At 40.9% G+C, this 144,179-nt stretch overlaps 1 protein-coding gene across 1 annotated transcript; it reads left to right on the forward strand.

Annotated features, from left to right (window-relative positions):
* The first annotated feature begins 4,220 nt into the window (after positions 1–4,220).
* Positions 4,221–110,976, forward strand: LOC117461813 (vertebrate ancient opsin-like). Its single transcript, XM_034103777.2, has 4 exons — positions 4,221–5,143; positions 52,924–53,252; positions 89,527–89,760; positions 108,262–110,976. Exons 1-4 carry the CDS (start codon positions 4,771–4,773, stop codon positions 108,541–108,543), a joined length of 1,218 nt encoding a protein of 405 aa, XP_033959668.1. The 5' UTR covers positions 4,221–4,770; the 3' UTR covers positions 108,544–110,976.
* The last annotated feature ends 33,203 nt before the right edge of the window (positions 110,977–144,179 follow it).

Raw genomic sequence — 144,179 nt, forward strand, 5'->3', positions numbered from 1 at the left:
CAGAGAGAGCAAAGAGGACAACAAAAAGGGGGGGGGAGTACGTAACACCGCTGACGCCTGGAAAGCACACTGGTGCATCCGGTCCGTCTGTTTGGCGACAAACCTGTCTTTGGTGGCAGCCAGCATGGGTTGCCGTCCGGAAACCGAGCTGGCCTGCCTAGCCCCAAAGAATGCCGTGAGGTTCGGCTCTAGTGGAGGCACGGTCGGGAAGCCCACGTCCGTGAGTCCCTCCACTCTCGTGAGAGGCACGTATGTCCCTATCGGAGACCTCATGGCTCCAGGGTCCGTTGCCGCCCCCTCCTGGTACTTCCTTATGGCCGGGAAGCGTGGCCAGACCGGGTCCCTCCTGACCCTGTGTACCCGGGAGAACACCCCGGACATATCATCCGGCGGCGAGCTCTCCTGAGCTAGGGGAACGGGGAGATTTCTCCAGGCGGCCGCCTTGGATATGATCTCTGGCAGTTCCAGGAGAATCCCGCCAATCGACGGCAATGCCGTGTTGGCGGAGATAGGGATCACGGGATCATACACCGGACCTACACCGGTTTCCCTATCTGTCTCCTCCGTCCGGAGGGGAGAGATAATGGGGGAATCCCCCGTTGATCCCTGTATGGAGGGGACGTAGTCGTCCGACTCGTGCCCTCCACTCTGATCCAGAAAATCAATGGCTTTGTCCCCGGAGTACTCCTCCCGGACGTGCCAATCGTCCTCAGCAGCTGCAGCAGCGAGAGCGTCCGCTCTCTGCTGTCTGAGGGCCAGCGGGAGACGGGCACAATGCGAGCATGCTACCCCGGGAATGAGAGCAGCGTTTGCATGCTCTATTCCCAGGCAGGACTCACACTGTGAGTGCCTGTCAAAGCTCATGATGTAGCCCGACCCGCAGACGAGGCAATCCCTGACACAGCCTTGACTTTCCTGTCCAGTCTCCATGTTAGAAAAACAAAGCTTTTTAGGAGGAATCTTTGTTTTTCAGAGGTAGCTCTCAAAAGAACCATTTTTGCCTGTCAATGCTTCTGCAACGGAGTGCTGAAGAAAAGTAGGAGCGGATTGTAGGGCCTACTTCCTATTTATACGGAAGTGAGCCCGGAGGTGGGGCCCACGTCGTAGGTGGGCGTGGAATAAGTCTGTCAATGCTGCACACGTGCAGTGGGGTTTACCCAATAGCGATAGCCTTAGAGGGCAAAGCCTTATACGAAATAGAATATCCAAAACCAACGAGCAGCACAAGGAACACACACCGTGGAATAACATGGAGGGGAAACAGACAGAAAGCAGACGGGCAGGAAACGGGGGTGAACACTTTACACAATACAACAGGAAACCCAAAGACAAGAAAAACACCAACACAGACAAAACTACAAACGTGACATAACATGAGAATCGTGACATTATGTGCCCAATTAAATTATGTAAACTATACATAACCATATACAACCATACAATATATTGGACTGGAACTCTAAACTGAATGAATGTCACTGTCCTTGTATTCTGATGTAAATGCTCCAGAATTTCTGTGACTGCATCTGTAAGTATACGTTGATCACTTTTGTTATGTAACTAATTATCTGTTACAACTGGAGATTAAAGGTAAGTGACATATAACAATATATATTGTTAGTGTGAGTCTGTTATAAACAACTCATTGGAGTCTGCAGTACTCTACTCTGTTTTGCAGTCTATTATAACTGTACACAAATCCTGCACAATGTACTGTGGTAAACTTACTTTTATGCAACACAGACACTGACCAACCACTATATTTTTGTTGTTTATCTGAAGGACTGATAGACAAAGAGGTGGAAGGCTAAGGATTTCCAATGAGGCACAGGAAACAGCAGTTACAAACTGGGTTTTGGCAAACAATGCATCACACTTAGAGAGATCCGAAGCATAGTAGCTACAGTATGTGCTGAGATGCATGTTGCACAATGTTAGTTTTGAATAAAATGTGATTTTTTTCAACAACTCATTTGTATTCCTTCATTTACTGTATTTCTGTAAACTCAAGCAATCTTTCTCTGCAGAAACCTCTATGTACAGAGCATAGCCCATAACAGATGAAAGTGCTTTAGATGATGCTCAGCAGTGTGTAGTTGGGTGGTCAAACCATCTAGTATTATGAATGAAGTGTGTTACATTTGGTGCAAAAGTTTGCATTTGGCAAGTGGTTATGTAGTTTTTCACTTTGGGTGTGTGGTTTTGTGAATTGTGTTTAGTGTTCTGAGAAACTGAGCAATTTAAAAAATATATGTGTATATGTGTGTATCGAGAAAAACTGTAATAACTATTAACCTCTTAAGCCCTGAGCCTGTTTTTCAGGTTTCAGGCTCGAAAATGCCACTAACACAACAAAGACTATATCTTCACTTCTAAAAGGGGTAAATTAATAATCTTTTCTCTCAAAGCAAGGTTACATCTGTGAGTTGGATGTAGAAGTCTCAGAATCAATATAGATGTTTTTATTTTCAAGTAAATTCAGATGGAACACAGTAAAACATGTAAATTCTAATGTCCGCCTAAAGAAAAACCATTACTTATAGTGAAAACCACCCTTGAATGATGGGATAGTAGACTAAAAGCTTTAGGAATCCAAACTATAACATGATGCAAAACAAGTGAAATTTGACCTTTTTAGAGAGGTTTAGAAAAATAAAGTCCAAGAGGACTCACCTCTGGGTAATTTGGGAACCATCAGTTCCATTTTAACTTTTTCACTGTAAAAATCATTTTATTACTTTGAATTATCACTATAGGTATTGATTCCATCCAAATACAACTGTTGTGAAAAAAATAAAAATAAAACATAGGCCTACTCTGTTATCCTCTTACAGTGAGCCTCTGAATTAGCCCCGAGCGAAAAATGGTAACCTATTACTGCACCGAAAATCACTCCTAGCTCCCTTATTACTTATCCTAGCTACACATCCAACACATTGTTTATGATCGTAAAGACACAGAACCTAACGGTGCCCACCTCAACACTGAAAGATACAAACTCGCGATGTTATCAACAAAAACGTACATCAAAACAAGTGGCGCTAGCGCTAATGCGCTAGGCTAACATGGCTCACCTTCCTCTTTGTCTGGTCTAAACTGGTCTTCAATGGCATTAAAACGATGATGTAGTTAATCCATAGGTTAATATCCAATGTGGCTGTGTCCCCTTTGAAATGTTCTGATAATCTATAAGCAATAAAACTGCAATTCCGTTATCTGCTGTCCGCTCTGTGCTCCATGCGCTCTGGGTCCTGCAATTCCTGCTTCCTTACGTAGTAAACAATAAGTGAAGTCTGCTGCGTAATGTACTTAAACTGGCTGGCATTCTTTATACTTTACGCAGGACCATATCTCTGGAACTCAGTGGTCGATTTGGGTGATTTACACCTTTTTCTTAACCATTACATCCAATAGAATCGATGAGCAGTTCCCAAATCCACGTAAACATTATCATTGCGGACGTAATAGAAAAGCAAACGAAACATATCTGAAAGTACAAGCCTGGACGACAAAACTTTATACCCAGTATATTACCATAAATATGATGATGGATTATCAGTAAACATTTCTACGTGACACAAAGACATTGGATTAACCTTGAGTGCCGTTTTTATTCCGTTGAACACAACTTTTGATCACAAATCAAAAAAGGTAAGACGTAATTATTGTAATATTTTTGAAACCGGATGTTGTTTACTTTCTCTTTTCTGGCTGATAGCTCCAGGAATTCGAGGTCGTACAGTGATGACATTACATGTGTGGAATCTGTGGAGTCTCAGCTTTAAATCGTATACATCTTGTTTGTGCAGTTAAGATAGTAATAAGGGCATTTCTACCATGAGTTCTGTGTAAAAAAGCGTTAGCATTAGTTAGCATTTTTTCGCTCAATGCTAATTGGGCTTAAGAGGTTAATTGTGCTAGTTTGTTGTCTGCTCTTGTGCAGCCGTAGTGAATAATACTAAAGAAGACTATTGTCTCTGTGTTAGCTGATTATTTTTTGTAGAATTCTGTTGAGTATTAAACAATTGCGTGAGTGTGAGGGTATTAAAATGTATTGGTCAGAGATGTGAAACTATATATACATTTTTGTTTTACATTTTTTTTTATAAATAATTATGGGAAGTGCCCTTTTTCTCACTTGAGCTCCCGCCCCCCATAATGTCTGTGCACGTCCCTGATGCAGACGGACTGTAGTAAGCGGTTTGTCGGTGCAGCAGGCGTTCAGTGCCATGGACAGCGCCGCGCATCATTTCGCGCTCATTGGACCGGCACCGGGAGAGAGAGAGAACAGCTCCTGGAAGTTTTAAGTTGGACTTTCTCTCTCTCCCTCGAGAGACAGAGCTGAAACACAGATCTGTCTGAGAGCCTTATGATGATCGTCTGGTTGGTCTGCTGATCTCTTCCCCACTCCGCCCCCCTTTAGCTGCTGGAGAGCGGCCAACAGTGATTTAAGTCGGACAGAGAGAGAAGACAGGAGCGTCTTTGCACACAGTGGGTAACCAAAAGCTGTTTTTCCGAACAATCCCCTGATCTGCACAAAGTTTAATACCTCCAGCGAACTCATTTTTTCTCAATTCTCCCATATTTCTGTTTGGATTTTATTTATTTATTTGCCATGTCTTAAAGCAACAAGTGTTGCTCGCGACAGCTTGTCAAGACAATTATTTTTCCCAAACACAGACAAATTAAAAATAAATGCCAACGACACATTAGCTTTCGTTCGGTGCAGTGTGGCCACCCAGTGTGCCGCCGCCGGGACACCGGACCGCGATGATCGTGTCCAACGTGAGCCTGAGCGGCTGCGCGGGGGCAAACAGCGCGCTGTGTGCCGCGGTCGGGGACGGGCACCAGGGGGGAGGCTCCTACCGGTCCACCCTGAGTCCGACAGGGAATCTGGTGGTGGCTGTGTGCTTGGGCTTCATCGGCACTTTCGGACTGCTCAACAACCTGCTGGTGCTCATTCTCTTCTGCCGCTACAAGATGCTGCGGTCTCCCATCAACCTGCTCCTGATTAACATTTCCATCAGCGACCTGCTGGTTTGCGTGCTGGGGACTCCGTTCAGCTTCGCCGCCAGCACGCAGGGAAGGTGGCTCATTGGGGAAGGAGGGTGTATGTGGTACGGCTTCGCAAACTCCCTGTTTGGTGAGTAGAAATGCGTAACGATGACCGTTTGGGTTGTATTTGTACTGTACGATAGGATACTGATAGTATGCCGTATTTGTAAGACGCTGCAAGAGCACCTCGTTTATTCAAGTAAAATACATTTTTAAAGATACAAAAATGATGCCTTAGTATATCTTTGCTCGTGACTCTTTTTCTTTTTGGTTGTATCAAACTTTCAAGTAACAGCATTAAATCGGTGTAGCCAATATGCATTGAACTGAGACAATGAGTTGCTTTATACGCCAAATTCGAACACATCGAACCCATTGTTTGGTCTATTTATTTGTTTTTCAGTCCTTTCATTCTTGTGAAAATGGTCTCCCTTTTAAACTTCCTTTTCTTAATTGTGGTTGTAATTATCCTGCAGATTTTAAAGGTCTTCTTTGCAGAAGCTGCAGTTTGTCTCATTGGCTGTTGTGTTTGCGGAAAAGCCGTAGAGGTAACCCAGAGAGCGGGGTTTATGTCCGGGTGAGGAGATCTTGTGTAATACTGGACATTATCTCCGTTTGGGGCTGCATGAGTGACTGTTGAATCTCTTCCAGCCCTCTTCCAAAGCTGCACGTTTCAAGGCTTCAGGGCCATTTTGGGAAGCATATGATGTGCTGACCTCTCAGACGCTCAGACACTTGTTCAAATGTCCTTAGGAACTCTGGAAACGTGTCACAGCTATCAGTGCATTTAGGCTGATGTACTGTATAAAGTTATGCACAGAGAGGTATCAAAACCGCTAAATGCTTGTTACTGCCTGAGGCAAGGGAAGATCATTGCTCATTAAGGTCTCTGGGGTGTAGGGAAATGCATTTGTTGCAGAAACAAATCACCATTAGGAAATGTGCAATGAGAAAAGGGGCTCTGGTTTAGTGGTGAAATGTTATCAAGTACATTTACTCAAATATTGTACTCAAGTAGGCTACAATTTTAAGGTACTTTAGTATTTTCATGTTATGCTAATTTATACTTATACTTGAAATACAGGGGGGAAGGTAAACGTACTTGGTTACAAATAAAAGTCCTGCATTCAAAATTGTACTTAAGTAGAAGTGCAAAGGTATTGGCATCAAAATATGCTTTAAGTACGAAAAGGAACTGAAGTAATTTTGCAGATTTGAACACCATCTATTAATAATTGTGTTATAATAATCATTGATGCATCACTTCACTGTTGAACTTGGTAAAGGTGGGATTTATTTGGATTACTTTTGATACAACTGGGTCGCTTAACCTTTAATATACTAATATGTTGATTTATATGTTTAGTAATAATCTAAATGCTCAAAGAGGTTACCTCAATCTGTAAAATAAATGAAGTGGAGTGAAAAATACAACATTTGCCTATATTAAAGTATAACGTTGCATAGTGTGAAAATACATGTATTACATTCCACCTCTGATTATGGCTAACATTTCCAACAGCATTACACTTAAAGTAAATAAATATACAGTATATAAATATAAATCAACTAAAACTATAAAAACCCAGAAAACAAAAACAAAAAGAGACAGTGAAAAAAAGCAACATCAGTAACAACCTAGTGCGGTTTCCATGTGTGAGGACTTATTCTGCTAAATGTACGGCCAGAGTTATAACACTTAACCATTACTCTTCCTTATAATGCTATTGGGGACCAGTCCGTAACACACTCAGTTCTTCAGAGACCGTGTAATAATCTCTCCAATGGCAAGATGGAAATCCGTTTTCTAAACCATAATGAGATATCAGGGGGATCTTCATCCTTCCATTTCTGCAGTATCGTGAGGCATGCAGCATTCAAAGCAATTCCAAAAATGAATAATATGAGTCTGATCCGAGAAAACATGTATATTGCTTTAGAGGGATATCAATGGGAGACAGCATTGTTTAATCTGGCAGAAAGACAATTTTCAGCATAATAAAGAGCACATGGATCATAATACATCAACTCACAATTTACATATGTGAATAATCTTGTTTTGGGTCTCATGGGATCTGTTATAAAAATGCATTAAAGATAATGAATATTTCTGCTTTTACTAGAGTATATAATCTGAGTACTTCTTCCACCACTGGGTCTACTTTTGCTCAAGAGTGCTGATAGCGATGCAAATTGGGTGCAGTGATAACACTGAGAATAAAACACTTGCTTTCTCTCCTGGAACAAGACACAGGGTGGGGAAAAAGCTATTTCTAGAGGACATGGGGTGCTATGTAAAAGTTGCAAAAAGGGAGTTTAGTATCGAAGAAACATAAAAACTAAAATTATATTGATTTCCCTTGAGCCCAGAATCCATCGAAGCTTCAGATGCATGATTAGGAATGACATTTGTTTGATGCTACAAATCATTTGCAGGATGCTTTAAACATAAAAGTGCTCTCCTATCAGCGGATGTCATTGGCCTGTTGCTTGATTTGAGGTTATTTAATGAACAGCGCTTTCTTGTCATCAGTCCCTCTAATTGCTTTAAAAGCTTTTTCCAAGGCATCCAAAACAAGCTTTGAAGACCAGGCAGACTGTCAGATTTTTGAAAAACACTCATTTATCCTCTCTGTAACATTCACACAATGTCAGGACATGTGCACTCATGTGTATTATAAAATATCAAAGTGCATATTTCAAAGAATGTTTGGTAGACCAACATTTTGAGACGCACCACTTGTCAGTAATTGCAGAATCGTTAAAGAAAAGAAAAACACATGAGTAGAGAGTTGGTATACACAGGACAAGTTTTGGTTGGCCTTGTTCATTAGCATGCTTGAGTTTAAGTAATTAGGAGTGGCATGTTTTAATAATCTGTCATGTTTTTCCCTTTGTTTCAAGCAATACAAACCATGTTAAGTGAATGGTATTCATAGTACTGTAAGCTTCTTTCTAAGATGAATTCCGAAATGGCATTGGGAGACAAACATGTTTACTTTGTGAATGGCTGCTAACAGGATGATGAAATATTAAGAGCTTTTTGAAAGGTGTAGACCTCCGCTGCCCTTTACAACCGTCAATGCAGGATGCCTTACTTAAAGTAAAGCAGCGCTATGCACACTTCTAAACCACCAAACATGTTGATAAATGTGAAGCAGGAGATGGAGGCTGAATTTGGAGAAATGTGTTGCTTCTGTAACCCTGTGACACATAGGACTGTTTCTGAGCATGGATTGTGAGACAGAACTGTCCACCACCCCCCACTTATGGGCAGAACACCCGGACTGAGAGAGACACAATTATTGTAGTTTTATGTCTCTTTGAGATAATACTGAGTTAGTGGTAGTTTTTATTTAGAGATGATTGTAAAGTGATTGTTCTGAATAACTTTTGTGTCTTTGGATGGTTATTTGGTGTCTATTTGTGCATGTTCTGCAACTTTTCTCCTAGTTTTTCGCTCTTTGTATGTTTTTCATATCCTTGTGGTACTATTGTGACTTTTAATGGTAGTTTAGCCTATTTGTGGTAGTACTCATAATTTTGAAGTTTTTTCTGATAGTTTTGTGTTCCTTTTTGGTAGTTTTGTGTCTCTGTGCAACCTGATCTCACCAGAATGCGTGACTCCACCACGACTCCTTAACACCGCATTGCGTGGTGGAGTCACGAACTTTGTTACATTTACGTGTCTGCACCACACAAACAACCCCAATGTAAAGTGAATGAGGCTCCTTTGTCGTGGTGCACACACGCATTTCCTATTACTTTATAGCTTGTAGTAACTCACGGGAGGCTTCTTTTATTTTATTTGTATTCATAATACTTTTTATTTTTCGTCAGAATGTATTATGGTGCATTAGTTACGAATTTTTTTTTCTCAAGAAACAGTGCATTGTGTGTAATACAACTGTGATTTTTATTACATTAGTTTGTAATACAACATTATATTCCGATTTGATCATGTCCCCTTTATTGTATTACGGAGAGCAATGTGAGCATCCATTCCCATTGGATAACGCAGGATTTTACACCCGGAAGTAAGTATTCTCTTTACTGTCGATTGATTTTACAGTGATATCTGCACTACTCATCGACTCAAAAACACCAGATTATCCTTCTTGATTACACAACATTGGTTGGTTTAAATTGTGTACAATGCTTTTGTAATTTTCCCCTTCGATTCGGAGAAACAAATATTTCTTCAGTTTAGGATGGCCGAAGACACTACACTACCCAGAATCGTCAGCTATCGTTTGAGACTACACCATGTGCTTTGCTTGACAAACCCTTGTCCTCAAGCTCTGTGATTGGATGTTGGATGTTGAAGTTTACGCAGAGTGACAAACAGCATTTTGAAATGGAATGAAACCCATCGACAGCACACTATTCAAAACAGGAATCAAACGTCTCCTACCCCCCCCACCCCCTTAGGTCACAGGCTCCTCCAACAGTGCAACACAATAAAACAGATAAACAGAAAAAATAGTGCAAGTCAATACAAAAAGAAAAATTGTAAAATTGGAAAAAGTGAAATAGTGCAATAAGAGTCTATACAAGTGATTGGAATATATGATATATTAGACAAATCATTTCTAAGTAGCAGCCAGATGAATGTTATGGATGTTATTTCAAAGTTCAGGTGTTTAATAATCTTATGGCCTGTGGGATGAAACTGTCCCTGAGTCTGGTGGTTTTAGTCCAGATGTAAGATAAGATAAGATAAGATGGTACTTTATTGATCCCAATTTGGGACATTGTTTTTGTTGCAGCAGCATAAAAGACAAGGCATTTTACAATAAAACAAAACCACAAATAAACAAGAATAGAAAGAAAAGAAAATAGAAAATATATGTGTTGAAATAGAAAACATACATGTAGATATTATATATGCAAATATACATATTCAAAAATATATGACAATGGAATATGGAATATCAAATATTGAGCAGATTATGTGTAAAATGTACAGCGAGGTTGTATTAGAGAAACTATGGAGCAGAGAGTTCTCTTCCAGCCAGAGGTGATTTACAGAGTTATTGCAGTGGGCAGGAATGTGTTCCTGTATCGGTCCTTGTGACAGCGGAGCTGCAGCAGTCTGTTGGAGAAGGAGCTCCGTTGACTGTCCAGCTGCAGGTGGAGAGGATGGGTGGGGTTATCCATCATGGACAACATCCTGTTCAGTGTTCTCCTCTCCACCACAGCTTCAAAGGGGTCCAGCTTGATGCCGATGACATACCCAGCTTTCCTGATCAGTTTATTGATCCTGCTGGTGTCACCGGCTCTTATGTTGCCCATCCAGCATACCGCAGCAAAGAAGAGTGCACTGGCCACAACAGACTAGAAGATCTCCAGCATCTTGCTGCACACATGGAAGGATCTCAGCTTCCTCAGAAAATAGAGTCTGTTCATCCCCTTCTTGTACACAGCGTCAGTGTTGATCCTCCAGTTCAGCCCATAAGTGCACTCCCAGGTACTATAGTCCTCCACAACAGCCACATCCTCTCCTAGAATGCGGCTGTTGTGCCAGATGGCAGCAGACAGAACAATTTGTTGCTGGGGTGATGGGGGTCTTTTATAATCCTGAGGGCTTTCTTTAAGGTTAACCTGGTATTTTTACTCCACTACATTTATTTTAGTTACTTTACAGATTCTGATTAATGATGTGAAATATAAACAACCCTTAAAGCAGACTTTAGTTACACCTGAGTAAAATTCAGGGAAGGTGATTGTCAAGTGCCAACAATCAGGAGAGATATTTGATTGGAGGACTGGCTTATCTAAAGCCAGTTGAGTACCACTTGAAATGTTTTGGCTCTATGAAACCTGATGTACTTATTAGGGATGGGAATTTGAAAGCAAATGTATATTCGAATATTCGACCCCCCAAAAAACGGTTAACCGAAATGTACATATCCTATAAAGAAAAATGTGGGCAAAAAAAAATAATTCAAAATGTTGTTCTGAATTTTTTTTATTTGTTTTATTCAATTTTTTTTCAAATTGTTTTGCAAATACATACATGTTCAAATAACTGTAGAAACCAAGTTGAATTTTTCAAATGTATTGAACTGGTGATCACAGTTTGAGAGCTATAGGCCTACAGCTTTCATGTGCGGAGGTGATTCACAATCAGCCCAGCTGTAGAGAAGACCCTCTCAGCTGGAACGGAGGTTGCGGGTATAGCAAGGTATAGCATAAATGTAACTCTTCTTAGAGTGTAAATAATTACCGGACTATGACTGGTAAAATATGTTGAATACCGGCAAAACTAAATCTCTCCAGTCAAAATGTCTAGTACTTTGCCGCCACACACGGTTGTCAAGCAGCGCTTACGGCCCCTCTACACTACAGGCATCAAAAAATCTTGAAGCTGGGCATGTCTGTGGCTTGGCGATTTCTCGCGCCCAAGGCGACCAACAACCAATCATGAATCGACTGCCCGCTCCCGGCATACAAAGCAATAGCAATGTTAAAACGAAGTAAACTGGATATAAAATTCCCAAACAGGAGAAAACCTACCAGTTTCATCCACTGTCTCTGCCACCTCCCTCCATGCCTCGCTCCTCCGGTTTGTATCCCGGTAGATGAACAGAGACTGATCATACCGCACCAGGTGATTCACTACCGCTCAATTTTTTTGAATATGAGGAAATTACCTGCGTAGTCTCTCCCAGCATACACGCTTGTTCTGGCAGATTTGCATACGCAGGATTTGATTGGCTGATGCCAAGCATCAAGCCTCAAAAGTTGAACATTGTTCAACTTTTGATGCCGATAGATGCTCGTGATGCTTGCAAAGCCATGCCATGCTCCCCACAATGCAGTTTGGCGAAGTTTAAAAATCTTTTACGTCACCCCATTCAAATGAATGGGCGAAGCGTTGAAAGCATTTTTCGATGCCTGTAGTGTAGACGGGCCGTTATTGTTGTTTAGGCTGGCCATGTGTCGCGAGTGTTGACAGGGGGCGGGGGAGCACGCTCATGAACTGTTAGCGCCGGAACCTTGCAACGGCTGTGGAGCGCATTTGCGCCACATTTGGGCATAAGATGAGGTTTGAGTCTGCGTGATCTGCGTGTAGGGAGGGGCAGCAGCCATATCATTGGCTAGAACTAACTAGATCTGATGGATTTGGACATACACACGAGTGAAGTATAACCGGACGCGAGAGAGAGAGATCAGCACCTGCAGCTCTGCCCCGTTGTGAGGGACCGGTGAGCGGAGCAAAACACACCTTTAGACGTCACCTAACACATTTAGCTATGGCACTGTCGTATATATATATACATTGAATTATTCAATTTGATAATCAACTTAGGCATCACTCCCAAAAAAAAAAATGTATACAAATATTCATAACTCATATTCGAACACATGAATAATTATTCGAATACCTGAATAATTTCGAATATTCGATTAATCGTTCCCATCCCTAGTACTTATATGATTCTGTTTTCTTCAAGGTTGTATTTTGTTGGTCGAACGCACTTATTGTAAGTTGCTTTGGATAAAAGCGTCAGCTAAATGCAATGTAATGTAATGTAATGATTGTTGGTGCTTGAGAAGACTAAATATGTATCTGCAGATCCCTATAAAGTATATACATTACTCGTTATTCTCTACAAATAGTTAATTAAAAACTGTATATAATTGCTATTTTGGACATCCCTTTTCAAGATTTCAATATTACTCTAAACGTGTAATAACGTGCTATAACCAGTAGGTGGTTTGGGTTAAAAAGCTGTCAAGTTTACAGTGTTAACAAAATAAAATATACTGCTGTTTCTGGTTTAGTTTACGACGGATATATTTAGTTATTGTTTTGATATTTGTAACACAAAAGCGATGGAAAAAACCCACAGCAACACAGAAAAGATGGTCTTAACATAAACCAGCGGTCTAGTAGTTAATAAAAAACAATAATATCAAAACAAATTATTACTACTAACTTTATTGTGAAATTAAAACAGAACGGTAAAAAAATAGTTTCCGGTCTATTCTGATTCCGATCTCTAGATAAATACAAATCAAGAACTACGACAGATGTGTAATATTTAATGCAGCCAAACCATTTATTACAATGCATTCATGTGATGACTTTCAAAGAGTAAAGCAAGCACTGCTGAATAAAGTATGATTTATCTTTTACGAAACGTATTTTCATATGGAATGCAGTTGGAGGTCAACCAATCACAGAGCTTGAGGCAACGCGGAACAATAGCTGAGGATTCTGGGTAGTGTAGTGTCTTCGGCCATCCTAAACTGAAGAAATATTTGTTTCTCCGAATCGAAGGGGAAAATTACAAAAGCATTGTACACAATTTAAACCAACCAATGTTGTGTAATCAACAAGGATAAACTGGTGTTTTTGAGTTGATGAGTAGTGCAGATATCACTGTAAAATCAATCGACAGTAAAGAGAATACTTACTTCTGGGTGTAAAATCCTGCGTTATCCAATGGGAATGGATGCTCACATTGCTCTCCGTAATACAATAAGGGGACATGATCAAATCGGAATATAATGTTCTTTTAAAAAACGTTAACTAAAGGGAACAATCTATTTGACACAGCTGAAGCTCTGGCCTTCCTTAAAAACAAACTAATGTAATAAAAATCACAGTTGTATTACACACAATGCACTATTTTTTGAGAACAAAAATTCGTAACTAATGCACCATAATACATTCTGACGAAAAATAAAAATTATTATGAATACAAATAAAATAAAAGAAGCCTCCCGTGAGTTATTACAAGCTATAAAGTAGATTTTAAAAACGTTTTATAGAATAAAAGCTCACTGCAGGATGTGGTAGACATGCGTGTGTGCACCACGACAAAAGAGCCTCATTCACTTTACATTGGGGTTGTTTGCGTGGTGCAGACACGTAAATGTAACAAAGTTTGTGACTCCACCACGCAATGCGGTGTTAAGGAGTCGTGGTGGAGTCACGCATTCTGGTGAGATCAGGTTGCTCTGTGTGTATGTTCAGCACCTCCTTTGGGTAACACTTTACAATAAAGTACACAAAATGTGCTTAGTTAGTTAGTTAGTGCTTATCTTTCTTTCTTACAGTGCAGACGCTTTTCTGCTTGCTCTTGCCTCTGCTTACTTTTTATGCTGATTTTCGTATTCTTATTCTCTGAAAACTTCGAGCAGCAGCTCCTGGACATTAACTTATCACTGGGACAGTTCATCTTCGTAAATAGACGGAGGATCTCAGCCATATTTCAACATTTTTACGACGACATCAGTCTTACAGTAGCGTGGCCTAGCAACAGCTAAAGCCTGGTAGGCTACTGCATGCTATTTAGCTTAAGCTAGTTGGTAGCAAAATGCCTCCGTTCTCTACAGATGACTTCCACAAACTTCTACAGAAGAAGGATGTGTTGGAAATGAAAATGCAACGGTTGGAAGTTAACGTGGAAGTGAATGGACTATGTCGTGGGAATGACACCACTTTACCAGTGTTGCAAAATAATGAAAAAGGGTATGCTAACTCACAGCTAGTTAGCAGCTACAAGGATTCCAAGGAACAGGAGGGCTGTGTACCGGGTAATAAATCTACAAGTGGTAGTCCTCCCTGGAACTCTCTGGGTGCAAAGCCTAAGAGTAAATCATTTTCATGGGATTTGGGAGGACGGATAACAGGCAGAGCCCAGTGCTCAGAAATCTGTGATGCGACCGGCTGGCCTGCATTGTTATCACCCAGGAAGAGCGCCTCTTCAACCCCTATTCATACTAGGAAACAGCTGTGGACAGCTGCTAAAGGGAGAACTACAAAAAATCCTCCTAAACCACCAAGTGTGCCAATCCAGAACAGATACGCTCCGCTGACCGAGAGCCGGAGATCTCTTTCTGATGACCTGGATAACCCGTTCTCTTCACATAGCAGGGTAAGGACCAATAGCTACTCCAAAAGTAAAAGGCTAGAGGGAAAGCTAACGACTGGGCCTGAAACTCTGATTGTGGGTGACTCTGCTGTAAGAGATGTAAAAGGTCTGTGTAATAAGAACAACACCAAAGTACTCTGTTTTCCCAAGGATGTGGTCTCTGACTTGGCTGAGAAGATCCTGCATATTGGGGCTGAACATCTGACCGTGAAGAATGTGGTTCTGCACATTGGAACAAATTATGTTATGAAACAAGAGTCAGAAGTGCTGAAAGAAGACTTTAAATGTTTGTTGGAAACTGTCAGCTCTCTAAATGCAGATGTGTTCATCAGTGGCCCTCTACCGCCAGTCAGAAGAGGAGTGAAGAGATTCAGCAGATTGTTTGCACTGAACACCTGGCTTTCAACTGTCTGTACTGACCATTCTGTTCATTTTATTGACAATTTTAACTTTTTCTGGGACCGCAGACATCTTTTCAAGGCCAATGGAGTTTGCCTGAACAAGTCAGGAGTGAAATTGTTTATCTCTAACATATTCAACTGCCTGCGTCATCAATCTGTTCCCTCTGTCAAGGACAAGCGGCAAGAGGAATCAAAACAGGAGAAAGACACAACACATCGCTCAGAAAACCCTGAGGAATTATCACTGCACCCGCCTGAGGAATGTTCTGATTATGGGAGACCTATGAGACACATGGAGGAGTCTCCACCGCCAGTCACCCCTGTCAACGCATTTGAGGATACTCTGTTCCTGGAGTTCAAAGACCAAACTAAGACGATACGCAGGGCTGGCACCATGTCCTTTACCCCCGCTCCTCAACAACGCCCACCAAAATCACCGCGGAGACGCGCACCATCTCCTCCGTCTTCATCACCGCGCCTACGTCAACCACCTCCCCACCCTGGCAGCATGTCCTCTACCCCCGCACCATCTCCCCCGTCTCCATCACCGTGCCTACGTCAACCACCTCCCCTCCCTTCAAGAAAGCATCTGCAGTCTCCGAAGCCTGATAAGGATGTGTGTGTACAAAACACAACAAACTCTCACTGATATGTGTGGGGTCCAGGCTCAAGGGCGTATGGCACTCTCAACTCTTTCCAGGACATGCCAGGGCCCTGCCTGCCAGTAGCTTTGCCGATATCTGTGTTGATAGGTCATAGATTAAGAGCGGTCAATCATCTTAGAAACAGGAAGCGCACAAACGTTTCTGTGAGTTTATCTAATTTAGCAGTGATTCCATGTCAGACACAGCTTGTTACAAAAAACATGACTGATAGTGTGTTTAACAAACTTAAACTAGCTTTATTTAAATGTCAGGTCTCTGGCAGGAAAAACATTTTTAATCAATGATTTTATCACTGAGCACAATCTTGATTTTATGTTTTTAACAGAAACTTGGATTGAACAAAATAACAGTGCAGCTGTTCTTATCGAATCAACCCCTCCCAACTTTAGTTTTATGTGTCAGGAAAGAATGCATAAAGGCCCTGTCACACTGTCCCGAAATTGACACCCGATGGACACACGAATATGGAATTGTGAATTTCGCACGAAGATGGCCCCGAACCACACACGAAGGTAACATTTACATTACATTTAAGACATACAACTGCAATGAAAGTACCAAAAACAATTATGTTACAGTACTATGATACTGTACTGATATCTTCAGACTTTGTTCTTTACTTTATCCGTCTTTATATGTAGAAAATATTACGTTTTCTCCGTAATGTTGTTTCCATAACAACAACAATTTCCTGTCAACTGTCCTTCAAAATAATATATTATATCCTTTTTAGTTTCACAGAACACAAATTGGGTTATTTACATAATATATTTACATGATTTTGTTGTGCAATAAAACAACCAGATGGACACATGATAAAGGAAATGTTCAAATTCGGCTGTGATCGTAGCAACATCGGGCCGTTCGTGAGGGCATCTTAAGCCTTCGTATGACCGCCGGCGGAGTTTCTCAGGCTCCGGCAGCAACTTCGTGAGCGGAGGCAAAATCTTTGGCATGCCAAAAAATTGCCGAAGGACCTTGCGAAGGTTCATTTTCGTGTTGAATTCGTGTGTCAATTTTGCCCTTCGTAAGGCCATCGTGAGGGCATCTTGTTATCCTTGGTGCCATCGGGCATTCGCCCCGATCAGAGTGAATGTGAATGCACCGATGATAACACGAAGATGACACGATTTGACAAGATGCCCTCACGAGTGCCTTACGAAGTTGCCTCTCACGAAGTTGCTGCCGGAGCCTGAGAAACTCCACCGGCGGTCATACGATGGCTTAGATGCCCTCACGAATGGCCCGATGTTGCTACGATCACAGCCGAATTTGAACATTTCCTTTATCGTGTGTCCATCGGGTGTCAATTTCGGGACAGTGTGACAGGGCCTTAAGAAAGGGGGTGGAGTTGCTATTCTGTTCAATGATTCCCTTCAATGCAGGAAGACATCGTATGAAAACTTTGATTCTTTTGAATATGTGGCCCTTCAGCTGAAGGCTCCTCTCAAGCTCTGTTCCTAAATATCTATAGACCACCCAAATACTGTGCAAGCTTTTTTGATGACTTTACTGAACTGCTGTCTATAGTGTGTATTGACTTTGACCGTCTAGTCATTGTTGGTGATTTGAACATCCATGTTGACAACCCCCAGGACAGAGGGGCTAAAGAACTGTTTTGTGTTCTTGATAGCTATGGACTGACTCAGCATGTGACGGAGCCCACGCACAATAAGGGGCACACTCTGGACTTAATTATATCAAAGGGTCTGAATATCTCTAAGGTTGTGTTGACTGATGTTGCGCTCTCTGACCATTCCTGTGTTTTCTTTGAGAGCTCTATTTCTGTTCACACAAATGTTCAAAAAGAGGTAACCACAAAGCGATATTTAACTGAAAATACTAGAGAAATGTTTACTCAGAATTTTTCTTCCACACTTGCCCCTGCTAACACCTCAGTGAATGAGCTAGTTTTAATTCAAAAATTAAAAATGTTATAGATGCCATTGCTCCAATTAAGGTAAAGGAAGTGACTGGGAAGAAAATATCTCCATGGAGAAAGGCCATGACCGTTAAAACAGAAAAAAGAGAATGTCGAAAAGCTAAACGCAGGTGGCGAAAAACAAATCTCCAGGTGGCTTAGATGCCCTTCACTTCGACATTTATAAAGAGAGACTTGGCCTTTATAATTTGGAATTGAAAAACGCACGACAATCGTTCTTCTCTGACATCATTACCAAAAACAAAAACAACGCACGTGCCTTGTTTTCTACCGTCGACAGACTAACTAACCCCCGAGTGTCAGTAGCCTCTGAATTTCTATCCACCAGGGCGTGCAATTATTTTGCCTCCTTTTTCACTGACAAAATTCAGAAAATCAGACAAGCAGTCAGTGCCTCTGCATCAGGAACAGCAAATGTGTTGTCTCTGTGTCCACTTAACATCAATTCAGACATCATGACACAATTCCATCAGATTAATGATAAAAACCTAGAGGACATTATACAACTTCTGAAATCCTCCTCCTGCTGCCTTGATATTATTCCAACAGGATTTTTCAAAGATGTTTTGCCTTGCATGGCCTCAGAACTACTTCATATAGTAAACAAATCTCTTCACTCAGGTATTTTACATTTTAAACCGCTCTTAAAAAAGAATAATCTAGATGCTTCAGTAATGAACAATTACAGGCCCATATCAAACCTCCCATTTCTAGGTAAAATCCTTGAAAAAGTTGTTTTTCAACAGTTGAGTAATTTCTTGCATTTAAATAACTGTTTTGATGTGTTCCAGTCAGGCTTTCGTCCAAACCACAGCACTGAGACTGCTCTTGTAAAGGTCTTTAATGACATCCACGTAAACACAGACAGTGGCAGAACTTCAGTGTTAGTATTATTAGATCTCAGTGCTGCGTTTGACACTGTTGACCACATCATATTACTAGACCGACTGGAAAACTGGGTGGGACTTTCGGAAACAGTTCTAAATTGGTTTGAATCCTACTTAAAGGATAGAAACAACTTTGTTTCTATAGGTAAATACAAATCTGAGTTGACAAATATGACATGTGGGGTTCCTCAAGGCTCCATCTTGGGGCCTCTTCTCTTTAACATCTACATGCTACCACTGGCTCAGATAATGAAGAACAACAAAATAAGTTACCATAGCTATGCAGATGACACACACATTTACGTAACAATTTCACCAGGAGACTATGCTCCAATTCAAACACTGAGTAAGTGCATTGACCAAATCAATGACTGGATGTGTCAGAACTTTCTCCAATTAAACAAAGATACAACTGAGGTAATGGTTTTTGGAGCCAAGGCAGAACGTATAAAAGTTAGCGCTGAGCTTCAGTCTGCAATGTACAAACCAACAGATAAAGCCAGAAATCTAGGTGTAGTCATGGACTCTGACCTGAGTTTCAACAGTCACATTAAAACAGTTACTAAATCAGCCTACTATCACCTAAACAATATATCTAGGATTAAAAGACTAATGTCACAGCAGGATTTGGAAAAACTTGTCCATGCTTTTATCTTCAGTAGACTGGACTACTGCAATGGTGTCTTCACAGTTCTCACTAAAAAATCTATTAGAAAGCTGCAGCTGATTCAGAACGCCGCTGCTCGAGTCCTCACTAACACTAAGCAAGTGGATCACATCACTCCAGTTCTGAAGTCTTTACACTGGCTTCCTGTGTGTCAAAGAATAGATTTCAAAAATATTGCTGCTGGTTTGTAAAGCACTTAATGGTTTAGGCCCAAAATACATTATGTCTTTATGTCTTTATTAGGATCCCCATTAGCACTAGCATGAGCATTGGCTATTCTTCCTGGGGTCCTCACACACTCAAAACATACATAAACATACAACACAATTAAAACAAAACAGCTCATAATTTCATGCTATTTACAGTGAAATGAAGTGAAACTAAATTGGTCATCCAATTATCGCCATCCTAAGGCCAAACAAAAGTAAATACAAATAAGTGTACATAATAATATATGCATACATAGCCACAGGCACAGTTCAAATTTACTTTGTAATACTAATATAATTTTTTAGCAACCATTTGAAATGTACTACTTGAACATTTTCCTGAATGATGTGAACCGGTAAAGAGTTCCAGCTGATCATGGCCCTGTACATGACTGTTTTCTGTCCCATATTTGATTTAGATTTGGGTAATACAAACCTTCCTTCTATTGTATGTCGTGTTTGATAGTTATGTTGTGCATATTGCGCTATAGACCTTTGTGATAATATATCTGGTGAGTGAGTCACTGTAATATTTCTGACAAAATTCAATAACATATAAGTTGACCTCTGTCTGACAGTTAACCATTTCAGTGTCTCCAGCATTTCAGTGACTCTGGTTCTGTAGGAGCACTGCAGTGCACATCGTGCTGCCTTATTTTGTGCTACTTGTAGTTTGTTTAAATCTTTTTCAGCAGCACTAGACCATATAACCAAACAATAATCAAGCTGCGACAGAACCAAAGCATCCAAAACTTGTCTACTGACATCCATAGGCAAATATTTTACAATTATTTTTACAAGTGACACACCCCTTCCCATTTTACATACAACATTATCAATTTGTTTAGACCAAGATAATTTATGATCCAGGGTTATACCTAGCAATTTTGTCTCCTTGACCTGTTCAATTTCAATATGGTTTAAATGTAGTTGCAATTTTGGTTCACCTTTTAACTGATGATTGGATCCTATTAATAACGATTTTGTTTTTCCGGCATTAAGTACCAACTTATTATTTATGACCCACTCTGATATCAGTAGTAGATCTTTATTCATAACATTTGTCAACTCTCTTGTAGTTGATGCTGCATAATATATTGTTGAGTCATCTGCATACATTACAATTTTAGCTTTTTCTAACACTAATGGTAGGTCATTTGTAAAAATAGAAAATAAAAGTGGTCCCAAACAACTACCCTGAGGTACTCCACAGGTGACTGTTTTCATCTTTGAGAGACTTCCATTAAAAAAAACAGTTTGACTTTGATTTGTCAGGTAACTTTCTAACCACTTCAGCGTTTCCAAATGAAAACCATATTGTTCCAGCTTGTGTAACAACAAAGAATGGTCAATGACATCAAAAGCAGAACTAAAATCGAGTAGTACTGCACCCACTAACTTCCTATTATCTAGTTCGCCCTTCCAGTCATCTGTCATTTGTATTAAAGCGGTGCATGTGGAATGGCCAGGTCTATAAGCATGTTGATACACAGTATTAAGTTTGTTACCTTCAAAGTATTTTTGTATTTGATTGAAAATTATTCTCTCCATTATCTTTGCTAATGCTGGTAATAAACTTATTGGACGGCTATTTGTACCAGAAAATGGTCCAGCTGGATTTTTTGCAAGTGGAATAATTTTTGCTATTTTCCATGCCTGTGGGCAAATACATTTATCAATACTCAAATGTATAATATGACAGATAGGCTCTGCAACAAAATTAGCAACATATCTAAGAGATGTACCAACTAAATTATCCACTCCTGGTGGTTTATCATTACATTTACCTAGTAGACATGCAACATCTGTAATTGTCACTTTTTCTATTTTAAATGTACACTTCTTATTTTTCATAATTAAATCCTTTATTAGAAATGTGGAGTTACTATTTATAGTTTGATTCATATTTCTCCTCAAATGTTTTAGTGTATCAAGAAAAGAATCATTCAGATGATTAGCAATTTGTACTGGTTTTGTCAAAAATGTCCCATCCACCTCAATATATGTTGAGGTGGATTTCGGCTTACGGCCCATCATGCCATTCACTAAGCTCCACAGTTTTTTCTTGTCATCCTTTATCTCTTTAATTTTATTTCCATAATACAACTGTTTTTTCTTTTTATTTAATGCTGTAACATAATTCCTTAACCTTCTATACATTTGCCCATCTGACTCATAACTTGATGAGAGAGCTACATTTTTTGCATCATCTCTTTGTTTCATTAGATCCCTTAATTCCTCCTCTAACCAGGGTGCTCTAAGGTTCCTTACAGTCTGTTTTCTAAGTGGAGCATGTTTATCAATCACCTGCATGAATAACAAATTAAAGACATCAAGAGCATCATCTGGATCGACTTTCTCAAAAACATGTTTCCAACATATCATTTGAACATCCTGGATAAATGACTCTTCACTCAAATATTTCATTGATGTCCTCACAATGACTTTTGGTCCAGCTTTTGGCACCTTTGTCTTTCTCACGATAATTATTAAATTATGATCAGAACTGACCTCCTGCTAAATTATGAACCATCCAGATCTCTCAGGTCTTCAGGGACTGGTCAGCTTTCTGTCCCCAGAGTCAGAACTAAACATGGTAAAGCAGCGTTCAGTTGTTATGCTCCAAATATCTGGAACAAACTCCCAGAAACCTGCAGGTCCGCTGCAACTCTTACTACTTTTAAATCCAGGCTGAAGACTTTTCTTTTTGTCGCTGCTTTTAATTGAACTATTCATATTTTAAACTGCACTGTAACTTTTATCCATGTACTTTTTCTATTAATGTTTCATTGAACTATTCATATTTTAGACTGCACTGTAACTTTTATCCATGTATTTTTCCTTTTAATGTTTATTTTATTAGCTTTTCTTTTTTAATGCTTAATGTCTTTCATTTTTTATAAAGCACTTTTAATTGCCTTGCGTTGAAAAGTGCTATATAAATAAACTTGCCTTGCCTTGCCTTGCCTAGTTACTGAGTAGTGAATAAGGAACGACTAGATAGTTAATGGTTAGTTAATGAAGAGTTCCTCAGTGACTGCGATTGAAGAACTGATGGTTAGTTGCTGGTTAACAGACTTGGGGGTACTGAGTTTCCTGTCTTCTGTTTTTGTAGTGGTGTGACGTGAAACCAGTGGTGTAACTATCGACGGTGCAGCCGGTGCAACGCAAAAAAAAAAAAAGTTTATATATTTTTTTTTAACATTTTTTACATTTTTTTTTTTTTGGGCCCCCAATGGCATTGACCGGTTCACACAGTCTTCAAAGTAACCAAGCAACCTACATTAATTTGTAATTTGTCTGTCCAATGACCTTGCTCCCTTTCATGTCATGTGATACCTTGCGTGTCTCTGACATTTTGCAAGCAAAGTGCATGGAGCCACATGACCTGGGGCCTCATTTATAAAGGGATATACAGTACGCTCAAAAAATGGCGTACGCCAGTTTCTACGCAATGTTTGCGATTTATAAAATACTAACTTGACAGGAAAATGTGCGGTCCTCCACGCAAACTCTAACCCATGTGTACGCACTAAGCACAAACACGGGAGAGACGAGAAACTGCGACACCGTTGGCAGAAGGAAGAATGGAGAGGAATGTGTGGAAATAATACCATAAATAAAACGTTACCTCTCATTTATCATATATGAAGAATTCATTTTCAAACATTGATTAAAGCCAATCTTAAAATGATTAAACAAACGCCTGTTTGCGACTCCTCAGTGCACACAAAAACATAACTTGGAGAAATAAATAAATACGGATATGTTATTTCAAACCACCTCGAATATGTTGTGTTAATGTTATGAAATGTTTTCTCATAAATGATGCGGTAAGCAGGAGGACAGAATTACGTCTACACTGACGCCATTTTGTATTTCTATAGGTTATATAGATACGAGCATGGTTTTATATACTATCATGTTTAATCTAGTGCTGTCAAAATTATCGCGTTAACGGCGGTAATTAATTTTTTGAATTAATTGCGTTAAAATATTTAACGCATTTAACGCATGTGCAGAATGGCCCGCCCCATACGTGCCACCAGTGGCAGCGCCAGGGTATGGCTGGGGTAGGCTACACCCATACCAAGAAATGGCTTAGCCCCACCATGAAAAATGATGTTAAAGTAAGCAAAATAAAGTCTGCCAACTCGCGCGAAGTAAATTGCACAGACAGCAGTTAGTAAGATTGATTTCAGTAGCCACGGTTTTGAAAACTTTTCTCACGGAGTGATCGTCTTCTCAATAGAAGATCTTTGATAACGGCGTGGTGTTGTTGCAGGAAGTCCCGACGGAGAATACTCTTGCTGTAGTACAGGGCAGAGCCATATAATAGTAATAATATGGCTCTGGTACAGGGGTGCACATAACTGGTACGCAGTTTATGTGCGTAATCTGAAATGCGTACCGTCACTTGTGTCACAAAGCGCATTTGCGTACCGACGTACTTGTGAAGCTTTTCCAGAAGGCGGTTAGATCACCGGACGACAGAGTCGGTCTCCGTGTGCACAGACAAGGCTGCTGTTAACGTCGGTCTGTACAATGGAACTGTGCCAAAACTACGCTAACCGGCTGAGGAGGGAGACTCCCCCCTTCACTGGAGAACTGTGCTAAAACAGCTGATCACAACGTTCACACTCTGTGGTCACGAAGTACTCCACTAGCCGCCGCCCCCCCCCCCTCTGTCGACTTTCCTGAAGTACTCCCCCGTTGATAGAAATCAACACGTAATGAATTAAGACCCCACGGTTTGATGATTGATAGGTGTGTGGGTTGTCTTTCATTTTGACATGCAGAAAAATGTTATAATAAACATAGATACTGTATGTTAAATGGATATATCCGCCTGCTTTCATTTATCTTTCCATTCCCACAACAATATACATAAATAAATGGCATATTTTGGACATAGTTCGAATGGTGATTAATCATGATTAATTAATTTTTAAGCTGTGATTAATCTGATTACAAATGTTAATCGTTTGACAGCCCTAGTTTAATCGTATTTTATGCCGTCACTCGTAAAACACAGCAGGTATGGAAACTAAGAACACCATATGTGGTAGATGTACAGCTAATATAACACAACACATTAGTTGTATTTCCTTCATGGTGGATTATGAATATATAGTTGCTGATCGACAGCTGGAACACAAACTACCAAATACAAACAAATAATTCAGATCCAGTCGTCATGACTCCACTCCGGAGGGTTTCCCCGATCACTTCTTACGGCCCCTACACACGGCGGCGTGCGTTGCCGCTTGGCGGTGGGCGTGTCTTGAGCTTGGGGAGTCAACGCGAGCAGCCCGTCCAACAACCAACCACATGAATGTCCCGCCCCGGACATACAAAGCAAAGCATTCATGCTACATCCATGCTGGCTAAATATACTGTCTATGCTTGCTAGCTGTCCATTCAAACGAAGTACACTGGATATGAACTCCCCAAACAGGCGAAAACCTACCAGTTTCACCCACTGTCTCTGCCACCTCCCCCCATGCCTGGCTCCTCCGGTTTGTATCCCTGTATGTAAAGAGGGACTGGTCATAGAGTACCGGGTGATTCCCTACCGCCACGATCATTTTCTCCTCCATTTGTTGACATATGGGAAATAACTGCGGTCTGGCTCTCCCAAGACACACCCGGTTTGATTGGCTAGTGCTTGTACTGTCAGATTTACATACGAGGGATTTGATTGGCTGACGCCTCCGTCGAGGCGGCAAAAGTAGAACATTGCTCTACTTTTGCAGCGAGCACCTCGAGAGAAGCTACGCTTTGCTCCCACAATGCAGTTCGGCGAATCGTGACGTCACCCCATTCAAAGTGAATGGGCAGAAGCGTTGAAGCGGCAACGCACGCCGCCGTGTGTAGGGGCCGTTACAGTTTCTCATCAAGGGGGTGTTTCCTGTCCCCGATGCAAACACACTGCCTGAGGAAGGCTATGTGTATTATTTTTGTCATCCACTTATTTATTTAATTTGGTGACGATCCGACCTCCATGCTGCTACTCTGGTTCAAACTGCATCCACCAAACAATATGATTTATCTCGACCTCCCCAAAATAACCAAAATCTGACACGGTGTGAGATGTCTATTTTAGCTGTTCTGTCGTCATTTCCTGCGATCTTGTTGATAAAGTCAGTCAGAATGAATGAATGAATGGCCGTTTCTTTGACTATTTATAGGCAAATATGGGCGTTACGTGAACCACATTTCGAGTCGATTGTAATTTATAAAGGGAAACCGGCGTAGGAAGTGCCGTACGCACTTTCCTCGCAGGTACGCAATGTTCGTTGAATCGGAAAATGTCGGAAAATGTATGGACCTATTTTTCGGATTTCTACTACGTAAGCAACCTTCCCACGTGAATACGCATGGCGTTATACATGAGGCCCCTGGTGTTAGGACAGTTAGCTCCTCCCTGCAGCAGAGGAAAGAGCTGCAGCCTTCCAGCCCTCACACTCATGCCCCTTTCACACCAGCGCCTTTTCAGCTCCGGCTCGGAGCTAGAGCCTGAAAAGCGCCGGGTTTTCCTGTTCACACCGCAGCGGCGCCGGCTCTTAGCTCCGGAATCCGCTTCATTTCCAGCTCCAAAAAATTGTCGGTCCAGAGTGAAGGAGTTTGGACTACTTTTCTCCGCGCCGTTCCTAATGAGCTTGCTTTAAAAGAAGAAGCACTCAAAACAGCCAGGACGAGGGTTAAACAAAAATCTGTTTTAATCATGAAAGGTAATAATGCAATACCATATATTACATTACCATACAAAGCCATATCATATGAGTAATGTCAGGAGTATACTCCTGGCCTTGTTCACGGGCTGCCCCGACCTCCCGGTCCGGGCCGCGCGTGAAGAGAGGACGAAGCAACAAGTTGCACGTCCCAAAACCAACAGAAAGGGGTGGAGTTCCATTTGGGAGATACCAAAACGCTGTCTCACAGGGACTCAGCGCGGGCAGCTATGAAAGCCACAGGTGTTGGGAAGGCCTGCAGGATGCGCATCATTATATCTGGGGGAAATGTCCCTCGCAATTTGCAAAGCCTATCGATGGTTTAACCCAGAAAAACACTCTGGGATAATCTTTTCACTCAAAACAGAAATCACCATTAATTCTGCATCTTCCTTCTTCACAAATAGCTTAAAACACTCTTTTGATAAACAGGTAAAAAGTCGAAGAAAAAGACTATTGCGCTAATCTACTTTTAAGAAAAAGGGAACATTGTTTCAGGAATCTATAAAAAACCTCTCTATATGGTAGAGGAAAAATGTACTTTTTGTTCCTTCAACTATTAACACACAGGAATGTATAAACCCACACATATATTAGAGATATGTAGACTTCCCTGAAACATGATATGCTCGAGATCTTAAGCAGAATATACTATTCCCCCACCAAGCCCCCTGTCCTGCATACCTTCACCTCCCCCACATGGCAATAAAACCCAGTTTACTCTTAACAGCCCTTTGTCTATCGCCATTTTAGTCCTCACATTTATGAAAGGATAAAACAGAGAAATCACTATAAAACACAAACACAGGTATTGTTTGAACAGTATTCACTTAACTGCTACTATTGATAATTACCAGAGAAACTCAAAGGGACCTCTTTTAATATCTGGAAATTGCAACAAGACTTTGCCATTTTAAATGTAACACCCTTCTTCGGTACAATATCTCACATCAATTTCCACAATTCCCTCTTTTGCACTCTTAAAAAAGAGTGCAACTTACACAAGGCACTTGAAACATAACCATTGTCACTCCTCTCCACTGTGTTCATCTCTCAACATTATATTTAGAGCCCTTTAAACATTTGGAAACAGCCCTTCATAGCAATTTCTTATGACAGAATGAGAGGGAGACCAAAAAATGTCAAAAAACTGCGTCCTTGTCTGCTGAGTCTCCATACTCGTCCTCTCCCTGACACAGGCCAACAGTGGCAGGAGGGGGAGAAGCAGCTTTTCCCTCAATGGTGGAACTGATTAGTCCGACACATAATGAGCGGATGCACGGCACACAACAACACCCACATGATAGTCTTTGTCCATGGATACAACTCGAATGGTTTCATCAGACCCCTCTGAGGGCAGGATGGGCTGGTTACACGCAGCACATTTAGGCGCCAGGACCCTGTGGTAGTCTTTCAGACAGTAGATTTTATTCTCAGTGTCCACAGTGAAGGGCACTCCGTCCAGGCTCTCGTTGCAGATGCCGCAGTAAGCAGCAGTAAGGGCGGTAAGACTTCCCCAGGGCCTGCAGGCCTGCATGTCCATGATCAGATGTACACATGCGTTGCACTTGTCTGCAGACTGCTGGAACCCAGAGTACAGAAAGTCCTCTTCACAGAAAACCCTTCCTCCGTCATAGTAGAACGCCTTCCCTCTCAGCCTTCGACTACAGGCGCTGCAGGTGAAGCAGCTGTCATGGTAGAGGCTGCCCATAGCTTGGCAGGCCTGGCTGGCTCCATACACCGTCTTGTTGCACTTAACACACACTCCTGTTTCAGCGGAGAGTGGAGTCCCCTGTGTCGTCCTGGCTTGCTGTGTCTTTGTCCCCCCGATCCGCTGACGGCGGCTTCTGGGCTGCCTGCTAGAGAGATGTCTTCCTTCTCCTCCGGCTCGCTGATGGCGGCTTCCGAGTCGATGCTGAATAGATGTCCTCCCGATCTTCCTTCTCCGGTCCGATGATGATGCCTCCCGGGACTACTGCTGGATGGATGTCCTCCCGATCCTCCTTCCCCGGTCCGATGATGATGCCTCCTGGGACGACTGCTGGATGGATGTCCTCAAGGTCCTAGCAGGTGGTTTCCCCGCCGCACACTGGCTCCAGTGGTACCAGTTGTCCCCCTTTCCTTGTAGGCGGACGGCATGGGATGTCCGCTGGGTCACTCGGTCGGGGCCGGAGAGCCTGGGGTTGATCCACTTTGTCCTGCTGACAGTCAGCCTCCTGCGTCTCGGGTCCCCCTTTTGGCGTCAACAACCTGTGTGGAGAAATCTGATACAAATCCCTCAAGCCTACGCTCCGGGCTCTGGGGCCCTCGGCTGTTTGACCCACCAGTGCGTGGCCACTTGGAGCCTGTTGGTGGGGTGTCTTAAAACAACAGACGTCTGTGCACAGGTTTTCTAAATTAATTGTGCAGCTTCAGAATCTTAATACTTGGACTGTGCCAACTAAATAAGAACCCCAACATCTTTAGGTAAACTAAATAACATATTTCAATAGCTCTGAATTTCTGACAAGCATCTGTGTTTATTTTTAAATGAAATCCTTGAGATCCCATTAAAAATCTAAATATGATTTGAACTGCTAATGTTTCTGGTAAAGAAACACACTAATGTTATGGATTCAAAAACAACCAAAATCACAATACTAACAAAGTGAATGATTTCCTGGTGATACTGCTTCTACCCGTCAGTGCTTAGATATTATCCTGCTGAAAAAATTAATACAGAATTCCCACAAACTGTCATCAAATGTCTTTCTATTATAAATGTAGATGAAATGTATATCCCCATAATGACCTAAACAATAAAGTCTATGGCTTTTACTTCTTTACCAGACTAGTTACACGATGTTGTTTAAATTACATTGTGTCTCATTACATTACTATGTTTTAGCTTTAACTGTAAATATGTTCTTTCTACATTTCAAACCTCAGTTACTTTAATACCTGTTGAAACATTAGTTGACACATTACTCACAGGTCAGCTTCTTCAGTATTCCATTCTGGACTTACATCTCTCTGGTAGCCCCTTGGCCACTGATTCTTTATCTGTGTTACCTGCTATAACTTAATCAATCTTAGAGACATGTCAACATTCATCAAACAGTGTCTTATCCCCAGATATGGAGCAGGTCAATTCTAAAACTGTCAATCAATGGTCAGATTGAACAATGGAGTTGGGGCAGCCGGTTCCTTTCAGTCCCTAAATGAAAATGTACATTGTGAAGTTTACACTCCCCCTTTTTTACACATTAACTCATGTGTAAATAAAATCCTGTATGGGAAGAAAACCTTCAGGTCATAATGGATTATAAGACAATACCAAACATTTTTCCCAAATGTACATCCATTATTTCCACAGTAAACACTTCAGTGAAATGAAGTGTTTATCTCCCTCTTTCAGTCCTAAAAGAAACAGAATCCTCAAATGTCATAGTTTGAGTATCACATTCTGCAAACTGCCACCTCCTGTGGGAGTGAAATATCAAGTAGGTTCGAAACGGTTTCCCCTTTTGTGCAATGTTAGGAAACCTCTCATTTCACACATTATTATCACACAAAAATAATGTGTTAGTCCAAAAACATGCTTGATTAGTCATTGTTTTAAATCATGCAGTTGCACTGATCAGATGCAGACATATACTCACTCACACTGTCAGGTTGTAAAGTCAAGTTTGGTCAGGTACACCTCAGAGTCAGTCATTGACAGTGCCATCCCAAGTTACCCTGTCGGTCAGGGTCAAAGGTCAGTTGGTCTCAGTCTTTTTGGCCATGTGTCATGCTCTGCAGAGACTCCGATCTTCCAGCACAGGCCAGCATCCTCAGTCTATAAAAATCTGTATATATGGAGCGCCATCATTTATTAATTCACAATTACAACTATAATGTTCAAGATATCTCCAACCCCTCATTGGAATAGCTGTTTCCCCACATTCCCTGAAAAGTGTTAGCCAAAAAATGTCACTTCCTTATTGTACTACTACTGCAGTTCATTAACACCTAATCAATATCAACACGTCTAATAGATGTAATTCAGAAACTTGTGCACACAATTATTATCTTGAGTCAAACCTCTACTACGACCTGTGTAGCTCTTCATCTCTAACTATACCCATGTATCTTCAATTCCGGTATACCTAAAAAACAATGTTAACGTCTTTAACCGTGCATGGAACCCTGGGTGTCCGAACATGTAACAATCACTCCTTCCTTTATCAAGGACCTAAAAACAGAAGTAATTTCATCAATGGTTTGTAGCTGAACTTAGGAATTATCCCTCATGGTAGGTATGTTTTTACTTTTTAACATCTCTAAATGTCAGTTAATTACTAACTAAATGAATGTCCATTAGGAGGTGGTGATGCTAGTCCTCTAAACTCATAATCTGGTGCCGTGCGCTTCCTGTGAAGCTGCAAGTAAGATTTTAAAAACCCACTGCAGGGTGGGTCGAGTGACCCCTCCTCCCTATTGGTCGTCAATAATATGCACCCTTACAATGGGTGATTGAAGGCCCCACATTATTTCCCATTTCAGCATCAGCCTTCTTTACTCTAAAATTACTTTTTAAATAGGAATATGTAGAAATGGAACAAATATTCAATCTTCAGAAAAGTTCTTAACCAATGTCTGTCTGGTGACTAGCCAACATATTTTAAAATGTCAGATGTATAAAAATAAGCCTAAATACTCCCTTACCATCAAAGTCCAAATCTAGACACAAGGTGAACAGTTTTGGTAATGGACAATTTAATCTAAAAACAAAACAAAATTGGACTTGTGTCCTTGTTATTTGTTCTTCAAAATACATTAGCAAATACCCTGCGAAGTATTCGCAACATAACTAACCCTCCCTAGGATATGAACTCCATTCATCCCTTTACTCATAGTTAGTTTATATGTCTACATTATTATGTGTGACCTAATAATCAGATGTCTTGTTTGCTAACCAAAAATATTAAACTTTAATCTTTTCAGCATTCCAGACCATCATATAAACAAGCAGCCTCCTATCTAAACACTAAGCATTAAGGTTTCTACACCACCAACTGGGAAACTCTTGCACAATTATGCTGTAAAATCATTGCATCATTCCTCCAGAACAATCTGAGACAAGCATGTCTCAAGATCTTGTCATAATGAGCACAGTCAGTGATGCAGCTGTAGTCAGTGGCAGGGTCCCCAAAAAAGCTAGGACCGGCCCTGGTCAGTGGGCTCCAAGGAAACTCTCCCTGGCTTTGAGATGAGGGAAGGAATCACTTGGCAGACACACGTTGTCCTCTGTACGGCAGAAATCCCCCAAAACCGCAGTACCTCTTCACACCACTGTTGCCTTGACAACGAGGCACAAGCATAATGTCAATATCTCCTCAGAGATGCATTCTTTGCACACTTCTTCTGTTCGCAGTGAGCAACTCTTCACCAACACACTGATTCAGAGAACCCAAAAGGTGGTGCAGAACTATCCAATGCTGCTGTAATCACATTCAGCTACTGAGAAAAACTCAATTTAAATCTCTCTCCCAACGGGTTACAACATAAAACGGCTGAGTGTCTATATGGTCAGGAATGCTGAAACATGTGAATGTTAAAACAAATCAATGGCAGTAGTCTACCCAGATTCTTTACTCCATTAAAAGTAGTAAAACCACATTGTAAAATCTCTTTTGTCTAGTTGAAGTCCTGCTTACTTCATCTTTAAAATCTTCTTTAATTTGAAACCAAAAAAGGTCTTCCTTCTCCACCATGATCCTATCTCTACATCCAAGTCCATACAAACTGATGATTTATCTTTAGAAACCATGAGGAATGACAGTTCTCATAAAACACTATTCTTCCTTACTTCAGTTCTAAACCAAATGAGCCAGACAGGAAACCCCCTTTAACCACTTACTTATTCTATTCTTTTTGAAATTGTTTATCTAAGTTGTGTTACAAGCAGGTTAGATCTGTAACAAAATACAAAACTAACTGTATTTAGCGCTATAATTGAAAAACAAGTAATCTGATCATATTTAATGAATATATATGTTTGAACACTTATTATTGCCAGAAAGGTTTCCTCACAAAATGTAATCTCCATTACTAAAGCTCAAACCTAAAGAAATCATCACGGAACAGTTTTCTGTCCTTATCACTTAATTGTCTCAATACAAACTAAAAAGCATTGTGAAAACTCCCACTCTTGAGAACATCTCAACACTTTATTCCATCTGAGCACGAGTGTTTGACAGACACGCCCTATTAATCCAAAACGGTATTTAATGGTATCAATTGTGAACTTCCTTAATATGAATTGTAAATGCAACATATGTTCTCTTTAGAACACAGATAGGACAGTAGATGCTGAAACTGGTTAATAGCAGTTTTCTGTCAACCTAGTTAAGCATGTTGTTGTTATATCTAGTAAATATATTTTTATTTCATGTTTACTCACAAAACAATATGACATTATTTAGAAACAAGTTTTACTCTCTCTGAACTCTTCAAAACATCTACTTGTCTTTCTCTTTTACTCCCTGTGCCCTGCAACTGCCGGCTCAAGTTTCCCCTCATCAATCACCTGTGTGTTTGTGCAACACCTCTGTCATGCGTAACCATTTAACAGATTCATTCTGACTGACAACCTTATAACAACCTCCCGTTTACTTTCTACTCTTTCTTCATAAACTTACAAACACAATTAATGTCTACTAATGATATTACAAAAACACTAGGTGGAATAATCCACTATTATGTTCAATTTGAATCAAACTTTAACCTGCTTCATATACTCAGCAAAAGCTATTATTACTTTCCCTCCACGTTACTGTATGCAATAAATGCCTCTGAAATATAAGTAAACTTCTCAGTAAATGACAAATACCACGAAATTCACAATGCAATATTTCTTATTTATTTAAATATCTACGACACATTGATCTATTAATCTTCAATGTTATTCCCTCCTTTTTCAGAGGAAAGCTGTGAAGTGGGGGCTTTCTCGAACCCACGCCTCCAGCCTGCCTCCAGCCTGACTTCGCATGTCTTTATCTGACTTTTCTCCCTTATCTTATTAGTAATTATTCCCCGTACAGTCTATCGAGCTTTTTTAGATTAATAACCCCACAGAACAAGAGAACGAGATTCCGTTCGTTTCAAAATGGCTTTTTGAAATGTGCGTATCTCTCCCTTGGATTTATAACATATAATACACTCCAGCTTCCTATGAAGCTGAAGAAGCATTATTCAGATTCGCCCTGGATGGATATCTTTTCAGGAAACCCACTGGACTCCCACCGACGGAATCGCCGACTTGATTTCTAAAAAACCAACGGGGCCTTGCACCTTCGTCTTATATTTCTCGCCGCTTCACGTGTAGCTTATCCCCGAGGTTCCTAACCGTTGCTTTATCAATATTAGTAGTCCGTCGTTACCTACCTATGCTAATATATGCATTGCATCATTTACCGTAGTCCTTTGTTACCTACCGATGCAATATAAGTAGTCCTTCGTTACCTACCTATGCTAAAATATATACATTGCACTCTTTACCGTAAATGACACCTGGAAATATCTTTGACAACTCTAAAATTTAGCTTGAGCCAATTACAGACCTTCGATAGAAACAGGCGTCCGTTTTACCTTTCAGTTGGATCCATAGTTGTCAAATATTATTCCAGGCATCTCCCTTCTTCCGCTGGCTGCCCGTGTTCCTCAAAACAAAACACTCATGACGTCACCACATCGGCACGTCCTTACGTCTCCACGTCATGACGTTGTCGGGGTCGCCATTTTGAAGGAGTTGGTACTACTTTTCTCCGCGCCGTTCCTAATGAGCTTGCTTTAAAAGAAGGAACACTCAAAACAACCAGGATGAGGGTTAAACATAAATCTGTTTTAATCATAAAAGGTAATAATGCAATACCATATATTACATTACCATACAAGCCATATCATATGAGTAATGTCAGGAGTATGCCTACTCCTGGCCTTGTTCACGGGCTGCCCCGACCTCCCGGTCCGGGCCGCGAGAGAAGAGAGGACCAAGCAACAAGTTGCACGTCCCAAAACCAACAGAAAGGGGTGGAGTTCCATTTGGGAGATACCAAAACGCTGTCTCACAGGGACTCAGCGCGGGCAGCTATGAAAGCCACAGGTGTTGGGAAGGCCTGCAGGATGCGCATCATTATATCTGGGGGAAATGTCCCTCGCAATTTGCAAAGCCTATCGATGGTTTAACCCAGAAAAACACTCTGGGATAATCTTTTCACTCAAAACAGAAATCACCATTAATTCTGCATCTTCCTTCTTCACAAATAGCTTAAAACACTCTTTTGATAAACAGGTAAAAAGTCGAAGAAAAAGACTATTGCGCTAATCTACTTTTAAGAAAAAGGGAACATTGTTTCAGGAATCTATAAAAAACCTCTCTATATGGTAGAGGAAAAATGTACTTTTTGTTCCTTCAACTATTAACACACAGGAATGTATAAACCCACACATATATTAGAGATATGTAGACTTCCCTGAAACATGATATGCTCGAGATCTTAAGCAGAATATACTATTCCCCCACCAAGCCCCCTGTCCTGCATACCTTCACCTCCCCCACATGGCAATAAAACCCAGTTTACTCTTAACAGCCCTTTGTCTATCGCCATTTTAGTCCTCACATTTATGAAAGGATAAAACAGAGAAATCACTATAAAACACAAACACAGGTATTGTTTGAACAGTATTCACTTAACTGCTACTATTGATAATTACCAGAGAAACTCAAAGGGACCTCTTTTAATATCTGGAAATTGCAACAAGACTTTGCCATTTTAAATGTAACACCCTTCTTCGGTACAATATCTCACATCAATTTCCACAATTCCCTCTTTTGCACTCTTAAAAAAGAGTGCAACTTACACAAGGCACTTGAAACATAACCATTGTCACTCCTCTCCACTGTGTTCATCTCTCAACATTATATTTAGAGCCCTTTAAACATTTGGAAACAGCCCTTCATAGCAATTTCTTATGACAGAATGAGAGGGAGACCAAAAAATGTCAAAAAACTGCGTCCTTGTCTGCTGAGTCTCCATACTCGTCCTCTCCCTGACACAGGCCAACAGTGGCAGGAGGGGGAGAAGCAGCTTTTCCCTCAATGGTGGAACTGATTAGTCCGACACATAATGAGCGGATGCACGGCACACAACAACACCCACATGATAGTCTTTGTCCATGGATACAACTCGAATGGTTTCATCAGACCCCTCTGAGGGCAGGATGGGCTGGTTACACGCAGCACATTTAGGCGCCAGGACCCTGTGGTAGTCTTTCAGACAGTAGATTTTATTCTCAGTGTCCACAGTGAAGGGCACTCCGTCCAGGCTCTCGTTGCAGATGCCGCAGTAAGCAGCAGTAAGGGCGGTAAGACTTCCCCAGGGCCTGCAGGCCTGCAGGCCTGCATGTCCATGATAGATCAGAGAAACTCAAAGGGACCTCTTTTAATATCTGGAAATTGCAAAAAGACTTTCTGCCATTTTAAATGTAACACCCTTCTTCGGTACAATATCTCACATCAATTTCCACAAGAGGCAAGAGCTTTGGAGCTAAGAGGCGACGTCGCTTACGTCTCTCTTACGTCGAGGCGTGCAGGAAACTAAACCCACCTCCATGAATAATAAATAATAATAAACCATGAACCACGGCACTCTGGAGCAAAGTATAAGGTTGGAGAAGTCGTTATTCAATTTATTCTGGCTTTGTGTGATTAAAAGCAACACGATCATCGACCCAACGCAGTTCTTGTTGTTGTTGTGAGCGCCGTAATGGCTGCCGTTGGGGAGCAAATCAGCGATGTAAACGGTGACGTCATGACGCAGCAGGGGCAGCTTTGGGGCGCCAGTGGGCGGTGTGTACAGAGCGGGAGCTGAAAAGGGAAACCAGAGCTGAACCAGAAAAGCGCCCGCTCAGAGCTAGAAACTGAAAAGCGCTGGTGTGAAAGCCGCATCAGTGAGAGAGATGTATGCAGCACAAACGTCCCTCCATGGCTTCTTCTCAGCAGGCCACCATGTTGCCTCCTTTTATAGTGCTACTATTTCCACCCAGTACGTTCAACATAACTAAATTGAATTTTATTTTTGCTTAAAAGCCTCTTACTGTAGATCTGTCAAACTTTTTTTAATTGAAAACGGATTCAAATCGCTACTTCCTCTGGGATAAGTTCCTCCACAGGATCACTTAATTTCAGCGAGTCCTTGACGTTTCTCAATATCAGGATGTACTCTGATTGTAGCTGCTGTCTCGCTAAACCTCGTGTTATGTCGAGATTTAGCCCCACCTGAGGTGTGTGACGCTGACATCCAATTTATACAAATCCTTATGACAGGACCTTCGCTTGTTTGAGCTAAAACAGAAAAGAAAGAGAGATGGCTCAAAGACATCATTGGAGCCGTTATTGTTTTGGATAAGTCATTCCTCAATAGGTTATTAAAACAAAGTAAAAGAAAGAGTATAGGGGAGGGTCTGAAAAGGAAAAGTGAAATGGATTGTTTAGATGAATAACGCCGGGTGCAGCTTTGCCAAAGTAACTGTCTGTCTTCACTAAATCTCTATGAAGCTTTTGCCGAGTGATTGATGTTGCTTCCCATTTCGGGGGCATCACTGTCAATGACAAAGACATTGTCAGCTTTCTGTTGGAACATTGTATTCCTTTTGCCTCCCGTCATTGATTTCTACTTTTTGCCACTGCTTTGAGCCCATAACGTCTAGGATTTTTCAAAGACTGAACAACTGAAGATACAGCGCTTTGGCTTTATGTCAAGAGCAAAACAAATGAAGACAATTCGTGCAGACGTGTGTGTGTGTGTGTGTGTGTGTGTGTGTGTGTGTGTGTGTGTGTGTGTGTGTGTGTGTGTGTGTGTGTGTGTGTGCTAACACGACTCACACCCTGCTCTTTCTTCTCTTGGCAGTCAGCCTCCTGGCAAGCATTTAGCCGCTTCACCTCTTCTACCTGCCTCTTTGCATTTTCCTCTCCATGTCGCTGAACTTTAATACAGTGGGGGGGGCAGGAGAGGGTCTGTATTTGTCACCAGGGGCCTCATTTATAACGGCGTGCATAGGATTCACGTGGGAAGGTTGCTTACGTAGTAGAAAGAAAAAAAAATAGGTACAGAAATGTTCCGACATTTTCCGATTCACAAAACATTGCGTACCGGCGAGGGAAGTGCGTACGGCACTTCCTACGCCGGTTTCCCTTTATAAATCACAACCGACTCGAAATGCGGTGCAGCTTTTGCGGGCTTCACGTAACGCCCATATTTGCCTATAAATAGTCAAAGAAACGCCCATTCATTAATTTTGACTGACTGCATGAAGAAGATCGCAGGAAATGACGACAGAACAGCTAAAAAAGACATCTCAAACCGTGTCAGATTTTGGTTCTTTTGGGGAGGTCGAGATAAATCATATTGTTTGGTGGATGCAGTTTGAACCAGAGTAGCGGCATGAAGGTCGGATCGTCACCAAAATAAATAAATAAGTGGTCCGAAAAAGGTTAAGGACAAAAAGAATACACATAGCCTTCCTCAGGCAGTGTGTTTGTACCGGGGACAGGAGACACCCCTTTGATGAGAAACTGTAAGAAATGATCGGGGAATCCCTCCGGAGTGGAGTCATGACGACTGGATCTGAATTATTTGTTTGTATTTGGTGGTTTGTGTTCCAGCTTTCGTTCAGCAACTAGCCTATCCATAATCCACCAGTTAAAAGGAAAGACAACTAATGTTTTGTGTTATATTAGCTGTACAATTGACCAGATATGGTGTTCTTAGTTTCCATACCTCCTGTGTTTTACGAGCGACTTATCAAGTCTTGGCAAATGGCATAAAACACGATTAAACATGAGGGTATATAAAACCATGCTCGTATCTACAACCTATAGAAATGCAAAACGGCGTCAGTTTAGACCCAATTCTATCCTCCTGCTTACCGCATCATTTATGAGAAAACATTTCATAACATTAACACAACATATTCGAGGTGGTTTTAAATAACATATCCGTATTTATTTCTCCAAGTTACGTTTTTGTGTGCACTGAGGAGTCGCAAACAGGCGTTTGTTTAATCATTTTAAGATTGGCTTTAATCAATGTTTGAAAATGAATTCTTCATATATGATAAATGAGAGGTAACATTTTATTTATGGTATTATTTCCACATATTTCTCTCCATTCTTCCTTCTGCCAACGGTGTCGCAGTTTCTCGTCTCTCCCGTGTTTGTGCTTAGTGCTTACGCATGGGTTAGAGTTTGCGTGGAGGACCGCACATTTTCCCGTGAAGTTAGTATTTTCTAAATCGCAAACATTGCGTAGAAACAGGGGTGCGCCATTTTTTGAGCGTATATCCAGGGGAGGTTATAGGGGGGCCAAGGGGGCCAGTGCCCCCCTAACACTGACTTTGGACCCCCCTGTGGCCCCCTAAAAATAAAAAAATAAATAAAGAGTTTATGATTAAACGATTTATTGGCTGACGGAATAGGCGGAAGTAACAATATTTGTCATTCTAGTCGGACCCATTAGAGCAGGGGTCTCCAACACGTTGATCACGAGCTACCGGTATCTCGCAAGCCCTCAATAGCCCCCACTTTACAAATATGTTTTTTGTTTTTTTTAACCCAAGCCGTCATCCCCACGGAGGAGCACACAGCCTCTGTGAGCGAGCGAGACAGAGAGAGAGAGCTAGAGAGAGCACACCTTTATCTATTTAATGTGTTGTAAAAAATAAATAAATCATTCCAATGATATAGGACAGTAAAAAAGAATAAAAAATACTAACTATAGGTAACATACAGATGTAGCACTCCAGATCAGACTCAAATGGGTGTGTCCCAGTCAAAAGCCCAGCGGATGCCAGTGGCTGGGGGTGTTGCCAAATTGCTAGAGGGCGTTGCCCAATTTCCCCATTTGTTCAATTACAGGATTTAACCATGAGATGGCGCTTCATTCACAAAATACACAATGGGCGTTGTAGAAACATCAATATTTTAGATCAAATAAAGTATATAGTTTGCTTTATGCAGCATATTTCTTGTAATATTGTACAGTATAGATTGAAGTAAATCAACTTATACATTAAGATAAGATAAGATGGACCTTTATTAATCCCGTGGGGAAATTCAGTAGTTCAAACAGCAACAGGGTGAGAGTGAAAAACAGGACAGCACAGATTCACACAGATTAATAAAATCAAAAATAAGATGAGCGATACAAATAATAATAATGAGAAACTATTAAATAAGAAATGAATAAAACTAAAATGTAATTATCATATCATATATTATAATGTATTGTATTATTAAGTAATATCATACATAACCCCATTATAGCAGATGCCACATTAAATGGATGAACACATGTATGCATCAATAATTACAACAGAGTATTTCTAAATACAAGTTGTAAAAATACTTATATGTATTTAATATTAACCCTTTGGAGTCGACCGTCACGCCTGCGTGATCAGATCACATGACCTGTTTAAGCCGGTGCCGCATAAAAACAACAGTCCGGACAACATTGCCGTGTGTTTCTGTCGAAAGTACTGGCTTGAAACTATATCCCAGTCTTTGTTTCATGCAAAAAGACCCAGTAAACACTGAGATACGATGATATAAAGTTAATACATTTCAAAAGTATGAAATATGGAAGTACATATTTGAATATCTTCGCCATATTTGATCATTTTACGAAACGGAAAATACTGGAAACTGTAGATCCTGCTCAACAGGATGTATATGTGTATTTCTGTCGAAAGTACTGGCTTGAAACTATATGCCAGTCTTTGTTTCATGCAAAAATACCCAATAAACACGGACATACGATGATATAAAGTTAATACAGATATATTTCAGAAGTATGAATAATGGCAGCACATATTTTAATATCTTCGCCGTATTTTATCATTTTACGAAACGGAAAATACTGGAAACTGTAGATCCTGCTCAACAGGATGTATATGTGTATTTCTGTCGAAAGTACTGGCTTGAAACTATATGCCAGTCTTTGTTTCATGCAAAAATACCCAATAAACACGGACATACGATGATATAAAGTTAATACAGATATATTTCAGAAGTATGAATAATGGAAGCACATATTTTAATATCTTCGCCGTATTTTATCATTTTACGAAACGGAAAATACTGAAAACTGTAGATTCTGCTCAACAGGATGTATTTACCAGGGAGGGGGTGAGGTAATCAGTTAAACGGAGTGATACGAAACGAGACGAAAAGAGACGAAGAGGGACGGCGGGAACCAAAGAGAGACGGCGGGAAATGGAGAGAGACGAAGATATACGAAGACAGGCGGCGGGAGACGAAGAGAGGCTGCGGGAGACTGCGATTGAAGTAAAGTGACAGACAAACATTGAGAATTTAGATATAGTTAGATAGATTTTGAATTTTGAAGACTCAACTATGATGAAGAGAACTCTGAACGTGAGTCAAGCTTTAAGCTTGTTTTTTGACATGGAGGAGGAGGAATCTGTGATGTTGCCCATGTGTCGTAGTTGACAGAAACCGCTTTGAAGCGTGGCACAGATAAAGACAGAGAAAACAGATTGTTGTACCTAATGTGTATATATATATATATTTGTATTATATTTATAATAACACTTTTGCCTTATCAGAATGAAATCCCATGCTACCTCAATCAAACTTTCACATTATCATAGTCACATCCCATGTATATATTTCCAGCTTTTAAATGGTTTCGTTGTGTATATTTGTGTTATGAAAAATAAAATCATTTTCAAAATCTGTTTTTACGTTTTTTTTGTGATTTTGGGTCTAAAATGTTCATATAGTAGAAGATCACTGCTCTAAGTCAAAAATCCTACATCCAAACGAAATAAATATAATTAATTATGATGAATACGTTAAGTCTTGTTCATTGTTTTTCACTTTTATTAAATGTTTGATATTTCCGGTGGAAATGGTGGACTATCGGACATTCAAAATGCAGCATATTTCCCCCAAGTGTCTGTCAAAATGTATTTTACGTTTCTAACTTGCAATATCATTATTTCCGCTCTCTTCAGAAGAGCGATCTCCCTGTGTCTCTCTGTGTGCGGGGGATCACAGGAGGGGGGGGGGAGAGCTGTGGAATGTGACACACGTTCCGATGGCCAATTAGTTTTAAACAAAGGGTCCCCAACATACATGAGGACACATGGGGGGTTAGGCTGGTGACGTATGGTCTGCAGTACATCACAGAGGCATTTAAAAAGTGAAGACAATACATTCTGGAAATGTTCACATCAGGCACCTTCAAGTTAAACAATACTACTGTACAGTAAACAATTAACACAGTAAATTATGTGGATTAAATCACATTTATTTCGTTAAAAATAAACGAAATGACTCGGTTTGCATTCATAAAGAATGCACAAACGTGTTTAATCGTTAATGTCAGATATGTACTAAGTAAATAGCCTACATTAGTTCCTGCTCAAGATTAGATTCAACTTTATTGTTATTGCACATATTACAGGTAGGCCTACTGAGACAACGAAATGCAGTTTAGCTTCTAACCAGGTGCAACAAGCAGTAAAGTGAAAAGTAATGTTCACAATCTACAGAATAAAATATATAATGAATTGAATGATGAATAAACAGTGGGGTATGAATACACTAGATATCAGCCTGTGAGCAGTATGAACAGTGTGTTAATCGTTAATGTCAGATATGTACTAAGTAAATAGCCTATATTAATTTCATGATGGATTAAACCACATTTATTTCGTTAAAAATAAACAAAATGATTAAATGTAGGGTGAATTGCCCTAATGTGGAACATTTTTGCATTTCAGACTTCGGGAATATATTGCGACATGAAGCCGATACAATAAATCAAAATCCAGTAACCTTCTGAAATCCCCAGGATGTGTCCTAATCAAACCAAAAGAGAACATGCAGATATTAAACTCATAAAAGAAATGGTAGACATATTAGTACTCTTAGTGCCAAGTTGTCTCAGCCAATCTGTTTTCCTAATGTGGGACAGTTCTGTGCAAAATGTGGGACACTGAAAAGTCTATATTAAAAAGCCTCAGTCACCTTCATTCATGTAATAAAAAAATCTCAGGCCAGTAACACTCAAAGCTACAGTAAATGTGCAATACCATGCTATGTTACTATTTATAATGTTATTGTTGTTACAACAGAAGATGTTTTTATTTAAATTGAAGTTAAATGCATCAATCTGGTGCACTGAGGGCAAAATTAGTAGATTTGTGGATACAGCTCTCAACACTCATATGAAACAGAACTGTTCTTACAATGTGTGTTGGAAGGTATTAAATTACTATGCATATTTTATTGTGTAAACACACAGCTGATCACCTGAGAGCTGCCGTTTCATTCAGAGCGTTTAAAATAAACGACGGTCTGATTTCAACAACTCAATGTGTGATTATTATAGCAGTAATATTAGACACTAATAATACAGTAAACACTGTACATATTATTGTTTGCCCGTGGGATTAGGGTGATCGGTAGTGAGAGCCGCTGCATTTTGGATGTGATATAAAAACAAAGCGATTATTGTTGTTGTTGTAAACTCACGTGGATTAAATTCAGTGCATTCGTTTCAACTCGCGAACATATGATACATTAAATGAATGCGAGGATGACGATCAAACATCGTTTGTTTGACCCTGGATGCATTTCCTGATCTAAAAACATAGCGATGGTTTTGTACTTACGCCAACGTGAATTAAACATTATTTTGTTAAATAAAAACATGGTGATGTTTAGTAAATGATTACATGTCTCTTACTTAAGCACAGAATATGATCCTATCCGTGACATATATGGATCTTAACAAATATCCGCTATATCAGATACCTGTAGATCAGCTGTTTATTTCACATGAGTTTCAGTGTGGCAGCTTTTCACGGCTCCCCCTGGTGGATCCATGATCCATTGCAGCTGGTTTCATTATAATTAAATGTATTTATCAAGGGGGCGTTTCAAGTCCTGCGGGGGGGTTTTCCTTATCAGCAGGGGCCCACCCCGTGCCGATCACGGACCCGCACGGGTAGGCGTCTGAAACGAAGCGCTACATCTGTAAGATAAGAATAAACTAGTTTAAATGATTTGTTATTGGTTGTGATCATATTCTAAAGATTTGTTGATTATTGTAAAGTATACAGCTCTCTTTCATGAGTGTTGAGAGCTGTATCCATAAATTCATTTTGTGCTCAAAGTGCACCAGATTGATGCATTTAACTTCAACATTTCAAAACAAATCTTCCCGGGGCTGCATGCCCCCGGACCCCCTAGAGAAGGTTAGGTCCACTCCTGAATAAAGCAGGTTCAAATAATTAAATTGCATACATTTTCTTTTAGTAAACACTGAAAACGGGTCCCACAGACCCAAACAGTACACAAAAGTAAGCATATAATAATGTGTAATGAAAAAAATACCAATAACTGTATTGCATTGTTTTCTTGGGTGTATGCGCAATTACTTCATACTGTCTTTGTCTTTTTCGTCCTGCATTTATTGTGCCCCCCTCAGAAAATAACTGGCCCCAGCCTGGCCCCCCCAGTCAAATTGGTCTAGAACCGCCACTGCGTATATTCCTTTATAAATGAGGCCCCAGGTCTGCGTGAGCCTGCATACTGTTAGCAGCCTCATCCGGCCTCCAGTGGACTCTGCACACAGCCACTGCACTAACCTTGCCAGGGCTGCTATAGATGCATTCTGACGTTAGATACCCCTCCTGCATGCACGCTCATCCAGGAAGATGCCGGCACAGGAATGGATGTGCCTGTAGGGGAGCAAATGCAGGACTGGCTCCATACAAAATTCCTGCTAGGGTCAGTGAGAGGTTCCAGCTGATTTCCAACAGGTCTTGGCTTTTTCAATATGAAACGCTTATCGCAGTGTTCAGTCGTTAAATACAGCTTTTAGACTTGCCAGAGAGAGAAGGAGTACGGTGGCTGAAAGGTGCAAACATGCTACAATGGCCAAAACAATTCCATAAGGAGAAACGTGCTGCGGTTTAAAATAAAATGCATATATAAAAAAGACAAATTTGACAAACACATGCAAATAATAATAATAATAATCTTTATTTGTATAGAACTTTTCATTCAATAAGTGCAGTTCAAGGTGCTTCATAATAAAGAAACATCTTCACGGACTTGACAAACCAATGCATTTAGAAAACACATATACTTGACGAAATATGTGTGCCGATTACTTGAAGCGCTACAAATAAAGAAACGCTGCAAAGGTTGACGTTTGGGGATTATAAAGTTGGCCAAAGGTCACTCTTGCTGAAAACTAACTTAAAATGTAAGTTTTAATGGCTTATTTAAAAAATGTTTCCTGATGCCTTTCAACATTTTTGCAGATCTACTGTAAGCTAGCTAACTAGCTAGTCTTGCCTGGTTTCCTTTGTGTTTTGAGCTTCTTGCAGCCATTGCCTTTGAAGCGTTTAGTTTATGCAGTGCTTTTAATTAAACACTGCATGTTTCGTGAAGTTGGTGAAAATGCATGTGTTTTGGCACATCTGTGTTTTTATATTTGCATGGTTTGCATGGACACTGTAGCGTGTTTCCCCTTATGGAAATGTTTTTGTCGGCCACTATAAAGAAGTACTCAGATCTTACACATAAATTAAGAAAATAATACAGTGTAGAAATACAAGTACATGTCCTGCATTCAAAATATGACTTAAGTAAAGGTGAAAATGCAGCAAAATATACTCAAGTTCCAAATCTAAAGGTATTTGTGATGGAAACTTCTGAAGCAATCGAGACAGGACTCAGAGAGACACGGGAAGAGCAGGAACTTTGATGGCAAACACTGACGGTTTTTTGGAGCTTAGGCCAGAGAATTCACAAGACATGCGCTGTGCCTCGAGTTGACCACAGGTAGGGATGCCAAACCAATTCTGAAGATCTCTACCCCAGACCCATGTATTTAGTTGGTTCTGAGAGAATAATCAACATGCTGCATATCAAGATAAAACAGGCAAATCAGAATACCATCTCTATCAGCTGACGCCAACAGGCAGGAACAGGGAGACAAAACACTGAGAGCACAGCAGCCAATGCTACAGGTGCCTACGCTCACTGAGGTCAGTACAAACTGATACACTGGGTCAAAGTTATGGGCCTTATAAATATTTGGGGAAATATATATAAATATTTCCCCAACAGCAATGATTATCCAAAGTGGCAATTCTCAGAATAATATATATTATATCCAGTGTTGGGTGTAACGTGTTACAAAAGTAACGGAGTTACAGTAATGTATTACTTTCTGCTGTAACGAAGAAATGTTACAAATTACTAATGAAATGTGGGTAATATACTCGTTACAATTATCAGTAACGCAGTTACAACTCATTTTAATAAGAAATTAAATGGTGTTTTGTTTTTTGAGAATTTACCAATATCGCGAGACATTCCGACACCAGAGAAAAATTGTGCGGGTAGATTAGTAAGCCTGGTGTTTACCCTTCAGGCCCATCAAGAGACCGCCGCTTCGCGTCGGGTTCCCTGATCAGCATGTCGGGTGTTCTTTTCCCCATAATGACCACCTCGCTGAACATTATCCCGCTTATTACACGGCCATATACTAAACAAACTACAGAGCCCATTCCGTGTTTTGTTTACTTCCTCTCTGCCTTCTTCTGGTGTTTTTCTGACATCCAGCGCTCTGTCTTTGAACCTCTTTTCCTTTCTCTTTCTTGATCCTCATTAGCAACCTTCATTATAGTCCTTGACAGTGGTCAAGGCCATGTAATACAAGTTGTTAGTAGCCTTACGGGCCTACACAGTTGTTATGCTATACCACATTGCCCTTCACTGGATGTATAATTAGCTGCACTCAACTACGTTTTAGCATTTCAATACCTAGCCATTCTTTTGCGGTTATTTTGGTGAAAGTAACTAAAAAGTAATATAAAAATAGTGTAACTCATTACATTTCAGAGACAGTAATATTGTAATGTAACTTATTACTTAAAAAAGACAGTAATAAGTCAAATGTACTGTATTACAACTTGCCCAACACTGATTATATCACAAATGTTTGATTAGTGATGCTTTAGTGTGTCTATCATTTAAATTGTGTAGCTAGTAAAGGGAGAGCTAACATTAACATATTTTACACTGCCAGGTCTCTAGGTTTTGGTTGATTTAATTCAAACAAATTAAATTAAAAGAGGAGCCAGTAAAGTTGTCAAATGTATGTAGTGGAGTCAAAAGTAAAATATTTGCTGCAATAATGTGCAGCAAATGTGAAGTACCTACAAAATGTACCTCAGTACAATAAGTTTCACTTTTACTTTCCACCACTGCAACAACCCACAGAGCAACTTCATGGCTGGCATTAGGCAGTGTGTGTTTTGTGTGCGTTTCCTTGGAACTACACACAGCACGTGACTGGTTTTGATTAAGTAGGTCAGATATACATGTGCATCACGCAGGCACAAGCAACACCTGGCTCGTGATGTTAATTTGTTGCGACGTAAGAAGAAATCTCAGCGAGGGAGCGAGAAAGCCGAACAATGCTGTGCGGTAAAGGTCAGAGAGAGGGAGCCAGATAATGAGCCCATGTAATTAATGTGAATGATGGTCTTTGCACACGTTGTGCATTACTTAAATCCGTCAACTATAATAAGCCAACATTTCTATTCTGATTTCTAGTTACCTGTTAGTGTGAGTGACAGTAGTTCTGTTTCACATAGTACGATCTAAGATGTAGGTCCTATGTAAAAAAAGTTGCACACTCTAATATTTAATTGGACCGCCTTTAGCTTTGTGTACGGCACCCATTCGTCAAGGCATCATGTCGATAAGCTGCTGCAATTTCACAACATGTATTTCTGTCCAGTTGCATTAATTGCGCCAAGATATTGTATTAATGATGATGGGAGAGTCGCACCGCTGTGCAAAGTCTTCACCAGCACATCCCACAGATTGTCATGGGGCTGAGGTCTGGAATCTGTGGGGCCAATCCATGTGTGAAAGATATATCTCATGCTCCCTGAACCACCCATTAACAATGTGAGACCGATGAATCCTGGCATTGTCATCTTGGAATATATCCGAGCCATCAGGGAAGAAAAACTCCATTGATGGAAAGACCTGGTCATTCAGTATATTCAGGTAGTCAGCTGACCTCATTCTCTGGGAGCATAATGTTGCTGAACCTAGACATGGCCAACTGCAGCAACCCCAGGTCATAACACTGCACCCACAGGCTTGTACGGTAGGCCCTAGGCAAGATGGACTGGATGGATGGATCACTCTAGAACAGGGTAAATCTGGAGTCATTGATTTGGTTTTCATAATGCGACAGTTCTTAATCCAATTTGAGTCGTTTCAGGAATCTCCTCAGTTGTTTTCTTTGCTTGATGCAGGCCAATCATTTGACCCTTCTGAAACTGATTAACATCCTCTCCATGACCACAGGATATTTCTTTCGACATGGTTGTTTAAGAAATGGGAATTTAAACACCACATCAGCTAGGGTTAAATAACTTGTTGCCAGCTGAAACATATTCATCACTGCAGTAATTATCCAATGGAAGGCTCTTACAGATTGGCTTAGTTTAATCCAGTCGGTGACTTCTTTTTTGGAGTGGCGTGTAGCACCTTTTGTTCTGGCAGAAAGGCGGTGGTAGGGCAGAGCATCCCACCAGCGTTTCATTAAAAAAAAAAAACTCAAGACGCTATGTGGACACAAACCCTTATAGAGCAAACAAATCTTTATTTACTCCTTTGTATTTCATTAAAACTGACTACTCCTGGATTTGTAGTAAAATACAAACTAGATGCATTCACATGTACATGTTTTTACACTGGACATTTCAATTTGAATATGACATCAACAGCAATCTGTATTTAGTGTGGATTGATCACCTCCTGTGTATTGGATCAGTTCACCCCTGGATAACAAACTCCTAAATGTTCTTATATTAAAAATAGGATAACTGAAAACAACTGAAAGGCAAAGAGGGCTAAGACGAATGAAATTGATTCAAGTAAGTTCTGCGAGCATGTGGTGTAGCACATATTTGAGATGACAGACTGATAACGTAATCCGAGGCAAATCAAATCACACTGTCTCAAAACTGCTAAAGTTAATTAGCAGCTCTGCTCCAAGGAGAGGCATCCAAATGTAATACCATAGAAAACATTTGACAACAATATGATGTATAACTTTTGATATGGAAATTAGATTAACACATCACATGTCCCTTGATGCGAATGGCTCTTTTTCTCATTACACGGTGTACGGTGTGGGCGACAAGGGCAGCTTTGTCGAGGGCAATGTCGTCTGAAGACAAACGTACACATGTATACAGTATGTTTATACCAACGTATTGAGGTATTTAGATTTGAAAATGTAGGTAATTAAAGGGATCAAATTGATTCTCATGGCACGTATCAGCGGATTAGGTTGGCGACTGTATCCAAAGAGTCAAGTTTTCTAAACTGACATTTGCCATTGCCCCCAAAAACAACAGATATGTTCGAAACGTCATCTGAGACTTCATGTCAGCAGAAAGACATCCTTTGTATATATATATATATATATATAACTTTGAGAAAACTTTAACCTTAAACTTCATGTGACTATTACAAGAAAATAAGTTTCATATAACTATGCCTACGTTTGGCAACGTTTAGGAGACAAAAATGCAGGAAAACTGTTGATGTTGCAACTCAAGATTATTCCGAGCACATGTTGGCTTTTGCCAGCATTGAGTTTTCCCTTAACCAACTTCTTGCAGAGGAAGATTATGTGATATGGTCAAAGCTTCAAAGCGAGAGATAAAGTACCTTGAGTGCAGACTATTTTGTCAACTTACAAAGTTGTTGTGAGGAAAGTCTTATATATCTTATTATGCTAAGTTTGCTTTAATGTTAGCATGAAGCAGCTTTAGAGCTGTGGACTTCTGCATCTTAATATACTTTACAACTAGAAAGAATTGTTGACTGGTTCTATATTGGAGGTGTCTGTTTGTACTGAGGATTCTAGCTAATCAGAATAAAGATTGATGTGGCCCCAGTATCTGATTATATTCATTAACTAAGAAGAACTAGTAAAATATCAGAATGAAATTCTGTCTTCCACACACTGGAGTAAACAAACAGATTGTGGTTCAAGGTAACATCTGTTGTTAGGAACACTAGAACAAAGATTTAGGCAAGATCAAACAGCCCACCTGTTGTGAGAGGCCAGTTCGTCTGTACTGATTTGAAAGCTACATGTAAAAGACATAAAACAGATGAAAAGGACGGAGCTGATGAAAGAAGGCTTTCTGCTAAATATCTGATTGCAATTGCTTGCTATGTCAGCTAAGATGAAACAAAAACACAAGTGTGATGTTGTAAAAACTTTGTAGAATTGCACTAACAAAGCTATTAAAAGAATGGAACTAAGCAGTCATTGCAGGAAAAGCAACATGAGCCGAATAACTGTGGGCATCACCACGCTGAGCCAAATAAACTGCAGCCAGGGGTGCATGCTGCGTTCAACTCATTTCCACACAGCCACAAACACATTCTGAAGAACAGTCACCGTAAATCACAGAACTAATGTTGTTTCCGTGTTGTTTTACTGGCTATAACTCCCCTCCTACCTTCATTCATGTATTTATCACTCAGAAAAGCCGTTGCGTTGGCAATTCACTGAAAGGTCTGGGCAGCCTTCTTACAAAAACGTCCAATTTAATTTTGCTCCATTGCAGCTGAAAATCAATGGGCATGAAGGACCGCCCCATGGATCATAAGGGCTTTGAAACAAATAGTCAACAGGATAAGAGGGCTGACGCTGAGGGGTCAGCGGGAACACTGAGCTGCAGGCTCCTGCTGCTGTGCCACTGCAATGAAATAAAGAAAGGGCACAGAGAGAAAGAGAGAGATAAGAGCTTTCTCATAATGTGGTGTTACCCTGCATTGCTTCTGTCCAGCAGAGACACTGCAGGTAATGCTGCTGGTTCTGATTCACAGCACTGCGTATCTGCTGCAGGAGTACGAACTGAGACATTTGATGATTGCACAACCACGTTTGCTATTGTGGTGATACGCGATCTGCCATGTGTTGAAAACTGTTTAGGTTCTATGGTTACATCCCCTGCTAGCTTGCGTCGCCACATAGTAACGCTTTACTTACAACAACGGGAAGCACTACTTAAACTATCTGTCATCTGATTGGTTGCACGTCAAAAGGTCAGTGTTTACTAGGTAAAAGTTTAAATAATTAAACTTTTACTTTTAGTGCAGCGCTCGGCCACAATTTCGAGCGGTGTGCTACGTCGAGGGTAGCTCGTCCACGTAGGCGGGCCAATTTAGCGTGTATTATGTGAAATGCAGCTTTACTCTGAGGTAACAAATCATAGAGCTTCTGCTTGTGCTCTTTTGATCTTAGAAATACATTTATATCGCAGTGTTTCCCTCATTACAGTAGATACACATTTGTACAGGCAGATATTCTTATGGCCCCATTCAATGTGAAGTACAGTAATCAGGGTATATAAAAGAAGAGCACACCTGCACATGATGTCTACAGTGTTATGTTAGCTTAAAGAGATGAGACTGATTCCTTCCAATATCGGTATCGGATATAATTGTAACCCACACAGGCTTGGGGAGTACAGATTAGATGTAACGGGATGAAGTAATCGCGATACAAAATAAGTACATGTATTCCCTTATAGTTACATTAAAGGTCCCATGTCATGCTTTTCCGGTTGTTACCCGTCCCCTTGTGTGTTATGAAGGTTTTTCTGCATGTAAACGGTCTGCAGAGTCAAAAACCCTCAAAGTACACCCTGTAGCGAGTAAAACTCTAACACAGAAAATACCTCCCCAAAACGCCTCGTTGGAGATTTCTCATTTACTTCCTGGGTATCGTTCGCTACGTAGGGATACGCAGTAGCCACGCCCAGAGCTATGGCCGCACCCTCTGCCAGCCTTTCATGAAACAAAGCTTCCCAAACCTTTCAGCGATTCATGCCGGGTATGTATGGGATTAGTTTTGTATCATAAAGATAAAGCAACACTTTCTTATTATAAAGCAAAACTATGAGTTTAAAAGAAGAAAAACACTGAGTCAAGCAAAATAAAATACATTTCAAAAATAAAACTATAAGTTGCAAACAAATCATTTGTGTAATCATGTAAACTATAAGTCTTTTTTCTTTGTTTTAACATAGGTTTTTGTTTGCAGTTCTTGTTTCTTCTTTCTCAATGATCAGAATTTTGCTCTCGCTGCAGCTCTTCTCATTTGCGCTCCCTCATTTTTTGTTTAAGGGGCAGGAGCTCCAACAAGCCGTTTAGGACAGAGAGTGAATACCGGTGAATACACATACTTTACAGAGATGCTGTATGAGAAACCAATGTGAGTTTGACAAATTGCACAACATAAATCTATTTTAGTATACCTGGAATTATGATCAGTAGAAATGGCCATGACATGGGACCTTTAAGAAAATATGTAATCAGATTCCCCTTATTTAAAAAGGGGATTACTTGCTGGATTACAATGTATCAATATCAATAAAGACCAATATATTATAGGTAGACCTTCTTCCTGCATTTTCTTTTGGGTTTTCATTGAGGCTACTTTCATTATTTTCTTTTTAAGGCAGTAGCTGGTGGACACCTGATTTGTTAAAACAATAATAATGTTTGCTTTTAATTCGTATATTAACCTAAAACACCTTTTGTAAACTCTACTATTCTGTAAGCCTAATTCTTTTTTTATCCTAAATATCTTGGTTACTTCTTTTATAAGTTCACATCGTTCTTTTGTCTTAAGACATTTAAGTAAAAAACATCTTATTGATATTTATATTCGCTTGTATTTATTTGGATTGCTTCTTTTATTGTGATACTCATATTAGGTTACTGATTACATCTGTTTACAGGAATCGGTAACTGTAATGGATTACATTTTTAAAGTAACCATCCCCACGCTGCCTATACATATAAATATGTATTAATGGAGTTACGGATCGGAAACTGTCTTTTCTCTCTAGGTCTACTGAACAACACATTGCACGCACCACTCCTGCAGCCGTCTACCAGGTAAACATGGCAGGCCTGTTGTTAAATCACATTTATGGTCTTCTGGCTCTTAAAATGGGGGCTAACTCCCAGTGCTTCAAATACATATTTTGCACAGCAATTTATGAAAAAGCAGATTCATTTAAAAGTTGTTGACAGGGTTTTTGGATAGTGTAGATACTTCTGAACAAGTTTCTCATGCACATTTGACACAAAAAGAGCTCTGGTTTTAGTATTGGCAGATGTCACAACTCAGGTAAAGGAATGGAACAGAACGAAATGGATTGGTGCAACTCTATTAGCTTGTTTCGAACTCCTTCTGTTGAGGCAATATTTTCCGACACACTATGCAACTGCATCTATACCCAATGTGGTTTACCTATGTTTGTGCCCTGCCCCCCCCCCCAGGCATCGTGTCCCTGATCTCCCTGGCGGTCCTCTCCTATGAGCGCTACAGCACCATGGTGGCGCCCACTGAGGCGGACGCCTCCAACTACCGGAGAATCTCCCAGGGCATCCTCCTGTCCTGGCTCTACTCCCTCGCCTGGACTCTGCCGCCACTCTTTGGCTGGAGCAAATATGGTCCCGAGGGTCCCGGGACCACCTGCTCTGTGGACTGGACAGCCAAGACGGCCAATAGCATATCTTACATCATCTGCCTGTTTCTGTTCTGCCTCATCACACCCTTCCTGGTGATCGTGTTCTGCTACGGGAAGCTGCTGTGCGCCATCAGACAGGTATGGATACTAAAACTGCAGTATATGCATAAATGAGCCCGGGGGCTTTTGCAACCCCTTCTGGTGTGTTTAAAGTAATCTATGGCTGTATTTTCAACACTGAAACCACATATTCCAAATCCCATATGCTTTAGTAGACAAAATGATAGAATAGCTCACATTAATTCTGGCATTGTAAGCTGAAAATGTTAATACATTCATTTCATTTACTGGCTCATTACAGATATTCCCCCCTTTTGCTAGAAACTCAGCAAAGGTCAAACTAAAGGTTAATATGAAATAAATGGCTGTGTTTATAGAGTTCAAAGTGCTTTGCAATTTGCCACAAAATTGAACTACTCCCACCCACACAGTGCGACCGAGTTCAACATAATTATTGTGCATGGTAATAACACCACCACATTAGTCTTTTTTTAGGTTAAAATTACATTGTAGTACACTTTTACCCACAGAGAGTCATTACCAAACTCTATGGTTTCTTCAATTCTATGGAGCGTTTTGGCGTATTGTTCTGGTTTTACATCCAGTGTCTGTCATTTTTTATTTGTTGCTATCATGAACCTTGTACCAACAGCAGCAGACATCTATTTTAAAAGAAAACGCCCTCTCTATATATCACCTATAGAGCACCGTCAGAAAGAGTTGGCAACTAGCTCAAGAAGTTAAAGGAGCAGGTTTTTCTATAATGTGTTGGAACGACCCAACATAGACTTAAATGAAGAGTAGATATCCGATTTTCATCAGGTGATTAGAGATTTAATCCAAATGAATGCTAATGTTTCTTCACGTCTAGTGGAGGTGTAAACCGGCCACGGTAATCTCACTGCTTCACCATATAAACATACAAATGTTGGGTTGTCTAACCTTCTGCTGCCTTACAAAAAGGTTTAAGAAGTTCCATCACCAGAGAAAAAGTTCTTTATAAAAATAATGCTTAAATAAAATGAAAAAACTCCTGAGATGGTATCATTACTTGCCAGCTGATTTCAGAAGATTCAGAGTAAGACTCTCTGCAACGATATTAAATGCAGCCCAAGACCTTTCAATTTAAGATCAGAGTCAGCAATAGTGAAAGTATAACTAAATTCAAACTTCTAGAAATGGCGTTAAATTAAATAACTGAAATAAATAGAAACTAAAACAATAGACTCTTGCAATCTAAATGTCATTGAAGACAGCGTTATTGTTTTTAGGAGAGGAGTTTCATACACCTAAACTAATTTGTCTGCATGGAGTGCAAAATGTGTTCCATGGGTTGTGAAATGTTTTCATTGAATCCAAAAAATATTGCATAAAATACAGACATCAAGTTCAACAGTTGTGCTCAAGTACGCATCGAGATTACATTCTAACACTTAAATATCATGTGATAATGGTAAGTTGATTATTATCCTCAGCTTTAATAGAGATCCACCAATGCCTGTTTGGTGCCTCACAGCTCCCAGATTTAACATCATTTGCATAGCTAAATATAAAAAGGAATAGCGCCCACTCTGAACTGAAAAACTTCAGAGTTCAGCGGAATAACAAACTTCTTTTCTCCTAAAACTGAAAACCTGCAGCTGCATGTCAAACGGCTGTTTTATTGCAAAGCTTATGATGGTTATGAATCATAAACCGTTGGTTCTATGGCACTAAAATGATCATGAGTGTGAAGTCCATAATACCAGTCTGGTTCTTTCTCAGTGGAGTTATATTTTGATGAGTCAAACTGCATTTGGTTCAGACATTAATCTAAATGACTGGATTGATGGTTCTGAATTCAAAATGAGAAGAGCCAGAGCCCGCATATATTAATAAAAATACATTCTCTCAAATGGGCTCTCAGGATATCAGATTTTACTTTTATTGTGACCAAATTAAGGTTGGGGTTAGGGTTACAGTTAGGAAGTTACACCTATTTAGTAAAGCTCCGGAAAGGTGGTTAGGGTTACACTTAGGGTTAGGGTCACCTAACTGGTCACCAAATGTTCAGGCAATGTGCATACACAGGAGTGATGTAGTTGAAAATGTAATGGAAAGTGTAAGAGAAAATAATGTTTTCATGAGGATGTTGCCCCTGTCCGTTTGCAACAAAATTGCAGTTCATGAAATATTGCCAAACTATTATACTAATAACTAAAATATAATTATTCTTCACGCCTGTTGCTAATGTTTATGTACCTCTTATTATGAGTAAATGTGATCCAATTTAAGCTGTTTATCGATGTACACCTTTATAACCCTGAATCAATGGTATTTGCACTGCATTACATATTTATAAATGGCCTTATATTTCAGATCAACAGCAATGTTACACTAGTTCTTGGCTGCCCTCCAATATGTATTTGGGCTGACTGAGTGAAATGACCTCAAAGTGTCAATCTGCCATCCAAGTGCTGGTGGAAAGCTTATTCAATTATTCCTTTCTTATCCTATCTAGTATATTTAGCATAGGGTACGAAATACCATCCTTTACCTTTAAAAGAAAGGAGAAAGGTGTCCCACAACTCTTTGTGAGATCATCTAACAGATCAAACGTTATATTTTTCATAGTCGCAAGGTTTACAACTCACTCAGAATGTGGGGGTATCGTGTTTTGTCAGTTAAACAAGATGTGTGTGTGTGTGTGTGTGTGTGTGTGTGTGTGTGTGTGTGTGTGTGTGTGTGTGTGTGTGTGTGTGTGTGTGTGTGTGTGTGTGTGTGTGTGTGTGTGTGTGTGTGTGTGTGTGTGTGTGTGTGTGTGTGTGTGTGTGTGTGTGTGTGTGTGTGTGTGTGTGTGTGTGTGAGCCTGCTTGCCTTTACTCTTCTCTATAAATCTACTTCAGTTCACCATTCATGATGCTGGGACTTTTTTTTACAATATTTATCAATTTTCTGGAACTGCTACCCCCGCGACCCGACCACGGATAAGCGGGAGAAGATGGATGGATTTATCAATTTATTACATCAGTTTCTTTCTCTTTCTAGTCCTTCTTTAGTCCCCGCTCACATCTAATTGTTCCTCATAGGAAGAAAGCACATCTTTAGAATTGAAGGCAAGGGAACATATTTAATTATGTTCTCTCTTTGTGTGTGTCGGCCTTTGCACATCTGTATTTTTCCTTTCCTTCCAAACTCGTATTCATCCCGGAGATGTGGCCTTCAGCTTCATTTTCCCTTGTGTCTCGTCCTTTATCCGTCCTCAGTGCAGGACTACATGTGCGTTTCTTTGTCTTTGCTAGTTTTAATAACCCGCTCTGCTCTTCAGGGTTGTTCCTATCCCACTGACAATGCAATGTAAAGTAAAGGCTATAGTTCTCCTGTCACATTGTGTTACGCATCAACAGCTGGGACACAGTAGTAGCAGAACAACTCAACCGCAGAAGAGTTGAACTCCCATATCGAACACTGAGCGGCTCGATGCAAGCAGTCCACAAGGGAAGCACTGAGAGTAGGGATTGGTTCGAGTCGATCTGAGTTCACTGTACAATTCACTAACTCTGTACCAATTGTCAGAGGTGAGTGAGTACACAGAGAGCGGGTAGGATGTTTATTATATAAGGCTGCAGAATATATCATTTTTCATGGGGGTGGTTTATCTCAATGTCATTTGTTTGAACAGATCATTAAGTGTGTAATCTGTACATATAAAGCACCTTCCTCAAATGCAGCAAAAGGATTTGCAAACTCTCAAAACTATTTTGCAAATATTAAAAGGATCTGCAAATACACAATGAACATATCTCGAAAGATGTGATTCCGATAATGCATACAGAGATATTGTCACGGAGGCACTAGGTGTGGACCCAAAAGCACGGAGGCAACCACAGGATTCAAGTAGAAAACAGTCTTTACTTGAAATGTACTGTAGATCCAGTACAAAAATATTATGAATACCAGAATCACAGGATCAGCAGATCCAGAAAAATACATACAATAAATAATCTACACCAGGGGTCACCAACCTTTTTTAGGTTGAGGGCTACTTTCAAAGAATAAAACAAGTCGGGGGCTACTTTTACTCCTCTTTTTTTGTTTTTTGCAGTGTATATATTTTGCACATTTTAACATTATTATTTGCTTACCTTTAACCTTTGTGTGCTGTTTGGGTCTGTGGGACCCGTTTCAGTGTTCACATGTATGCAATTTAATTATTTTAAACTGCTTTATTTGGGGGTGGACCTCACCTCCTCTAGGGGGGTCCGGGGGCAAGCTCCCCCGGGAAGCATAAAATGAAAACACAAAATTAATACCTCGTTGGCCGCTTGTCGTGAAAGGAGATTAATTTAGTTCCTTTTCTGCATAACTTTGTCACAGACTTCTTGTCACATTAAAACTTTATCACAGACTTCAGCAGAGCTTCAAAAAAGAGGTCAACCCACGTTGAGTTGTACAGTGTAACAGCAAAACAGACATAGACAGGCAGGCTTTCTGCTTGGTTGTAAGTGTATCAGTGTTGTCATCTCTTTATATTTCCCTGTGATGGAAATGGAGGTTTTTAATCAGAACAGAAGTTGTGAAAAAGGCGAGTTTGTCATTTCATAGGCTTTTCAGTCAGGGAACATCTTAAATCAGAAGCAGCACTCTTCTTTGAATTACAGTGACACTTTGACGATCCCCGTCTAAAAGATGGTGATGCTTTAATGTGATGATAAAATGTTCACACAAGTGTTGACTCTGTGAATGAAAATAAGTTACTTATTATTTTGTATACAATCATATGAAATGTATTAATACTATTATAATGTTCTATCGTTATGCTATTGTTCTGATAAGTTCCATGCACTGTCAGCAGGATATCGTAAATACAATACTAACGAATTAAGGAAAATGTGGCCAAAAACTGGGGCAGTGTGTGGGAGAGAAACTCCTTCTGGAGGGTATTTGTGTATTTTAGCTTTTGCAAACCATTTACATACATAAACCATAACACACTTCCGGGATGGGAAACCAAAAAAAGCAGAATAGGGCATCTTTAAACCAAAGCATAAAACTTGATTATTGTTTCCAATTCATAGTAGAGTAGTTCCTTGGTCTACAAAGTTTTAGGAAATTATGAAGAATGTCAATCGATGTTACAGAAAGCCAATATGACGTCCTTTCATTGCATGTTTTGTCCATAACCCATAAATATTCAGTTTAATGTCATAAAGTGGTAAAAATACAAATATATTGACTTTACATTTCCAAGGCTGTAATCCGAAATGTACTTTTTTTCTAAATATAATGACAGTACAAACCGGAGAAACAATAATCAAACTAGCTGGCCATTCATTTAAAGGTGGACAAATAAACACATCTTTGCAACTCGACAATCATGCATTGCAAAAATATCATAGGAACTGGGGAAATTACAGTTTTTCACCGAAAGGAACATCATACAAAGAGAAAGTATTGCAGAGTGATTACCTTTTACTTTCACATAATATGATATGTCTCTTGATATTTCAGATGAAATAATAATGATAACCATCAAACCACATTATTTGAATCCACTCATTCATTGCTTTGTTTCCAGGGGACAGAAGGCACAACTAAGTGGTTGAAGTGACGATGACCCCTGGCTTTAATAAACTGGGTTGCCATCATGAATCATCAAATCAAATCAAATCAAATCAAATCAAGTTTTATTTATATAGCACATTTTAAACGATGTTTGGTCGAGCCAATACATATAATACAATACATATAATAAAAATAGCCTACAGTCGAGACACTTTACAGCAAATACAACAGCACAGATTGTTCAGAATATCAGTATGAGAAAAAGGATACCCTCTATCCTTAGACCCTCACATCGTACAAGGAAAAACTTCCTGAGAAAACCCACAGTTTAAGGGGGAAAAATGGGAGAAACCTCAGGGAGAGCAACAGAGGAGGGATCCCTCTCCCAGGACGGACAGACGTGCAATAGATGCCGTGTGTAAATCGAAGAGATAATACATTTTACAGCATATAGACCGAATGTTAGTAAATGCATGTGTCTGTAATAAGAAGATGAATCCACGAGGATGTGAGCCACAATCCTGTGGAAGCCATCAGGGAAGCAGCATGACGAGACCCAAGGCAGGACCGCAGAGACAGGTTCAGCCACGACCCGAAGTCCACGACTTAATCCAGAACTCAGGATAGAGGATCCAGGACACAGGACTACAGCAAGAGGATCAGCCTCGACTCCGGATCCCGGCGTAGATATAGATACAAAACAAGAAAAAAGATTTGGCTGGGTTAATCGGAACAAGAGAATACACAGACACAGACAGAGAGGGAAAAGGTCATTGGATAAAAGTTATTCTTGATAACCCTCTAGAAAGAGCTCATGAACTTCCCCACTCAATCTATCAAGACCCGAGCAGTTCTATTAGATATAGGATAAGAAACAGAGAAAGGGAGCACAACAACCTATCTCTTCCTCAGATGCACTCCCCCGCTTATCTAAGCCACTCTGTACCCCGTTACCCTCTACAAGGCCATGGACCAGCAGAGGGAAAATGGGGGGTGGGTAAGGGTAAGGGTTTTTAAGAATAAACCGCAAGGGTCTAAAGGGAAAAAAGATTAAATATAAGGTACTATATTTTAAGTAATCCTATATACTATACCTATATTCGAATAATGTATAAACAATTAAAAAAATACTTTATGAAATCCTATGTTATGTTATAAATATTAAAATAAATAACTAAATGAATACATAAATAACTAAATAAATGAATAAATAGATAATTAAACAAAAGCCAGAGAGAAAAAGTGAGTTTTAAGTGTTGATTTAAAAAACCCCAGGGTCTGGGCCGACTTCACATGGAGGGGCAAAGTATTCCAGAGCCTAGGGCCAGCCGCTGTGAAAGCTCGATGCCCTCGGGTTTTAAGCCTGGTCTTAGGCACAATCAACAGCAGCTGATCAGCCGACCTTAAGGCTCTGCCTGGGGTGTAGCGATGGAGGAGTTCGGCTATATAGGCAGGAGCCAGCCCATTTAGGGCTTTAAAAACAAATAAAAGGAGTTTAAAATCTATTCTGAACCGAACTGGAAGCCAGTGCAATGAAGCCAGAATTGGGGTGATATGGTCGCGCTTTTTATGGCCAGTGAGAAGACATGCAGCTGCATTCTGAACTAGCTGGAGGCGTCTAATTGAGGCCTGGTCCATACCCACATACAGAGCATTGCAGTAATCCAGTCTCGAGGTAACAAAGGTGTTAATAACCCTTTCTAGGTCTTTAAAAGATAAAAACGACTTGGTCTTAGCCAATAGTCTTATTTTGAAAAAGCAGGTCTTGACTACAATGCTAACCTGCTTATCAAATTTAAAGGCGCTGTTGAAGGTCACTCCAAGGTTCATAACAGAGGGGAGGATATTGTTATTGAGGGAGCCCAGAATATCAAGACTATTGGTTGGGATCCAAAAAAGATGACCTCGGTCTTGCTCTCATTGAGGTTGAGGAAGTTTTGGCTCAACCAGGATTTAATCTCTGTTAAGCAGTCCTTCAACTGCTTTAGTGAGTTGGCATTTTGATTGAGAGGCAGATAAATCTGTACATCATCAGCATAACAATGGAAGGGGATATTATATTTTGTGAGAATTTAACCTAGGGGCAGTATGTACAATAGAAAAAGGATGGGGCCCAGAATCGAGCCTTGGGGAACCCCACAGGTAAGAGGGGCTTTAGCAGAGGAGAAAGCACCTAACTGCACTGAGAAGCTACGGTCCGTCAAATAAGACCTAAACCATGCAAGGGCAGAGCCTGTAATGCCTGCGGACTTTTCAAGCCGTGACAACAGGATACTATGATCCACAGTGTCAAAGGCAGCAGTTAAATCTAACAGCACCAAGACAGCTGGGCTGCCTGAGTCGGCGGCTAAGAGCAGATCATTAAAAACTCTTAAAAGGGCTGTTTCAGTACTATGCATAGGTTTAAAGCTAGACTGCAATTTTTAATGGATGCCATGCGTGGTTAAAACTGACTGCAGCTGGGCGTAGACTACTCGCTCCAGGGCTTTAGATAAAAAGGGTAGCTGGGAGATGGGCCTGACATTTGTGAGAATGGAGGGATCGAGATTTTTCTTTTTAAGTAGTGGCTTAACCACGGCATGTTTGAAGGCAGCTGGGACACATCCTGAGCTAAGAGAGGTATTTATAAGTAATAAAATACTTGCTCCAACTGATTCAAAAACATCTCTGAGAAGGCGAGAGGGAATGCTGTCTGAGGTGCAGTTTGTCGGCCGCAGGTGCTTGACTACATCCGAGAGAGAAGAGAGGGATACAGGCTCAAAGTGGTCGAGGACAGCAGGGCACAGAAAGGGAGCAGGATCTGGGGTAGCACTAGTATAGGCTAGCCTAAGAACAGATACTTTTTCGATAACAAATTTAAGAAATGTATCGCAGAGAGTAGTTGATGGCACAATTGGAGAAGCATCACAAGGATTAATGATCGAATTAAGGACATTAAAAAGAACTTGAGGTTTATGGCTGTTTTTGGAGATTAACAGAGAAATATACTGTGTTGTGGCTGCTTTGACTGCTATTAATTTAATCCATTAATTAATCCATTAATAATCGGAAAGGCAAGCACGAAGAATTTCTAAGGAGACATGAAGTTTATCCTTTTTCCATTTTCTCTCTGCACGCCTGCAAGCGTGTCTAAAAGCGCGAGTACAATCATTGAGCCACGGCTCTGAGAGAAATTTGTTGCGTCTAAGCGTAAAGGGAGTAACGGAATCCAGTATTAGTGTGCATGTCGAAGCAAACAAAGAGATAAGCTCATCCGCACTAAAAGCACAGTTCACCTCTAATTTACAAATCGGATAAGTATTAAAAGCATCTGAAAACTGTGAGGCAGTCAAGGGGTTAATTAAACGCAGACAACGCGCAGAAGCACGTGATTCGACTCCTACAGAAGGGATCGAGGTTGTAAACAGAACCGGTAAATGGTCTGAGATACGCGTTCCTGCACAGATTTCATCCACAGAGATAGACAATCCAAACGATAATACTAAATCTAAGGTGTGTCCTTTATCGTGTGTTGGACCAGCCACAGACTGAATAAGACCGAAAAAGTCATAAAAAATCCCTAACCAGAAGTTTAGACTCGCAGCACACATGGACATTAAAGTCTCCGCAGATCAAAACTCGATCATATTTCACCATGATCCCGGACAAAAAGTCAGAAAAGTCAGTTATGTAATCATTATTGTACTTTGGCGGACGATATCAGAGCCATTCGATTTCAAAGACCCCAAATCTTTCCTTCAATTAGCATCAAAGTAGCAGAAAGCAGCATCCTTTGGATTACTGCTGTAACAGAGTGACATCGATAAACTATATCCATGAAATGTTTTGCATAATAAAAAATTGGGACAGAATACAAACTTGAACACCAACACACACACAGCAGTTATTGGTTAGATAACCAGCGGCTCCCTCTCTTGTCTCAACATCTTTACCCTTGGTCTGAATTCATTACATGACTCATGTCCCCGTGTGGATATCCAGCGATACTCTCAAGTGCTGCCATATGTCTCCGACGTGCTTAAGGCTATGTGTCACAGAGGTAAGCGCTGAATGGAGGGAGATTGAGATATCAAGAGGAAGTGAAGGAGGCAGAGAGATAAAAGGAGGGGAGGAGGGGGAGAGCAGCAGACAGCCTGCTGGGTTCCTAATGTGGTGCTGGCCCACATCAGATGCTCCGACCTCGCACTGGTCATGAGCTAATTTTATCGGCCACCAGCAGACTCGTTTCACGCCTTGCCAATTTGGTAACTTTGTGACCTGGTGTCATATTTTAGACCAGGAAAAATGTTTCTTATTCTCAATCCCTTATTACCTTAGAAACGGTATCTGTATTGCAGTTTATTAACAAAAGTGGGACAGTTATTGGTATTGGTGGGACAAATAGTGGTTATTTGAATGCTTATCTTCTTTGCAATTCATGTTGTAGACTAATGACTCTTCGTATACTTGCCTTATTTTAATACAACAGCATGGAAAGATTACAAAGTGTATCCATGAGGGGTGACCTCTAGGTATCAATCCAAGCCAACACCACAATAGAGTGGTGCAGTGATATCGTATATTGTGTAGGCCAATACGGAAGTTAATTTTGGAATTCCCAATTGGATTTTGGTATATTGCAAAGTATAAGCTATGTGGCCAACACAACGTTATGCTTCTTAATGTGTTTTGTTCAGCAGGCAATCTCCACATATTAACACCACTTACACCACAAACGTCGGCTTGATGACGTTTAGTCGTTTATTTAATTTTAGACACTTGTTTTTGTGCCACAAAGAAGCTTCGGACATTCACAATTAGGGTATTTAATGATGTATAACATGTCGTAGAACCACACGAGAAAATGTCTTCAGCTTGTGTTAAGCAAAGACCTTATTTCAGGCACATAACCCCAACAATGAGTAGAACAAAACCATTGACTTTAAGCCAAGGGAACCGGAAGTAGTAAGATGCTAACCTTCTGAGTTTTACGATTATTCCTGCACCACTTTATATCTCGAGATCTTATAAATATCAACCTTGCAACACATGAGGATTTTGGTAGGCCTATATTGTTTAAGATCTGAAGCAACTAGCCCATACTGTATATCAACAGAAAATTCTTTAGCAATGATTATAAACATTTAATAATTGTAGTCACCTTTTGAGCAAAAATGAAAGCCATTCCTTGGTACCAGTTTTATTATTCAGGTTTTTTTTAGTACAGGGATGGACATTGCCTGAAGAACGACTAACTGAGATCACCCTTTTGCTAAATTCTCTGGAAAGTCTTGAGTTATCCATAAAACATCTGAAGTTGTAGCGTCTGATCCCCAAGCCAAATGATGCTGTGCTCCTTTTTGGTCTCCTCCACCATGGGGGCCGTGGCAATTCTGCTCTAGCTGTACTTGTTGTTGTCATGCCTAATGTTATGACAACTTTACATCAACAAATTAATTTTGTTTCTTTTATTAACAATTTTACTGGGATTATTGTGTCCAATTTCTCAAGGCACACCCTTGGGAGACATTTCCAAATCCCTACAATGAAAGGGTTGTTAAAACTATAGGACCAGAGGTTCTCTTTAGAAGCAGCTCTGCATCTTTGGTCCTGTATTAGGGACAACAAAAGGTGTTGTTCATGTCCAAATGTACTGCTGCTACAAATGACTGTTTGTGTTTATTTCTTTGTTCAGGAGCCCTGAAGTCCCTCACCACAAAATCTCCCCCCGCCACACTAACAAACATAACAAACAAAGATGTATAAAGAGGGAGACACAGCTGTGAAAACACTTCTTAGAAACCCTTGGAAGGAAAATTGCCATCACTTCTTCTTCTTGATACAGGCCTGATGAGGGGGGTGAGATGCTGGAGGGCATGCTGCTGTGCTGCAGAGGAGGCTGCACGCTTAAAGCACAAATTAGTTCTCCATCAGAATGGCTCCACGATGAAGCACTTGTTCTCTTTGTATTACAAGTGCCTTGTATTTGCTTATTGTGCTACTGGGTTTTGAAGGTTTGAGTCGTTTTTCTTCTTCTCTGAGCATCCATCTCCAACTATGTTTCGCTATTTTGAATTTTCGACAGTGACTGCTTTAATCCCGACTTTCTCATTCACCTTTTCTAAGCTCTATTTCTCCCAGCTCTCTTTCTGCCCTCTTTGGATATTCTTTCCATTTCACTCTTGCCATCATCATCCATCTGTTTTACCTTGTTGTCTCTATTGCCATTGTCACTTATATTTAAGACCCGAGCTCTGTGTCTTGCTGCCACCTGCTGTGAAATAGTTAGCCCTGAAGTTAGCTAAAACTGCGGCTCACTTGAGGTGGGCTGACCTTTAAGGCAGAACTGCTTTTCTCAAGTTTAGCTCAGCTTTTCTTCTCTCTTACAAAAGAGGAGTGGTCGATTCATGTAAATCAGATTGTTCTCCCTGTCCAATGGTCTATTGGGCAGGCTGCTGTGAAGTCTTAACATCTTACATAGAGGTTCATCTAGAACATTAGTTTCCAGAAATAGGAGCCATGAAGGCAGCTTTAAAATGTTAAAGAAGCCCTATGCTCTCTGGGGTTATCCTGCAGTGTGTTAAATAGGTTTTTGTGAATATAAATGGTCTGCAAAGTCTAAGTTCCCTCCATAGGGAGTTTCTCTCCCACACACTCCCCCCTGCCTGAAATGCCTCCATTGGACTCCTTACTTTACTTCTGTAACATAGTGACATCGAACATAACACTCACGCTTCTATTGGCTAGGGCTCAAACTGATTGTACGTGAAAGGCTAAGAGGCGGGACATCTCCAACCAATCACAACAGAGCCGGCCAGCTAACCAATCAGAGCAGACTTGGCTCACAGACTCACAATAGAGGCAGAGAATACAGATATGAACCTGAACATGTGCATTATATGTCCTCCTTAACCATCTTAGCCCTTTAGCCTGCAGTAAACACAAACAAATAACTGTTGCTGATGTGAATGTCATACTGTAGACATGTCTACGGAATTAAAAAGTATGTATCTGTCTTGCTCAAGGAAACTTTGATCTAATGTTCACTCCCTGATTGCACTGCTGAACCTGAGATTGGTCGACACCTTTTTATCCCCTGCGCCACAGTCACCACATATCTAGTATTTAGATACTTTCAATTACTGTGGGTACAGAGCATCACATTTCAAGTAAAGACATCTGCCATATTACCTTATCATCTGCAGACATATTGAGAACACACGCTGCCTTTAAACCCAAGCTGTGAAACGCCTTTAACCAGAGACCACTACTTTAATTGATAACCTCACTGAGGAGCACTTCCTCTAACTGTTGTTCAAAAGTGCAACCAACCTTAAAAATCCATTAGGAAACCTTAGATAGAAAGATTGAATCAAGTTGGGAGGGAGCAGGGTTTCTTCGTCACAATCTGTGTTTTCAGCGAACGGCCAAATGTCGTGTCACGTCAAATGTTGCAGCTGCAAGACATCTTCTCCCTTTGTAAAGGATGTGTTCTGAGCTTAAGGTGATTATAAATGAAGTTTTGAAGCTCCTTTCCAGATCTAAAGAATCCAAACAGTTCTTATCATGGCCGCCACTTAGGTACTTACTGGTAATTTTACTCCGTTAGGAACCAAAGCTAAATTAACAAACCAGATTTGAATCAGTACAAAGTTACTCCAGCTCTTCCACTGAGGTCAGGTCACTCGAAAGAAAAAAACCCTGACCCTTTTAACCAGCGCCAGCCTAGAAGTGTATAATTATGTCGTTAACTCCTTTTTTCTCGACAGATATGTTTATTTCAAATCTGAATTAAGGATATGTCTCATGCACATGAATAATTAATAGCAAACCTAGGAAATACTTTGATCTAATTACACATCATGTTTGCCATGTATTTATTCAAATGCACAAAAAAGTGTGTTTCGTTTAAGTAATTTACACTAAAAGCATGTGCTGCCTTTTTGAAAATGAGCACAGAGCAGGGAATTCAATGAGTTGCAAGACCATTTTTGATGAGCCCTAAACCATTTATTTGATCTCCCTTGTTAAAACGGATTATATTAAAAAGGGATAATGTTTCTTATGACTGCCAGAATAATATCGGTAGAGGTGGGTGGTATGAAAGTCATTTCTGTATCTCCTGTCTCATGTGCATGTCTTCGACCTTCAACTAAGACGACAGCAAGATGCTCAATCACTGATAATATTTGAGAATACTATATTTATGAGAAACTGTTCCCAAGGTATACAAAGGTTATGTTTAATTCAACATGGTTTTCTACCTGCGTTTTATATTGACTCTACTTAAAATATCACTGATTTAGCTCTAGTAGTTATACTGTAAGCTCAATTGGTAACATCGACCCGAAGATCTCAAATGTCAATATTATTTTAACTGAAACCATTTTTTTTATTTTTTAACCCAGTTACCACATCCACAAGGGCAACAATTCTTGAATAATATATTAAAACTGTGTAAATTATTGATATTTGAGTTTCGATTGGCTGCCATCCATATTACATATGTACAGTAAATGTGCTTTCAGAGCAAACTGGGACAGATAGATCTGAAAATATCAACCCTAGTTTTTCACTTATAACTTAGATGATGGAGGAAATCATTGAAGTTACTGACAAACCTGTTAACCATAGGGCAGGAAGTACTCACAACATAGATGGATGTCAGAGAACCAATGCAAAGTGTGGCTTGATCATACATCTGAATAACTTGTTGGAAGTCTTGGTTGTGTTCTGCAGCACTGTTGTGTCTGCCGTCAGCTTTTCCTTTTCACGTGATGGATTTTTTATATATCAGTAATATGAAAGTCATGCACACCCTGGTAAACATGTGTTGATGCTCTTACTGTACAGGTCCAGATCAAAACAGTAAACACGTTTGTCGAAACTACTGAAGCCATGTGAAGCAATTCCAGCAAGAAAGAAGTTCTCAGAGCAATCCAATTACAGATTCTCCAGAGTCCGGTGACAGGATTGGGATTTAGCAGTTGTGTTGGCAAACTACAAATGTGACAGCCTTGCCAACCCATTCAAATGTATCAAATCGTAGCACGTGTACTTCAAAAGGAGGAAGCCCTACAATAACAGAGCTTAAGGCTGCCCTATTAAAGCTATGCCCCGAAATGATATGATGTGATCCGATTAAATGAAAACATGATATTTAATTTCCTTGTGTGGCTCCAAAGCCGAACCGGGACAGTCACACAGTATGTCTTTAAGGACCCGTCTTTGGTTGAACCCAAATGGTACAGACACTGGCATGCCGAGCACGTTTACAGACAAACTAAACTTTAATTTGTCCAACTTGAGTTATTAAGTCAATATGAGCTGATGATCAAAACCCTGAGGCGATGGTTATCATCAGAGAAAATGATTAGACGCCAATAGCATTTTGATTTAGTGGTAATTGTGAAAAATAGCAGCAGCTTCATACAGCTGTATGGACAGCAGTGTTTCTCCATTAGCTAACATCCTGGGCTCTATAAACAGTTTATTTATTGGGTCAGGACAGTGTATACATCTATTGGAGGAATTTCAATGTGTGACAGCCTCTCATCTGGCAGCCTCTGCAGCCATCTGTCGACGGCAGCAGCAACATTCTCTGCCGCGGTTTAAAGGACATAGTCGTGTTGAGGATGGCCGCCCGCTGTTAAGTGTGCTCCTTCCTGGGTTTCTCCTGAATACATAAATCTAACTCACCTCCTGAGGATTCTTAATCGGAAATGGGGCAGCAGCCTCAGATATGTTATCACTTTCATTGGGTTGCTCCTGACCTATTTTCATGGTTTCACTTGTTCCCAGTCCTCATTAAAACATTTTGAATGCTTTTGGCAAAGTTCAGTCCTGTTGGATATTCCTATCCGTCAAGTTAAAGTTAGATTTGTAGTTTGGAGCTGAGTAGTTTGCTTTCTGCTTTCGTTGCTTCTTGTAACTTGATTTTCTTGCTGTGCTTGACGTTTTAGTCCTTTAGGGCAACTGGTTACCTTTTAAGTTTCACATCTGAATTCTGGAGACCCAACTCCACATATGGCAGAAGAGTAACTCTAAAAACATTTCCTCCAGCCTCAGGGTTGGATTTCAGCGCAGTGACCTGCATCGGCAGGGCTCTCATTTGATTTCAGTTTGCTCCTCAAAACTTCATCCTCATTGTTAAACGGTATGTATTGTTTTAGGGACTACAATGTAATCAGTTCATATTGTATTTTTTCGATAATGAGTCTTCCAATTTTTTTTTATTGAATCTGCTTTAGTTACATTGAGAAGAAGATTTCAACCATAACCCTAAGAGGATATATATTTGGCTTATATTGGGAAGTAGGTTGTAACATAGGATTTATAAAGATGCTGACTTACTGACTCACTTAGTGCTGCTACTTTTCCTCCATTTATATTTGCATATGGAGAGTTATATGCAAATTTGAGCTAGATTGAACTTGGCAGCTCGCTTAGCCGATTTTGTTTCTTAAATATCGGGGTCACAAAACATCCTAAGGCTCTGACGGAGCATGTTTTGGTAGCCTGGGGCTTTTTGTAATGGTTTTCAATCAAATTAAAGCGTTTTCTCCCAGCATTTGCTTGCTGAGTGCCTTGTGCTTTTCCACTCCAAATGCCTAGTGTATAGCGCCCTAAATGGCTCAAGTGGAAAAAGTTTAACTGAGAACGGAGAAAGTGTCTCATGTCATTGCAGTTTGACAGGCAAGTCAGATGTAAATAACTCAGAGAGCTTCTAAGTCTGAAAGAAGTTAAAAGTTTGTTCAGAGGGCAGGTCAGTACTTTGTGTAGCTCCTGCCTTGAGTCAGCATTTTGTAAAAGCCCAAAGATAAAAGCACTTCTGTGTGCTGATGAATATTTCATTACACATGCACTGTCCCTGCCAGGTCACGTTTCCACCAATCAATCAAGAAAAGTAATGTTATTAAAAGCAGCAGGGTCTGCCCGGACTCCTCTCTAAGCTGTCCGGTTCTTTCAGTTCAATAAGTAAAAGTTTCTTTCAGAAGGTTTTTGAGGACGTCTTAAGACTAACTCTCAGTAGCTCTTAACACTAAAGGGGGACATTCCTAAAGATTGTAAGACAAGATTCTCTGTGAAGATGGCACCTTGTTGTGATTCTATACATTAAAAAGGCCCTATTATGCTTTTGTGTGTTTTCCGTTTCCTGTCGTGTTTTATATCGGTTGTTGTGCATGTAAATGGTCTGCAAAGAATAATATCCAAAAGTTACCTCACACCCCGTGCCTGAAAACCCATGGTCGGACTCCTTTTTTTATTTCCGTACCATAGTGACATCACTATAACACTCGCGCTCCAAAACATTGAACGTGGCTAAGGAGCGGGACATCTTTAAGCGGTTGACCAATCACAACAGAACCAATCAGAGCAGACTGGGCTCTGGTTTCAGACAGAGGGTGAAAAGAGGTGCTGCAGCACAGGCAGGATGAGAAGAATAAATACCTTTTTGAACATTAAAGCATGTAAACATGTCACTGTAGAGGCACAGAATACAAATATAAAACCTGAAATTGAGCAGAATATGGCCCCTTTTTGAAAAATAATCTACATTTATTTTCAATCTTTGCAAGTTGTACCACATGGTTGATCCTAACAAAGAGGTACAGAAGCAAGAGCAGAACACAACCATATAATCCATATAGGTTTGTGTTTGCAGTAGGGAGAGCAATACATTAAAAAACACCATTGGAACACTGGCAAATCTTTAGTTACCCTACAGCTGAATCTTCACATCTGTAAGATTGCAGCTTGACTAATTGCTTTTCCCTCCACTAAATTACATTAAATATGCATAAGGATAATTAATTTGCTGTCGGAATGCTAAACTGTGTGTGTGTGTGTGTGTGTGTGTGCGTGTGTGTGTGTGTGTGTGTGTGTGTGTGTGTGTGTGTGTGTGTGTGTGTGTGTGTGTGTGTGTGTGTGTGTGTGTGCGTGTGTGTGTGTGCTGTTGTTTTAGACAGATCCAGGACACACTGAGTGATGGCCCCCCTGCTGCTAACTAATGAAACACAAGAGCATAACAAACAGTCTTTCTTTGCATCTTTTTCTGTATGTCCACTTGTTTGTGAAAGGTTGATCAGTCTAATTATGGGATATCTGCACTTTGAATTATATCTTCTCTTGCTCAGAACTATGGGCTCAGAACAGTCTCATAATACACATGCACACAGAAGGATTCACACTTGTATTTCATGATCCGCAGAAGGATTCACACTTGTGTTTTTCAATGCACACATAAATGTGTTCCGTTTCATATACATGTAAATAAAATTCAAATACAGAAAAAAGTGTGTATTTTTGATCCTCACATATTTGTTTTCCGTTTAAATCCCCTGAACCTGCAAACACAAACTGCTTTCTGTGCACGGATCGCTGTGCATTCGTGTGTGTTTTTTTTGAGACTCCCCTGACGGTCAGCCGATTCGTACTTGTAATTATTTCTATCTATAGCCAATCAGATGTCTCCTCAATTCTAAGCCAATCACATGAGCGCGCCCCCACGAGGGTAGATTTCTTGCGTTCATGACGTAGCGCTTCATGTACGCATTTTGCGCAGTCCGGAGCTGACAGCTCCATGGAGCCTGCCTGCAGGCGCTAATCTCAGGACACCCTTCACTCTCAGTACAGCGCCACTTTCCGCACAGCAAATGCACGCAAATACAAGCCTTTATATTATTAAGGTACAGCGCCACTTTCCAAACCATTGATGAATGCTTGTGTACACAAAAACGGCAGGCAAAACCGTTTTAAATGTGTGTTTCCTGTGTGGCGAATACAGCTGCTTTATTTATGTCTGTACTGTATGAAGTTGTTGTGAGTGTGGAGGGAGCAGCTACAGGTTAGCTTAGCCTAATCGATCAGTGCACTACGAAGCCAGTGCTAGACAGTGAACTGTCAACGGGGGGGGGGGCCCCGCCGGTCATTATCGGCCGATATTCACTCTTAATAGTTTGATCGGTGCTCTCTATAAAGGCCGATCAGGAGAGCTGGATCTGATCGATATGGACATAAACGCGAGTGAAGTATAACCGGACGCGAGAGAGAGATCAGATCAGCTGCTGAGTCTGACGGAGACACGCTGCTCTGCATGATCACCTGATGCTCCGCCCTCTGTTTAGCGAGCTGACCGGACTGCGCAAAATGCGTATGAAGTATTCTTCCCCTCGTGGGGGCGCGCTCATGTGATTGGCTTAGAATGAAGGAGACATCTGATTGGCTATAGATAGAAACAATTACAAGTACGAATCGGCTGACCGTCTATGGGGGTTATTCCCTATCTTTATTCAAGAGCGTGGTATTTAAATTTGAGAGCATACTTTATGTATTTATTTCCCTCAAACTCTGTCCTCGCACTCAAATAGTGCCCTCGCACTCAAATAGTGCCTGCTTGCACTTAGATTTGCTCTACTTGTGCTCAAACTGTACGCTTGCACTCAGATATATTGCTGCTTAGAATTATTCTGTGCGCGCTCGAAACTTTTTCTGCTCTCAGAATTATTCTGTGCGCGCTCGAAACTTTTTCTGCTCTCAGAATTATTCTGTGCGCGCTCGAAACTTTTGTGCAACAATCCTGTCAAAATCCCTCAACCAATAGGAGGCCAGGTGTCCTTGCGGGTGCGTTCGCTTTACTTATTACAGCGTCCCGTCAGGGCGGTTACTCTTTGGTTTATAAACTCCCGCCCTCCACGGCTTTATAACATAACATGTATCACTTCGCTGTACAACTTTTTTTGGGGGGGGGGTAAGCACAGTTAGTACATGTTTATAAAACGGACAATTCAAATCAAGCAATCTGATGTTTCTTAGTCGTGATATAATGAGCGTATATCCCGGGTATAATTGTAGTTACTTTTCACAAGTCAGTATCCCTCCGCGTCTGAGAACCGTTACAACCATATGGTTACAACTGTTACATTACGTCCGTCACAAAACTAACTAACAAAGCTTAAAATGGAAACATTTAAGGTTAACTTCGACCTCCGGGGTGGCCTTACTATGGAGGAGTGGATTGAGAAGTGCCTATCTCCAGAAAAAAAAGCACCTAAACGACGACAATGCTGTCTGTCTATTATGTTCTCTAGCTGTTATTGTTGTTGCATAGCAACCACCTCGCACTATGTTTTGTGCAGAAGGCAACGGAGGGACTATTTTATTTTGAACATCATTATTTAATAATAAAAACTATTTAAATTGGAGTGTGTATTTTTCTTTCACATTGCCAGCCACACGTGGTAACCGTTTTATAAATGCAATAGCACTTCAGGCTGTGATATACGAATATCTATCGACACTCCGCTTCGCGTCGGGCCGAACCAAGCCGTAGCACAACAGTGCTGGAGCAGAACAACAGTCTGGAGGAAGAAGTGGGCCGGTCGGAAAATTCACTAGCAATCCCCCCTCCCAGAGCTCTATATATGGCACTGCCCCCTCCTCCCGTTGACAATTTACTAGCGATAACGAGGGCCGGTCGAGATTCCCGGGCTGATTTTTAGTCCCAGTACGCCACTGAACGTAGCTATTATGTAGGGTGCTGGTATATATATATATAGGCCTATATATTTATATATATATATATATATATACTAACTGTGCTTCCTCCCCCCCCCCCCCCAAAAAATGTTGTACATCAAACAAGTGAAGTACATGTTATAAAGCCGTGGAGGGCTGGAGTTTATAAACCAAAGAGTAACCGCCCCGACGGGACGTTGTAATAAGTAAAGCGAACGCACCCGCAAGGACACCTGGCCTCCTATTGGTTGAGGGATTTTGACAGGATTGTTGCACAAAAGTTTCGAGCGCGCACAGAATAATTCTGAGAGCAGAAAAAGTTTCGAGCGCGCACAGAATAATTCTGAGCAGCAATATATCTGAGTGCAAGCGTACAGTTTGAGCACAAGCAGAGCAAATCTAAGTGCAAGCAGGCACTATTTGAGTGCGAGGACAGAGTTTGAGGGAAATAAACACATAAAGTATGCTCTCAAATTTAAATACCACGCTCTTGAATAAAGATAGGGAATAACCCCCATAACCGTCAGGGGAGTCTCAAAAAACCCACACACGAATGCAAAGCGATCCGTGCACAAAAAGCTGTTTGTGTTTGCAGGTTCAGGGGATTTAAACGGGAAACTAATAAGTGAGGATCAAAAATACATATGTAAAACTTGTTTATGTATTTGGATTTTATTTACATGTATATGAAACGGAATACATTTGTGTGTGCATTGAAAAACACAAGTATGGATCCGGAAATACAAGTTTGAATCCTTCTATGTGCATGTGTGTATTATGAGACTGTTCTGAGCCCATACCCCTGACGGTCACCCGATTTGTACTTGTAATTTTTTCTATCTATAGCCAATCAGATGTCTCCTCCATTCTAAGCCAATCACATGAGCGCACCCCCACGAGGGTAGATTTATTGCGTTCATGACGTAGCGCTTCATGTACGCATTTTGCGCAGTCCGGAGATGACAGGTCCATGGAGCCTGCCTGCAGGTGCTAATCTCAGGATCGAAGGACAATAGTATAGTCGTCTTTATGGTTACGTTATTATTTGTTCAAAGATAAATAAGGAAGTGTGTGTTATATGAGATGGCAGAGAGGTTTCAGCTCCGATTATTAAATCAAAGAGGCTTAATGTTTTCTATCATATTATTTCAATATAGCTATGTGGACGGTGTCAAGGTCCAATGTTGACAAAATTAATCAATAGCGGGTGTAACTAAAATACAAGATGTCTTTATTTATATATTATTATTCATAATAATAATAATATAAAATATTGTATTTGCGTGCATTTCCTGTTCGGAAAGTGGCGCTGTGCTGAGAGTGGCGATTTTATTTTGTAATTATATAATACTTGTAATAATGGTGCGTTCACACCGGACGCGATGCGAATAATCGCTCGAGTTTCACGGCAGCTGTCAGCTGTGTTTAGCAACACGTACATTGTCACGTACTGTATGCCGAAGTGTTATTTTAAACAACACATTCAGTTGACGAAACACTTGAGACTTCAAATGTCTAAAGTCAAAGATGAATCTTGATTGGGCCACATTTGACCCGAGTCACCCAAAATAATGCTGCTGGGTCTCCCCAGACCCGAACACCAAATTATACACTTTTTTTTAGAGACCTTCAGACTTGGCTAAAATTGTCAAAATCAGTTTTGTAGTGTTTATAAAAGCTGTTGTGGAGGATATCAGAAGCCTTGTTCTGATAAAAAAAACTAGAGCGTAGTTATTATATAATTTGAACTTGAAACGGGTCACGGGAGACCCGAACACAACATAAGGGTTACGTCATGGATGTTTAATGTTTAACTTCTTCATATTTGTCTAATATTATAGTTTACTTTTCATTCATGAAGTATGACGCTGCGCTGTCAGTACGCTTGTCCCTGTTTGTGATTGGTCAAATGTTGCGCTCTCAGCCTGACAGAGAAGCCCTGGGTTGATGTACTGAGTTGATAACCAGCGTCGTAGGACCGCTTAGCGAGATCTCGCTTGTTAGGGTTAGTTAAGCCAGATAACTCAGAGATATCCAGGGTCTGTAGAACTGGCTTCGTAGTACAGGGCACAGATCGATCAGGCTAAGCTAACCTGTAGCTACTCCATCCACACTCACAACAACTTCATACAGACATAAATAAAGCAGCTGTATTCACCATACAGGAAACCAGGGACGTGCAAATGGGCAATGGCCCTTTTGCCCTTTTTGGCTGACCTGCCCCTCTGGAGAGAGCAAGAGGGTTTTTTTTCTGTTGTGGCCGAATCAACATGATAAGCCCACAATTAGTATTGTAGCGTTTATTGTAGCGATAAAACACACCTTGTCAGCGCTGTCACCTGACCCCAGTCACGTGACTTTGTTTACAATCTGACGGCTGAAAGCAATGGACAGCCTTCCGGCCTCATATGGCTATGCTATGGTGATTTTACCAAATGCCTGCCTGGCTTCTCCCCGGGTCAATCTGTCGCCGGAAATGTCCCCGTTTTTAAATATGCTTATATTGATTTTGAGTTTTCTCATGGCAGTAGGGGACAAACCAGGGGACTTTACTTCCTCTTGACACCGTCGGTTATTTACAATAACAAAAAACTAAATATACTTGTTATTGTGCTTCTGTCTTTCTGTGTCTTTTCATCTGTAAACTCCCTCAAACGGGGTCGCTCGCTCTCTTTTCTTGATCGCCCTCTCTCACATACGGGTGAACAGTTCACTGTCCCGCTTCATTGTAGGATTTCTGCCATGTCTCTACCGCTTTAGTTTGACCATCTCTGTTATTAAGTTATGGAATACTAAATAAATAAGTAATTATATACCTTACCGTTACTGTGCTCATAAAGAATGATAAGAATAAGAATAATGCGTTTTGAACTGTTTTCATTCAAAATGCAAACCTAAGACAAATTGTGAGAATGATTCATGTTAAACTAAACAATTCATTGTAATAAAAAGTCTGTAATATTTTATTTTATGCTTGACACAATTTTTACTTGGTGTGTACTTTAAAAATCGATTGAGAATGTAAAAAAATAAGAATCAGGATTCGTATATGAACCGTTTTTTTTCCCCAACTGCAATTTTGACAATTGTTTTCTGTCTGTGCACATAAAGTAATAAATGAGCCATGCTTAATCCAGAAAGTCCCTTTATTTTGCACATTTCGGTGAAATCCTAGTATAAGTGCCCTTTTGCTAGTTCAGTTTTGCTTTCATTACACTAGAAACACAGTTAATTGGAGCTAAGAGGCATGACCATTGAAATAGACTCACTGCATCTCACTAAGTTAATTACCTCTTATTGCAAGATGCTGCCAAACTTCTCTGTATTGTGTTTCTTTGGCAGTTTGTGTTTGAATGCAGAGGGAACATATTATAAAGTGCGCCTCTGCAGTGTCAGAAAAAGTTTGAAATGTCCCAGCAGCCTACCTCATTTACTCTTCACAGATGTGCATTTCAAACAGCTGTTGTTTCACAGATGCAGACATTTACTGTTGAGCAATGTCTGGTGTATTCAATTAGCCAGGGAAGAGTGAGTGAGTGAGTGAGTGTCGCAGGATTTAAAGCCTGTCTTTGTGTCTCTATGTCAGTGAATATGATTGAGTCTAACTCATCAAATCAGGAATGGAGTTGAAATTAAATACTATTTCAACAAAGGCTTCCATAAGAACGCCAACAAGTCTTCAATGTAGGGACATTTTCCAACTTGTCAGATTTCCAACTGGTATAAATTAACATTCTTCTCGGGTTATTTTCATGAATCTAGTGATCCATATTGAATATGTTAGGAGCTAAAAGTGAGGCACTTTTATGTCACTAAATGTCACTTAGTGTTTGCCAAAAGCAGGCATGCTTAGAAGCTGCGATGGACTGGTCTTGAGACCTTGCTGACAGCCAGTGGATACAATTTATTGTATTCACTGTATTTGGTGAACTCTAGAGACTTCTGGCATTGGGTGAGAACATTGGTCTCTTTTTTTTGTCCCCTTGCTTAAAATCTCCAGTCCCTTTAGAGCTCCAGCAGGCAGGACAAGAGCCAGAATCTTCCGACATTAGAAAAAGCAATCTTAACTGAGAAAAAAAAAGCTCTTTAGGTCTTAAGTTCAACAAGTGTGTTCCATATCACCGTTCTCCCTCAGGTCCTCCGAGTGTTTCCTGATTAAAATGAATGTCTCGACACGGCACTCTATCTCAGCTTACACAAACAGTAAACACACATGCACCAGCGCTGTACTCACAATCACTACATCCGCCCCTGAATTCCCTCAGCAGCCCGACATAGCCAACCCTCAATTTCACTTCTGATTCCCTCCCTTACAAGTTGTTTGTCTGCAGAAAGCAGCCGCTGATGCTTATTCCCCCGGCGCCCGACAGTGTTAACTCTACCTCGTTTATAAAAATGTAAAAAAACAGTTACAATCGTGCTCCTTTCCGTGAAACCCCGCAGTCACCTCCGAGGGGGGTTGAGATGGAGCAGGTGGAGGGGAGGAATACAGGGGATAGAGAGAGGTTGGGAGGTGGAGGAGGATGGGGGGGTGTTTGTGAAGCGACTCAGCGGAGCGTTGAGGATTCTTGCTGAGAGAGAGCCTTTGATGGGCGTCAGTGTTTTGGCAGGCCACGGGAGTAAGAGTGAACGAGACTAATGCGGCAGACACAAATCCTGTGATCAATCACGTTTAGCCGCCAACAACTGCGCTGGCAAAACACCCAGCCCGACTCGGGGGCTGGAATGCTGAGACGAAACTAATGAAGAACCAATAATTACTAAGAGTTATTTGTATCTGGGATTATTTTGATTTAAAAAAGTTCTACATTTGCATGCTAAGTATATTTTTGTATGAGTGTGTATGCCCAAAATTCTTGTCAGCATAAGATCGGAGTTGTTTAGCTGATTGGCTTCAAGAATCATTCCTAGCAACCCCTTCAAAGAAGTTTTTCAGCGGTGAGATGTTACTCGTACAATCATTGACATGTTTAATGTGACTGATCATTAGTTGAACGCCTCGTTTCAGTGACTGCGCTTCCCCTCCCCCTGGCAGAAGAGGCGAGAGATAATAGAAGGATGAGAAGTGCGATCAGATTAGCTTTGATGTTGTGGTGCAGTTTCAGCCGTCACAGCTCCAGAGACTTTCTAAACAAATGCAAAACAAGTTTCATCTTTTAAACTTGTGATATTTTCCGCAATTAGTGAGACGCATAGAACAAAATGAGCCACTGTTATTACAATTCATGTACTTTAGGTATTTTAAAGCTCTGGCTTTCAGTTGGAAACGAAAAGAAGAAGTTGTTTTGATTCCGGCACACAATATGCTTGTCTATAATAAATGAACAGACATTCAGAACCACAGTTTTTATGAAACTCAACAGCTGCAGTTTCCTACAAAGTACATATATTAAATATTTAAATCAGAGACAGGTCTCCTATTCTGTTCCTTTCCACATAGCTTTGGTCACATTCAACCGTCACAAGTTTTGCTCTAATCTTTTTAAAGTTAGATTTAGTTTTAGAAATTGGATAAAGGCTCAGATACTCTAGAACCGGGGTGCCCAATACGTCGATCACGATCGACCGGTAGTGTGGGTAGATTACATGGCATTGAAAAAAAAATAGTTAGCCTATCATGTATCCTTACTATGGCATTTGCCACTTGATTGACGTACAGGTAAGCCAGTCTGAGTGAAGCGCACTATTATGCGCTTATTATTGTAAGCGCGTCACAGTTTATCTGCCGTTTAGTCAACTAGCACCCCCCCCCCCCGACACAGATTCGGCAGGGGCGGCCCTGTAGGTAGATCATTTGGGCTTGGTCATTTTAAAAGTAGCTCCCAAGCTGAAAAAGTATGGGCACCCCTGCTCTAGAAGGACCCTTTTTAATCTTTGCTTTTTGGTTGAGTAGATTTCACCTTTCCTAGAGTGTTTACTTATTACGCCTTCTGTAAAACTCTTGAAACATATGGCCAGAACTAGGATAAAAAGACAAAAGCAGGAGGGGATGAACTTGAGTCTTATGTATAAAATCAGTTATTCACTGTATGCCTTCTTTTCTTTTTATGGAGACTTTCAATCTCATACCTCTCCTCCAACCAATTTCTCTCTCAGTGCTTTCATTTCTCAAACTATAATTTCCACTATATCTGACTCTGGGGGGGGGGGGGTCAGGCAGCAGCTGGGGAGAGTTTGGAGGCACCGACTGCCTCCAAACTCTCCCAGGGCGGAGGTGACTTACAGCAGCCAGTTTTGTGTTGAATTTCATCATTGTCTTTGCTTCAATCTGCCTCACCATGATACAATTATAGATATCAGTTAATGAACAGAAAGAAGAGAGACAATTGGGATTAGCCAGATGATCTTTTGATAAAGTGAGATATATACGGAGAGGAAAGACATCTGGACATTGATACTTGAAACTGAATAAGACCCTAATACCTTCCCAGACTGACAAGCCGCCTTTGCTTTTTATTACCCAATTGTGCGTTTTATAATGGACGCACAAACCGGCAATCTTTCATAAAAAGTTGCTGGGTGGAGCTCATTTACTCAAGGCGGATAAAAGATAGATAAAATATGCTTACTGTTAGAAATGATGTTATGCAGACAGAAGCCCTAACTAATGCATGTGGTATTGAAACCAGGTTCAGGACATGATGACTCTAGAGTTCTTTTCTGAGCAGTTTTTGAAAGGGTAACAGTCAAGAGTTATGTGCTGATTTATTTCCACCCTCCACCTGCGCACCATGCGTTGTCTTGGGAACATGCTGGAGGTGACTTATCCTCCACAGTAGGGACTTCACACATGCCTGCTTCCTCCAAAATAAACCAAAGCTCTCAACTTTAGCTAAGAAAGTTTGAACCATGCCCCTCTCAACCAAGGTTATTAGATTATAACCAGAGATGGGGTCGTTACTAAAAAAAAGTAATATATTACATATTACATATTACTTTAAAAAAAACGTAATATATTACACTACTTCGTTACTCTCTACATAAAGTAACTCGTTACTTTACTGGCAGGGCCGGCCCGCCCCTCCCTGCAGGCAGATCACGCAGACTGCTAAAGTTTCAAATGTTCTCTTTAGTTCAGTTTCCATTGTCGCATAAGACTGATCCAGATCCTGAATGTTTTCCTATCTGACCATGGCTGTCCTCTGTCTCCTGCTATCTGTATATTTTGCGCAGTCACTAGAGGCTTCTCAATACTCAAATGTCCCCTCCTCTCTCATCGGTTCCCCTCCTCGGTCCTCCGCTCGCATCTCCTGTGGGCGGGACTAAGTCTCGAGGAGGGGAGTCGAGGAGGGGAAATTTAAGAATTGAGAAGCCTCTTATCTCTGCTCACGCTGTTGCGTCGGCGTGTTCTCCTGCGTGTTGGTCATGTGTTGCACTGGAACCAGACACCGCAAAGACTTCAGCCGAGCACGTACGAACTGCGCATGCGTGAGTGGCAATAACTCTCCTTACCAGCAGGCGGCGGTAGTGTGTATTCGTCATTCAAAACAGGCAACAACTGGAAAACAGAGAAGAAGAACAGACCGTGATATAAACAAACAACAAATAGCTGTGCGTTAGCTTCACCTTAGCATGTGTTCTTTGCAGGTGTTTGTTGAGGTTTGATTATGACTGATTTGAGTAAGTAACGAAGTAACGCGTGTCGGGGCAATGTTAGTAACTGTAGTGTGATTACTGAATTATAAAATTAGCGCGTTACACTACTCCTACCGACAATAGTAATATTATTACCCAACTCTGATTATAACGAGGTAAAGCATAACATAATATTAATGCAATCTCAAGATTCCTCTGGGAAGACTATCTCACTGAAAGAACACTAAATCTATTTAGCCGCTTGCAGCTCCATCACTGATATTAAACAGATGAGATCTGATTACAGTTACACTGATAGAACAAGCAGCTGATCCCACTGGTGTGTCATAAAGCTTATCACAGTAAAAACAATGTGTACTGAGCTTGAGGATCCACAATGCTTATTACATTAAAGCTCACGATTGAATTGTTCATGCATGCTTCAATAAAAACAGCAGTTTTTCCTTTAATACGTTTCCTTCAAATAAGGAAGTATTTCCTATTTTCATTGATTTTAGTCTGAAAATGAATGTTTGCATGCATATGAGTGCAGCTGAAATAGTTAAAATACTAAAAGGAGTTGTTGAAGTGATAGACGAAGCACAAAGCTAAAAGTTGAAATGGCAGTCATTTTAGAAACCTATTAGAGTGTAAGTGTCCAAATAAGTGTAGTTAAGAGTTGAGTATGTGTAATTAAGGGTTTTGTGTCATCAAAGTGTAGTTGATCAATTGTTTTGAAGGTGAAATCTTCAAAAGAAACGAATGCAGGTTTGTGGATTGCAAAACATATATCAGTTGAAAGTCAGCTGAAGTACAGTATAAGCACTTAAACGATTTTTGAAAGTTTTGTGGCACAAAGGATACGAGTACGTTTTTGATCAATATGTGACTTGGCAGTAGAGGAACTCACAGTTAAAGGATAGGACATCGAAGCAGTAAAACGTGTTAAATCAGTGGAAGCCAGTAAAGCTGAACCAACGTTTTTAATGATCCCTTTTCACTCCTCCATGGTTTTGTTTAAACCAAAAGTACATGTGTGAAACCAACCTCCCACCATAGTTCAGACTGAATTGATAACTATTTCTTCAGAGCCAGCCTGTCTTCATTAACCAAATGTACATGGTTTACCCCGAGCCTTTTTCAGGTCTCATGCTCGAAAATGAAATTCCCAGAACAATTGACAATAACTTCACTTCTAAAAGAGGTCAATTAATAATCTTTTTTCTCAAAGCAATGTGAGTTGGATGTAGAAAAGTCAGAATCAATATGGAATTTTTTTATTTTAAAGTAAATTCAGATTGAACATATTAAAAAAAAAATTATTATAGTGTCCGTCCAAAAAAACCTGACAGGTGAGACAGGTGAATGGGAAACTAGTAAACTACTGGTGAATGATGGAGCAGACTGTGACACTCGTACCTAATATGAAATCTCCGTTATTGACATAAATATGAAGATGGATTATCAGTAATCATTTCAAAGTGACACATACACAATTAATTAACCTATGGATTAACCTTCAGCTGCGTTTTTATCATTTTAATGCCATTGAACGCAACTTTTGATCAGAACAACAGCATAGGTAAGAATTTCTCCCGGGTTTGCTCCGCAATGTGATGTGTGGTTTTGCTTCCCATGTCGCGAGTTCTGATCGCTCAGTGACGATACTTATATGTCTGGAATCTGTGGAATCTCAGCTTGCCAATCGATATCTTTGTGCAGATACGATAAGTAATAAGGGTATTTTACCTTGAGTTATGTGCTAATTGCGTTAGCATTTTTCCGCTCAGGGCTAATTCAGAGCCTTTGTTATTACCCTTATGTTCCGTTTAGCTAAACATTGTTAATATTGTCTGAAAGCTGAGTTTCTTCCCGTTAAGTGAGTATGACACATTCATAGTTTATTAAATGTTAATTAGCCCTCAGACGCTGTTTCTTGCAAGATGTTGCGTTTTTCCCCCACCCGCGGGGCCGTGGGGTTTAACTGGTGGCACTGGAAGCAATAATAGGCAAGCAATCTTCATGCTCTTATTTAGCTTGTTTGGCAAATAAGAACCAATAGAAAGGTATACTCTTGTGTGTACTTCAGTTTGAGTACAGGAAAGAAAATACATTCTTGAGATTAAAAAATGTTTATGCAAATGTTCCGGTTCATATTTGTATTTTGTGCCTCTGCTCTGACATGTCTCCATGCTTAAATGTTCAAAAAGCTCTTTATTTTTCTCATACTGCCTGTGCTGCAGCACCTCTTTTCACCCTCTGTCTGAAACCAGAGCCCAGTCGGCTCTGATTGGTTAGCTGGCCGGCTCTGTTTAGCCTATCGCATACAATGTGTTGGAGTGCTAGCTAATAGAAGTGCAAGTGTTACATTGTGATGTCACTATGTTACGGAATACAACTAATGAATCCACCGGAGGCATTTCAGGCGGGGGTTTGAATGCCTGCCACATTTTCATATCTGGTAGGCATTCAAAGCAGTTTGTTTGCCTTTTTCAACTTTCAGGAGTGTGTCATTCAACACACTTTCCAGAATAAACCAAACAATGGGTTTTCTATTGATGTATTCTCTTTGAAAACTACTAACAATACTAAAAAATGGATTGGCTGGATGTTAGGACTCTGCTTCACCTGTCCATCACTGTGGATACATCATCCAAGACTGTACCAGCTCTTGTCTGAAGCCTGCTGGGGCCCTGACATGATTCTAGATGAGGACATCATATATAACCCACGAAGCAGCCATAACCCGAGAATGGAAGTAACTTTGTGCTTTCCTTACCCAGGATTCTTTGCTCAAACTTTAATAATCTCCTGCCTTAAACACTGCAACACCAACAGCAGTCAGTTCTTTTTCTAATAGAGCTGCTGCCATTCAACTAACAGTATCTAGTGCTCTAAATTCGACCACTACCAGTTTCATTCCCCATTTCTGTACCATTCCCTCATTGTAAGACAGGTGAATTGCCTTCAATAAAGCCTACAATAGAGCAACGTGTTTTGTTCATGTTTCTCCAGAGGTGCGGCACACAGATTACCCGTCTCCTGCGCTTCACACACGGTTATACATCCTGTTATATATGACATGCTGTGATTAAAATAGATGGCTTTGACTAAAGATAGGACATTTCTACAGCAGATGTCAGTGTGACAACAGCTTGTCTACTCCCACAGACAGTCACATACTGAAAGCATGCTCTTAATGTCAACTTCAGTGTCATCTGGAAGAGCAAAAGTCTGTGTAGCAGAAAACCACAGAACACACAATCACTGTCGTATCTTTCTCTTTCAGACAGGCACACTTACACAGCGTTATAATGGCAGCAGTGTACATTACAGAAAAGGATTCAGAAGGCTATGCAAGGTTTTTTTGCAGGATTTTTTGTCCTCTTGACATGATATTTAAAGATGCCCTATTATGTTTTGGAGTTTTCCCTTTCCTGTAGTGTGTTATATACGTTTCTGTGCATGTAAATGGTCTCCAAAGGCTAAAATCCCAAAGTTGAACTCCCACACACAGAGGGTGAACAGAGGTGCTGCATTGAAGCATGTCAAAGAAGAGGCACAAAATACAATTATGAAACCTGAAAGGATGTTTTTTGTGCTTTGCAGTATAATTAATATACAACCAAAGCATAATACGATGTTCAGGTATTTTGATTCTATTATCCAAATGGTACTACATGTCAGAGAGCATGGTGATGTTTTTAAAATTGCATTTTTTTTAGAAATTGCAGTTTGAATGGGCCTTTTAATTTCCTGTTCTGTTGGCTGAGTGGCCTTTCTATATGTCAACACTTTCTTTGGGTTTAGATTGATTAGCTTCTGTGTGTTTATAATAAAAAGTGCCCAACAACAGCCACAATGCATCAGCAATAATCCCTCAAGAATAGGCCTGATTCTGAGTGTGTCAAGTGGTCAAAATCAAAATTGCTGTTCATATAAGACTGCTGGGCATAAGCGCAAGAGAAACAGCTTTAAAAGTGCTGCAATGCACACATTAAAAGGTCCTTTAGTGATCAATCATTCCATCATCACAATTTGATCCATCAGGACCAATACAAATGATTGCTTTTTCTGTCAATCATGTGGGCCAGTAGGGAACACAAGCTGAAATTGGCTTACATACTGTCTGCCTTTTTTCAGAAGACAAGTTTGACACAGTGAGCAAAGCAACGTTTTAAATTATTTCTGTCAATGGTTGAATTCCATTTAGCTTTTTTTCTTTTCATGGGAGGAACACTTCTTTTTCATTCCTTTTTCATTATTTAGCACTTTCAATGTGAATCATTTAACCAAATCCTCTATAGTTTTTCTGCCAAAACATCCAAACAGTGCTGAATGTAGCAAAAGCACTACAAATAACCAATTTCAGCATTTCCTGACAGTTATTATGAAAAAGTTGTTGGCAACCAGTCCGCTGTTTCTAACACCTTATTGCCCACTTTGTTCTTCAGGTAGTCGCTAAGTTTGTCTGTTATTTAGTACAGGACAGGAAGGACTACAGGACTATAACAGGTGATTCTAATTCATGAGTTTTGAAAAATAACATTGACCATAATACTGCATTCACATGATACGCAATTTGCTCTTTGGGTTTGGTGTCAAAAGGTCAGTCAATTGAAATAATTTCAACTTTTAGCACAGTGCTAGGTGACCATTTTGAGTCCGCCTAGTCACAAACTATTAGGCAATACATAAAAAATAACTAAAACAGTCACCCAGCAACCACCAATTTATATTTTTTAAGATGAGTTAATTGCCTACAATAAAGCAAAGTGTAATTTTCTCGTGTTTCTCAAGAGGCACAACACACAGTTTAGCCGTCTCTTCACTAGGGTTGGGTATCGTTTGAATTTCCACGATTCCGATTCCGATTCTACTTTTCGATTCCGGTTCTTAACGGTTCTCGATTCTGGTTCTTTGAGGGGCAGGGTAAAAAAAATGATACATGCTTCTTCCACCAAAAAAATTACATTTATTCGAGAAACTTTTACACAGGTTAGTTTAAAGTAATATTCACATTAATCAGTCTGTTTATATTCACTGCTATGTAACTTTAACCTGAGAACCACTGAAGCTACAACAGTGCAACAGTCCAACTTTTAAAAACAGTTCTTGTTGAGAAAAACAAGCATATCTGCCTTCTCAGGCATACCGGGAAGAAATGTTTGAACATTTTGAAGTAAAATGCTTCAATCTGGTGAACTTTAAGCAGAATTACTAGAGACCAGATCTAGGGGGTACAACTCCAAACACCCATATGAAAAATATCGGTTTACATTTTAATAATTAAATAAGTATGTGAGCATAACCAGTAACCCACCATAGCCAATAACAAATACATGTAACGTATTTTATTTTTGTTGTTCATTCATATCTTATTTTACTCTTTTATTTATGCATATTTTTTTATCTCTCCAGTTTAAAACGATATGTCTGGTTTACTGTCCTATAGTACACATTGGAATGATTTCAAACCTGTTTTATCCCAATAATTATAAAGGAGTGCCTTGGAAATATGTGTTTACGTAAATTGTGATCAAAACGTTTGAGACCCACTGAGATAACTTAGACTAAAGTGAACTATCTAAACACTCAGAGTCCTTTACCTCACTGAGCTGTAGTTATCAGCCTCTCAGTATGACTGGAGAGGACTCTCCTCCACATCATTGTAGAAACATCTTCTTCTTCCGTTAGAGCAGCTAGCACCAGATGCTAATAACAACAGCGCCCTCCCTCGCTCCCACACTCACTCGCACGTTGGCTGTGAGCTGCGGGTGCCAGATAAGCCAACATCCCCCATTTTCATCACTTGCAGCGCCCATCGTACAGGGCGAATGAAAAGTGTAACCGGGATGAAAAGGGTGTTACATTTACTTAATTATGAATGTTGTTACATCAAGGCCGAAAATTAGGATGAGCACCAACGGTCAAAACATTTGTTTTCCCTCCCAGAGCTGTCAGCGCAGCGCCTCCACAGATCTGGTGAACATCTATAATGCCAGTGCAACGGGCCGGCCCTGGTCTCAGGTTACACTGTAGGAAATGTAGATACAACGCTACATTTCCCGCCCCGCTGCAGTCATGCAGTAGGCTACGGAGAGCGGCGAGAAACATTTCCTCAGGCATCGAAAAGCGGAACCGAAATTCACATTTCTAAATGATGCCGTTGGAATCGAAATGTTGGAACCGGTTCCGAACCGGAACCGGTTCTCGGTACCCAACCCTACTCTTCACACACCATTATTCATCCTCAGAACACTAAATCACTGTTGTATCTTTCCCTTTCAGACAGGCACACTTATACACAGCGCAGTGTACACTACAATATCGATCTTCTTAAACTATGTTTCTCAGACAAGTGAACTATTGTGGCTGCGTGAAAAATGACCTCACTTGTTCAGTGGAAGTGGTTGAAGTACAGTGAGTGACCTTGTTGTTGCACCATAATGTACTTTAGGGATTGTGTAGGACTGGAAGGTTAACAATATATTGGTGGTTTCTGGGCTGACAGTTGTCAGTTGGACATTTACAAGGGTTGAGTGTTGGAACATGCCTTTTTTTAGTTTCAAGACTCATTTTAACAACTGCTCACTTGCCAGATGATCTGTCTGAATAACTGAAAGCCTGCCAGATGTCTCAAGAGCAAACAATGATTCTTCTGTCATCACAGAAGGGAATAAGACATTGAACATTTTATGAAGTCAGTGAAATTCTGTGAAATTATTCTCTCTTGACCAACATTTCTCATCAAACAGTTCTTGACAAATTATTTTCATCTCGCCTATCCACATTTTGTTAGCATCAGGGCTTCTTTGGACTACTGCCCATCATTTTCATCTCCATTTCAAGCTGTTACAGCCTGCAGCTAAAGAAAAAAAGGAAGGGACTGCTGCTCTCAGTTCACTGCCTGCTCAGAGTCAATCATCAAAATTGACTTCCTGTCACGTATTCATGCTCATCACCGAGCTTGTAGTCCTGTCGTTTTGACAAAATGCTGCCACAGATTTGTGCTGTCACATGGACTCGACACAGCTTTTAGTGACTGATGTTTAGCATATGATACATTTTCTGTGGAAGGGCAATCAATTAGTAAGCTAGTTCCCCTTCAACAGCTACTCAGCCTTTAATTGCAATCATTCATCTGTTACTTCACATTTGATCAATTTGTCTGTGATCTCTGCCACCATGTATTTCATCAGAGCAAAGGTTGAAGCTATTAGCAACCTATTTTTTAGAGTTGACAAAGGGAGAAAGTGTACAGAGTGAAAAAAGAGCAAGGACTTTGCTTAGCCGAATTGGAGGTGACCTTTGCCAAAAAGGAAAAATTCTTAAAACTTCACCAAATATAATATGACACCAAAAAAGAGAGAAAAAGACTACAAGTTTATCAAATGGCAAGTGGCAAGCCGTCTTTCATGACCTGTGTAATGTTGTTGGTGAATGGATGTGCTAGGGAACTGATTTCCATGAGCAGGTGGTTTTAGCCGACATTCTACAGCGTCCGGGTAGCGAGATAATGGGCTGATATACTGTATTCAGAACCATGCATGAAAAAGTAGAGCATGCACAACATGGCACTAAATTAAGCTTTTGGCAAGAAACATCTTTTAGACATATTGGCTGCTACTAGAATCTAAAGTTTGTTTTTCAATTTGTTTGTTGAGTTTATAATTGACATCTCAAGCAAACAAGCCAAAAATCTAATCGTTTTCTCAGAAGCTTTTTAAAGCATGTTTCACCTTCTGTGTGCTTCCAAGTTAGACATTGAATGGCAGCAGGAGTCAAAACAGATTCAATTAGTCCTACTGGCGTCTGTGTGATGGCCAGTTTAAATTTTAGATCATTTTTGTTATTGTTTTGTACGCATATACCAAGTATGTAGTGCTGTGATGTTGGATGTTACAAGGGACTATGACAAAAGCAAAATCATTTGATGGTGTGTTTTTTATTATATTAGCTTTCCTAAAATGAAATGTTTTTCTTTGCTAACAGTTTTTCAATATTACTACTAATATGATATCATTAGATTCTTGCCTATACACAGCCCTGATAAAGAGTTTATTTCAAAAACCAAAACCACAAAGCAAATCCTGACATGTATTTTCTAAAATCGATTGCTTTTACTTGTTGAGTATTATATAACTGAAAGGAATTATGGCTAGATGCTTACTATTACCCCTTAATTTCCGAGGACAAAACAGTTGCTATATCTCAATGTGGATATTTCCCATCGTACACTGTCATGCACTGTGAACACTTTTGCAGTGCGTACATTTTGACCGTGTTCAGCCAAAATGTTGATCATCGTTCCTGGACAAAGTATTTTGTAAGTGCACCATCCGCGTTCTCATAGTGCATTTTGCCATACTTTGCATTGTGACCAACGTATGCAAAAGACAATTCGGAAAACAATATGTATATTTTGTGCAGTACCTAATATATATTTTTTAAATCCAATGAGCAGGGATGTACGAGTTGGCGTTTTTTTTTCCCTCTGCTGCATACCCGCAATGATTAAAGTCATTTTGTTGATGTACAGTTTGAGTTTCCCTGTTTGCATTCTGTGCGTCTTTATACAGCTTTCAATGCCTCCCTTCAACTCGCCTGACCTCCACTCATGCATTTTATTTCCTGGACTCCTTGTGGCGAAAAACCTGTATGTCAGAACACATTGTGTCATTGCAAGCTCAATGAAGTCTGATTCCTCATCCTCTCTCTCCCTCACGTTCTCCAGGTGAGCGGGATCAACGCACCGGTAAGAAGGAAGCGTGAGCAGCGCGTGCTGTTCATGGTGGTCGTCATGGTGGTCTGCTACCTTTTGTGCTGGCTGCCGTACGGCATCATGGCCCTGCTGGCCACCTTCGGGTCGCCGGGCATGGTCACCCCCGTAGCGAGCATCATCCCATCCATCCTGGCCAAGACGAGCACCGTCATCAACCCAGTGATCTATGTCTTCATGAATAAACAGGTGAGAGGGTGGGGGGGAGGGGGGCTGATGTCAGTGCTTTTTATCTTTCACTGTCACGCAGCAGCAGGCGGAGGTCATCCTACATATAGGCCAGACATCTTGTTTTCACGTTGGTTTGATAAAACGGTAATGAGTCATTGTTTTATATTCCAATCTGTTATGCCAGTGCCTTTGTTTCTACTGAATAATCTAAATGCTGAACCTGTGTTTATGAATGAGGAATTGAATCTGGCTATTTGAGGAAAAAGGCTATCAATCAGCATCACCAGGCAGCTAATGACATCAACTATTCAAGAAGAAAGGGATAGGTCCTCCTGTTTGTTTTTTGTTGCATCTCAGGCCATGTTGGACAAATCTAATATAATCTTTAATGACCTTATCCAAGACTTTCATGTGATTTCAACCAATTCCCATTACTTTTGTTAAACCAAAGGGGGCATTTGCAATGTCATGAAGCAATATATCCTCTGAAGTGGTGATTATTGTCTCAAAGTTAGTTTGAATTGAATGACAATATGATAAGTCACTTGGAGATTAAGTGTTTGTAAATAAGAGCTCCTATTTTGAGCTTCCATAAGAAGCCCAGGACTTTTGTTATTTTTACTTGTGCTACAACTTAGTTGGGGGTAAACCTTCCTGGGAAAAATAAGTGTCACCTGACTCTCTTAATACATATGACATTGGGTTTATCACTAACATTGGCAAATAACTACTCAACATGTTTTTTTTGTTGTGTGTTCCCTTGTTATGTGATGTTCAAATAAAAACTCTGCTTCCAATCAAGCATTTCAAGGATGTATTCTTAACATCAAGAAAAATTACTTATTTCATTTCTGGTATAGTTAGAGGACAATACCACTCTCATATCTCTTGAAGAAAGCTAAAGTTAGCAGCCTGTTAGCTTAGCAACAAGCGGAGTTTCCAGGAAACTACTTCACAAAATAGTTCGGCACAAAAAAACATGCAAAACAGAATCATTTGTACATTTCTGCTTTTGTGCCTATTAAACAAATAAAATGTTAAGCGTAGATGAGCTCAACGGAGCCAACTAGCTTTTCCCGCATATGCTAAGCTAAAATGCTAACTAACTCGTCTTTTCATAAGACTGTAACACTATCATGAGTTGAATCATAGAGTCACACTTGTAGGGTTGTTATCTTCTCATGCCACTGGTTGAGAACCACATTGATTATAAACTAGATGTACATAGATACTAAATAATAGATTAAGGTCTGGGGGACACAACGCCTCTGTATGCAAATAATTAATGACAACAGACCTTTAAAGTGGTATCACATTTATTGTGCAACTCTGGCATGTTCATGTTATTTAATTTGATCCGTAGACTAATGGAGACAAGCATCTTTCTGTTGAGTGACTCTGTCTGAGCCTTTTTATTTAGCAATTTGACGTTCAGTCAAGATACTACGTAAGAGTCCAGAACAGTGGTTGAGATTGTTCTAACTCAAAATCAGATTTGGCTTTTTCTAGCAAAGGTCTTTGGTGAATTCAAATCAGATTTAATGAGACACTTTGCCAGGAGGAGTACCGATGCAGTTTGGCCCCAAAAGGATACACTTAGAGGGCAAGTTTTGTTTGATGGATAACTCCAGTTACTTTTAACTACGCCTTGATTTCCTGAAGTCTCTATCATTATGATTAATTGTGTTTAAAACACTTGCTTCACTGTAGAGCTTTATACACAAGCGGTTTGTATTTCAAAACACATTTTCTACATAAATGGATTGATTTATAGATATATTCTAGCTTAAATAGCTCATATATCACATGTTTGTATTGTTTACCAAGGCTGAAATACCAATAGTAGATCTGAAGGACATAGCTCGATGAAAAATATATTTATGTTACATAAAATCATGGAATCCTAGTTTGACTTAAAGTGTGAGTGCATGCAGTATTAGGGACAGTGAAGTGGCGGTATGACCGAACATTTTTCATTGTATATAATAGAGCAGGGGTCGGCAACAGGCGGACCTCGGTCCGGATCCGGACCCAGACGCCGACCTATACGGACCGGACCTATAATCAATACATTAATAGGGGATTTCAATTTTGACTGGGCGATTCTATTTTCACCGACAGGGGGCGAAAAAGACGAGTGAGCGATACAGGGAGAGAAACACAGAAGAAGAGATGAGACAGCGGCAGAGAGGAGCGGAGAGGAGAGTGAGTGAAGAGAATAATTAGCGATACAGGGAGAGAAGCGGAGAGGAGAGCGAACAGGCATGTTAGCAGCGACAGGGAGAGACAAATAATTACACATGGCGCTCTCCAAGAAGAGGAAAGTGGACAGTGAGAACCAGTGCTGAATTGGGCCGGTACTCACCGGTACGACGCAGTACCGGCACTTCTGATTTTTACCCATGTGGTACCGGCACTTCTTACTGAGTACCGGCAAGGTGCCGGTGCTCGGTACTCAGCCGCCGGCTGCCGGCGGCACGTCATGACGCATGACAACAAATATGCCCAGCCAGCGGCATCTCATGACGCATCTCATGACGCTCACTACAACAACAATGGGGGACTGCGTCGGGTCGATGATCGTGTTGCTTTTAATCATACGAAGCCAGATTAAATTAAATAACGACTTCTCCAACCTTCTACTTTTCTAGTGCCGTGGTTCATTGTTTATTAATGTGTTTCAGCGGCATTTACCGACCGCTGCAGTGCTGCTGTTATATATATAACGGCCGGCAGCATCTCATGACGCATCTCATGACGCATCTCATGACGCATCTCATGACGCATCTATGACATGCCGCAGCGATAGACTAGAGCAAAAAAGACATCACATAACGATAACGTTAGCATTTCGAAAATGTTAGCGTGGCTTAATAATAGTGCGAAAAGACAGCAGTTGTCGCCGGACAAGGATTCCCTCTCTCCTTTCCTGCTGAAAGATGGTGAGTGTACTCAGGGACGAGGAGTCATTTAACCAGCCGCCAGTAGGAGTCAGGCTTTACTTTCTTTTATATCCATAAAGAAAAAGTAAATCTGTTTACAGTTGTTTCATATGGATGTTGAGAGGTATCCATATATCTCTTAATTTTGCTCTCAAAGTGCACCAGATTGATGCATCTAACTTCTAAAAAATCTTCCCGTACAGTACAGTGAGCCTTTCTAAAATATACAGTAAAGAGACAAACCCACCAGCATTATAGGATATGACTCTGAGCCAAATACTTGTTTTTGGGCTGTTTAAATAAATTGACTTGAAACCGTTGCTGATTTAGAGTACTGGCACCTTTTTTATTCCAATTCAAGCACTGGTGAGAACAGAGCTGTTAACCCTGAGTGGACTCATTCATGTTCATCCTGCCCACTGGGAGCACAGAACCAGTGTGTCTCATTTGTTCAGAGACCGTGGCGCTCATTAAAAGTGCCAACACGCCACTATGAGACAAAACACAAAGTGTTTGACCAAACTTTCCCTCTCAAGTGAGAACTGAGGTCACAAAAAATAAATATCGTTCCAGGGCAGGCTAACCGAGGCTAACCAATGAGCACCTGCATGTGTGTATGAGAATGGCCCTGACACCATTTCAGCCCAGATTTAAACTCCTGGCAGGACAAGCTCGAGCTCAATTCTCGCACTGAATTGAGTGAGGGACTGCAATATAAGAGGGAAAGAAAGAGAATCTTTAAACTGTTCAATTGTTATGATGTGTAAAGACTGATATTGTTCTATAATCGGCTGAAACTGTTAAGTCATGATGTGAAACGGTTAACAAAGAAAAAGGGAAACTCAAGCTGCTGCTGCTACACTTTATTTTATTTATCTAAAATTAAGCACTTTTAAGATGCGCATATTTTCAAAAGCTATTTTATTTATTTTCTCTATTTTATTTTTAAATGCAGCCCGAGAGGAACATTACACATATCCACAGTATTTACTGTATATCTGTATAGTTCAATGTTAATTGACAATAAATATTGTTGTTTATGAATTGTACTTTCTTTATTTGATTGGCAGTCAGCTGTTGATTACATGCAGACGTTGATGAAGCTGCAGCTACTTCAATATATATCACACTAATTCATAAAGCATCTTAGACATTTTGTTTGGCACAAACGTATAAAATAGAGAATCATAATTTACAGTTTTTCACTGTCGTCCTCATATCCTTTTGGGGGTTGGAAGAAGATATTGTTTATTTAAAGTTAAATGCATCTGATACACACTGAGGGCCAAATGAAGAGGATAGAACTTAGGGCTCTCGTAAACAATGTAATTATATTATTAACTTGTTTGTATAATTACAAGTTTGATGACACTGTAATATAGTCATACCGACAAACCGTGTTTTGAAACTAATCTGATGGGTGGCCATCATTGCCGTAAACCTCACTGACGACAGTCCCCACAAAAGCTTCTCCCTACCCAGATTAAGAGTTCTAGCTCTTCACAGTCTAGGTAATAAGACTGTAAACATATTTATTTTTCTGCGGCTGTAAAAGACCTGATTCTCTGAAAATGTTACATATTTTATATGACAAAAAGACAACAATTCCCATTACAAATCATTATATACTAACTCATATGGAAAATGTGAGTAATGGAGAGGCCCCTGGGTCCCCCTGAGGGGTTAATCCGACCCTTTTGTTTATGCACTTCCTCATTATCTTTCCATTGTGTATTCTCCAAGTTGGTTTTGCTTTATTGTTAAGCATGCATTAATTAGTAGAACAGCAATATCCACAATCATTTATGAATATTAAAGCAAACACATTCACTGCAGCAATTTGTTCTATAATGACTTGCTCCTCAGAGAATATGGGGCTCCTGTTTGTGTTTATACAGCCCATGTGTGATAAGAACAGCTGCAAACATGTCCGCAGGTTCTACTTGTTATTCCCAACGGGGAGTTTACACCAAGAATTCTCCCTGCCGACAGATTGTATGACCTGAATGCAGCATTGCAGTCTACAGTACTGTTGAGTAACTTGTAAAACATAAGCAGTGGTTACTCGAGAATTAGATTTTGGGTTTAACTTCTCTAGAGTGATGAAGTGGAATATGAACATAATCCGGCCACATTATGTGTGGCTTGATATTGAGTGAGAAAAAGGATGATAAACGGTGTGAGAATGGGTCGGCGGATAGCATTTCTCCACGATCTCAACTCGTCTATTACCGACGTCCAGGAAGCTCTATGCAAGTCTATGGGACTCCCTGATAGTTGATTTTCGACGCTATAGGTCCCCCCAGTGCGCTTGAAAATAACTCCAAGGGATCCTGACATAACGTCAATATAGGACGAGTTGGGAGTGAGAATGTGATCAACTATGCATTCGTTAGGATGTTCACCATTTTTTGTTTGTACCTTGTGTATTAAAGGTGCCATATTGTGCTCATTTTCAGGTTGATATTTGTATTTTCTGCCTCTGCTGTGACATGTCTCCATGCTTTAATGTTCAAAAAGCTCTTTAATTTTCTCATACTGCCTGTGCTGCAGCACCTCTTTTCATCCTTTGTCTGAAACCAGATCCCAGTCTGCTCTGATTGGTTAGCTGGCCGGCTCTGTTTTGATTGGTCAACCGATTAGAGACGTCCACTAGAAGCGAGAGTGTTACATAATGATATGATTATGTTACAGAAGTAAACAAAGGAGTCCAATGGAGGTGTTTGGGCAGCGTTGGGGGGTTTGCGATGAAAATCTCTCTGCGAAACTTTTGGGATTTTAATAATAATATTTTATCTTATTAGATGCATGATTTCTAACATACTGTACAACCACAAGAACATACGCTTATGCATGCATTAGATGTCAACGATTTTTTTGGTTTGTACCTGGTGTCTTGTCCTGGCGCTCAACTTCGAACTCCTGGAAAAGGTATAGACAAAGGGTCATTAGATTAATATGAGCTTCAACATTTGAAGTCGAGATCAATTATGAAATGATTAATACCGCAGTCAAAAACGCAAGGTAACTGCAGGTGACTGTAACTAGACTTTGATGAGTTCCTCTCTGAAGTAAAACTCGTTGTACCGAGCAAAACAAAGATTAAGATGCTTTGTTCCTTTCTGAAGCACTTTTCATCATGGTGAGAAAAATAACAGTAGAAATCCCACTGCGGTGCACTGATAAAACGTGTCTCCTCAATGTAATCTTCATCATCTCGTTCTGTTCTTCTGAAGTGCTGTGTAAGCTTCTATAAAGTATTATCTCCAGAGTCAGTCGGAGGGATTTTATGTACTGTACAGAAAATTACATTTGGTACTGTATATATTGGAGAGTTAATCTTATCACAGACTCCAACGTGTTTGCTTTGACTTTTAAACTTTCCTCACTGATTCACTGCAGGGAGTTATTTTATTCTAATGTTGGAAAACAATCGCATAACTACAACCAATTCCAGATGTTGCTCCGTCATGTTGAGGTCCAAGAGTCAATTACACACCTGTCTGTTCCGTCTCACACTCCTTCCTACTCACGCCACCTGCCCCTTCGCACACTGACCTCACAGGGACGGTGTGTAGCCCACACATCATCGACCTCATGACAGCGCGAGACAAAAGGGACACTGAATGTCCTGTATGTCATTTTCAGTCTTCAATTCCTCCCAGCCCGTTACTGTGGAAACTGTGAGTTGAGGCGAGTTGAAGACTAAAAATGCTGTACAGATACAAGGAACAGCTGCTGTGGAAGGGTCCCATCCACAATGAACAGTGGAGAACATGAAGTGTGAGGTGAATGCACTGTATTATGGGTACATTTACACTGAATCACCTTTTGTTAATGAATGTGTGAATACATGGTGGATTATACTGTATGTCAACGGAGACCAAATGGCAGCTTCTCTGACAAAAACTGTTGCAAATGTGGAAGTCATATATAATGGTTTTACATTAAAATGGTGTCTTTGAGAAATGTTTTAATGGTTACAGCTACAGTTCACTGCACAAATGTATTATTTGTACTCTTATTTTAGTAAGTACTATGAGTTTAGCTATATAACTTTTTAGAGCAGCTTTAAAGCCAGATTCAGCCAGAGTTGATCCAGAAAAAAAAAAACATGTCGCACCTGTATTTAAGAATATTTTTAAGATGACACTGCTTATGGTCTTGAGGATCAGTCTCATAAATGATACGTCCAACACACTGACATGTTGTATTAATTCACATTCCATTTTATTGCTGTGAATTGCCTTATCATGACTGACAGTTTAACAGGCTGTGGGATTTAACGAGTGATCACTCCATCACTGCACAAATAATTGATTTGGTTAAAGTCTACTACTGTTTGCATTCACTTCGCTCAAGTTCAAACCACAATTTGGGCTCCAATTGTACATCGGGCCTGCAGCTATTGATTCATTTAGTAACAAATGATTCTACCTATTATTCCTTTGAATAAATCGGATTGGATACTTTCACTTTAATTAAGTCAAATAGTAAATATACACAAGACCTATGTGGAGGTATTCACACCAAAATTAAAATAGAAAGTTGGCTTTTGAAAAAAAAGAATAATTGCATTAAGGATTTTACTCAGTTTTTTATTTTTTTTAGAATTTGGCTTTTCTTTTTAAATCATTTTGGGACATGCACACTGAAGAGACTTGCAATTATTTTCCCTAGACTTCTGCTTTCAGACGTAGTTAATTATGAAGTAATTACCCTATCCGATAATAATCCAATGCAATCATGTAATATAATACATTATTTTATATATATTAAATATGTATATATGTATATTTATATAGTCTTAAAGTTACAACCGGCCCTTTGAGTGCAACCATGATGCCGATGTGGCCCGTGATGAAATTGAGTTTGACACCCCTGCTGTATATTAATACATTAATATAAGAATTCAGTTTATTAAGTTGGAATTACTGTGCTATTTTCTACAAGAACTTCAAAAGAAAAAGAAAAAGCTTGGTGCACAGACATGTCAAAGCAGAGAAGCTTGTTGTGTGTCCTGTCTAATATATTCAGTAATTGGGAAACAAACAGTAATTTGCTTATATTTAAATAATTGTGTTGCAGTTATGCTCATTAACTGGTTGAGGAAGATCCATTTATTGCTAAGCAGTATTGCCCTTCTGACTGGGAGATCACATGTTTCCGCTTCATTGTGACAAAGACTTTATTAGGTTGTTTGCTTAGGGCATGATGGAGCGGTTGGGGCCTATTTGACTGCAGTTTATAAACTAGTGTTCAGAAGAACTTTAATCATCATTTGACCTAAATGGGAAACCATTTTTGGGAAATAGTTTTTAGAGCATTTAGGATGACTTACCTCAAAGTTGAAATGCCTGACATTGTCATTAGATGATCACATTTTTAAATTGGAAAATGTATAATGGGGCCATATTTGTATTGACCCCTTTGGCATTACACTTAATTACTCTGCACTTTTGTCTATTGGAGTTGCAATAAGGTTGAGAAGTCTATTGACGAAAAGAAAGAAATCACTATTTTGAGGATCGACAAATCTTTAAAGTTAATTGTGTAAAAAGCCTGGCCATTCTGTTCTTAGGCTCTCAAATATGTTGATATATTTGGGTTTTGGCAGGGTTAGGGTTAGTTCAAAGACTCAATGATTCAAAGGGGTTATTGCATTATGCAGAAAAGCTACGCAGAAATTGGCAATGCACATTTTAAGTCCCGGGCCCCGCCAACAGTGCAAAATACACTATAGTCAAGGTAAAAATAAATTTAAAGTAAAACAGTTCAATAAAATATAGTGTGAGACATACAATTTGTTTAAGTAAAATGCAGGAATAAGAAAGCTGAGTAAGGGTTAGGTTAGGTTAGGCTTAGGGTTGGGGTTTTGGGTTCAGGGCTGTGATTTCTTTAGGACCTGTGGATGGGCGTGTGTGTAGATACATGTTGCGTTTAAGAGGTGATTATCTGTAGTGCCGAATTTGCCCCGAACATTAGGGTTAGGCCCTATAGTCTGTTTTATAACACCATGTTCCTCTCCTACCTCTATTGACAAGAAGCATTCTACAGTGAACTTGACAAAAACAGTGGGCTGAATGAGTGGACTATAGTTGAACCCATTGGCTGAACTGTTTTTTTTTGTGTGGCTTTGATGAGACCAATTTAATTCCATCAGTGTCTAAAGAAGTCAGTTCAGCATCATCTGTTCAAACCCAAAGATGATAACGCATCATAAAGTTATAAAGCCAGTCGCTTCAGATACAGGGCAAAGCAGTAATAACATGACAAATCTAACGAGCTTAATGCCTAATTCCTGCCACCTTAAAACTCACAACATTGTATTGATTATTAAAGTAACCTGTGTTCCTAGTGCCCAGACGTGAGTTTGCTTACATATATGTGTGTACTTAATTACTTTGTATTAAATAGTAGCAGTCTGTATAACAAGAAGCTGAAACATTTGTATTGAGAGTAGTGGGGATGGGAGAGATAAGATATCCTTATTTGGACACCGCGTGGCAGACATCTGGAAGACAGCAGAGTAAGATGGGTGTGTGTTCATTGCAGTGGCTATATGCTGTATAATTACTGCTCAACTATACCTGTGTTTGTGTTTTATTGATTTCTCTCTGTTTTATTCTTTCATGTTGTGAGTACTAAATTGCCACAACATTGTGAAGTAGTTGGCTTACATGTGCTTAATTACTCTGTATGAAGTAGGAGCAGTTTTGCATGACAGGAGCCTAGAGATGTGGGAGAGGAGACATCCTTATTTAGACACAGCAGGGCAAGTATCTGGAAGGCTACATGTCTAAATTAGGTGTGGGATCTAAAGTAACTGATATGTATTACTTGTATTGGCCAACTATAAACAGCTAGGTCGTAAACATATCTTTAAGATACCAAAAGTATGTGAAACTGTGTGTGTATTGAACTGATGGGGGAGGGGGCCAGAGAGAGGGAAGTCTATGCAGAAAATGTGTGTGTATGCAGGGTGCAGGAATGTGAGACAACGGACACCAGATGTGTTTGTTTTGCCTCAAACTGAAGAGACTCTTGTTTCCGGGCTGCCTCCTGGCTGGCTTGTGCTGATTCGCTGCGACAGGCTATCGTTTTTATATCTCCCAATAGATGGGACCTATGGGAGGAGCATCCGTCACAACTCCACCCCATTGTTCTTACATGTATCCTGTTGTGTGCTTTGTCCGGTCTCTTTTCCTCCTGCCGCCAAGATAGTAAGATCTCCCAGCACTGGGAACAGAGCAGGGGTGCCCCTTTTAAAGTGTATAGTTGTTCTTTTACCATTAAAACAGATTATTGTTTAACCTTTATTCTGGTGCTTTGAATTCCTTCTTTTATAAATCTGACCAGCTCATCAAAGGACACGCGGAGCCGAGGTGGGTTTCAGACCACTCATTGCTCCAACAATTGTTAAACACGCCTTATAAAATGTCCTTTCACTAGATAAGGAATGGAACAATATTTCAGTCCCTAAGTTAGCTCTCCTTCAGGTTCTCGACTATTAAAACCAAAGGGCCAACGTCGACTCAATGCATACTTTTAACAATGTGATTATAAATAAATTCCAAAGAGAGTGCTGTAAATTATTGGCAGGCACAAACCACAGTTAGTTATATTGGACTCCGAGACTGGATAATGAGAGCTTAGTTAAATGCTGTGTGATTTTATTTTATTTTTATTTAATCGTTTATTTGGCAGGGACAATGCACAGTAATGAACACTTAAAACATTCAAATGTATCAAGCGTAACAGTGCCAGATTTAGCTTTGAGCTAATTTCCATCCGCAATCCCTCACATAAAACATTTAAGAAAATTACAGTATACAAACATAGCAAAAACTAAATACATGATATGCAAAAAGTGCAAAAGAGCAAGAGCAGCATACACGAGTATTTACCACATGGCAGTACAATATAGCAGCTACGACATATAAGGTACAAGAGAACCATCTCCGTCAAACAGAACAAGATTGGATTTATTTCTGGTTGCCAGGGAGCTGCTTATTTTATCATTTCAGAAAGATGATTTCAGTGTGGAAATGATTGATAGACATAAAAATACACTGCCGCCCTTAACAGAATTGGAATGTGCCAGAACATCTTCAGAGGAAATCTGTTGATTGTCATTCTGTTCACAAGTTCCTTTGTGATGCTCATTATTTTTCCGGCTATAGCTCCCAGATCATTTCTACTCTCTGTGGTGTGCCGTACACTTCAAAAGAACGGGAGTTTAATTTATTAGATCAAATTAAGTCAGGAAATCGTGGAATTAAGTAGTGGGTTGTGTGCCGACATCTATAAAAATAAGCTAAATGCTTCCAGCCATTTATTCACTTCATTTAGATCCCTTAAACTCAATTAAGTGTTAGTGATTGTCTGCAACTGAACTCATATCAGACTGTGGTGAGAGCACTGCAAAGTTTTGGATATTAGTTTTACAAAGAACTCTGTCAATAGTCTATTTGCCTGTATATGGAGTCCTATTGTAAACCCACATGTATTGAGTTCACAAAAGTGTTATGTTGAAATGTATAGTATGAGTCTCTAACATATAGGAACTGCTGGGTGCTAAGTTGCATATGTTGGGCAATGTGTGAATTAGCATGAGTTGAGTTAAGTAGCATACATTAGCATAATCACCTATATCCCCAATATTTCAAAAAAAGATTAGCACATTTGGATGTTATTGGAGTGATTTAATGAGGATGCTGAATCCATTTCTCAGAAGTGTTAGAGGACTGTAGATCAAAACTAGTTTAAAATGATTGATTTGATCATTGATTGAAAATGAAAAAGGTTGCCAAATGCATTCATATTTTGAGATTATGTTGGACTTTTATGAAACAAACAATACTTATCTCACAGAGCGAATGTGAGTGATACTGCTGATGATTGTATCTTTGTGCACGGTCACCTACAGTAACATACAAATGTAATCCGTCCAACGAAATGCATCACCCAAACATGATGTGACCGGTGAACTATTCAGTCATCACTCTTTGAAACACTCTGTCAGTGCATCTGTCTGTCATGCTTCATCTATTAATATGTCATCACCTTCACCTTTCTCTTGACCTTAGCCTTGATGCCCCTGTGTCTCATCTCACTTCCCCTTTTTGTCTGTTGTCTCCATCTCCCTGTGGGAGAGCGGGGAGTTTGCATCAGCACCGCTGAGAGGCGTTGATTGTCTTGTTTCCTTACATCTCTGTGTAGCCTTCACTGATAGATGACCAATAGGTTATGGACGGACTGAGTTTCTCATTGTGAGGAAAATGTCTTTGTTGATGTGCTGAGGCTTTTCTCGATGTCTGCCCTTCTCTCCGCACCTCTAAGCACCCAGCATTTGACAGACAGAAATGTGCGGGAGAAGTTCAATGTCGAGTCAAGTCAGTCACAAAGTGAGTTTGTGGTGAGGTTACAAATTCATGTTTGGGAGATCTTTTCAATCGAAAAGGACCTGGTTTTTGTCATTTAAGGGATAAGGCTACAGGTATTTGAATTGGACAGACACATACCTGAGCTATCATGTTAGAAATTGCCAGAAGTTTTGTTAGAGTATCAATACTTTAATCTCCCCAACCTTCACCCCAGGGCCGTCCCAGGCTAACTTGATGCCCCATGCAAAGTTCGATAATGAGGCCCTCTGTTTCGCGAGCGTCAACGGGGTGGTGGGGAGGGTGCGAGTGGCGCCTCGCAGCGGTGAAACCGTGCACCGCTCAGTTGAAGCTCCCTCCGCAAGATGAGGCCCCTTCAGCAAGATGAGGCCCCTTCAGCAAGATGAGGCCCCCTCCACGAGGTGAGGCCCTACGCAGTCTGCGTGATCTTCCTGCTTCACCCCATCCCATCGTTTTTACTGGTTACCAGGTTATAATAATATACTTTTAGTTTTAAAACTTCATGTCTGCTCCTTTCACAAAATACCGAAGGGAGGAGCTGTAGCGTAAAGGATTATGGACATTGTCCCGCCTACAATTGTGGTACTTCTTTTCAATTTAAATACAACATATATTGAGTAATACACTTAATATATATCATTTCACCCATAATGACAATGATAACAATGTGGGCTAATGGTAGAATGACGATATGCCTTCAACCCCTGATACAGTACTGATTTTCAGCAAAAGCCCAAATGAACATCACATCTCTTGACTGTTACAATGATTCCTGTTTCTTTATACATTTGTTTTGATTACTCTATGTACTGTATCCAGCAACCCTTTATTGTCTTGATGTCTCTATTTCGATGTCTTTCTCTACAAATTAAACTTTTCATAAATGTTGTTTATGTTTTTTTTTTTTACTTTTCTTATGTGACCAGTAGTTGTGAAACAGATTAGGCATGTTTTGCGCTCATGAGAAAATGTAGTAGACTATAAGTATACCTGAACATGTACGTATACTAAGTATACTACGTTTACTCAAGAGTGGCGTCTTCACATTACCAAGAGCTGAGGAAAGGGACTTAAAATGTTGTTCCAGTGCTTGTCTGAGTTGTGAATATGTCTAGGCTGGAAATGCCTGGAATTTAAAGTATAGCCAAATACCCTGAATGCATTGTTATGCCTTCAACCTACTGCTGGCATCCTCAATAATTCAGAAACCCCCCACCTGTCCATCAGCAGATACTTGCACTTTGAGCCAGGTACCATGGGGGCTCTGTTATGTTCAGGTTGGAGAAACACAGGAGGATCTGCAGGAAATCATAATCCTGACGCTTCCAGATATGTTTCTTGGGTTGAAAAATCTATCCAGGGGTCCATTCACTATTTATCATTCCCTGACAGGTGGTGTATACATTTCAATGCCTTTCCTCTGTGCCTTGGAGACAGCCCGTCTGTTCTTTCCTTAAAACATTTTCATATGTTCTACCCTGGTTGGAAAACAGCATTGTTGGAGGTTGAAGTGTAATCACTGTGACAATTCCATAACTTTGAAGAAATATGGTTATAGTAATGTCTTTTAAATCTTGCAATGAAATGTCAATCTAAATGCATCCTATTGTGGTTTTATCAGCTGTAAATGAAGGATGTAAAATCTTCCATGATGAACTGCCACTTGATATGTAAATCTTGCTGCTAATTGAGGGATCACAATCAACTTACATATTAAAGTTTACAATTCAGCTTATACTTTGGTGACACTTATTTTCTATTGTTTTGGTTGTGTTAAGCAGGTATTAAAAATGGCAAACGAGATACATGGTGACGCTTGTTATGCTGATCAAACAAGTGATGCTTGTTTGATTGAGCCCAAAAACTAACCTTGATGTTTTCAGACTAAAACTGTAATACACAGTGGCTATCATTGTAATTATTGAAGATTACTCAGCTGCCAAGTTGTAAGAGCACAGCTGCAGAGTTGAAACCAAGCAATATGCCTAACAAAAAAAGGTTGACAAATTCTTCAATACCCAGGTTCAATGACACACTTTTTATGTCTGTGACAACATTTTAAATATTATTATTTAGTTGGAACAAAATCCAGACCATAGATAATAAAATGGCAATTTCAGTTCTGCTTTGTGAGAAAATGTCAGATGTTCTGCAGGCCGACTAACCCCCCAGTCTTTTCTGACACACTACATCAGGAACACTGACATAAATTGTGAGGAGCAGGATTTGAATGCTGGGGTTATTTGGCTGCTGTAAAAAGCACAATGGGCTTCATTACTTGAATATAAAAGTGCTTAAGTTGGCTTCTAGCTACAGAGCAGGTACCTGTGCCATTTTGTTAAAGTGTACGGTTAAAAGTAATTTTAAAACTAGACAAGGTGGACCTAGATGCCAACCTGCCACAATAACATATATATTGATCCATAAGCATAACAATAAAGTATTGTATGTAGTCTGTTGCTTAAAATCATATTCACCTCAATGCGCGATTGAAATAAAAACTCTAGAAAATTGCACAAAAAGCTCTGTAGGAATTGCCCTTCACCAGCTGCACATATGAGTAAATATTCATTTTCTTCGTCGTAGTTTTCACTATATTCCACCAAAAAAGTGCATCCCCGTGGCTTGTTCTGTTTTGTGCCAGTAGGGCGTTATGTAGGCGACGAGAATGGTGACAGGTGGGCAAGCCCTTGACCCCACCCACCCGTGTGTTTATTGATTGACATCCAATCAACTTCTGGACATTTATTATGTTATTAAAATGCTGAGCAGACCGGCACAAAGCGGGTCACCATGTCACCGTAAGACTTGGCTGTAAAGTGAATTTAAAGGAAACATTTCTAACTGTTGGTGGCAGTTTAAGATACAGTTTAGAATTGTACATCAACATGTGTCCCCTCTGTGTAAAGATCTTCTGGAAAAAATATTTTCTCTCTTTTTGTCCTGATCCATTTATATAAACCTGTGAAAATGAGCTGATCAGCTTTTGGCTACTTTATGATGTCATAACGATGTTTTGGCTTGTGTAACCATTAGCCAATTACCAACCAAGGTAACACCCCCCACCTTATCACCTGAATCTCCTCCGAGAGCACCATTGTGTTATTTATAGCCAAATATCTCTCGTGGGGGGGGGGGGGGAGTGGCTCCTTATTTTCATCTAAAGTAACTGACAGAGAATCAGCACTTTTGAAACAGGGCTGAAACAGAGGGGATTATGGGTAATGCTGCAATGCATGATCTGTTTGGTATTTCGAGCCAAACACTTCAGAGACATGTTTTGTATATTTCTGAGACCTATAATATGTTGTTGAAAAACAGTATAATAGGGGATTAACCTGTTAAGCCCGAAGGTCCCCGACGGTCACAACACTGTGTCTCAGGGCATCTTAATATTTAAGAACCTATTCATGTGTTATACCAGATTAACGAGAAGAATCTCAGCTAACTGACAATACGAACCATTTTTACAGAAACAAAACACAAGTCTCACAAGAAGCGTTAGCATTAGCCCTTAGCTAAAACGGGCAGATGCTACTTCCGGTGCTAACTAGCAAAAACGATCTTTAAAACTTAATATTTTCTGCAGAAACTACATATCAACTGAAAGCTGATACTCCACAGATTATTGTTGTTATAAGAATCATCACTGTAGGACACAAACTCACTGAGCTAGCAGCCAGAACAGAGAAGAACAAAAACAACAGTTTTCAAAACCATAACAATAATGATGTCTTACCGTTGTTGTTTTGTGATCAAAGCTCTTGTTCAAGGGAATAAAAACGTTGTTTAAGGTTAATCCAATGTCTCTTAGTCACTTTAGAATTGTTCCTGATAATCTATCATTACATTCATGGCAGCAGAGTAGGTATAAAGTTTTGCAGTCCCGAGCTAACGCTGTCTCACGTGCTGTTTACGCAAACCTCTCTCTACTTGACGTAAGTGTTTAGCGGGACTTACTAACCGTCACTCGATTATATTGGCTCTAACGGTTCAGAAAAGGTGTCAATCACCCGAACGACCAATGGGTTCCAAAGATATGATCCTGCGTAGTATAAACTACGCCCGCTCCGGCTCCATTACGCATTACGCAGCCAGAAGGGAGAGCTTCACCACAGAGCAGGTGCTAGAGATGCTAGCTGACGATAGCTATGATCATACCAGATGACTCTTCGTCGGATGATGAAGATCTCCTCCAGCCAGACCTGGATCCGGACAGTAGTGACTCGGATGTTGAACTTCCACCACGGGAAAGGTATGTAATATCTCTGTTTTTATATATTACTTATGTGTTTGGTGAAACTGCGTCACAGTGCTAGCTTAGCCAAGAAGCTACAGGAATGATTAGGCAAAATGCTAAATAGTGTTACTTGTCTTTTTGGAGTTACATTTTCTAAATGAATGGCCAGTTAATGAATATATATATATATGTGTTTACTTATTTATTTGGTGTAATATTATTCATTTATTGTCCAATATTATCCTTTTTATATATTACTTTTGTGTTTGGTGGAACTGCATCACAGTGTTAGCTTAGCCAGGAAGCTACAGGAATGATTAGGCAAAGTGCTAAATGGTGTTACTTGTCTTTTTGGAGTTACATTTTCTAAATGAATGGCCAGTGAATGAATATACATGTGTTTACTTATTTATTTGGTGTAATATTATTCATTTATAGTCCAATATTATCCCATAAGTATAAGCCAGTGAATTAATCTAATCTCTTTGTTTTTCCACATTTGTTAGATGACCGCAGCAGGACAAAGCCACACACCCAGAAGACCTTCAGGGAGCAGCTTGCTGCAGAATTGTTGGAGTTTGCTGAAGGTCCTGCTGAAGGCCCTGCACCTCCACCACCCCCTCCACCTCCACCTCCACCACCCCCTCCTCCACCACCACTCACATGCATGCCCGAGTATTATGGGGAAGATGCCACCAAGGTCAGGAAGAACTGCAGCAGGTGCCTAGATGCTGGACTCAAAAGGATGAAGACACCTGTGTACTGCAGGAAGTGCTTCACTGTCAAAGGGAACTGTTTCAGGGAGTGGCACGACCTAAATACTGGAACATTCAGGTAGGTATAAAGTGCAGGTAGGTATAACATTTTGCGAGTGTTTATTTAAAAAAAAAAATACTTGTTGTTTTTATATACCTAGTGTGATTTTATTGTATAGTGTGTTGGTAAAATATTTGTTGTTTTTACAAACCTACAGTGTGGTTTTATTGTATAGTACGTTGGTAAAATGTTTGTTTTTACATGTCTATAGTGTGTTGGTAAAATGTTTGAAATAAATCTGCCCCAGTTGGAGTCAAATGTTACCTATGTTTCCGTTTTTTTTATTGTGCAAGTACACCTACACACAATGACCTACAGTGTAGTTGTATTGTATAGTGTGTTGGTACAGTTACATACACACACAGCTACACTTACACATACACACAGCTACACTTACACATACACATACCCACACAGCTACACTTACATACCCACACAGCTACACTTACACATACACACCTACACACACACACACACACACACACACACACACACACACACACACACACACACACACACACCACACACACACACACACACACACACACACACACACACACACTCACAACAATATTTTAAACATTTTTTTAAGAAATGTTTTTATGTTTTGGGTGGAATGAATACCTATAGTGATGATTCAATGTAATAAAATAATTTTTAGAGTCTGGTACCTGAAAAAGGTCAAATGGCACTGATGGAACCAAATGTGCCCAAAGCTTATTCCGCCTGGACTTTATTTACATAAACCTCTCTAAAAAGCTCAAATGTCACTTGTTTTGCCTCAATCTTGATACAGGGTAGTTATTATATGTTATACTTTGGATTCCTAAAGCTTTTAGGCTACTAACCCATCATTCAAGGTTGGTCTTCACTATAAGTAATGGGTTTTCTGACACTTATACACCCAACTCACATATGTAACCTTGCTTTGACAACAACAATTATTCATATAAACCTTTTAGAAGTGAAGTTATAGTCATTTGTTCTGGGAATGTCATTTTCGAGCCTGAAACCTGAAAAACAGGCTCGGGTTTAACAGGTTAAGTAACTTGGTTCACTTGATTTCTGGAGAGAACAATCTATTTCTGATCAAGTCTTTGTCCTTTGCTTGACCCAGTTCTACAGATGTTTCCAAGCCCTGCTGCGATGTAAGGTTCCTCGACGAGGCTCCAGCGTAAGGAGCTCCTCCAAGGTCGCCACCAAGGCCATGAGGGGGATCGCAATTTCGGGTACCCGCCGCACCAATTACTTCTTGTTTATGGTGGCTTCCCTAGGCCATCCGGTGGCCTCCGGGCCCCAACTTGGACCGTTTGTGGAGCCAACCGTTGACATCACCAAAGCCCCTTCTTCAGACATCAACAGACATGTCGAAGTGTCGATTGCCAGTGATTGGCTATAACCACGAATTCCCAAAGAGAAATCATGAGAGAGATGATGTTACTGATGCATGGAGAGGCGTATCCGAGCAAACCAGGTGGATTTATTGCAGCTGTTGTATCAGCTTTATGACAGCTTAGAGATGGAATGGACCGGTAACAAAGGCAAATCTTGTACTGCCTTTGGTCGATATATAATACCAGCCGGAGCTTAGAGATATCTGCAGATAAAAAGGAAACATGGTCTTTTCTAGGCATTTTAAGGATTTCTTATCACATGTTTGCATAAAGCACTGTCAGACTGTTATGTTAGGAGAAAAAGATTTATAGGGATAATTGTTTGTGCAATATCTACGTTCGGTAAAGAATTTACTATGACATGAGAGAAATGTACTCCGAGTTCAGAAGGGATAAGATGTATTTTTGTATTGATTGGTTATTGATTGTAGCAGTGGTTACAAAGTGAGGTAGAAAGAACACATGTTGTTTGTCATCTTAAGCATTTCAAAGTCTTTCCTAAGGTAGACAACATTATGAAATATTTGAGCAATGAGAATGTACTTGAATTGTTTTTCAAGTATAAGTGTTTTAGCTTTTTATTCATTGCCCGTCATTTTCCTTTTAATTCATCACTTGTCACTTTAAATTGCATAAATCATCTTTTGATTAACTGGTTAAATGTGTGGTTCATTGGAAGTAGCATTGCTAGCATGCTAAGGGCATTAACTTTCACCAGGGATATTGACCTAGGGTTAGTGAAATATGTGCATGTTGTAGAGTTACTGTATAGTTCATTCAATAATGACGTGCATGTGCACTGTTGCAGGATGCAATAGAGGTTGGAAATATACAGTGTCAGTGTTTATGCTTTTATGTTTCATGTGGAACCTACTTGAACAGGTCTCCCTTGGAAAAGAGATCAATGATCTCAATGGGATTTTATCTGTATAAATAAAGGTTTGAAATGAAATGAAATGAGTGTCACATAATGTTCAGTGGTTAGCACTAATACAGATACTAAACTTGCTTTTCTGGACTGATACACACATTTTGAGGGCTGTTATATCTTTTATGTTACTTTTGTGACCAAATCTCAAAGCGCAGGGTGTACTATGTGTTGAAGAACTGGTTCACAGACTATTTAACAATGATTAGCAGATCAGTGCCTTGCTCATTGGCACACAGTCAGGCTTTGAAAAAAGAAAGTATAAAAGACAATCCTGACCAATATGAATTATTTTCTAGTGTTGCAAAATAAAACACTTTACTCGAGTCAACAAATATGCTTTAGATGGAATAATTTTGTTCTGTGTGTGCTTCTGTCTGTCTGCAAAATTCATTTGACACTTTTCCCTTTTGCAATACAAATATATTTGAAGTTTTTTAAAGCCGTGTTGTCAGTGAATGTCTAAGCTATCAGTGGTCTGGTACTTTTTCGCTACTGCCTAATTAGTGTGTGTGATATACTGGTAATCCACTTTTAGTAAATGTGCTGTCAAGACCTTGTATACATTGTTGTACATGAGTTGATACCAAAGCTATAAAACTTGTGAAATGTTTTGGAGGAGAGCTGTTCAATAAAGGTTTTTGTATCTAAATCAATCTTTCAGATTCAGCCTGAGACATTTAGCATGATATAACTTATGAAGCAATTTAGGGAATATTTGAATTAAATGAACATGGTTATTGTTTTAAAACTGGTCATCTTTAACCTTAGAAAATTAGGTTGAAACAGTGTTTTCAGCCGAAGAGCAAGCATTAGCTTAATTTGCCGGCTAATGTAGTTGCAGCGTGTCTGTCTCTATTTAAATCAGGCATGCATTATTGAAAAAAATCAAATAATTAAGTGTATAATGTGCCTTCTCAGTAAGGAAGTGTTGAGAGCTACATAGTATGTTGAATACTTAAAACGAAAATTAGTTATAATCAAATATAATTAATTATATTCTTGTATAACCCACAATGAAAATGCTTCATATTTTAGGTTTTTCTATATTTACAGCATAAACAAAACACAAGTGGTTTGTTAAGTTGAGTGTAAGACCTATAATGATTTATGCCTTACTCTCTAATAAGAGAGTAGGCAGGTTCTTCCCTCTCCTCTCACAGCAGGGAGGTGGGCTCCTGACTTAAGGAGAAACACATTGAGGGTAGATACGTACGGGAATCTTAGAACTAATAGTATTATTTAGATCTACCTGGAAGGCGTTATTAGAACGTACAGGAATCTTATGAATAACACTATTTAGATCGACCTGGAATACGTTATTAGTACGTATAGGGACCTTAGAACTAATAACTCTATTTGAATCTGGGAAAGATGAGAAATATGAATTAAGGTTTTAGATAAAAATATATCCCCAGCATGATATGTTGTATATGATTATAATGTGTTAAAAGGTAAAGACTCTGTATTATTTTGGACCTATTTTTTCTTCAAATAAACTGATCTCACCTGTTGGATTGGGACAACTAAAAAGAAAATCTGTGCTCTCCTCTCCTGTTTCAAAGGTAAGACTGCACCCTGCCACACTCACACTTAGGTAGGAACACACTCCATTTACTGATATCAAAATCCTTCGGGATCGCTTAAACAGATTAAAAAGAGTTGTCTGAATAGAAACAGCAGTTAATTGAACCTGGTTATTCGGGGAGTTAATAGAGGGGACATCTTGCTGACGTTGGTGGATCTGAGCCAAGCAGTAAACTTACATAGACTCAATAACTTCGGTCAGGTCAATTAGTAGGTCAGAGTAATTTACCGGAATAAATTATCAGGACCTCACCGACTCTAAACAGAAGGCTTGAGAGGTAAATAAACATTATTTAAGAGGACATAAGAGCGTTATCATTCAAAATGCACTTGAAAGTTTAAGAAAGAATATAATTACTGAACAATTCCCAGGACCAATATGGATATATAAACAAGCTTTATAAAAAGGTTACCTGAGGTAGTCAGCGTCTTATGAAGTTACCCTCTTTAATACACATTGGTTTTCCAGAGGGAATGTTAAATGTCAGGCTACCTCTAACCTGGTCACAAGACGGGTTTTTTTCCTTCACTGGAGATCCTCTTTTAAATTGGAACTACTACAAAGACATCCCAAGTTGTAATTTCACCCGCTGGTAAAAGAAACAGGGGAGTCTCATGACCACTTAACTGCCCTAATTGTCCGATATAACAGTGCCAACTTTCCAAGGTCAATGAGACCTGTTTTCATCTTCAATCTCTTGGTCTTAAATCTGGTTAAAAAACAAGAGAAAGTTGTGGTGAAAGAAAAATTACACATCAACACAGAGATGAGAGCAGCCATGCACAAAGCGTTGTGGTGTTTTTAACCACGATGTAATTCCACTGGGAGAGCTTTGGACTACAGGGCATCTGACAAAAATAACTTGTAAATCATGTGTGATGGATATTGTAATGAATCCATGTGTTCGAGAATAACGGGAATAGTGAATCGGTTAAATTCATTATATAATTACCATCACACTTGGGGTAAATACGTTTTAATGAAAGCTTTAGCGCAAGTTCAATAAGGAAGACCTAACACGAGTCACTTACACGTCACTCTATGGCTCCCTTCCCCCCTCATTAAATACGAGGGCGTCACCCCTCAGCAGCCAATTGCAGCACATGTTAAATTCCTTAAATGCCTGCTCTTCCTCCCTGTCAGTTGTCATTGCAGATGATCACATGCAGTAGCAGTACTACTATACTCCTCCTCGTGAGAAAAAACAAACAAAGAAAAAAAAATTCAGACGAACCTGGTATGGAAATCTTTGATCCCGGTTCGGCTCCCCACAGCGGCCTATCATCAGAGGCAGACTTCCTCATCGCCTCCTGCAGCAGGGCATCCCCACAGCCCCAGGCCTCACTCTCTCGCAGCTCCGAGAGCTCTCGGATCAGGTCACCAGCACAGCTCCCCAGCCCGGGGCAGCAGCTCCCCAGAGAGACCAGGGTGAGGACGCGGCCGCAGCCCCGGAGGAAAAAAGGGCATGAAATCGAGCCCTCCAGGACCCCGGCCGCCTCCCAAATCCACCCTTTCCCAGGCTCGCCAGGCCGGGAGTGGGGAGAGTAGCGTGGCCGGCGCCCTGCAATCCCTGGATAGCTCCATAAGAGCCATCGATGCTCGCCTCCAGGCCCTGGAAGACTCCGGCACAGGAGCGCCAACTTCTGTCACGCTCAGAACAGCGCTCGCTGCCTCAGTCCCGCTGCGGTTGCCGGGTCAGGGTGTTCCACGCATCCCAGCGGCAGCTCCTCCTTATTCTCTGGCTTCGGCCCTCCCAGCCCCCCCTGCAGGTAGGCCTTTTATTTCCAAAGCCGCTAACATCTCCTCACGGCTTAGGTAGAAAATTCTTGAAGGGAAGGATGTTAACCTGCTTAGCCTTATTCTGCCCTCCCCGGAGTGCGATAAAGCCATCGCCTCAGGAGGAACCATCACCGCCGTCTTTAAGACCGCAGACCCCAGGCTTATCAGAGACATCAGCGTAGGGCAATTCATGGTAGCTTTCGGCATCTTCCGTGACGTCATCTGCTCCGTCTACCCTGAGAGAAGAGTAGAATTAGATGCGTACATGGCCATTATCGGAGATATCAACCTTAGATACGGGATATCCATCTTTTATCAGTACCATAAAAGCTTTTCTAGTAAAGCAGCGCTTCACCTAGCGCATAGCAATATCCGCCTCGACTGATCAGTGATGGACATCGAGCTGCTCGTGATGGCTACCGGCGGGCAATCCGCTATTTCTTGCAACAGCTGCCCTCTGCCCCTCAGTACCTTTCTCCGCGCCCAGAGCCTCCCACATGCAGTATACTGGAATCGATAGACCAAACCGTCAGTTTCTGCAGGGATGCACACCCGAAGTCCGTGTGCCCCAGGCGTAGCCAAAACCTTTCAGTAGCTCTGCGCCAGAAACCTTGTGGTGGAAAAACATTTTGAAACATCACCCCTCCACTCCCATTAACATCCCTCAGCTAGCAGCTGCGCTATCCACTCACCCAGATTCCGTTTTCGTGGACTATCTCCTGTCAGGGCTCTCCCAAGGCTTCAGGGTAGGGGTCCTCTCATCTCCCACAGTTACTTTCGTAGCAAAAAACCTACAGTCAGCCGCTAAAGAACCCAACATAGTTTCCCAGCTCATCGACAAAGAACTCCACAAAGGATATATAATCGGTCCCTTTAGCTCCTCCCTCTTCCCATTGTTCCGTTCAAATCCCATCGGAATAGCCACACGCAAATACTCTGAGAAAAAAAGGCTGATTTTCGATCTGTCCGCTCCCTGTTCCGGCCCATTTTGCAGCGTCAATAGTATCATCCCTCCAGAGCAGTTTTCCCTTCACTATGCCTCAGTGGACAATGCAATTAAATTAATTAAGTTCACAGGGCACGGAGCATGGCTCTCCAAAGCGGACATTATCGATGCCTTCAAAATCATTCCCATTCACCCGTCCCAGTGGAATCTGTTCGGCATTAAGTGGGAGTCCAAACTCTATTTCGCCGTTCGCCTGACCTTCGGGTGCAGAAGCAGCCCCTGTATGTTCAACTCCTTCTCGGAAGAGCTCTGCTGGATCCTGCTGAACATCGCCAGAATCCCCTCCGTCCTTCACCTACTGGACGACTTCCTCCTCATAGATCCGCCACAGGACAGCTCAGGGACCTCACTGGGCAAACTGAAACACTGCTTCCAGGAGTTAGGCGTCCCCCTCTCCAATGAGAAAACGTTAGGTCCCAAACACACGCTTAGAGTTCTTAGGCATCACCCTCGACTCTATAGACATGAAGGCGTCTCTCCCCTCCGACAAACTGCAGCGCATCCGGGACATCACCAAATCATACTGCGAGCAACAAATCATCACAAAATAACAGTTGCTCTCCCTTCTAGGACACCTCAACTTCGCCATGCGCGTCATCCCCCAGGGGCGCTCGTTCATCTCCCGCCTCCTGGACACAGCATCAGCGGTCGACAATCTCCATGACTGCGTTCTCTTAGACGAAGGCTGCCGCTCAGACCTACGTTTCTGGTCTCTCCTGCTCGCCCACTGGAACGGAGTTCCATTCTTCTATGACGACCTCGTGTGTTCCTCCGACTCAATGAGGTTTTTCACGGATGCCGACCCATCCGTGGGTTTTGGGGGCTTCTTTCAGGGTGAGTGGTTCGCAGGGTCTTGGCCCCCGTCATTCCCTAATCATGCCTCATCCTCCGCTCTGCACGAGATATTTCCGATCGCCGTTGCATGCCACGTATGGGGTCACCAGTGGTTCCGTAAACGCATCTCGGTGCTGTGCGACAACCAATCAGTGGTTGAAATCATCAATAAGGCGCGCTCCCAGTGCAGCGACATCATGCCATTCATGAGAAGCATTACGCGGTCCTCCATAATCCACAACTTCATTATCACAGCTCGCCGCATTCCCGGTCACCTCAATGTCATCGATGACTCCCTCTCTCGCTTTCATTTCCAGACATTCCGGAGCCTCTGCCCGGAAGCCAGCTCGCAACCAGTCGGAATCCCTTCACTTCATCTCCTATCTCTGCACTAATTGAGAGTCCCCTAGCTCGGCACCTCGAGTCTGCCAGATTCTTCATGAGAAAGGGCTTAGCCGCTTCCACCCTCAGATCTTATGATTTCGCATGGAGAACGTTCGCTTTTTTCTGCCGCTCAGTAGATGTCCCCCTCAAACCTGTCCTCATCTCCACCGTGTGCGCCTTTATGGGCTACTGCACCACTGATCGACACCTCAAACCCCAGTACATCCGAAGCCTCTTAGCAGGAATTCAATTTAACGTCCGCTGCTCCGATCCTAGCTTTCCCAGCCTATTATCAAACCCTACAGTTAAACTCATCCTTAAAGGGCTGTATAAGACGTTTCCCCCGCTGCAGACCCGAGGCTCCCTATCACGCTCCCCGTCCTGCGTCTCATGCTGTCCACACTCAGGAAAGGATTATTCTCCCCCTATATCGACGCGCTGCTTGATGCCGTATTCCTACTAGCCTTCTATGCGCTCCTCCGACCTGGCAAATTCACCACAGCTTCCCTCACGTTCGACCCCAGTCAAGACGTCTGCCTCTCCGACCTAGTCTTCAACACCAACCACTTTAGTCTCAGCCTCAAACACTCCAAATGCGGAGGAGCCTGCTGAGTCATCGCAGCTCGCATCGATTCCCCGTTCTGCCCTTTTAATTCCATGATTAAATTCCTGCGCTGCAGACCCCCCACCAATCCGTCCTCACCACTTTTTCTCATCAAAGGAAATGCCCCCCTAACGCTGCGCCTGTTCACTTTCTCACTTCTCAAGCAAGTCCTCACTAAGTCCGGCCTATCACCTACATCATACTCAGGACATTCCTTCAGCATAGGTGCAGCCACCTCGGCTGCTAATCAAGGTCTCTCCACCTCATCCCTTCAACAACTAGGACGGTGGTCCTCCTCCGCCTTCGCAACCTACATTCGCCCGGACATCAGCACCGTACTGGCTTCCTAAAGATCTCTCGGACCCTAATTATGGTATTTATGCATATAACTGGTGGTGGCTCATAAACACATTCACAAGTATACATGTCTCACTAAGGTACCTGATATTCAAACTGCATTCCCGTCCTAGTCCGCGGGCCCCGCCCACAGGGAATAATATCTCGTCTCACGCTGCACCTACATGTAACGGGCTTCATCTCCTGGACACAGGTATTCAAATCCCAGGCCCTTGCTCAAATGTGTCAGTGTATAATGTATATCCTGCAAAGTCAGGTGTGGACTCGGGCCACCGTACACTTCGGTGTCGTGGCTTCGGGCCACCGTACACTTTGGTGTCAGTTACAAAACAAAGAAAAAATAAAGAAAGATAAAAAGAGTAAAGAAGAAAAAAGGAAAAAAATATATATATATCCTGCGAAGTCAGGCGTGGCTGAGGGCCACCGTACACTTCAGTGTCGTAGCTTCGGGCTACCGTACACTTCGGTGTCGTGGACGTTGGGCCACCGTACACTTCGGTGTCAGTTACAAAACAAAACCGTTCGACCTTCGGGCGGCGTAGTCAAGCCCTGCTAGCAGGTCGTTTTCAGATAAGACCGGCACTGATTTCGGCAGTCAGAGTCTCAGCATGACCCGTAAGCTCCGGCAGTGATTCCGGCCTCCTGCCGCTTACATATGTTAATCTATTATCTTTCATTCCCAGATCACCACAGTCACCCCACAAGGTAAGCAACTCAGTTAATCTCAGTATTTCATACTTCACTGGTTTTGGGGATTTCATCAGAGCGATTATTTCCCTCCTGAATGATTATCCTGCAAACCGGGGCCTAATCGCCAAACACCATTACATTCTCTTGTTGTATTATCACGACAATCATTTCATTCATATGACGTGTAAACAATAAATATGTAATTCTTACATCACGTCTCTCCGGTTTGAAATGAAAGCTTTAGCGCAAGTTCAATAAGGAAGACCTAACACGAGTCACTTACACGTCACTCTATGGCTCCCTTCCCCCCTCATTAAATACGAGGGCGTCACCCCTCAGCAGCCAATTGCTGCACATGCTAAATTCCTTAAATGCCTGCTCTTCCTCCCTGTCAGTTGTCATTGCAGATGATCACACGCAACCCGCCTCCACCCCTCTCGTCTCCTGTCTCCTTCAGGACAAAGCTAAACCTTCCTTCTTCAGACCGGTCTCACCTACTCAGCACCACCACCAGTGTCTAGACCCCGGGGATTTCATCGGAGCGGTTCTTTCCCTCCTGAATGATTATCCTGCAAACCGGGGCCTAATCGCCAAACACCATTACATTCTCCTGTTGTATTATCACGGCAATCATTTCATTCATATGACGTGTAAACAATAAATATGTACAGTTGACATGAAGTGAATTATCACAACACTGACTGGACCATAGTCTTGGCAAACAGTTGTGGATATGACAAATGAACTTGATTGACCCAGGTATATAAATGAAAGGATTTATTTATTAGATACGCAACATATTGATTTTAATACTGGGCTTAGTTGAATATTGTATATTGATTGGCCGATTTGGAAATTCAGCATTTTGCTCTTACGCTCTGATCAAGGGACCAGGTGCAGTCAGATCTATCCGCAGAAAGAACTTGGTAAATGTTACGTGAGTTTTAGCAAAATATCAAATTATTATTCCTGCAAAGAAAATGTACAGAATTTTGTAGTCATGATGATGAACTGTCGAAAAGAAAAAAAAGTAAAGAGGGCAAAGAAGATAGAGAGCTGGACGTCAGAGAAAGCAGCAGAAAAGAGTTTATGGAGAAGACAATGTGGACAATCTTGGACAGTTACAAAAAATCAGTGCTGCCGTCATTCTAAGTTTGTAGCTGTCGATGCAGTTTCAGCAGTTGGTACGCTTGCGAAAGGGATTCTTTTTTCTTACAGGAAGCAATGCATTTGTTTAAATTAATAAAATCACATTTAAATCAATATTTGTTATACACCAGATAATGTCCTCATGTAACATTTGGGTCATCTGTGGATGGCAACCAAAAGTTTTACAAAAACTGCAGGAACCTAAGCCTATCCACTGGAGAATGAAAATAAATTGGTAAAGGGGCTTCAGGTCGAACAAATGTGTTTTCAGCACCGACTTTAAATCTCTTTCAGGCTTCTGTGCATTTTCAGGGATGTTCTCTTAATCGCTTCCGTGTAAGACTTTGACCTTGGCTGTTTACTGTAAAGCCCCTGGTGAGCGGAGATGAGACTTCATTGTGGTGTTTGATAAAAAACACTCCTGTTGAAAAGCCAGAAAACTGGACTACATATCAGTTATGTCAATTCTTTGTATAGCTAATACACCCATGCATACTCGACCTGAAAATATGATATCATACTCTGTGCTTAAGATCATAATCATAAGTCATAATCAGTGCTTTCATGTGTCTTTAAATGCAAAGGTTTGTTCAAACACTCAAAGGGATTAGCTTCTTCCTACAGGGTAGAAGACAACTTTGAAACACATGCATAGTATCATGTTTCATAGCACATAAGGTTGCTGTGGTTGTTACCATATTATATATCAAAGTAAACACTAAGTGCATACATCTTCTCCTCTCATATTAAACAGTAATGGTCCCCGCAGCACAGGTGGTCCAGTGTTTGACCCCAGCCAAACCTGCCAGACTAAAGCAATTACAATATCTGGCAGGCAGCGTTGTGACCGGGGGTCTAGCCAGCTCTCTGATCAAATTATGAATGATGCAACACATTGTTAATGAGTGCAGACGGTCCAGAGGATTCCAGGTAATTGATTAATAGAGTCTTCGATCATCTGAAGCAGCCTACCATGACTTTTATCAAAGACTTTACAGTTTTCACTTAGGCCTCTTTGAGTCAGGTGCCAGGGGGACAAGGTGACAAAATGTGGGGGGGGGGGGATTGTGGGGAGAAGTTCCATGAAAAGATCCTATCATTCCCTTACCTTGACAATGACATTTTATTCATTAGTGTGGCAAATATTGCGGCCGCAAGGCATTGTGGGGCAGCATTTTCTCCTTTCCTTTCATAAAGGAAGGTCAAGGCTGAAGTCGAATAGTCCATTTAGCTTAGGAACCTTCCTAAAGGAGTGAAATGACCCGGAAGTCCCTCAGTGGCAGCCATGATAAGTGCCGTTCTCTAGAATGATGAGAATGATAGGAAAGGAGGTTTCAAACTTCCTTTATAACCTCCTTTAGCTTAGGAACCACTGGACCTCCCTAACCGACAGGAGAAGCGAAAATGCTGCCCCACAATGCCTTGCAGCCGCAGCATTTGCCGTCACTCAACAGTCGGCCGTTCACGGAAACAACCGATTATGACCGAGAGATTATATCATGAAAGTTACGGTGCTTATTAAGCATTTTAAAACGTAGGTGGTAAGTTGTCAAAGTGCTTTGTTTTGAATGTTCATCAGTATTATAATCAAAAAGAGAAATATGAACGTTAGTTTTTACTGAAATTATCAAATAAAGTCAACATTTCACAGTCTTTACTGAGCTGTGTGGAGTTTGTTCAACTTTTAAAAGATGTTTGAATGGTGATATACACAGTGATAGATGTTAAGGACTAACGTTTATAATAAATACATTTGTTTTGATTTTAAGATCTTTTCATAGTTCATACAATCTTTGGGATCATTAGTATTAATGTGGACCGGAGGGAGAGGGTGACGAGCATAAGTTTCACTTTCCTTTTTTATTTCAATTCCAACTTTGGTCATGAAGAATATGTTTCTCTGTTGTCCACGTTCATAAAGCAAAGCAGCAGCATCAGAGCACGGTGCAGAGTCTCTAGATGAGTTTACAGTAGTCCCTCGTTCTAATTAAACATCCATGTTGTAGTCCGCTGTATAGAAAACTGTAGTTTCCATAGTTCCCCCACATCAGCAGACGCACACAATGACGTCCGCTGGCGCATCATAAACACGTCGGAGAGTGAAAGTGCATTCGGATTCTCTAAAGCAGTGTTTCTCAAACTTTTTCATACCAAGGACCACTTAACCAATAAAAAAACACTCGCGGACCACCTAACTCCACACATATCCCAAAACACATCGTTTTTTACAAATCGTCTGAAAATTGTACAAACAACAACTCTAAAGCACCGCAGACTCTTCTCCTAAATCCTTTTGAATTCTCCTATCCACTATCCCTTAACCCCGTGACGTTTCACTCAGAGGTCAAGGAATAGACGATAGGGTTAGAATTTAGGAGCTGATTTTTTAACTATCCGACTGCAGCCCCAGTGTTTCCTACTGTAAAGGAGGTTATGAAGGAAGTTTCAAACCTCCTTTCCTATCATCGAGAGAATTCAAACGGCTCTTCCGGGTAAATTCACTCCATTAGGAAGGTTCCTAAGAGAAACTGGGTGTTTCTCAATCGCGAGTAAAGCTGCTCAAGAGCCACTATTTCAAGCATACTACGTTATCGAGTGCCGCCGAAGTACTGTTCCAATGTCCAGCATACTTGGAATTCTACTCAGCCCGGCGTACTTCGTTTGGAGACATTTCGAGGCTGCACATGTGTAGACTCCGCGGTCTTAAAATCCCCACAATGCTTTGCGCACGTACCAATTTCCCCAAATCTGTGGCGGAAAATGGAAGGCGGGGCCTCTCATATGACACACACCTGCACACCTGCTAGCCTGTTCCACTCTTCGTTTTCCAAATGCCAGGAAGTATTCTTGCCTCGCTTCTGAAGCAAGATGCTCGGAAGACATGTGCTACCAAGCAAGCGTACTCGCGATTGAGAAACACCCACTGACTATTCGACTGCAGCCAAAGGCAATGTGAGCGCCCATTCCCATTGGATAACGGAGAATTGTACACCTGGAAGTAAGTATTCTCCTTACTGTCGATTGATTTTACAGTGATATCTACACTACTCACAGGGTCGGCGTCATGGGGGGTCATTCGCAGGCCATGCCCCCCAAAATGAGTCACTGTGCCCCCCAACGCAGGGTGGGCAAGCCTTGCCACTTTGCCGTTTTTTTTTTTTTTAATCATATAAGTGAAAACTTATGTCCCCTGTTAAGGAGGACAGTTATGAAGACATTTATTTATTTTCAATGAGAACTGAGGATGGGAGCTCCAAGTTGCCAACACAAAGAGGACATTTCGTTAGATCTGAGATGTACATTTCTCTGACATTTGTTTCTCTCTGGTTTGGGTGGGATGTTATATTGTTTTCTTTTTGTGTTTTGCGTTTGTGTTACATTAGTTTTAATGTTAAATAATAAAAGCAGTGACAATCCCTTTTGTGTATGGGGCCAAAATATACAACGTATTAAATATAATCCCACAGATATGCATCAGTCACCATGCAAAACATGAACATCTATTCTTGGAATATTAAAGGCTTGGGAAACCCCATAAAAAGGAATAAAGTATTATCTCTTCTTAAAAGAGACAACGCTGATGTGGTCTTCTTACAAGAAACCTTTCTCTCAGATACTGAACATCTTAAATTGAAAAGAGATTGGATAGGTCAGGTGTATTTCTCATCATATAAAATCCATAGTAGAAGGACAGCTATTGTGATAAACAAAACTTGCCCATTCGAATTATAACATTTAGTTACGGACCCAAATGGTCGGTTTGTTTTGGTTGTTGATACTATTTTTCGAACCCCAATCACCTTTTTAAATATCTATGCTCCCAATATACTGTAGATGAACCAATGTTCATGTCAGACATGGTGCTGCTCTTCAATGGAAATTGTAAAGGATTAGGACTGATGGGCGGCAATTTTAACTGCACTCTTAACCCTACATTAGATAAATCTAACCAATCCAAGAGCCACAATCTTAAATCCTCAAAGGTCCTTCAGGGGCTTTGTGCAAAATGTGGCCTTATTGACGTATGGCGTCAACTAAATCAGGATGTCAAAGATTACACTTTCTTTTCAAATGTCCACAACTCTTATTCTAGAGTAAATAATTGTTGTATTCCCTCAAAATACATGCATAGGGTAAAAGAATGTAAAATTGATTCCATTAATATTTCAGATCATGCACTTGGAGAGTGGAGAATTGGTATCCAGGCGCTGTACATTTGATAAGTCCTTACTTAGAGACGAAAAATTCAAATTAAAAATGCGAATGTGGATAATTTACTATATAAAAGAAAACAATGACCCCTCTATAGATCCGAATATTATTTGGGAAGCTGCAAAAGCTACATTAAGAGGACACATCTTTTAAAAAAACGTGAACAAATTAATCTCAGACAAGAACTTGAAAGAGAAGTAAACAGATGTGAAGTACTTCATAAATCCGCATCGACAGATGAAAACTGGAAACAATTAAACACAGCCAGAGCTAAATTAAATATTGACTTAACAAATGAAATCATAACACAAATGAATCTTATCAGACAACATAATTATGAATTTGGCAATAAACCAAGTAAATTACTTGCCTATCAATTAAAGAAGCAGCAAGCAGAAAGGGCTATAAAGGCAATTTGTCTGAAAGACAACAAGATAACCTACCAACCAAAACAGATTAACCAGACTTTTTATGAATTTTATAACAAATTATACAAATCTCAAAGTGATTACTCACAAGATGAACTGGACAATTATCTCCATAACATTAATTTACCTACATTATCTGATTTAGATCAAGAGTATCTAAACTCATCAATTACAGAAGTAGAAGTTTTGGCTGCAATTAAATCTATGCCTATAAATAAAAGCCCAGGGCCAGATGGCTTCTCGGCAGAATTTTATAAAGAGTTTTGGACTGAACTTCAACCTATATTTATGTCAATGGTTAACAACTTCTCTCACAACAGAACACTTCCTCAATCAATGCATCTTGCATATATTACTGTACTACATAAAGAAGGGAAAGACCCCTTGAATTGTTCTTCATTTAGGCCTATAAGCCTCTTGGATCATGATTATAAGATTATCACCAAATTATTAGCAAAACGACTGGAAATTATTTTACCTAAACTAATTAGTCCTGATCAAACAGGTTTTGTCAAGGGCAGATATTCTTCTCATAATATAAGGAGACTTATGAATATTATAAACCATTTGGACACCGGTCAGAAGCCATCTCTGCTTCTTTCTTTAGATGCAGAGAAGCCTTTTGACAGGGTTGAGTGGCATTTTCTTTTTGCTATCTTGAACAGGTTAAATATGGGCTCTCGGTTCATAGAGTGGGTCAAATCAATTTATAAAAATCCTAAAGCAGCGGTTATTACTAACTGCAGTTCCTCACATTTTTTTTCCACTAACAAGGGGGACAAGACAGGGATGTCCTCTGTCACCTTTTCTTTTTGCAATTGTAATTGAACCACTGGCGTCATGTGTGCGAGACAACATAAGTATTAAAGGAGTGAAGATTAACGATGAACACAACATTTCTCTGTATGCTGATGATATCATTCTTTACTTAACAGACCCAGAAAATGCAGTACCACACTTGCACGACACGATAGAGCAATTTGGAAGATATTCAGGATATAAAATTAATTTTAAGAAATCGAATGCTTTTTTCTTAAATATGACGCCAACAGCAAATTTGGAAAAGTCTTGTTCTTTTAATTTGTCACCAGGTGGCTTTAAATACTTAGGAATAAATATAACACCACACCTGGATAATCTGTTTAAAGAGAATTATAATCCACTCATTGACAAAATCAAACAGGATTTCTAAATGGTCCACATTACCAATATCACTGCGAGGAAGAATCAATGTCATAAAAATGAATATTCTACCGAGATGTATTTTTCTTTTTCAAATGTTACCATGTTATTTATCCGCTGACTATTTTAAATCTCTCAATAGACACATCTCAAAATGTATCTGGTGTAATAAAAAACTAAGAATCAAGTTAATTACTCTTATGAAACCAGAAACTATGGGTGGTCTTGGTCTTCCCAACTTTCAACACTACTTCTGGTCAGCTCAATTAAGAAATGTACTATCTTGGTCACTGGGAAGAAAGGATTCACTATGGGTTCAGATAGAAGCCAATATGTTTGACCCGTTGCCAGTGGAAACTCTTATATTTGTTAAAGACTTCAATAAGGTGAAAAATATGGCCAAATGTTTTACAGTGGTCAATACACTTTTAGCCTGGAGGGACTGTACAAAAAAAGTTCATGTTAACTCAGGTATTTCAATCTTTTCTCCTATTTTGAACAATCCTGATCTTAGCAAATAGTTGTTGTCAATTAATATAAACAAATGGACGAAATCAGGTATAAAGCAATTGAAACATTTGTTCCACAAAGATATAACATTGAAATCATTTAATGATTTAAGAGCAGAATATGACATTTCAAATAAGGATTTTCTCAGATACCTGCAAATTAGGAACGTCATCCACTCAATTATTAAGAGCAATAAATTGACATCGGGATTGTTGGAAGAGCAGGAGATATTGATGTCATCGAGCACGATCAAAGGTCAAATTAGAGAATTTAATGCAGTTTTTTCTAAAAGAGCTCAGTTATCCTTTCCAACTTTAAAAAAGATCTGGGAAAAGGACTTAGGGATACAGATAGATGAAACTACTTGGCTGAATATCTGTGAAAGAACACATTTTCCATTCACAAGCAATACAATCAAAGAAGCAAACTATACATTTCTCAACACATTTTACCTCACACCCATAAAGATGCATAACATTTACAAAGAAAACTCTTCAAAATGTCCGAGATGTAAAGTAAAAGAAGGAACATTTATGCATCTGTTTTGGGACTGTGATCTCTTGAAACATTACTGGGATTCGATTCATGTACAAAAGCCGTTTTAGGCATCGAAATGAGCCAAAATTCATGTTTTTTCCTGTTAAATGACATGCCAAACTTTAAACTGAACCCCAAACATTACAGAATACTAATCACAATAACATATTTTGCCAAGAAATGTATACTTTTACTCTGGAAGAATGAACGTCCTCCAACATTTAAACTGTTCATTGATCAGATAACACATTGTTTACCTCTGGAGAAAAAGACATTGGAAAAATATAATTGTGGACATATCTTTCAAGCTCTGTGGTTGCCATTGTTTTCTTATTTGGAAAATATATCTGAGATATGACCAGTGATGGAATGGTGCACTATAATTAATTGTATAATTATTTGTTTGTTTTACTTTGATGTGAGTTTATTTATTTTTTCCGTTTTATGTTTATTTTCATGGCTCTGTTGTTTAAGTTATATTGATAAGCATTTTTTTTGCGGGTGGAGGGAGGGAGGGGGGAGTGTAGTGAGTGTACTGTGGTACTGTGATATTACAATATAAATGACATGGCATTGACTGCTGTACACTATAATGAAATAAAAAGACTTGTAAAAAATATATATATATATAAGTGAAAACGTTTCCACTAAAGGTTTTTTTTGTGTGAAATACATCAGAAATAAAGAATATAAATATAAAACACAGCCTGAGGTGTGCTCACTGCTGCTCTCTGATTGGTGTGTTGCTTGACCAATGACCCCAGACCTTTGTTTTGTTATCATTACGTGGCTGTGTGTTTAGATGAAAGCCCAGTGGCGATCTGTCCATGTGTTACACTGATTATAGAGTAAAGCCATCGAAAATAATATGATATACAGTACAGTACAAGTAGCCGACTTCTGGGTCTCTGTGTTTCATTCAAGCTCGGCTCTGTGTGTGTGTGGCACGAGCGCATGTTGTGAGTGCGGGAGCAGTAACGTGGAATGTTGTTGTTAGCATCTGGTTTCTACACCAAGGTGGAGGAGAGTCCTCTCCTGTCAGACTGAGAGGATCGTATAACCTCAGCTCAGTGAGGTAAGGACTCTTTCAGTGTTTAGATAGTTAACTTTGGTGTAAGTTATCTCAGTGGGTCTCAAACGGTTTGGTCACCATTTATGTAAACAAGTATTTGCGAGGAACACCTTTATATGATCATTTTAGTTATTAAAAAATAAGAGAATAAATGAAAAACGGGTATGAAATACTATAGGACAGTAACACAAGAATACAGTTTAAAAGGGGAGTGATTAGTAAAATATCCATAAAGAAAAAGTAAATCTGTTTACAGTTCTGTTTCATATGGGTGTTGAGAGATGTAGGCTATCCATAGATTAGGGCTGAACACAACACACTCTCACTCCCTAAGCGTCCAATAGCGACGTTTGGTCAGTGTCCGTGGCGTCCAATTGTGACGCTCCTAGGCTCCTTCAGCGTCATAAAGGGACGCAAATAGCTTTCAACTGATTGCAATGTATTCCCATCTGCGTCGGGATTTGACGTTCATGGAAGCACGGCATTCGTTTATGTCGGCTGCCCTTAAAGGTAATGTGAGCGTCCATTCCCAGGAGTAAAGGATGGCAGAAGACACTACACTACCCAGAATCCCCAGCTATCGTTTGGACTACACCATGTGCTCTTGACAAACCCCGTGATAGTCCTCAAGCTCTGTGATTGGAGAGTGTGCTCCGAGGGTTAAGCCGATTCTCGAACAGCACTTGAAATGGGATGGAACCACGGCAGACTGTCCAAAACTGGATTTGAACGGGTCCACCGCGTCCCCCCCTCCCCCACCCCGTCCCCAGAACCACACATGCTGGCTATTCTGTTTCGCAACATGTTCTCTATGGCACGTCTCTACTGGGAGTTGTAGTTTTAAAAGACGTTTTCGTATTTCCCATAATAAGAAGTTGCCAGTATTAAACTGTGTACATCCCTGGAGGTTTAGGGGACAGGAAACACTCACATTTAAAACATATAATTAATAAATGGTGCCCATTATGGGCAGTATTAATATATATACCCACATGCCAGCTAAGGTCAGAAGAGCTTTATTTAACAGCTGGTCTTATGTGTGTGACCCCTGTGATAACATTACATTACATTAATTGATAAGCCTGAAACATGCACTTGTCAAGGTTCAGAGGCACATTTTGCAAATATGGCAGTAGCCATCGATCAGCTTAAGATAAGATATACTTTATTGATCCCAAGTTGGAACATTTGCGTTACATCAGCATGTGTAACAGTTAAATATGCAGTTGTGTTTATTTGAAAATCATTTAGTATAATCACACAAATTCTGTGTTTTATATTCAACAATTCGGTGTTCTTTATTTATTGATTGTTCAATACCTGACAAGGCCGGAGATGAAATATCTACATACATCTAATGAGTATAATACATTATGTATAATATCAGTTAAAATAAGTGCTTCAACATAGTTAACATTGCTGGAGGTACACACATATTGATAGATGTCTTGTAATGCACTATTGAGGAACCTGCGACCCAAGTTTTTCATTCAGTGCAGAACTACACCACAGTTGTGTAGGCCTATATGATATGTCAATAAACCTTAGAAAATCTTGAAATCTTGAAAGGGATGTGCAAAATAGTCATTACATACAGTCTTTAATTAACAATTAGTAGAGAATAACGAGTAATGAATATACTTTATAGGGATCGTATTAATATCTAATAATAAAAATATTGAAATTCAATAACATGCTTTAACCACCAGGTGTCCCTTCATATCAGCTGTGCACCTTTATGGTGTAAATACAGCCTATCTACCAATTGGATCAAATATAAAAGTGAGCCGAATTAGTGTTGATACTGCAAGGAGACGTATTGTGTGAAAATAAATGTAAGATGTTGTTTAATGGCTGATATATTTATGATCCACGTCACGTTTTCAGTTCCTCATGTTTGTCTTCTTATCAGGGCTCTATAAATACAGAACTACGGCAGATATGTAATATGTAATGCAGCCGAACCGTGTATTACAATGCCGTTATGTGATGACTTTCAAAGAGAAAAGCAAGCACACTCGGAATAAGGTATTATTATTATTTTGGTCTGTTTCCGGTATTTGTTAATGACGATGTGCTGTGAGATGTGAGACTGGAATTGCACAGGGGAAAATAACATATCTTTAGATGCGGATTTTGTTAAACTAATATGTTTAGGCTGTGGACCAACACTATACATTGACGGGGAAGGGGGTAGCAACACCATTAAACAGTTACACAACATAACAGAAATAATATCGATAGCAGCGTCCCTAGCAACCACCTTGGTAACAATGAAAACGTCGCGATTTCCTGAAGTAATCTTCGTAATAACTAGCAAACTAAAGATCATGTACATCCACTGCACACATAATCTGAAATAACAACTCATATTTCTCGCATCAAATGACATCAAAACGCATTTTAATGGCCAAACTAACTTTAAAATAGGCATTTTACACCCAGAATAAAACGAATTTCGGCCATGTTTTCTTTTTCTGCAGGGAGAAATTTGAAGATCACGTGACATAGACGCCAGCCATCGGAATGAATGGTGAAAAAAACGGGGTTTGTCAAACAGAGCACATGGTGTAGGCCAAACGATAGCTGGGGATTCTGGGTAGTGTAGTGTCTTCTGCCATCCTTTACTCAGAAAACATATTTGTTTCTCCGAATCGAAGGGGAAAAATACAAAAGCATTGTACACAATTTAAACCAATCAATGTTGTGTAATTAACAAGGATAATCTGGTGTTTTTTAGTCGATGAGTAGTGCAGATATCACTGTAAAATCAATCGACAGTAAGAGGAGTACTTACTTCCGGGTGTAAAATTCTCCATTATCCAATGGGAATGGATGCTCACATTGCCTTTAAGGGCAGCCGGCATAAACGAATGCCGTGCTTCCATGAGCGTCAAATCCCGACGCAGATGGGAATACATTGCAATCAGTTGAAAGCTATTTGCGTCCCTTTATGACGCTGAAGGAGCCTAGGAGCGTCACAATTGGACGCCACGGACACTGACCAAACGTCGCTATTGGACGCTTAGGGAGTGAGAGTGTGTTGCTGAACAATATACCGTGTCATGGCGATAACCGCGATATGCGCATGCGCGATATTCACACCGCAGGGACGTGCGGTTTTATTCATTTTTTTTTTAAAAATGCTAACGCACTTTAGCACAGAATTCAAAATAAAGATACCCTTATTACTTATCGAAACTGCACATACAATATATCCGATTAAAGCTGAGACTCCACAGATTATTTAAGTATAGTATCTAAGCGATCCGATCTCGCAACAGGGGAAGCAAACACAGACATCACAACACGTACCTTTTACGGAGCTTTTACGGGAGATCGTCTCACCGTAGCTCTCAATCTGATCAAAAGACGTGTTCAATGGCATTAAAACGAGAAAAAACGCGGCTGAATCGGTTGATCCATAGGTTGATAATGTAACTGTGGCTTTGAAGCAATTGTTTATAATCCATAATTCCATTTTTATGTAAAAATTGGAGCACAACAGTTACCTGCTAATGTGTATGCAGCTTCCGGTTTTGGCTCCGCGTCACTCTCACTCCTTATTTGGTAATGTGTGTGTGGACTGCCGCATAGCCAAGACCGGAAGCAGCAGCCACTCTGGTAGCTACCATTAGCAGCTAATTTTTGCTCTGCGATTTTTACATAAAAATGGAATTGTGGATTATAAATGAAATTTATACAGAGATGTTAAAAACCTATAGATTAACCGATTCAGCCCCGTTTTTTCTCATTTTAATGCCATTGAACCTATGCATTGAACACGTCTTTTGATCAGATTGACAGCTACGGTGAGACATCTCCCCTAGAAGCTACGTAAAGGTACGTGCTTCCCCTGTCCGAGTTCGGATCACTCAGTGATGATACTATATACCTAAATAATCTGTGGAACCTCAGCTTTAATCGGATATCTTGTATGTGCAGCTACGATAAGTAATAAGGGTACTTTTATCTTGAGTTCTGTGCCAAAGTGCGTTAGCATTTTTCGCTCAGGGGTCATTTAGATGCTTCTTATGAGACTTGTGTTTTGTTTTGGTAAAAATGGTTTGTATCGTCAGTTAGCTAAGATTATTTCCGTTAATCTGGTATAACACATTAATAGGTTCTTAAATATTAAGATCCTCTGAGACACAGTGTCGTGAAAAAAGTACCCGCCGGGACTTTGGGGTTTAACAGGTTAAAAAAACGCAATATATCGCAATGTCAGTTTTTTTCAATATCGTGCAGCCCTACCATAGATCTCTTCATGTTGCTCTCAAAGTGCACCAGATTGATGCATTTAACTTAAATATTTAAGGGAGCATGCCCCCAGGCCCAGACCCTCCTAGAGGAGGTTAGGTCCACCCCCACCTAAAACATGTTCACATGGATAGGATACTAAATACATTTGCACACTTTTTATATGGTGGCCTATGTCCATATGTTTCTGTTTTGGTGGTCGTGCCACAACCGTGCATGTATGCACAAGTCATAGGTGCGCTATAAAATAGCACTACACCCCTGCAATGTGTGTGAAAGACAATAGACTTTACAGCATGTTTTTTGAAATTGAAGTTGCGTTGGTGTTTGTGTGTTGGTTGTTGACGGCAGTGTGTGCCCCCCCTTGGTAAATGATTTCCCCCCCATTTGTTCTAGAGCCGACCCTGACTACTCATCAACTCAAAAACACCAGATTATCCCTGTTAATTCAACACAGTCTATCAGGTCTTTTAATGGTACAATGAGTACTACAAAGTACTGCCATCATCTTAGATGTTAAATCCTAAAGTTCCACTATTCAATGTCTCGATTTTGACATGTGACATCTCTTCCTGACCGTTAGAGTCAAGCTTCAGCAGAGGGTCGAAATATCCCTGCTCTGATATCTTGAAACTGAGAAGCAGTTTTATTGCTTATGGATTATCAGAACATTTCAAAGGGGACACAGTCACATTGGATATTAACCTATGGATTAACTACAGCATTGTTTTTATGGTTTTAATGCCATTGAAGACCAGTTTTGACCAGACAAAGACCAAGGTAAGCCATGTTAGCGTTTTTGGCTTCCTAGTGCCACATGTTTTGATATACGTTTTTGTTGATAACGTCGCGAGTTTGTATATTTCAGTGTTGAGGTGGGCACCGTTAGATTCTGTGTCTCCTGCTGATCATAAACGATGTGTTGGATGTGCAGCTAGGATAAGTAATAAGGGAGCTGGCCATCGGGAGGACCGGGAGGTTTCTCGATGGCCTGGCCTGTTAAGTGGCCTGCTGGCCTGAGGATTTTTTTTTATGTATGTATTGTGAATGCAACGCTGCGCAAATGTGGGTCTGACTCACAGAGGGTGACTGGCTGTCTACATGATGTGGCCTGCCGACATGGCCACTTTCATACAGATCATACACTAATGCCCTCGATTGGTCTCTGTGTGTCATTCAAGCTCGGGAGGGTGTGTATGTGTGGCGCGAGCAAGCGAGAGAGAAAGCGCGCGCACTGGTTACGTGTATTGTTGTTGTTAGCATCAGGTGCTAGCTAGCGGCGCTAACGGATATAATGAGCTGTCAACAAGGTGGGGGAGAGTCCTCTCCTGTCAGACTGAGAGACTGATAACTACAGCTCAGGTGAGGTAAAGGACTTTAGAGTGTTTAGATAGTGAACTTAGTCTAAGTTCACTGTGGGTCTCAAACGGTTTGGTCACCATTTATGTAAACACATATTTCCATTTGAAGGGGGAGTGGTTAGTAAGATAAACTTTAAAAATGTGTTGAGAGCTAAAACTGTCACAATCGAGCTGAGGACCAAAGTGCAGAACACGGGAAACCAGGGATAGTCGGTAATCAGCTTTATTGATGGCAATAGGCTGGTAGGAGACAAAACGGCAGATAGTAGGCAAAGGGCTGGTCGGGGACAGGCGAGGGTTCCAGGAGAAAGCAGGACGGGAGTCGCAGGTACAGCACGGGTCAGGGAGCAGGCGAGGCAGGCTGGTCAGGGACAGGCAGGGTCGAAACCGGGAGAGCAATCTGAAGGGTAATGCGGGAAAGACTGGCATGCTGCAAAGTACGATCTGGCACTGAGGTGAAAGTGAAGTGGGCCTAAATACTAATGGAGCTGATGGGTGCAACAGAGTGAGAGAGAGACAGGGTGTGACTACCAGGTGACTAAGGAAAGTTAATGCAGAAAATAGGTGAGTGAGAAAGCAAACTGTGACAGAACCCCCCCCTTAATGAGCGGCTCCTGACGTCTAAGAAAATTTCTAGGAGAAAAAAAAGAAAAAAAAAAAGAAAAACTATATATATATATATATATATATATATATCTAAGAAGAATAGACAAAAACCTTACAGACAAAGGGTGGAAGGTGGAGGTATGGGGAAAGGCTAATACTCATCTGAGAATGCTCTCTCGGTTTCTCGCTCCTGGAAATCCTCGTCCTCCTCGACTGATGACGCCTCCCCCTCGACGAAGCCTCTGGTCTGTAGCGGACGAATGCCCCCTGGCTTAACGCCTGGTTGAGCGTGGGTCCTAGAAGGCTGCTCCGGGTAACGCAGGTGGAAGTCTCGGATGAGTTGAGGGTTGAGGATATGGCGAGCAGGAATCCACTGCCTTTCCTCGGGACCATAGCCCTCCCAGTCCACCAAATATTGAACCCCTCTTCCTCTGCGACGGGAACGGAGTAGACGACGAAGGGTGTAGGTAGGGCCCCCATCGATCATCCTAGGGGGTGGTGGTGGAGGGGCGGCGGGAATCATAGGACTCTCCCGGACCGGTTTAATCCTGGAAACGTGGAAGGTGGGATGGATCTTCATGTTCCGGGGCAAACTCAGTCGAACTGCTGCGGGGTTAATGACCTTGACAATCTCGAAGGGTCCAATAAACCTGGGTGCTAACTTTTTAGACTCCACCCGAAGGGGAATGTTCTGAGTGGAAAGCCACACACTCTGGCCTACCTGGTACACAGGTGCCTTGGTGCGTCGGCAGTTCGCTGATGTGGCGTACCGGTTAGCAGACTGAAGCAGAGTTGTTCGAGCCTGCCTCCAAGTCCTCCGACAACGTCTGATGAAAGCCTGGACAGACGGGCAGGTAACCTCCTTCTCCAATGCAGAGAACAATGGGGGTTGAAAACCGTATGCACACTGAAAAGGGGAAAGACCAGTAGCGGAACTGATGAGGGTGTTGTGGGCATACTCCACCCACAGGAGTTGTTTTGACCAGGTTGTGGGATGATCGGAAGCCATGCAGCGGAGAGTGGTCTCCATCTCCTGATTCTTCCGTTCGGTCTGGCCATTGGCCTGTGGGTGGAACCCGGAGGTGAGACTGACCGTCGCCCCGATCAGTTCACAAAACTCCCTCCAAAACACAGAGGTGAACTGGGGCCCCCGGTCAGAAACCACATCAGTCGCCAGTCCGTGAATGCGAAAAACGTGGATAAGAATCAGTTCCGCCGTCTCCTTAGCTGACGGGATCTTAGGCAGGGGTACGAAATGAGCCATCTTACTAAACCGATCTACCACCGTCAAGATGGCAGTATGTCCGTGGGACGGTGGTAGACCAGTCACAAAGTCCAATGAAATATGTGACCAAGGGCGACGTGGGACCGGTAATGGATGAAGGAGTCCCGCTGGCGCTTGATGAGATGGTTTGTGCCGATTGCACACAGGACAGGCGTTCACAAACTCCCGAGTGTCAGCCTCCAGCGTGGCCCACCAGAACCGTTCTAGAACCCTCCCCTTGGTACGTTGAATTCCAGGGTGGCAGGAAAGTCTGGATCTGTGAGCCCACTGAAGCACCTCAGCCCTCAAAACCTGAGGCACAAACAAACGGTTGAGAGGACAAGAACTCGGACCGGGTTGGTCCACCAAAGCGGTCTTAACCCTCTCCTCAATCTCCCAAGTGAGGACGCCGATCACCCGAGGAGCAGGGAGAATAGTGTCCGGAATACCCCAGTTGTCTCCCCCCCTCTCGAACTGCCGGGACAAAGCGTCGGCCTTAACGTTGCGGGAGCCCGGGCGGTAGGAGAGGAAAAAATTAAACCGGGTAAAAAATAACGACCACCTGGCTTGTCGGGGATTCAGTCTTTGGGCCGACCTGATGTATTCCAGGTTCTTATGGTCGGTCCAAACCTGAAATGGTTGTTCTGTCCCCTCAAGCCAGTGTCGCCACTCCTCCAACGCCAACTTGACTGCTAGAAGCTCCCGATTCCCCACGTCATAGTTCCTCTCCGCCGGACTCAATCTCCTCGAAAAGAAAGCACAGGGATGGAGCCTCTGGTTCTCCCCAGAACGTTGCGACAGGATGGCCCCCAACCCAACGTCAGAAGCATCCACCTCCACCACCAACTGACCAGCAGGATCTGGTACCTGCAGGATAGGAGCCGATGTAAACCGGCCCTTGAGGTCCTGAAAAGCCTCCTCGGCTGCAGGGGACCATCGGAACGTCACCTTGGACGAGGTCAGGGCGGTGAGCGGGGCGGCCACGGTGCTGTAGCCACGGATGAACCGTCTGTAAAAGTTGGCGAATCCCAGGAAACGCTGCAGCTCCTTCCGGGAATCAGGGACCCGCCACGAAGTAACCGCAGAAACCTTAGAAGGATCCATCTCCACACTTCCTTGACCCACGATGTAGCCGAGAAAGGCGACCGAGGAAGTGTGAAACTCGCACTTCTCTGTCTTGACTAGGGTTGGGTATCGTTTGAATTTCCACGATTCCGATTCCGATTCCGATTCTACTTTTCGATTCCGGTTCTTAACGGTTCTCGATTCCGATTCTTTGAGGGGCAGGGTAAAAAAATGATACATGCTTCTTCCACCAAAAAAATTACATTTATTCGAGAAACTTTTACACAGGTTAGTTTAAAGTAATATTCACATTAATCAGTCTGTTTATATTCACTGCTATGTAACTTTAACCTGAGAACCCCTGAAGCTACAACAGTCCAACTTTTAAAAACAGTTCTTGTTGAGAAAAACAAGCATATCTGCCTCTCAGGCATACCGGGAAGAAATGTTTGAACATTTTGAAGTAAAATGCTTCAATCTGGTGCACACGCAGAATTACTAGAGACTAGATCTAGGGGGTACAACTCCAAACACCCATATGAAAAAGATCGGTTTACATTTGAATAATTAAATAACAAATAGCTTACATGTAATGCATTTTATTTTTGTTGTTCATTCATATCTTATTTTACTATTTTATTTATGCATATTTTTTTATCTCCAGTTTAAAACGATATGTCTGGTTTACTGTCCTATAGTTTACATTGGAATGATTTCAAACCTGTTTTATCCCAATAATTATAAAGGAGTGCCTTGGAAATATGTGTTTACATAAATTGTGATCAAAACGTTTGAGACCCACTGAGATAACTTAGACTAAAGTGAACTATCTAAACACTGAGAGTCCTTTACCTCACTGAGCTGAAGTTATCAGCCTCTCAGTCTGACTGGAGAGGACTCTCCCTCCACATCATTGTAGAAACATCTTCTTCTTCTTCCGTTAGAGCAGCTAGCACCAGATGCTAATAACAACAGCGCCGGTTCCAGTGCACCCTCGTGAGCTGCGGTTGCCAGATAAGCCAACATCCCCCATTTTCATCACTTGCAGCGCCCATCGTACAGGGCAAATGAAAAGTGTAACCGGGATGAAAAGGGTGTTACATTTACTTAATTATGAATGTTGTTACATCAAGGCCGAAAATTAGGATGAGCACCAACGGTCAAAACATTTATTTTTTCTCCCAGAGCTGTCAGCGCAGCGCCTCCACAGATCTGGCGCCCTAGGCGAACATTTATAATGCCAGTGCGACGGGCCGGCCCTGGTCTCAGGTTACACTGTAGGAAGTGTAGGTACAACGCTACATTTCCCGCCCCGCTGCAGTCATGCAGTAGGCTACGGAGAGCGGCGAGAAACATTTCTTCAGGAATCGAAAAGCGGAACCGAAATTCACATTTCTAAATGATACCGTTGGAATCGAAATGTTGGAACCGGTTCCGAACCGGAACCGGTTCTCGGTACCCAACCCTAGTCTTGACGAACAGCGAGTTCTCCAGAAGTCTCTGGAGGACCGTCTGGACATGATGGACGTGTTCCTTGAGGTTCCTTGAAAAGATCAAAATGTCATCCAGATAAACAAAAACATAACGATCCAACATGTCCCGGAGTACGTCGTTCACCAATGCTTGGAAAACTGCAGGGGCATTGGTAAGTCCAAATGGCATCACCAGGTACTCGTAATGTCCTGAAGAGGTGTTGAAGGCGGTCTTCCATTCGTCCCCCTCACGGATTCGTACCAGGTGATACGCGTTTCGTAGATCCAGCTTAGTGAAGATTGTAGCCCCCTGTAGTAACTCGAATGCTGACGAGATGAGTGGCAAGGGATAACGATTCTTCACCGTGACGTCGTTCAGGCCCTGATGTCAATGCAGGGTCTCAGGGTCTTGTCCTTCTTCGCCACAAAAAAAAAACCTGCTCCTGCGGGTGATGTGGAAGGACGAATAATTCCTGCAGCCAGAGAGTCATTGATGTAAGTCTCCATGGACTTCCTCTCTGGTGCCGAAAGCGAGTACAACCGGGCCTTGGGCGGCCCGCCGCTCGCGTCTGTTGCTCTCCTCTCCGGGTCTGGATTCGTCTGTCAATCCGAGAGGTGAGCTCAATCAACCCATCCAAGGAAGCAGGGAGATCATAGGAAACCAGCTCATCTCTCATATAATCCGCTAATCCTCTCAGAAATGCGTCACACTGCGCCGGCTCGTTCCAGCTGCTGCGGCGGCTGCTGGTGCGGAAGTCAAGAGCGTAATCCACCACCGTGCCGGAACCCTGGCTCAAACTCAGCAGACCCCCGGCAGCGTCGAGACCCAGACGAACGGAACCGAACACCTTCCGCATCTCCGCGGAAAATGCAGCAAAAGAGGCGCAGGCTGACGTCTGCTGCTCCCACTCTGCAGTTCCCCATAACCGGGCTCTTCCCGTCAGATGATTAACGGTGAAAGCTACACGAGCCGCCTCGGAGGCGAAGGTGTGGGGCTGCAGTGAAAACAATATGGAACAGTTTGTGAGAAAAGGACTGCATCCCTCCGGCTCACCAGCGTTCCGGCGTTCCCACACGAGGCTCCGGAGCGTATCCCGTCGGGCCCGGGGCTGGAGCGGGCATCGGAGCTGCGGGCGGAGGGGCGGTAGCAACCATGGTAGCAGTTAGCTGTTGTACCGTGGCTCCCATGTGTTGCATCTGGGAGGTAAGGTAATCCAGCATTTGTCCCTGGGTTGAGGTTGTCTGGTGGGTCTCGGTAGCTAAGGTAGCTATCGTGACCTCCTGTCTTTGGATGGCATCCTCAACCCTTTCAAAGCGGTATCTAGGAGACCCGGTGTTTGCTTGGTCCATTTCTGGCCAGATCGTTCTGTCACAATCGAGCTGAGGACCAAAGTGCAGAACACGGGAAACCAGGGATAGTCGGTAATCAGCTTTATTGATGGCAATAGGCTGGTAGGAGACAAAACGGCAGATAGTAGGCAAAGGGCTGGTCGGGGACAGGCGAGGGTTCCAGAAGAAAGCAGGACGGGAGTCGCAGGTACAGCACGGGTCAGGGAGCAGGCGAGGCAGGCTGGTCAGGGACAGGCAGGGTCGAAACCGGGAGAGCAATCTGAAGGGTAATGCGGGAAAGACTGGCATGCTGCAAAGTACGATCTGGCACTGAGGTGAAAGTGAAGTGGGCCTAAATACTAATGGAGCTGATGGGTGCAACAGAGTGAGAGAGAGACAGGGTGTGACTACCAGGTGACTAAGGAAAGTTAATGCAGAAAATAGGTGAGTGAGAAAGCAAACTGTGACAAAAACTAGTCTTTGCTGCTGCCTCAAAGAGGAGCAGGGGGGAGACGGGTGAGGCTGGTTCAGGAGCCCAGACACACTATGCCATGCTAACTATAAATGAACCAAAAACAAATAAATAAACAAGTTTCAATGTTTTTTCATATTGGATATGGTATGTTATTGGTTATGGCCATTTTCTTATGATTTTATGATTATTTAAATGTATACAGTTCTGTTTCATATGGGTGTAGTCTCTTTATTTCCCCCTCAAAGTGCACCAGATTGATGCATTTAAGTCCAACATTTAAATAAAAAAATCTTCCCCGGGGAGCATGCCCCCGGACCCCCCTATAGGTTTTGAGGTCCACCTCCACTTAAAATATGTTCACATGGATAGGTTCCTAAATAGATTTGCATTTTTTTTTTTAAATAGTAACCCATGTCCATATGTTTATTCTGGGGTAGTTTTAAAGTGTATGGCTATCACTATGGGCAGCAACGCTGTAAACATTGACAAATAAATCCAGGAAAATGACACAAAAGAAAACTGGTAGTGGCCTGGTTGGGTGTATAATTCCCGGCCTGACTTATTGTCCCAGTCCGGCCCTGCATGGCTAGGAGTGATTTTCGGTGCAGTAATAGGTTAGCATTTTTCGCTCGGGCTAATTCAGAGGGTCAGTGTTAGCATTGTGTGTTTTTATTTTAAAAGAAAATGAAAAAGATCAGTTAAATTAGTTTTTTTCCGTTATATGGACATAAAACATTCATAGTTTATTAAATATTAAGGTTCCTTAGACGTTGTTTCCTGCAAATGACGCAATTTCGGCCCCGCTTAAGAGGTGGGCTGACGTTTAATGTCTACAAGTCCACCCCTCCCGGTGTAAACGCTGAAAGTATACTGTACATTAATTCAGCTGCTGCGGCTACCTTTGACTTATCCTACTGAGTGAATGGTCCTTGGTATACTAACTTCGTAGTCTATATGCTCAAGCCGTGCTGTTTTTCGATCAAGTACAGGCCAAGTGTTCAAGAAACAAGGTGAGCTTAAAGGTGACGGCACTTAAAGTAAATACCCTTTTTTTCTATTAATAATCACCTCACATTTCCTGTTCCAAAGTTGCTGTACAGTTAAGTTCCACTCTTGTCCTCTGCAGTTCTTTCTAAAAGCTCCCCAATCAGTGTTTGTCATTAGCCCCCTTTGGCCAGTTCATTTTTAAGGCTACTGATCTTTTACTTTTAGTTCCTGTCTTCTATGCCCTTCAGACAGGGCACAGTCTTAATTGCTAATGTATTTTCATTTAATCATGGCTTCTCTGTAAACTCATTTTGTATGTAGAGATAATCAATGAAAGTTCTCTGCACTAAATCTTTTATTTATTTAAGCTATTTAATGTTCTTAGTAAAATATTTTATATTACTTATAATACTGGATCATTTATTTCAGTGAGGACACAAGAACATAATCTATTGTATATTTTAGCCAATAATATTGTTTTAGTTTTTCAATTATAAACTGTTTGAATGACTGCTGAGCATGTCTAAAACACCAATATGAAAATCCTTTTAAATAGATGAGGGATGGACTGTGTTTCTCCGATGTTCTGATGGTCCCTGAATGCTCCGCCGAACTTGGTGACACTTCCTGACCTGGCGTTGTCAGAGGTAATTACTGTCTCCAACTTTGAAACTCTGAGGTGACAGTATGGTCTAAATGAGATTCATTAATACAATTAAATATTAACCAAGTGGGAATTTCTCTGCCAAGGTGGCCCACAACTGGAGCCCCGTAACCCTCTCGAGACATTTCTGCAGGAAGTGCTAGATTTGAATAGAGGGGCCAATGCTGGCTCAGGGGATTTGGAGCTGCAGTCAACTCAACGATTGTTAAATCACTGCTGCAGTGAGCATTGCAAAAACAATTCTGTAAAAATGCACTTAAGGTGTCCACAATAGGAAAAAACTCTCTAGGGCAGGGGTAGCCAACACGGTGCCCGCGGGCACTCAGTGGCCTGCAGGGGCAACGCGGGGCATGTTCTAAAAATAGCTCGCCAAGCAAATCCAAAATGTATAAAATACACAAAACAAAAAAACGAAATGTAATCAAAAGAATCTACCCATACACGAAATCTCAATCATAGCGAACTCTATCTACTTACTACAACTCTATATCTATCTAACACCCCTCCTTCCACCACCCCCACAATGAATATCGACCAATCACGTTCTTGCTTGATTTGCGGGACCAGTGTTGCAGTCGGGAAGAAAAGCAATGTGGCACCTCCCCGCTGATTTTCCTTCTAGCAGAATCTACACAACACATCAGCCCCATTGAACACAGCCTAGTCATGCCAGCCTATACTGCACATGAGGGGCAGAGTTTTACTCTCTGTGTTGTAACTTGCATATTATTTATTCCACTTGACGCACACACACGCATGGCGTAATCTCCATTGGGGACAGGGGGGGGACATGTCCCCCGCACTTTTCGAAATCCCGTTTGTGTCCCCCCACTTTACAAATATGTTTATTATTATTTTTTTAACGCAAGCCGTCATCGCCACGGAAGAGCACACAGCCTCTATGAGCGAGCGAGACAGAGGGAGAGAGAGAGAGCGAACGAGCGAGCTAGGGAGAGAGGGAGAGAGAGAGCGAGAGAGCTAGGGAGAGCACACTTTTATCTATTTAATATAGCGTCACCTTCTTAAACTAATGGCCTAAGTCATATTTTGGAGAAAATGTTTTTTTTGCCTAAATCATCTCTTCTTGATGCTGACCACCTCTGGTAAAATTGCCTACATCCTTATTGAAAGGATAGTGCTGTTCCTACCCTGATAGTATAATGGCCTATGTCAAGAGTGTGACTTAGGCCATATATTTATAAAGGATAATGGCTTAAGTCACATTGTCTTGTGACTTAGGCAATTTTACAAGCTTTACAAAATGGCTACTTCAAGAAAAAGAAAAAACTAACAGATAAATTAAGTTATTTTCATGGTTCAGGGCTTGTCCCCTATTGGCAAGTGATGTTTACTATACTATAGGCTAGGCTATAAATGTTGTGTAGTTATTTAGTCTTTTACTTTCACAATGTATAGTTATATACCAATACTATAGGTACTATAGTTACTGTAGCTACTGTAGCTCCATGAAGCATGTACACATTCCCTTCTGGGACAATAAAGACTAATCTAACCTTTCAAAAGTAACAGTTACAATTACTGCATAATTATGAATTAGGAAAAGTACATTTTGCGTTTGTCTGTTTCAATTCTTAATATTGTATTATTGTCTCCTTTTTCCACATTACATTTCCATCTTATTAGGAAAGATTACATGTTTTTTTAATTGAATTAGGCCAAATGATATTCATCAAAATAGCTTTAATGTATTAATACATAGGACCACAGTGCAATTACAAAACATTTTTTCATAATGATCACAGTTGTGACCGTACGCCTACTCCTTTTTGGTAGGAGATGCACTTGACTTTTCAGACACCGATCAGGAATCATCCAATGAAAATGAGACCGTTGTTAAAGAGATGGAGCAGCATGTACCAGGCCAAGACCCTGTATCAGATGGAGCAGACAATAACTTAAACACTCTCATTGAAGAAGAGAGTGTTGCTGAAGATGCCAAGCAGACCCGTCCACACCATGAAGAAGACTTAGATGATGATGATGTTATCATAGACCCAAACTACAATCCATCCTCTGATGAGTCCTCTCTCCCTGAAAATGAAGACAGTCTGGCAGCAACTTCAGAACATTATGGTCCTCATCTAGAGGATGTATGAAAACAATATGGTCAAAAGGAAACAACATAAATACCTCAGCCCAGAAACATGGAAGCAAAATGAATCCAGGAAGAAACATCTCAAATGAATGGCATACAAGGCCAAAGGTGGTAAAGAAATAGCTGCAAAGGCTATGGGCCTTCCCTGCAATTCGAAGTTCTGTCAATCCATTACAGAAGAGCAGAGGCAGTGAATATTTCAGAAAGTTTGGTCAATGGACAACTGGGAAGAACAGAGGTAATACATCACCACTTTGGTCACAAAGGTTACCATGAAGCGAAGGAAAGAAAGTTGGTGAGGGATCCAGGCGCAGTTCATCATTTTCCTACCAACTGAAACTTCAGGATGGAACGAATCTTAAAGTGTGCAAAGCTTTTTTTCTTCTACACTTGGTATCCCTGAAAGAACCATTACACTGGCTGAACAAAGACATCATCGACCATGACGAACAAGTGGCAGACCCGCCAACTACATCTCCACCTCAGAGTGGCAAAAATGCAAAGCTGGAAACTGCTGTCACAGATTTCCTTAAGGACTGGTTGAAGGATCTGCCCACTGTTGATTCACACTACTGCAGAAGGACAGCGCCCTACAAAGACAAGAAGTTCCTTCACCCAGGCACAACCATCTCCCAACTACATCAGGAATATCAACAAGCAGCTGCAACTGCTGAAGTTGACGCTCTGCCAATCAAGGAGAGGAAATTTCAGGACCTTCAGTCCATGAAACATGTCATGCCCTTCGAGTGTCATCAGCTTTTTGACAATTTGCCACATAATTAGACACACACACACACACACACACACACACACACACACACACACACACACACACACACACACACACACACACACACACACACACACAGTAATCAAGACGACTGAGAAAGATTCAGGGGATAAACTGATTTAAAGGTCCCATGTCATGCTTTTTCGGTTATTACCTGTCCCCTTGTGTATTATGTAGTTTTTCTGCATGTAAACGGTCTGCAGAGTCACAAACCCTCAAAGTACACCCTGTAGCGAGTAAAACTCTAACACAGAAAATACCTGTCTGTGCTGCCCCAGAACGCCTCGTTGGACATTTCTCTTTTTCCATTGTTTCTTCCTGAGTATAGTGATGTAATCTTACCCAGGTCCAAATGGACCAATCCGTGGAGCTCCACAGACACACACACCTTATCTTTTCTCAGCCGAGATGTTCCGCTGAGTTTTGCCGGCACACTCAGCCGCAGCTGCGTGGATCTCCACTCACGTGTGTGTGCTCAGGCTGAGTTCCGTGGTATCTCGCAGACCCCACGCAGTAACCAGGAAACGACACCAGTAATACAGCTCACACTGTCCGCTCCTCGAGCCTCAAAGGGCGGAGCGGCGAGCCCCGTAACGTCTCGCCAACACAGCACCCAGACCGCATGCAGCATGCAGCATTCTCATCTGTTTGTCATTACTGGTGTCATTTCCTGGTTGCTAACTAACGCCATTGTAACACATAAACACTGATGTTCAGCTGTAACGGTGGTGGACTAATCAGAACAGAGTGGGCGAGCTGACCAATCAGAGCACAGTGGGCTCATAGGGAGGGGGGGGGGCAGCAACTCCAACAAGGCGTGTAGGACAGAGAGTGAATACACAGACTATACAGAGATGCTGTTTGAGAAACCAATGTGAGTTTGGAACATTGAACAATGTAAATCTATTCTAGTAGACCTCAACAATGGAATTATGATCAGTCGAAATGCCAAGACATGGGACCTTTAAATGGAAAAGGGTTGGCTGCAATTAAAAACACAGCAAAGACGAGCTGGAGGGAGTAGTGAGGAGAGGCACATGCCTCCTCAGGGTTTCATTTACTTGCCTTTTGTTTTATTTAGCTAAGATTTAAGTTGTACCTTTTGAGTTTGCTATATTGAATTAAAGGGCCAACAACGTCCAAACTGCCCTCTCTTTTCTGAGTCTCTGTATGCTCTTCTAGCATGTTAAACTGTTAGTGGCTGACCCAGCCCCATGGTCTGTCACAGTAATGCGGGAAAGAGAAGTGCACTGTTTTGCCTAAGTCACTTACTCCAGAAGTAATAAGGCCTAAGTCAGGTTTCAGATTGCCTAAATCACAACAACATGTTCGTAAATTGGCCTAAATCATCTAATCCTCTTATTTTACACAATTGACAGACAGTGTTATTTGTACGTCAATAGTCATATATTGTCATAACCTTTTTGTGTGAAATAATTAATATATATCATATATTCTATATTTGGTTCAGTTTTTTCTGTTTTTTGAAAAACTTTCAAATATGACTTAGGCCATTAGTTTAAGAAGGTGACGATAGATAAAGTAAGAAATCATTCCAATGTGTACTATAGGACAGTACAAAAAACAGTTTAAAAGGGGAATGATTAGTAAAATATGCATAAATAAAAAGAAAGAATGCTAACATAAGATAAGAATAAACAAGTTTAAATAATTTGTTATTGGTTGTGATCATATTCTAAAGATGATTGGAGTATTGAAAAGTATACAGCTCCCTTTCATATGAGTGTTGAGAGCTGTATCCATACATTCATTTTGTGCTCAAAGTGCACCAGATTGATGCATTTCACTTATTTTAAAAAACATCTTCCCAGGGGTGCATGCCCCCGGACCCCCCTGGAGGATGTGAGGCCCACCCCCAAATAAAGCAGTTAAAATAATTAAATTGCATACATTTTCTTTTAGTAAACACTGAAAACGGGTCCCACAGACCCAAACAGCACACAAAGGTTAAAGGTAGCATATAATAATGTT

This window comes from Pseudochaenichthys georgianus, chromosome 17 (genome assembly GCF_902827115.2).
Source record: "Pseudochaenichthys georgianus chromosome 17, fPseGeo1.2, whole genome shotgun sequence".
In the NCBI taxonomy this organism is placed as follows: Eukaryota; Metazoa; Chordata; class Actinopteri; order Perciformes; family Channichthyidae; genus Pseudochaenichthys; species Pseudochaenichthys georgianus.

Excerpts from the sequence above, each read along its gene's own strand:
- LOC117461813 (XM_034103777.2), top strand. The coding sequence starts at position 4,771 with ATGATCGTGTCCAACGTGAGCCTGAGCGGCTGCGCGGGGGCAAACAGC. Across the intron at positions 5,144-52,923 it reads CTTCGCAAACTCCCTGTTTG|GCATCGTGTCCCTGATCTCC; the intron begins GTGAGTAGAAAT and ends CCCCCCCCCCAG. Across the intron at positions 53,253-89,526 it reads TGCTGTGCGCCATCAGACAG|GTGAGCGGGATCAACGCACC; the intron begins GTATGGATACTA and ends CACGTTCTCCAG.